The sequence below is a fragment of the Mirounga angustirostris genome, unplaced genomic scaffold, assembly GCF_029215605.1.
Source record: "Mirounga angustirostris isolate CCGP_5_RB_7025 unplaced genomic scaffold, mMirAng1.0.hap1 SCAF_14, whole genome shotgun sequence".
Taxonomy (NCBI): domain Eukaryota; kingdom Metazoa; phylum Chordata; class Mammalia; order Carnivora; family Phocidae; genus Mirounga; species Mirounga angustirostris.
In genome coordinates this window covers 22,522,585-22,666,763 of record NW_026991722.1, presented here as the reverse complement: position 1 = coordinate 22,666,763, position 144,179 = coordinate 22,522,585, and the positions used below count along the sequence as shown (strand labels likewise).

General features: G+C 38.8%; 1 pseudogene; it reads right to left on the bottom strand.

Moving 5' to 3' along the window:
* Nucleotides 1–43,718: 43,718 nt before the first annotated feature.
* On the bottom strand, nt 43,719–71,456 carry LOC123853235 (AP-3 complex subunit sigma-1-like; annotated as a pseudogene).
* Nucleotides 71,457–144,179: the final 72,723 nt, after the last annotated feature.

Sequence of the window (144,179 nt, the reverse complement as noted above, 5' to 3'; positions counted from 1 at the left end):
ATGTTCCACAAATAAGTGAAACCATATGATAATTGACTTTCTCTGCTTGACTTATTTCACTTAGCATAATCTCCAGTCCCATCCATGTTGATGTAAAAGTTGGGTATTCATCCTTTCTGATGGCTGAGTAATATTCCATTGTATATATGTATATCCATTCATCTGCTGAAGGGCATCTTGGCTCTTTCCACAGTTTGGCTATTGCAGACATTGCTGCTATGAACACTGGGGTGCATATGGCCCTTCTTTTCACTACATCTGTGTCTTTGGGGTAAATACTCAGGAGTGCAATTGCTGGGTCATAGGGTAGCTCTATTTTTAAATTTTTGAGGAACCTCCACACTGTTTTCCAAAGTGGCTGTACCAACTTGCATTCCCACCAACAGTGTAAGAGGTTCCCCTTTCTCTACAACCCCTCCAACATTTGTTGTTTCTTTCCCTGTCCATGAGTGTCTTGATTTTATTTCATTTTATTTATTTTTTATTTATTTTTTTATTTTTTAAAGATTTTATTTATTTATTTGACAGAGAGACACAGCGAGAGAGGGAACACCAGCAGGGGGAGTGGGAAAGGGAGAAGCAGGCTCCCCGCCGAGCAGGGAGCCGATGCAGGACTCGATCCCGGGACTCCAGGATCATGACCTGAGCCGAAGGCAGTCGCTTAACCAACTGAGCCACCCAGGCGCCCCGAGTGTCTTGATTTTAAATCAATGAAGATGATGCAGAGTTAAATGACTTGCCCAAGGTCAATGGTTTGCATTATGCAGGTTAGATTACGATGGGAAGACTGGTATTATGATGTTCATTCATCCAGCATTCATTCTAGTGTTCTACCTTCAAAATAAATCCTAGACCCAATCACTTCCCACTTCCTCCACCTCTACTGGCCTGTTCCAAGACCACCTTCTTTCCTGCATTTTGCCAAGTACCTTCTAGAAGTTCTCACTTTTTATATTTTTGTTTGTCCTCTGGTCTCTAATCTATATAGCATTTTCAGTGATCTCTTTAAACTGTTAGGTCATGCGTTTCTATGCTCAGAGTCTTCAATGGTTCTTCACCTGACCCAGAGCAAAAGCCAAAATCTATTACATGGTTTGTAATGCCTTACACAATCTGATCTACTCTCCTACCTTTCTCCTCCTGTTCAGTCCAGCACACTGACCTTCCTTCAATTCTTTGAAAGCACCAGAAATGCCCTCATCTTGGGGCCTTTGTAAAGCTTCCCATTTCCTTTACCTATGATGCTCTTTTTTTTTTTTTTTTTTTTTGACAGCCTCAAGTCTTGCTCTATAATTTCCTAAAGTTCTCAGATTTTCCCTCAGCACCCTTTACGAAATGGTATCCCCCTCATACTATTAGTGTTCATCTCCCTTGCCTGGAATCATTGTTATCCATGGCATTTATCCCCTCAGGACATAAGATGCATTTATTTTTTTCATTGCATGTCTCTTTACAAGAATGTAAGCTTCACAATGACTGTTTTTCCACCTCTGTGTCCCCAGTGCCTAGGAAAGTGTCCATTTTGTAATGGAAATTTTATAACCCATTATTTGAATACCCCCCATTTTCTTATATCTAATAGGAAATGTAACACCTCTGCCTTGTTTTCCTTAGGGTTCTGGGGGTGGGAGTCACATGAGATCCTAAAAGTGAAAATCCTGCATCAACTATCAAGTACAATAGACAAATGTGATATGTGTTACTACTACCTCTAGCCTATGGTCTAATGTGAGTCAATATTAGAACTTTGCCTTAAATTCAGGAGAGTTGGTGGCATTCCTCTGGACAGCTTTGGAATACACTTTATAGTATGAGCTAATTTAAAGTATTAGAATCTGTGGATTCGAAAATAAAAGCAATATAGTACAATAACTTCCTTGATATTTAAATTTGTTTCAGTATATTTTGACATTCAGTCTCTGCTTGAATGTTCCAAGTGGCAAGGAAAGTCATTCAGCTCTCCTGGAAGGCCGTCCCTTTTGGTGATGAATATTTTAGTTGCTAGAACATTCTTACCTGTGATAAGCTGATATCTGATTTCCTTTGACATCCATATAGTGGTTTCCCCCTCATCTCTGGAATCCATGTTGAAATCTTCTCTTCTGATTCTCCAAGTTTTCTCACTCAGCTGTCTGTCTTTCTTGGCTCAACTTTGCTTGGGACATACCCCTTCTCTCACCCAGGGCACTACAAATCTGGGGACTGTGGTTGTCTGAATACACCAAACCATTCTGACAAGAATGGCAATGATAATTTAAGCTACAGTTCAGAAAAAAAATATGTGCCACCTGCTTCCCATCAGGGTTCCCATTAGCTTGTCATTTTCTTGTGCTACATGACAGGGACATGCCAGCTATCAAACATTTCCTCCAGGTCCCCGTTTTGTCTCTCTTCAAGTGCTCCCCGTTGTAACCACTTATTTTCTTCAATCTGATGCTCTCCCAACTCTCCTCTCCTTATCTGCAGGAGGGGAAATTGTTGTTTACCTCCTGCCAAAGTGGCTGGATCCCCCATTGATTTTTCCTAACTCTGCCACACACTGGCTGTGTGACCTTGAACAAGTCATGTCTTCTTTCAGTAACTAGCTTTCTCTTAGCTTTTTATTTTTCCAGATCTGAAATGTTGAATTCAAAATTGAGTGAGTCCTTGTCTAAAAATTACAAATAAAAAAAAACCTTAAAGCTGGTTAAGAATTTGAGTAAATACTCATTGAGCACTCATCAAGGGCCATATATGATTCTAGATACTGGGATGGGTACAGAACAATCCTGGACCTGTTTTCAAACTGATTAATCTTTAGAGAGAAGAAGATAATATATGTATAAAACATGAAGCTCATTCATTTTGAAGTTACTCTTTGGATGGATTAAAGAAGGAAACATGATAGAAAACTGTTAGCTATATTGGAAATTTGAATTTTGTATTCATTCTTTATGGCTAGGCTGATGAAGCACACAGAATTTTGAATCAGATTCCCTGATTCTGAAACTTACTCCCATTTTCACTAGATAGGTGAAAAAAAGGATCTATTATTTAATCTCTCTACACCTCAATTTCTTTATTTGAAGATAGGTATAGGACTACTTTGTAGATTTGGTGTGAGGATAAATGAAGTAATGTGAGGAGGGCCAAGGAGCTTGGTATGTAATATGTGTTCATTAAACCGTTGTTCTCACTCCTCTTCATGTCCTTAATTCCTTTGTCTTACAGAGTCTGTGTTATATTTTCTTTGGCATTTGTTCCCCTTCTCTACTAGTGTTTTTGATGTTCTATACAATCTTTATTATCTCAATGCCTTGAACGTCTAAGACATTTTCATAATATGAAAAAGGTCAGTACTTGATTTGTGATTTTAGAGGACTTGTAAAGGTGATGGAGTTATGAGCTTGGGATGGAGGTGTAAATCTCTGCATATGATGGTAGGTTAAGATGGTTTAAATGGTATAAATAGAAAAAAATCACATGCCCATAAATCTTATAGCATTCCTTTTTTTGTTTGAATGTGTTTGTATTAAACAACAGTAGGAACTTGCTTTATCTCAGATTGAGAAATTGAGTTGCCTAAATAAAGTCAGGACTCTTTGGTGATGGGTCAAGGATTTTTCTCCTTTTATAACTGAAGAAATACTACCAGAGAACATAAGGGAAATATCTTAATGCTAGTTGCATGTCACTCTGGGCCCTGAGTATATTGCTTTCCCCAAAGAAAGGAAAAAGTAACCACAAAATTCGAATTTAGACACACATAATTTTTTTTTTTAAAGATTTTATCTATTCATTTGAGAGAGAGAGAGAATGAGGGAAAGAGAGCATGAGAAGGGGGAGGATCAGAGGGAGAAACAGACTCCCCGCTGAGCAGGGAGCCTGATGCGGGACTCAGTCCCGGGACTCCAGGATCATGACCTGAGCCGAAGGCAGTCACCCAACCAACAGAGCCACCCAGGCGCCCAACACATAATATTTTTCTGGTCAACTGTGTGTACACTAGAAATGAAATATTGTTTGTTTTTTTTGCCATTGATCTTTCGTGCTTGAATATATACTGATTTGACCCTCCTTACCACCTTTCTCTGTCTCAGAATGAGGCTAAAAAGTCAGATTGTTCAGTCAGTCTGTCTCCCTCTCTTACATATGCACAGTTGCATTAGGTGGGTTTATTGACAACAGTGCAAAAAACTCCATACAATAAGAACGCCACATTTCCACTCATGAGGATTCTGTCTGGGGGAACCCATCTCTTCCATGCACTCCCAAGCTAAAAATTATATTAGTACTGCAGGCAAGGTGTAGGTTTCAGCACCAAGGAGAGCTCCCACGGGGTGAGGTACAGTGAAACAAAGCATTATTCCTATCATGAGCAGTGTAAGTCCGTTCTATTAGAATGTGCTTCTTGGGTGGATGTATTCACTCTTTTATTCACCAAGTATTTCCCAGGTGCCCACTAACTGCCAGACATAATGCTAAACCCAATGGTCACAGTGGTGAACATGGCATGTATCATCTTGTCCTATGAAGCTCTAGACCTAAGGACTAGCACTTTGAAACTGGTCCATAATCTTTTAGGACCAGGTGTCAAACAGCCCCTTAAAAGTGGAGTTATTTCAGTAATTAACAGCTATTCATTTGAAGTCTTGCAGAAAGGATTTCTATATCTTTTGGCTACTTATCAATATAACCATTAAGTCTTTTATATGTTCAAACAGCTATGATGATGAATGTGAGGAAAAGTGACGTAGTAAAAACCCAGTCAGAGGCTACTGTACAGTGTCATTTCCACCATATTGTATTGATCCAAGAAGATCACAGTCCTGCTAGAGTCAAGAGTAGGGGTCAAAGACCTTATATATTTATATGTGATCTTGAATGGAAAGATCACATCATAGATGAGCATATAGCATGAGGTATATTGTGGCCATATTTTGAAAATATGCACTCTTCCAGTCCATTTTATCCTGGCAGGACCTAATATATTTCATTTTACATAAGATAATACTGAGGCTGAGCCTACTTAAATAGTTAACTTTCATATATGGAACTTGACAGGGAAGAAGAAGAAAAATCCTGTATCTAGGACAGATTTTCCCATGATTCACAGGGATTCTGTACTGTTTTTTTTTTAATGTTAATAATATTGGGACTCCAAAACTCATTAAATACTTGTTGAGTAAGAGAATGAGTAAATTATTGAATGAGTATGAATTGAGGTGCCTGGGTTGTCCCCAAGTATTGTAGAAATATTTAAAATATGGTTTTGATGTTTAATGACAATAGCTTTTAAATTCTATGGTTTGGTTTTTGTCCTGATAAATTCATATAAGAAGTAGAGTCAGGGCCAGTTGGGCACTAGAGCTGTATTATATCCGCTTAGGAAAGGCATTTTTGTGATCTGGTGGTTAAACTGTTGATGACTTTATTTTTTATCTTTTTTAAAGATTTTATTTATTTATTTGGCAGAGATAGCGAGAGCAGGAACACAAGCAGGGGGAGTGGGAGAGGGAGAAGCAGGCTTCCTGCTGAGCAGGGAGCCCAATGTGGGGCTTGATCCCAGGACCCTGGGACCATGACCTGAGCCGAAGGCAGTCGCTTAATGACTGAGCCACCCAGATATCCCTGTTGATGACTTTAAATGGGAAGTATGTATACCACAAAAATTGACAAATACTACAAATACAAGTGTATTTATTTTTGTTTTGTTTGGTACTAGTTTACCTGAATATTACTGGACCATAATGGGTAAGATTTTTTTGCCTCACTGGAATGACATGACTCCCACAACTTTATAGAAGTATAAATGATGAAGTATGAATACAAATGGAAAATTATTTCTGCATATATAGGAAAATTAGAAATGGGGCAGTCATAGATCGACTTTTAATGTTTGAAGACCTTGTTATATTCTTTGGATAAAGGATATGCTTACATTTGTATATATGTTACAGTTTTGGTTAAGTTAAAAAAATATACAATAAAGCAATAGTTATGCACTGAAAATTTTAGGAAGGATTGAAAATCCCTAGAGGGGAATAGAAGGATGTCAACTCAAGATGGTGTTGACATTTTGTAAAAGCATCTAGACACCTTGAAAGAAGATTAAGTGTCTCAATGTCCTATCTGGGTTAAATCAAATATACATTTCTCAAGCTTGGCATACAGTCAGCATTCTTGGGGGGCAGGCCAATGCCAGGTGAGCATGGGCAATATTTTGTTTAGGGTCTCAGGATACATTAAAATATCTTCTAGATACACAACTATGTAGTCTAAAAGGTCAAAGAATGCATCATTCATGAAATACCTATATTGTATTATTGAAACTGAACACATTGGTATATTTAAAGGGACAATGTATCCAAGTTTCAGTCTTCTTCTAAGTTGTCTTTCTGTTCTCAAGCAGATTATACATTCTTAAGAAATATATTTGAGTGTAAATGTTTGACATTTTAAAAATAATTAAAAAAATAAGTTGGGTGTTAGGCTGTTGAATAGACTGAATATCCAGAAGTTGTTAGGATGGAGCTCTACACCATTTTAACAAATATATTTAGATCTCTGTGAAGAGGAATTACTGATTTAGTCTACATTTAACATTTTTGCATATGAAATCTCAACAGCCTTGGTCTTGAATCTTAGAAATGAATGCATATATTTCTTAAGAATACACATTTTGAGGTACAAGATCGATAGTGCGCAGGATGTGGGTGGCAACTTTCTAGCCTAAATGGGACTGAACAAAATCTTGAAGTCATGATACTAGGGAAGGATCGGTCCACTCTTTCATAACTGTTACCTTGTGTACCCCACTAGAGTAGCTTCAACAGCTTGTTAACATCAGCAGTTAACATTTTGTCATTCTCTCCCCCTTCCCACATTTCCCTCTTCCTCACTCACCTACCTTTTATTCTTTCGCTGAACCATGTAAAAACATATTGCAGCTCTTACGACACTTTATCCCTAAATATACCTGATAAATGTCCTAAAATGTCCAAAAATAAACATTACCCTAAGTATATTACTATTATCACACCTTAAGAAAATTAACAATATCTCAACATCATCTAATATCCACTCTGTATTCCTACTTCCCCAGTTGTTCCACCTAAAGAATGCCTAATAGATTTTTTTTTTGAAACACAAAATCTGATCAGGGCTTACAGACCGTGTGCCCATGTAGAATATTATAGTTGAGAAAATAGGCCAAAAAAAAAAAAAATGGAAGTCACACAGTCAATCGTGTGTTGTGGCTTGCATTTAAATCCGGAGCTGACTGATGCCAAGGCCCTTGTTCACTTAATAGTGTTGTATAAGATTTCCAGTGATTACAAAAGAGAGTGGCTAATTATACCTGGAGGTCACATCTTAGTGGGTTATACTTTTAGGGAAGATTTGGGCAAGAGAATTAGGTGGCCACAATCTCCATTGCTTAAGATAATATAGGCTAGAGATTTAGTCCTGCAGAAGCAAGACAGGAAGAGGGTTAAAACAAAATTAAAGGGGCCCCTGGGTGGCTCAGTCGGTTAAGCATCTGCCTTCAGCTCGGGTCATGATCTCAGGGTCCTAAGATTGAGCCCCACATTGGGCTCCCTGCTCAGTGGGGAGCCTGCTTTTCCCTCTCCCTCTGCTTGCCACTCCCCCTGCTTGTGTGCTCTCTCTCTGTGTCAAATAAATAAAATCTTTAAAAAATTTTAAACACAAATGAGAATTCCCAGTTAGGTTATTTATTTATTTATTTATCCGAAGAAAATGCAAACATTTGCTTTTGGGTACTTTGGGACTTTTTCAGTTCTCTGCCCCAAAATGACTCCTTCTTGACCTTAAAAGGCCAATGTGTGTTAGTGCCATATAATTCTGGAGAAGGGGACTTCAGTATTTTTTTTTTTTTTTAAATTGGGAGACCCCTGTTTGTGTCTGACTCATCAGTGGCATCCCACTGGATAATTTGGGGCTTTCATTATTTTGTAGTAATAAATTTTTCTAATACCACAGGATCTTAATTGTTGGTCTACTCCATAATATGAGAGTTCTATGGAATGCTTTCTAAATTTTGAATACGTGATTTGTCTGAATCCTCCCATCTCTTTGGATGTTCTTGTTGTGCTTCTTTTTGTTTAAATGAGAGAGATGTGATCTTCTCAGTGATGTAAACGTAGTCCATCATTTGTGCTGAGGCAGTCCCTGGTTATACACCACAAGTCAGAGGAGCCCTGGGCTCTGACATCTGTCTTAGAAAGCAGCTTAAACTGCCCTTGTAAAGCCACGCTCCTATGTACAGCTTTTCAAAGCATGTAAGTTAATTTCTTCTGGAATTAAGCCTGCTACCAAGTCCCAAAGTCATGGCTAAATATTCCTCTTTTGGTGCTCAAAATCTCTCTACAAGGTAATCTTGATTCCTGAAACTGTCCATGGGAAATAATATTTTGTTATTTGTACTTAAAGGCTGTGAACTTACTAGGGCTACTTAAGGGAGATGCCTTCCTTAAAGGTATGTGATATTTAACACTCTGATTTTTAAGCTCTAGTGTCCTCCCTATGATTGTATGAAGATTCAGAAATCTCTTGGTCTGAAGAGATGTTTTTGGGAAAACAGGACTTGGGAATTTTCTCTGTGAATTGAGAACTTACTCTCTTTATCGTGAGGGTGATGGTGTGGTAGTTTGCTCTACTTCTGAATATTACAGACTCAAGTGAGAGAAATTTTTATTAGTAGTTCTCTTGCAAAAATAGTATTTCATTTAGACCTTCTTAAACCAATATATCAGCCTCTCAAGATAATACAGAAGTAAAATCATGCCATAATTACTAAATAATTGATATCTAAATTATCTTCATATATTAGAAACAAATATTAGTTGGTATAATAGAGCTCAGTGGTAGTTTTGACTTCTATAAGGTGATATATGTCCTACTATTTGGTAATCCCATTGGTCCATGTTAAAAAGAGCTGTCGGTATTCAGATAATTGCAGTGATGAAGGAATTAAATGGACCGGAAGCTGAGGAAGTGAGATGCTGGCAGCAGATGGTGTTGTCAAATAGAGGTATAATTGCACTTAAAAAAAAAAAATCCCTTCAAAATAGTTTCTCAAGCTTTAGGTAACTTAGATGACATTTAACAGGCTCTGGAAATCACTTAAATGGGTACAGAAATGAATTACAGAGGAAAATGTCACCATCTGAATTTGTCTTGAGTCTTATTGAGTGGAGACATCTGAGGCTCTTGTTAATACTTAGCAACTATTTACAACCCACAGAATGGAACGTGTCATTGTTGCATTGTTCAGCTTATTTTGTGGGGAAGGTCTTCTGTGGCAGTCTAGAGAATGTAATGGATTTAGTTCTCTAAAATATGAAGTCTGTGAGAAAAGAAAATATAAATTTATCTTCAAATATAGAAAAACTCACTGGAGCTTTTAGAGAAAAGTAATTAATGCAATTGAAAACTACAGGAAAAATAGCCCTTTTTTCACTTTATAGTTTGTCACTATTACTGAATATGGCACAGCAAGAATTAAATATAAATTGCTTTCATAGCATTTAGAAGCATTTCACGTATTGATGGGGAATCTAAGATTTTTTTGGGGGGGATATAGGATATATGAAAGACTAAGACACACCCTCATAAAAATTTAGAGCTAGGACAAAGGTACAATTACTGAGTTTAACTTGTGGTTTTATAGGTAAGGAAAGTGAAGCCCAAACAGGAATGAGCTAAAACTTTTATCTGGCCTGCAATTATTCAAAATCTAAAAGATTTCAGGGTGAAATATATCTATATAAACCAGTATAAGCCTAGAGAGCAGGAGGTGGTACCGAGGGCATGGGTTTGGGATAAAGTCCTGGCTCTGTTCTTTATTAACTTAAATGAAGATACTTGTCTGACTTTGGTACAGTTGTTACCAGCACCCAAGAGCTTCCTTGCAATGGTAGAATTATTAAATGCTGAACAGGGTATGGTTTTATCCCCAAGCACCTGGAACCATTTTCTTTTTTTTCTCTAAATGTGGCTTGCCATAGGTTCTATACAGCATTTTAACTTGCCATAATTTTTTTCAAACGTCACTGATCTCTTAGATCATAAGTAGCAAAGATTCTTTTTTTAGAGTCCGAACTAAAGCCGTTTCTCTGCTTTTAGGACAGTGGTTCCCAAACTGTGATCCCTGGACCAGCAGCATCAGTGTCACATGAAAACCAGTCAGAAATGCAAGTTATTAAGCCATGCTCCAGACCTACTGAATCAGAATTCTAGGGTAGGGAGCATCAAAAACGTTTAAACCAGAAGTCAGTTTAAACAAACTTTCCAGGTGATTCTGATATGGGCTAACATTTGAAAAATCACTTGTCTAGAGCACGCTGAAGTTGTCAGCTTTTTTATCATCTGAAAAATAGGCCAGAGAACATGTTCAGGTACGGTATTTTGGTACCATAAGCTGAAAAGGTATATTTAAATTTCAGAGGGTGCATAGGAGCTACCTGTCCTTCCTTCCAGAGTGTATCTCTTGACATTGGCCAGATCATTCCCCAAGAGACTGCTGGAATGTCAGGCTCTTGTATTTTCATGGGATCATCTCCTGCCTGTTGGCAGGTATGTATTGTATCAAGGCACTGAGGAGACTGTTAGTTCCAGTTTATTTAGCATTTCTTAGTATGAATTTGTCACCTTATTGGCCAACGATGATGTCCTTTGAAAATGGTAAGATGATCAAGACCCTACAAACTACACTGTAGACAGACCGCATAGAAGACCTAATCCTGCAAGATGGTGAAGGGTGGGATACCTTCTGTCTTTTCCATGGGAAATCACCCTTGATTACTTCTCAGGTCCAGTCACCTGTTACATTATGCAACCTGTCTTGCCTCTGGAAGGTAAATGATGGTACTTGCCCTTCGTCACAGAGAGATCTTAGTTTAGCATTTCTTCTGAAATAAGCCAACATTTTCTCAGCATCCTTGGCATGTAGGAAATTATAATTTCATGTAATTTTCAAGATCTTGATGGTCTTTAAGATAAAGTTTTTTTTTTTTTTATTTAAAGATTTTTATTTTAGAGAAAGTGTGAGTAAGGGGAGGGGCAGAGTGAGAGAGGGAGAGGGAGAATGTCAAGCATACTCCACAGCTAGTGTGGAGCCCAATGCAGGACTTGATTCCATGACCCCGAGATCATGACTTCAGCTGAAATGAAGAGTCAGATGCTCATCTGACTGAACCACCCAGGCACCCCATAAAGTGTTTTTCAATACATTGTTGGAAAAAACTCTCTTGTGGGTCCTTTTAGGGAACATAAGAGAAGGATGAATGGCTTACACAGGATAAAATCATTCCAACATACCTGTCTCTAAAATCTGCATTCTTTTTATATATTGTATATTAAGGAATTTATGGCATCTCAACTTCATTTACCTTAGGTCACTTTTGAATCTAGGTTTTGGTTAATCAACTGAGCAAATAATTAGAACTGCTCCCAGTTGTTTTTGCTAATACATTGAATTCAGCATCTGATAACTGCACCAATTTTGATGCATTCACCCCAATTTCAAATCACTTTCTATTCCTTTGTTTAGTATCCTCAGAACCCATTCTCATACATGTTCTCTAAGTTTTTAAATTATCAATATACTGCAAATTTCTTTCTGTGACTAAACCTTTTTCCTCCAGGGTCTGATTTTTGTCTTATACTCGTATCCTCCTAATTAAGGGCTTAGAGCTATTATGGGGCATTTGGGTAGAACATGGTGAAAATTGCATCTCTTTTGTAAGATAGATGCCACACCTGGATCATTATGGGGTCTTCAGGCAGGGAAGAAATCACTTAAATGGCAAGGGGGAAAAAGTCTCCTGCCAGGGGAGTCATGGTAGTTGTGGAATACTAGGGTTTTATGTGGGTCATCTACCTCCTCTCATATTCTCCCATTACAATTCCTAAGATTCCATTTTTTCCTATTAATATTTTAACTTCCCTAAAAAGACCTGACAAGATCATCTGGCACATTTCAGCAACCTACAGGATCAAACAGAGTTTGATTTTTCAACTCTTTTAACCCTGAGGCTGTAAGAAGTAAGAGATTGTTTTAGTCTGACCACAGAGAGTTCCTGATTTTTTTTTTTTATTGCCTGTTCCTTGAGCCAAGAACTTAGTATTTTGAGCTTGTCATGCTATTTCTTCAAGTTTCATGATACTGTTAGAAATATAGCCTCCAATTCTGTAGTGCTTGAATTTTTCAAGCTCTTAGTTAAAACAAAAAACAAAAACAACAACCAAAAAAACCCCCCAAAACAAAAAAAAAATATGGCTTCAAGCCTTGCCTTCAATGGGCATATCACTCCAAGTGACCATAGGAGATAATTTCTATTTTTATACTCCATGCCCTAGACTACCAAGCTTATGAATCATCATTTCCCTAAGGCCCTGTTTCCTATTTTCCCTTTTCCCAGAGACCTTACTGCTTGTATCAGTCAGATTCTTTTTTAAATGCAAGGACCATACATCAATATAAGCTAACTCAAGTCTGAAAAGAATTAACTAAAATATAGTGGGTGAGCCACAGAATCTCTAGAAGGTTCAGGGAACCAGGCTAAGCTGCCACAGTGAGGTATGATGTCACAGTTGTGTTACTGCTGTTGATATTCCACTTGGCCCACTGGCATAGACAGAGATGCTAGAGCCACTGTCACTGCAGTGTTGGGAGAGTGTTTCTTGCTGTCACCACACCCTTGCTGCTGTCACCCGTTTCCTATCGAAGTTTGACATGGGCATATATGATTTATAGAGCCCAGCTTACCTGCCTATGCTGTAACTGTGGGAGCAGACAAAATGAATATTTAGCATTTTCACATTACAGAGTGGGAAGTAGTCTCAGATTTGTTCAGAAATATAATGAGGTGATGCTTGATAAAGCATTTACACAGTGCCTGAACATAGAACAAACTCTTGAAAGTGTGAAATATATGATGATATGAGTGACAGTTGTTCTATGAAAATCAGGGAAGAGACAAGGATGCCAATTGTATGAAGGCTTTCAACATGGCTGCCTTGTATTCTGGGAGCGTAAGATTGTCACCTTTGGCCCTTGAAGGCCAAGTTTGCTGCATTTCTTGGCACAGTACTATTCATTCATTTAACAAATACATTTCTCCTTTAGACTATCATGAGGGGTTATGGGGGAAAGGCACAGGAGAATACTCACTACTTACCTTCAGACTGCCTATAATCTTAAAAGCAGACTTTTAACAACATTTATTAAGTATGGCTTATGTACTTTTGGGGAGTTACACACATTGACTTCTCTTAGTATCTCTAACTAGAGTGCTGTTAACTTTGTTTGATAGTCAGTATAGCCTCGGAGGGTTTAATTAACTTGTCCAAGGTCATGCAAGGAGGAGAGGGAAAAGTCCAGTTCATTCCAGGCCTGGGTCATGATCTGAGGAAGAGACCAATCTCAAGAGCAAGAAGGGCCAGGGCAGAGGAAATAACGAGGGATAAGAATTTGGCTTCCTATCAAAAGATTTCCGACTTTAGCGATGTTGCAGAACTTTCAAAGGCGATATTGGCAGAAAACTGAGTAGATATTTTTTTAAAAAATGCCAAGACTAGAAGGAGTCTATGCCAAGAACACTAGATGTCCCTTTACCACTGAATTTTTTATACGATGAAGAGAACCCTTATCATGGCTCAGGAATAAAGGCTAGGTAGGCAGTCTGGACATATCCTCTTGTTAAATGAGCTGGCTGCAGAATCCTGTCTTCACTAGCACATGGACCTTCCCAACACACAACAGGTCATGATAATTAACCATCCCCTTGATTATTTCTAGGTCTAATTTACCTAGTGGGTTGTTTGGGTGGTCTGGCTTATGTTGATTGCCTCAGGGCTCAAGGATTGAGCCTGTGTGTGACTGACAGCCTCGTGACCTTCTGGGATTTGACCTAAAAAAGCCAGAGACTGGTAGAGGGGCAGCCCCTCTCCGTAAAGAAACACAGGTGCTCTGGTGAGAGGTAAACAGTTGTACTAGATGGATTGGAGTGATTTGTGGGATCGGCATTATGGGGTGTTTATGATGATGGTGGTTCTGGTCACAGTTATGTTGGTGGTCATGAAAGGGGCAGGAGTGGCATCTGGAAAGTATGTGTGAGAGTTCTTACCCAGCAGAATAACTTTGCTCTTATAAAATCCCTAGAGAAAATTTACTTACTTAATGGCACCGGAGTAATTCAGCATTTACTAGGTAGAAAAATCCGGCTTAATCCCAGGACCCTGAGATCATGACCTGAGCCGAAGGCAGTTGCCTAACCGACTGAGTCACCCAGATGCTCCACAATTCAATTATTTTTAGTAAATATATTAAGTTGTGCTATTATCAGCACCACCCAATTTTAGAACATTTTGATCAACTCATGCACATCCCTTGTACCTGTTTATGGTTTACACTTCTCTCTCTGAGCCCCAGGCAACCATACTAATCTACTTTCTGTCTCTGTGGATTTGCTTTTCTGGACATTTCGTATAAATGAATTTATATAATATGTGGCCTTCTTTGATTCAGCATAATGTTCTCAAAGTCATCCATGTGGTAGCGTGTACCATGTCTGCTTCTCTTTATTGCTGAATCTATGTTGATTTTCAATATAGGTTCTATTGATATAACAGGGAAGTGAGAGGGAGGCAAGAAATGGTTTCAATCTCTCTAAATTTGTCATCTGATAAGCCTGATTCTACAGAGTTGCCCAAAGAGCAGCTTCCCACAGGGAATTCACCAAGATTAAGTCCTCTGGCCCTCTTCCCAGGCTGCAGGGAGGAAATGTTTACATCCTTATTTCTGATGATTATGCCACTAAATGGTTGGAAAATTGCCCAAGTAGGAGGCAACAACTCAGATTCCAGCAGGTTAATAACAGTCTTTAAGTATACATTAGTGAGGGGACAGTGAAGCACCGGCCACTGAACTTGGGGGTTTGGGGAAAGGCCTGAATCTTCATGAGGCGGCCAAGGAATGGGTTGTGGAAGTGGCACAGCTGGGTGTGACCGTGGCAGGGGGCAGGTGTGTTTTCCAGCTTTTCTGGTTGTGCGAACAAAGTAGTTAGTGGGTTCAGCACACAGGTTTGAAAGTCAGAATTGGGTTGACCATGTGACTTTGGGCAGATGGTGAAGCATCTTAGAGCCTTTGTTTGCTCATGTATAATGGGTCTGTAGTCCAGACCTCAGAGCCGTGCAAATCAAGACGATGCAGACAAAATGCTTAGTAGGATTCTAACACCCAGAAAATATTTAGCAGACGGTAGCTCTGAATTTTTAACTCCTTGGCACTAGAGAGTCAAATCTAATCCGGTGTTATGTTGGCTTCTTTTCTAAGGGTCTTTAAACTAAAATTATCTGAGATTAAGAAAATACTGCATTTCTAAATAGAAAATTCAAGGGATTAACAGAAACAGCTTTACCTTAGAATTAATGAACAAGTTTGCTTTCTTCCTTCCTTTCCTTGCCCTCACTCATCTTCCTTTTCTCGCCCTTCTTTCTCCATGTTATAACTTGAAATCCTATTATAAGTGCAATTCCAACAGCTACTATTTATGGAGTCCATTTTAAAGTGTTTTTTAGTAACTTTACCACATTTGTTCTCACAGCAGTTCTGGGGAAAGCTCTCATTATTATCCCCATTTTAGTGTTGGAGGTCATGTGATCTGCCCTAAGCCAGCCTTTTCATAAATGGTGATCCTGTTATTAGATATTGAGAATGAGATACTGTATTAGTTTTCTAGAGATACTGTAACAAATTACTATGAAGTAGGTGGCTTAAAACAACAGAGATTTATTCTTTCACGTTTCTTGGAGGCTAGAGTTGTGAAATCAGGGTGTTGGCAGGGATGATTCCTCCCTTCTGGAGGTTCTGAGGGAGAATCTGTTCCAGAGCTTTTCATAGTTGCTGGCAGTCCTTTGTGTTCCTTGGCTTGTGGCTGCATCCCTCTGGTCTCTGCCTCTGTCTTTACATGGTGTTTGTGTGTCTCTTCTGCGTTTCTGTGTCTGAATTGCCCACTCTTTTCTCTTGTAAAAACACCAGTCATTAGATTTAGGGTCCACCACGACCCAGCATTGGCCTCGTTTCAACTAATTAATTCTGCAAAGACTTTGTTTCAAATAAGGGCACATTTTGAGGTTCCAGGACATGATTGGGGGACATTAACCAATCTACAGATCTGGAAACACAATCCTAAGTGGAACATGAGACACAGGCATTTAAATAATTATTATTAATGCAGAGTTTAATCAGTATGTTAGTGAAAATGGCAAGGAAGGGGATTCTGGACAGGAGGCCACTGCCGGAGCAAGGGATTGCTGTGTCCTGAGCAAATTTTGTTGAGTAGTTACCTCCTTCCAGCCCAGCAAAGGGAACACCAGATGCATTTTGAGTAATGGAGGTCCTTACATATTTACCAAAGGAGTAGAAATAGTAGAGCCACTGAGCATTTCAGAAGTTGTCAGTGACTTGGCTTATAAACCAGTGACTTGGCTTATAAACCTTCTTTGATTTTGTTCATTTACTCATAAGCCAAGTGGAGTCCGGAAGAAAGATTAAGTGGGCTCAGCTGGTATACCCAAAGGAGAAGTGAGGGAGGAATGCATAAGTAAGGGTTGGAGAAGACAGATTGCCACGTGGAGATGCTGGGGTTTGTACTTGGCCTCCTTGGATGAGAACAAAATTTGTTTACAATTGAACTCGTAAAACAGAAAATGGTGGCATCTGTCTGATGGAGTGAGAGGCCCCAGTTAGAATCTTCTATAAACTACAACAAAATATCATTTAAAGCGTGTCTGAAACTAATAGGCCAAGAATAACTGTAGCATTTTACAGGGTTGTGTGGCAGTAAAAACTTAAAGAACGAAGAGGCTGAGTTCATGGATGTGGAAGTGGGGAGTCAGATTCCTACTCCATTTTTGGACCAGAAACTCCAGAAACGAGGTGGATACAGGCAGCTTTATGGAGGAATGTAGTGCCAGGCTAATACTTTAACCTGGAAGAAGAGCACAAAAGATCCAGTGGATCCAAGGAAGCTGAGAAAGCAGGGACTGTGTCTGCCACGGTCATTGCTGTGTCCCCAGTGCCAAGTAGTATCAGGACTTAGCAAATGCTTAGAGAAGTTTTTAAGCATAATAATTCAGAGGTTCCAGCACAGCCTGGAGGCAGGAAAGGGCAGAGTTGGTTAGTGGGCAGATGGGCCTCCACCATAGGTGGATTTAAAGATGCTGCTCCTCTGGACATAAATTCCCAATTAGCATGCTCAAATCTTTCTGGTGTGTTCTGAATGGGGGCTAGTCTGGATTCCATGGTCAAATTCTAAAATTGGCTCCATTTGACTTGTTCTTACCCTATACCCCTGTCTGTACTTGACACTCTCAGATATCAACTCTGCTCCTCTTTTTTCTATGACTGCATGTTACCTTTGGATTAGACTCATTGTACTATGTTCCAGCCATACATACCTAGAGTCTTGAACCCACTCACAGAGGGTACCACACCTAGGCAGTATCCTTACCTGGCTATCACTGAACTCAGGAGTGTGACTTAGGTAAGGATTGGAGAATAGTGGGAGCCTGTTCTTAAAAGAGAAGAGGAAGAGGAAGCTATTGAGTTTTGGAGAAATTTGAGCACAGTATTGATTAATGGGGGTTTCTGTTCACTAGCTCTTTTGTATTGGAATAATGAGAGATCAACAATCCCTAAAATGTAACCCTTGAAAGCACCATAGGACCTGAGTTTTATGAAAAATATGAGTGCTACATTGCAGTTCGTTCGTTCGTTCATTCATTCATTCATTCAATGATCTTTTCTCCAGTATCTACCACATGCAGTGTGCTAGGCTTCATGCAGGCAAATAGAGAGAAGATACAGAATTGCTACTCCATCTCCCCCACAGAACTTAATACATTGTGGGGGCTCATGAACTCTGTACACTTAAGCAAAATACAAGGCAAAAAACAAAACAAAACAAAACAAAACGACAGATCACTCCAAGTGGGGGATTCCAAAGCTGTGCTTGAATCCAGCTGCATTATGCCTTTTCTAGCCAGGTGACCTACAGGGTGGATGGGGCAGGGAAGCAGGTTCTACTGTCTAGAATTCTAGACCAAAGCCTGCCTTCTGCCTGCCCTGGCCGTGCAGCTGACAGTGGAATTGCCTGCCTGTACCTCCAGACAACTGCCCTTCAAACTTGCCCAGGTGAATGGCAGAATCATGCAGTTGGCTAGTCTATAATTAACCCTGCTGACAGCCCCCCAGGTCATCATCCTGGCAAGTGGCTTCAGCAGCAGCAGCTCAACAGGATGTCTCCCTGCTCCACTCCCTTTCAGCACGGGAGGTCCTATTTATAAGCCGATAAACCCCTGAAGGAGATTTCTTCCATCCTAAAGCGAGGAGGGATAAGGACCTTGTGCAGATTGTCAATCACTGAAACCACAAAACGAGAGGGGAAGAGAGTCGTTAACCTGCACGATTTGTCCCCTGGGGCCCAGCCAGGGTATTTTCTTCTGCACATTTGTCCGTTCTCTGCTTGCTGAGCCCGCAAGAGTTTAAACCCCAGAGCTCTTACTGTCTCCAACATTTCCTCCTGCCCGTTTACTTTGTCCTTTGGCTCTCTTGACATTTATTTTATTTCTGCAGTACGTGGTGAATATCTATTGGCTCAGCACTTAGGAAGGTGAACTAAGACACAGTGGTCTCAGATTGTTTACATTATTTAGCATGAAGCAGATACTTCTTTCTCTTTCCTTCTGGGTACTATTGGCAGATATTTGGAAGATCAGGAAAATTGCTGCCACTAATCTGCCTCCACCATCCAAACTCCTCCACTGACACAGAGATTTTTACTGCATTATTTGTATGCACCTTATCTTTAATAAACTGTAAATATGTAATAAAAACAGGCTTTGGAGTCAGGAATTCCATGTTAAGCTGTAGACTAGGTATATGTCAGCTGTGTGACCTTGACCTCTTTGATCCTCATTTCCCTTAACTATAAAATGATAGGGCTGTTTTGAGGATGAAGCTAAAATAGCACAATGCAGTGGCAAGATGGTGCTCAGGAGCTGCCAGTTCCCTGGTATTTCCTCTCTGTCCTTGAGAGAGGGATGACATTTCTTCCATTTTGTTTCCCTTCCTATGCCTTCATCTGAGCCTTACACATGAAAGGCGTAGAGTAAAAAGTCCCTGTTGATGAAAGCAAGTGAGTAAATTGAATGAGTGAATGGAAGTCTCTCTTTCAGAGGTAGGCCAAAAAGAGTATAGTCAGATTTGGGGGGATGGGTAGAAGGCAGAGCTAACGGAGGGCCTTTCACCGTGGAGTCTTGAAGGGCATGAGAGCGTGTAAGCTTGAAAGATAAGGGACCCAGGAGAAAGATGGAGATGTGGAATGGGGAGTTAGTGCAGCCCATCTGGCTAGAAGAGAATCATTTGTAGAGCCTTCTGGGACAAGATCTATTGAAGAGTGAAGTAGGCAGTTGGTGTGACCTTGGGCCCTTGTCTAGGGGTCCAGCTCTTTTTGGATACTCAGTAGATGCCTAGCCCTTTCTATGCTTGCTCACACCAATCCTTGTAGTCCAGTCAAAAGAGGCACCTGCCCAGAGCCCTGCACTTGAGAGCTCCACAACCAACCACAACATTTCTTTAAATTTAAAGCTACTTCATTACCTCTGTCATTCAAGATCCTGTATAACTTGTAATTGTAAATATCTGTTCTTTAAAGATCACTGGGGAAAAGTTTCTCCTCATTTTTGCACCATATCTTCAAAACCAAGTGACTACAAAGGAGTATTTGAAGGCTTATTGGTTGTGATGTGGTTGGTGGCCTAGATTCCGTTTTGGCACGCAGGAAGGATTTGAGCAATGGTGCTTAGGTAAGAGAAAAGACAAATTAATTTGTCAAGTCCTCCTTCTAAGACAGCACGAATGCAATAAATTCTTGCATAATGAACCACCATTTCCCAGGAGGGCCATGTATCCATTTCCTTCTCTTCATGTTCTAATCTGTAGATACAGAAGTACTCAAGGATTACACAATATCCTTTGCAGTTACATGAAAAAGGGACACTTCACGATATTGGACCATTTATATTTTAAAGTTATTTTAAAGTATACTTAGATATAATGTGCATGAAGAATAATACCAGTTCTTTACTCCATGGGCTTAGATATGGCTTTAAGTGAAGGTGAAAATCATGACAAGTCACAGTGAATTTTAAAAATATACTATTTTTGCCATGATTTTATCCCTGTGAACCATATAATATTTAAACATGGTAGGTGTAATTCAGCATTTCTGAGTCTATTGCTTTAAAATTGGCAATTCCGGTTACCAAGTACAAGAGCAGAGTTAGTACTTGTGTGACCCTGAGAGTAAATGCCTCCTTATATTTTTTTTACCCTAGTTGTTTTGCTTACCTCACCTTAGTCCTAGCCCTGCCTTAAAGGACTAGCTACTAAATAGTTCCTGTTCTGTGGGCCATACAATCCCATCACAACTATTCACCTCCGCCAGTGTAGCATGAAAGCACCCACAGACAATCTATAAATGGTTTTGGCTGTGTTCCAGTACAATTTTATTTACAGAAGCAGGCATCTGAATTGGCCCATGGGTCGTGGTCTTCACTTCTTGTTGATGTTACCCACTTCGAGTCACTGTGTTTGCTTCCTCAAATATTTTTCTGAAACCCAGATAGGTGGAGCTGTGATCATCTTTAATATTGGTCATTGCTGTGCCAGAGGAAAGGAAAGGGCTTTTTACTGGGCTTAGCAATTAAGTGCTCAGAGCTAGAAGGGGCACATTATTTCAGCTCACAATTTATTGGCTAGAATTAGTCCTAGGTCCCCATCCTACCACAGAGGCCATCAGGGTTCATAGTGGGTGTCATGAGAGTACAAAGGGGGAAGAGATAAAATCTAATTAGCGAGTTGAAGGATTCATACAAGTTACATTTGTTGGGGGCTTCCAAGCAAAGATGTATTTTATAAATCTACTTTGACTTTAATATAAACAATAGAATTTATTTGGTATATGTGTTTCAGTTAGAGTTAGTATGGTATATACACCATACTAGCTCTAATATGTATTATATATGTATGTATATACTCCCATGTTTTTATTTACAAATCGTGTCTATATCTTGTTTTTTTGTAGATGGCATATGGTTGGGTACTGCATTTTTATTCATTCTAAAAATCTGTCTTAGCTATGTTTCAACATTTAAACTTATTGACATGGGTGATAAATCATCTTGCTAGTTGTTTTCTCTTTGTTCAATCTGCCTTTTTGTTTCCTTTTTCTGTTTTTCTGCAGGCTTTTGGGTTACTTCTTAATTCTTTTATCTTCAATATTAGCCCATTTCTACCTGTTTGAAAAATTTTTTAGTGATTTCCCTGGGGTGAAGAGCATATGTATTTAATTAACAGCTATCTTCAAATATTATACCACTTTACATATAGTATAATAACTTTAAATTATTGTACTTATTGCCCAGTTTAATTTTTGCTGTTCCTGTCATACGTTTCATTTTTATATATTCTATGTACTCAAAGTTCATTGTGACTATTTTTTTTGCCATAGTTAATTATTTTTTACAGTGATTTAAAAATAAGAAAAATGAGTCTTTTCTATTTAATTGCTTTTGAAATACCTATAATTATTTTTTAATAGATTCCTGTTTCTGTAGTGTAGGTCTCCTGGTACTGAATGCCCTAAAATTTTGTTTGTCTAAAAAGAGTTCATTTGTTTTTGAAAGATAGTTTCCCTGAGTTTGAAATTGTTTCAGCACATGAAGAAATCACACTATTGTCTTATAGCTTACATAAATTTTGAAAAGAAGTCTGCTGTATTTCTTATTTTTCCTGCTTCAAACACTTCTGACTTCCTTAAAAAATTTATTTTTATTTTTGGTTTTTTAGTAGTTTGAATATGAAGCATTGTAAGTTTTTATTTTTGATCTTTATCTGGATTTTGGTTCTATGATTCTAAAAAATGTTTAGCTATGATTCCTTCAATTATTTTTTAAAATTTTCTTCCACCTTACTTGGAATTCCAATTACACATGCATCTGGTATTGCTCCTCAGTATGTAGATACCACATTCTGTTTTACTTCCACACTGTTTTTTTTTTCTTTGTCAGTTTGTAATATCTATTGATCTTTTTCAACTTCACTGATTCTTTTCTTGGCTGTTTTGAGTCCACCAATGACCTGTGGGAAGCATTCTTAATATTTGCTACCATGGCTTTTTATGCCTAGCATTTTTGTTTTACTCTTTATTATAGTTTATAATTTTCCATTTACTCATGTATGTTATTTACCTTTTCCACTAACATATTCATGATATTTAATTACATTAATAATTCTTTTTTAAAAAAATTTTCTCTAGACAATGGCCTGGCTGCACTTGGGTTTTATGTCTTTTTTTTTTTTTTTTTTTTTTTTGTAAATGCAAGATATTTTGTCTATAACAGCAGAGACTGGGGTAAGAATATGTATGCCTTCTGGGCACACCTCTTATTTTGCTAGGCTGCCATTGTGGGATGTTGACTAAATTTAGTTAGTAGGTGAGCAAGATTGGGATTTTCTTTTTGACATGCCCACTTTCGGTGCACCATTGACTTCAGATTTCTCAACGCTTTGTACTTGGGATAGAGTCTGGTTTGCTGGAGGCTTTTCCTCAATGTTCCTGATCCTCAAATTTAAGCCATCCCTGTACTTGCTCTATGCCTCTGATTTTCCTGTGGCAGTAGACATGACTTTGTACTTGCTAGCCTGGTGGTTAGGGCCAGGGATCTTCTTGGTTATCCAGGTCCAGCTTCAGCCACAGTCGTGTCTGTGTCTGGGTCTCAGGACAAGACCGTTTTCATGATCCTGTCTTTCCCCAAGAAGTAGGAGACCAGCAGTATGAACCCAGGATGGTTTATTACCTGTTTCCCACTCTTCTGTTCATTACTTACAGCTACATGGCTGCTTCAGTTGCCCTGTGGTGCCACAGTGTTCGATGCCCTTCCCCAAGCAGTTTAAAGTTTGTATTTCTAAGGGGGGGAAGTGCAAGCTGGGCTTTTCTGACTTTCTCATACCTGTACTTGTTCCCCTCCCTGAGGCTTGCACTGCTAAAATGTTCTCTGATTTCCTATCTTGTCTCCATTTTTTTATGTGCCCTCAGTAGAGGCCTGTGGAAAAAGCTTGTGAGTAACAACCCACTTTGCGTTTGTAGCTCCCCCAAACCAGGGTTTCTACACCCTCACGCTACACCATGTTCATGGAGCAGTTCACTAATAACATTAACCAAATTCTTTGATTCCGTTTGTGTGCTGGCCTCCTCGTCCTCTTAGGCTGTACCACAAATAAACTAGTGCCTGACTTTACTAACTGGTTGCCCTGCAACACAAGCCTCTGGGCTTAAGAAATCTATAATTTTATAGATTAAATGGCTTTTTATTATGGTGGGAATAATGTTCTTCCTGACTTTCTACATCCTAGTCATGAATCTGTTTTGGAATGACCTCTGTTCTCTGAGGATTGTGTTCTGCTTTATACACTTTGGAAAATGTTGATAGAGAATAAGATCATTTTCTATGGCTTTACTAGGCAATGTCTAGTTTATAGCAGGAAATTGAGTCATAATTATGCTGTGAACTTCTGTGAAATTACCTTGTCAAATTATTTCTAAACACATATGAATGCTCTTAGGTGGTTAAAACAAGAACCTTTTTCTTAGATGTTTGAAGACTTAGGTCATGATCCTGTCTGTGCCATTTTCTAGCTTAGTGATCTTTGAGCAAGTCACTGGACCTTTTTGGTACTCAGCTTCCTGTCTATAAAGTAAGGATGTTGAGCTAGTGATTTCTGTGGTCCACAATCTATTCTAAGATTACTGATGTTGTATTAATCTTTTATCCGCATAATTGCGGTGGTATTCTCATGTAACAAACCATTCAAGAAGAAGGTTATTATGTTCTTCAGTAATGAATTCTAAGTACAAGCAGAGTACTAAGTTGTAGAGTTTGAACTCATCCTTGAAAGAGTTCTGTGGTCAGACGAAAACAGGGAGCAGGTGGAATATTTTCAGCATATAGAGTTATAAAGTTGCATTGTCTCAGTCTCTTGCAGGAGGCCTAATTCAACCACTCTTAAATATGTTGGATATCACATGCCACTTAGTGTGTAATTCAGATTATTTTAATCATTTTGTGCATGTGTGTGTTGATGGGGGTGGTGGAGAGGGAGAGAGAGGGACAGAATCACAGGGCTATTAAAGAGTTGTGGATTTAGGTACATCTAAGCCTCTAAAGAGTTGGAATAAGATGCAAGATCTCTCAACTTTTAACATCAATGTCCTTTTACCAGGTCATGCTCCCTATATGAGAGTTGCCATACCTACACCTGAGTTGTTTTAAAGAATCTTAGCCCTCTGACCTCAATGGCTTTTTAAAGGTTAGAGTACATGTTCTCTAAAGCCATCTTTATTGTAGGCCGGAAATCTAGCACAAAAGCCAACTTCCTTGTTTGGGATCATATTTCACAGAATACAGACCTTAGAAATATAGTTCTCTCTTTTATCAAATAGCTGTGAATGAGATCATCTCACTAGCTACATAAAAATGAGTGTGAGTATGTGTAGGCAAGAACCTTGATGTTGATTCTGACATTTGTATCTCTCGATCTATCCAAATTCATCCATCCTTCAAGATAAAATTCAAAATTTATTACAATTAAGCTTTTTTGACCAACTTCAGTTCCATTTCTGAACTCCTATAGTGCCTGTATATTACTCAAGTGGTTTAATTTGATAAATTAGTATAAAGTGACTTAAGACATTTTTCATATTTCTACCTTTTACATCCATAGAAATGAATGTTAGGAACACAAGGAACACTCAATAAACACATTTTTAAAGCTCGCTTTTGTTGAGTTTTTTAAACATTCTTAATATTTCATTTTTATTTATTTACTTATTTATTTTTTTAAAGATTTTATTTATTTATTTGACAGAGACACAGTGAGAGAGGGAACACAAGCAGTGGGAATGAGAGAGGGAGAAGCAGGCTTCCTGCGGAGCATGGAGCCCGATGTGGGGCTCGATCCCAGGACCCTGGGATCATGACCCGAGCCGAAGGCAGACAATGACTGAGCCACCCAGGCGCCCCAATTATTTCATTTTTAAATATCTATTGACCAATGAGTATATTCTTAGCCTTTTTCTAGACATTAGGAAACTAAGTGAAATATGCAAATTCTACAGATACCAAATGAGCTGAAGACCTATAATAAACAAAAACATTCAAATGATATATTCTATAAAGAAAAATAGGGTGGGGGGTCTAGACAGTGACTGGAGAGGGCTGTGTCTTAGTTTATACAAAGAAGGCTTCTCTGAATAAGTGACATTTGAACAGGTAGCTGATGAAAATAAAGGAGCAAATCATGAAGATCTCTGAAAGATAGTTCCCATGGTAATATTGTACAATTGTGCATATAATACATGATAAAATATTGCATTATATTGAATTCATGAATATTAATAGGTTAGAAAAGGTTGAGGTTACTGTGCTATCTCTGTTTGCTCTTCATTAGGGATATGAGATAATTTGTGGTGAAGAAACCCGTTTTTCCTGGTTTCAGAAACCAGAGACAATAGACATGCAGAATTTGTTTCTTACTGATTTATTAATATAACTCCCAGTGAAGCAAGTCGTCTTTCAGAAGGATGGGGTTGAGAGGTAAAAAGATAGCTCCTGATACAGTGAATTCAAATGCAAAAATGTAGTAGAAAGAGAGAAAAGGGCACCGGCCCAGAGAGTGAATGAGGTGGGTAGTGTCATAGTGGAAAGTAAAGTAAGCAGACTCCCTTTAATGCCCCCAAACCAGATAACAGAAAGATTGAAACACAAGACAGAGCACTCAAAGGTGTGATAGCTAATTTACTGGGAGAACAAGGATTCAAAGTTGTGAGTGTTACAGGTTAAAGCAGCTGAAAAGAACTGATCAGTGGGATGGGGACAGTAAGATCAAAGGCAAAGCCAGAGCTCACTCTCCCTGGCCCACGGACTGTCAGTTGCTGTGCCAGTTCCCTGAATGAGGAGGGATTTTTGCCTAGTTTAATTACAGATACAGCAGTACAACCCCTTTTAGCAATGAATATTTTATGTTCATGTTGCCATTTCATTAAGGAAATAGTAGCTTAACAGTTAAGAGCACTGTCTCTGGAGTCACACTGCTTGGGTTAGAAGCCTGGCTTTGCTCCATCTAGTTGTATGACCTTGGCAAGTTACTTCATCTCTCTGTGCCTCAGTTTCCTCATCTGTAAAATAGGACAAGTGTGCTATTATGATCCTAGGATTATAATGCAATTTGATTAAAACAGCTAAAGCATGTAGATAATACTGACATTAAATAATCCCTTTTATGTTCCAATTTAGGAAGCTTAGCATCCTATTGGTTAGCATGATACCTGAGTATGTATGGACCTTGCTGTCTTTGTTCACGTACCTTGACTTCTAGGCTGAGAGTGACAGCTTGCTTAAATCCATCTGTATGTAATTACTGGCTACAATGGGACTGAGGTATAACTATTTCTTCTAATTTAAAGAGGGATGACTGCAATAACACAACTCTAATTTCACTGTTAATCACTAAAATATGTCAGCAGTCTCAGGCTATCTGAAACTTGGAATGATAAAACTTACTAAAAATAATAGCTTGATCAAGAGAGGTACTATGTCTATTTTGATTGCTCTTGTAGGTCAGCATCAGGTTCAGTGTAGAAGCTCAATAAAAATTTGTTGGAAGAATGAATACATGTGTATTTTCACCACTGTACCAAAACTTAGAAATTTGAGTCATCTTTTTTTTTTTTTTAAAGACTTTATTTATTTGACAGAGAGACACAGCGAGAGAGGGAACACAAGTAGGGGGAGTGGGAGGGGGAGAAGCAGGCTTCCCGCTGAGCAGGGAGACCAATGCGGGCCTCGATCCCAGAACCCTGGGATCATGACTTGAGCTGAAGGCAGACACTGAATGACTGAGCCACCCAGGCGCCCCTTCAGTCATCTTTAAGAGAAGCTACACGTGGCCCCGCTGATGTCAGAATGACCTTCAGATCCAGATTTCAAATCATGAGGCAGAGCCAGTCACATTTAGACCAATATAAGCTATAATACCTAAGTGTGATCACCTGGCTTTGATCATGAACCTTATTTGCCACACTTGGATTGTTTTAATTAAATGGACTTTTTCATAAAAGTAAATTGCCCCTCAGATACAAGAATTGGTCCATTGATGGGTTATTTAAATAAATGTGTTTTGGGCAGTGAAAGACTTCTTCTAAACTAGATCTCAGACAGCTGGAATTTAAACACTGGGAATGTAGGAATGAGGGTGCATACACCCCCAAAGAACAGCTTGAAAGGGTGAAGGTGAGAATACTCCTTTGGATGTATAATTTCAAGGATGTTTAAGAGGTCAGTTGTGTTATTGTTACACCTTACGTTGCATCTCTGAGAAGAATAAATCAAAAAGTGTGAGTTTAGAGTAAATGAGTGAATCAATACAAAGTTCAAACTCTGGGTCTTTTAAGAGAATATTTGTAAATATTGGTGAATTGAACTTTTTTTCCAGTGGATTCATTATCCATTTGGAATTATTTTTAAAATCCATCCTATACATTATGTGAGAAGAATTTTACTTCCAGTTTGGTTTCCTGTTTCATGATATAAATAATTTATGAATGAAGGTTTCTGTGTTCAGTCATATTGACCCTTGGCAGATTGGTGGTCTGACCTATTCTCAGAAATTAGATGATCAGTTCAGTTTGGTAGTTTCTGATGACCAGATTGATTAGACTGTAAAGGATCAGGCCAAATAAAAATTACCACTTGGCATCAACCAGTAAGACAATTTAAAAATGGAATTGACCTCAAAATGTTTAGTGTAGTGCCCAGAGTAGTGGTTCTCAAACTTTCAGTGCATCAAACTCACCTGGAGGGCTTGTTTGAAGCATATTGCTGGGCCCACCCTCAGAGCGTCTGACTCCCTAGGTCTGGGTAGGGCTGGAGAATTTGCGTTTCTACCAAGTTTCCAGATGCTGGTACTGGTTCAGAGATCACACTTAGCAACACTAAGAAGTAATGCATTATTGGGGTCATATCAAATGGTTCTGAGAGTCTATTTTATAGAATACAGGGGACTGAAGTAGCTAGACTTCATGGAGGAACTGTTTTTTTTTTTTTTTTAAGATGTTATTGTCAGAGTGAGAGAGCACAAGCAGGGGAAGAGGCAAGCAGAGAGAGAAGCAGGCTCCCCCTGCTGAGCAGGGAGCCCGATGCGGGGCTTGATCCCAGAACCCTGGGATCATGACCTGAGCCAAAGGCAGATGCTTTACCGACGGAGCCACCCAGGTGCCCCTTGGAGGAACTGATGTTAGGTTTCAGTACCATTCACCAGTAAGGCCAAATAAAACCAAGAATCGAGGAGACTCTGCCTGTGCATTTTCTGCTGCTTCACGTTTTTTTGTGAGGAATATTCAGAGAAATGAAGATTAAGATCCTAATTGCTGCCACAATTTCTGAGCAGATCAATGCCATACAAGATTTCTGTGTTACTAACTGGTGTTTGTTCCTGCTTGCAAAACTGAGTTTGTACAAATGGGCAGAGTCCAAAAGGACTAAAAGAAGTTAATCAGTTCGTTTGCCAAGGCCTTGTCCTCTGATCCTAGGACTAGGGAATAGGATAAACCCAGTGCATATACATCTGTACACATATGTAAAAGATTGTGGTTATGATTAATATAATTATCCATTTTCACATGATCATACCTTTAACTAAATTATTGGCTGCAAATGGAATACAGGTCAGGAATTTTATGATGGAAAGTGAGAGATAGGAAATGTTTATGCTGATGTCAATAGTTCTCTAGCCATGGCCCAGTGCCCCCACAAGCACCTGTGATATTTAAAAACAATACAGAGTCTAGGCTCTCCTCCCTAGAGTCTGATTCAGAGCATATGGAATGTGTCCTGGAAATTTGTATCTTCTTAACCAGTTCATCCTGTGATTTGGTTTCATAGCCATGTTTGGAAAATATTGGTCAAAATGTGTGCACACAATGTTATGCTATGCATTGAAAGGGTGGAAAAGACTTGTACACTAGTCTTTGTTGCCTAGCAGTCACAATGTGGTAAAAGGAACATGTGCCAGACATACAGATGGAATAGCAGCACTCTGAAACTATGCATTCTTGGGGCCATATTGGGTACTACGGGGGGTCTGTTGTGGGTGATGGGCCAGGAAGGTACAATATTTTAGAAGCAGATCCTTGAGTCCTGGGTGACTAAATCATTTCCTAGATGTCACAGTCAAAACACAGTTGATTGAGGATCTTTACCCTTTTCTGCAGCATAGCATAGTGGGAGAGTTACTAGGCTTAGAGCCTTTGGGATAGGAATTCTTTTACATTCAGAGTGCCTAGAAGAGTGTCTGACCCAGATGGGAGCTCAGTATAACTGTAAGCAGTAATGAACAAAAACAACCTAGTTAGTCATCAGGCATTGCCAAACGACCCAGAGGACGTCAGCTCACGTAAGTGCTTTGCACAGTTCGAATGCTTTATCAAAACATGGAAAGTATTGCCACTGATGTTATTTATATTAATTTGATTTTTAGCCAGTTAGTTCTCTGTGGCCACTACAAATGGCATACTCACTTGGCTTCATTGTGCTATAAACTGATATACATAGAACTTAATGCACTGTTATCAGTTTAATATAAAATTCTCTATCCTGGGTGACCAGGCAGTGAGTAGTTCCCCATGGAAAATAAAGTGAATCAGGTATCTCTTATCAGCACCTCAACTGCTACTGTGGATCCAGAGCCAGGAGATGAGAACACGTCATTGTGAAGCCACACTGTCCTTTCTGGTCACACCTCTATTGCCTCTACACCACCAGATATTTTAAATGGAGTTACAGCTGTAATCTGTGCCTTCATTCATGTAATCTGTGGCTCGGTGTTGGAGGCATACTCTGAAGTCTGTGGGTGGGAGGCACCCTGAGGGCACAGCACATCTATTACCCTGGAGAAGGTAGAACAGGGAAACAAATGATAATGGCAAAATGCTAATGCCTCAAATGAGCTGAAGATGATGATGTAGCACTTAGAGTTTTCCAGCTCTTCTTGTGATGAGGCAGGGCCTATCGTTAGTTTGATATATAAATGTGCTTTAGAGAAGTCTTGCAGGGATGTTTGTCTCTCAGTGATAAAGAGAATTCATTAGCATATGGAGCCTTCTCCAGTGACAATTACCTGAGGATGCATGTGGCCTGCCTTTGCACAGATATTGCAATGTAATTGTGCTTAGGGGGGCATTTTGACAAAGAAGGCAAACCCATTATTTTTATCCATGTACAAAGCAAATTAATTGAACAATTAGTAGTAATAGCTTGGATGTGCATAACAAGGCGTCTTGCATCCCAAAGTACTATACTGACAAAATATGAGCACTAAGGCTCCAGTAGTGAGAAATGGAGCAACCTCTTCACGATTTCCAAGCAGTAGAAAGAGAATGGCATAACCAGCTGAAAGGAAGAATTCATCAAGAAAGAACTGGAAGATACAGCAGATTCCATGTGTGGCCTTTGACTTACAAAGAGAGTAAACTCCACGTTCCTTTTGTTGATCACAGAAAGAGGTTGACATCACTAGATAGATTCAACAGGACTTTAAATATAGCAAAATAATAGAATTGAAGCAAATACTAGAACCAATTCTTGGGCCTATATATTTTAGAAAGGAATATTTATGGATTTGAGGGGCTTGATAGCAAGGTGAGGAAAGTGAGCATTGGGGAGAGGGTTTGCCGCCATTTTGATATTAAAGCCTCTCTCTTCTCGAAAGGATTCCTAATCAGACATTTTGATTGCGAGTCACCATATGATTGTCAGCAGTGCCATGCTGTGATTAGAATAGCTCTTCAGTCCCCATATTCTGTAGCATACCCTATGTCATGCCTACTTTCATCCTGCTGATAGCACATAAACATGGAACTGTTAACAAATGTAGTTAGCATACATCTCCATTCTGGACAGACACCCCTAAGTGCTAGTGTTCAAATACATAACTCATAGCATTCTAGACTTTTTAAGTTTTGAAGAGCTAATTTTCAAATGATTGCATAACATTGTAATATTTTACTGTGGATTGATTCATATGAAATACCTGAGTTTTATAAACAGTTGGCTATTTTTCCCTCCAAAAAAGGGGATAAGAAAATAAATATCAACATTAGCACCCTCTTCCTAGCACATAAATTCCTGTATACTTTTACACTAGCAGAGAATATGAGGGAAGCATAGCTAGACTTGTGAAGATCCTTATCTTAGCCTAAGACTCTCCAGTAAATACTGTTCTATGGAAGCCCCAGGAAATAATGACTATCTTCAACTTAAGGCATAAATTGTTTTTGTTTGCATTCTGTGACTTCCTTAATTGATCCAAATGTTACGTAAATCTGGTTGATGTAACATTTCCCAGACTATCCATTTGGCTTTTATTTGCCTATCCAAAATATAATTTTTCTCCCTGCCTTTAAAAAAATCATCTGCTCAATACATATCATCTTTTTCAGGTTTATTAAAATAACCTTTCCAAGATCCTGCTTCCACAATCTCATCTACCTATTATAAAACTCTCACGGTTTTCCAGCACTTACAAAATAGAGTCCAAATATGCCACTCTGGAGTCCAAAACCTGTACAGACTGGTGCCAATTCATCTTCCTAAAATTTTGTTACCAGTATTCCTCAGGACACACACTTTATCCTAATTACACTGCTTAATTACAATCCCCAGAAACCTCCATTTGCATTTTTGTCTCTCTATCTTTAGCTCAGATTGCTCCCCACCATTTAGAATATCTACCTCCTTCTAATCCAGTTATCTTAGATAAATCTCTTACAGCTTCTAAGATTCCACTTGACTACATACCCATTGCTCTGTGGGAGATGGAATTCACTTGTCTGAGCATAGCGTGAGCCTAAACAGGCAGAGAGCGAAAGGGTCAAAATAGTATGTGGTTTTTAGCATTCTCATGGTGCTTTAATGATAAAAATTGGAGTTCAGAACCCATCATAAATGAGGAACCCTAGGAAACTATTCATATTATTGGATACGTGTTTGGAATAGGGACAATCCAGAAATAGACTGACCTTAGAACATACAGATTAGCCTCAAATTAGCTCAATACCAGATCAGACTAAAATAATCAGTACTCCTCCTACTGTTAGAAGCTAGAGTGAGTCACTTATCTGGAGCCTCTATAAATGTTCGTAGATAAACAGCATTCAATTATTACTGGGCATAGCAAAAACAACTATAAGAGAAGACACAGACAATAGAAACAGACCTACAAGTGACCTAGCTATTAGAATTATCGGACATGGTCTTTATTTTTGTTTTAGTTTTGTATTGTTATGTTAATCACCATACATTACTTCATTAGTTTTTGATGTAGTGTTCCATGATTCATTGTTTGCATGTAACACCCAGTGCTCCATTCAGTACGTGCCCTCTTTAATACCCATCACCAGGCTAACCCATCCCCCCACCCCCCTCCCCTCTAGAACCCTCAGTTTGTTTTTCAGAGTCCATCGTCTCTCATGGTTCGTCTCCCCCTCCGATTTACCCCCCTTCATTCTTCCCCTCCTGCTATCTTCTTTTTTTTTTTTTTTAACATATGTTGTATTACTTGTTTCAGAGGTACAGATGTGTGATTCAACAGTCTTGCACAATTCACAGCGCTCACCATAGCACATACCCTCTCCAATGTCTATCACCCAACCACTCCATCCCTCCCACTCCCCCCCCGCACTCCAGCAACCTTCAGTTTGTTTCCTGAGATTAAGAATTCCTCATATCAGTGAGGTCATATGGTACATGTCATTCTCTGACTTATTTCGCTCAGCATAACACCCTCCAGTTCCATCCACATCATTGCAAATGGCAAGATCTCGTTCCTTTTGATGGCTGCATAACATTCCATCGTGTATATATACCACTTCTTTATCCATTCATCTGTTGATGGACATCTTGGCTCTTTCCATAGTTTGGCTATTGTGGACATTGCTGCTATAAACATCGGGGTGCACATACCCCTTCAGATCCCTACATTTGTATCTTTGGGGTAAATACCCAGTAGTGCAATTACTGGATCGTATGGTAGCTCTATTTTCACCTTTTTGAGGAACCTCCATACTGTTTTCCAGAGTGGCTGCACCAGCTTGCATTCCCACCAACAGTGTAGGAGGGTTCCCCTTTCTCCGCATCCCCACCAACATTTGTTGTTTCCTGACTTGTTCATTTTAGCCATTCTGACTGGTGTGAGGTGATATCTCATTAAGGTTTTGATTTGGATTTCCCTGTTGCCGCGTGACGTTGAGCACTTTTTCATGTGTCTGTTGGCCATTTGGATGTTGTCTTTGGAAAAATGTCTGTTCAGGTCTTCTGTCCATTTCTTGATTGGATCATTTGTACTTTGGGTGTTGAGTTTAAGAAGTTCTTTATAGATTTTGGATACTAGCCCTTTATCTGATATGTCATTTGCACATATCTTCTCCCATTCTGTCGGTTGTCTTTTGGTTTTGTTGACTGTTTCTTTTGCTGTGCAAAAGCTTTTTATCTTGATGAGGTCCCAATAGTTCATTTTTGCCCTTGCTTCCCTTGCCTTTGGCGATGTTTCTAGGAAGAAGTTGCTGCAGCTGAGGTGGAAGAGGTTGCTGCCTGTGTTCTCCTTTAGGATGTTGATGGACTCCTGTCTCACATTGAGGTCTTTCAACCATTTTGAGTCTATTTTTGAGTGTGGTGTAAGGAAATGGTCCAGTTTCATTCTTCTGCATGTGGCTGTCCAATTTTCCCAACACCATTTGTTGAAGAGACCGTCTTTTTTCCATTGGACATTCTTTCTTGCTTTGTCAAAAATTAGTTGACCATAGATTTGAGGGTCCATTTCTGGGCTCTCTATTCTGTTCCAATGACCTATGTGCCCGTATGATACTGTCTTGATGATGACAGCTTTGTAATAGAGCTGGAAGTCCAGAATTGTGATGCTGCCAGCTTTGCTTTTCTTTTTCAACATTCCTCTGGCTATGCGGGGTCTTTTCTGGTTCCATACAAATTTTAGAATTATTTGTTCCATTTCTTTGAAAAAGTGGATGGTATTTTGGTGGGGATTGCATTAAATGTGTAGACTGCTCTAGGTAGCATTGACATCTTCACAGTATTTGTTCTTCCAATCCATGAGCATGGAACGTTTTTCCATTTCTTTGTGTCTTCCTCAATTTCATGAGTATTTTATAGTTTTCTGAGTACAGATCCTTTGCCGCTTTGGTTAGATTTATTTCTAGGTATCTTACGGTTTTGGGTGCAACTGTAAATGGGATCGACTCCTTATTGTTGTTGGTATATAGGAATGCCACTGATTTCTGTGCATTGATTTTTATATCCTGCCACTTTACTGAATTTCTGTATGAGTTCTAGCAGTTTTGGGGTGGAGTCTTTTGGGTTTTCCACATAAAGTGTCATATCATCTGCAAAGAGTGGGAGTTTGACTTCTTTGCCAATTTGGATGCCTTTTATTTCTTTTTGTTGTCTGATTGCTGTGACTAGGACTTCTAATACTATGTTGAATAGCAGTGGTGATAGTGGTCATCCCTGCCGTGTTCCTGACCTTAGGGGGAAAGCTCTCAGTTTTTCCGCATTGAGAATGATATTCGCTGTGGGTTTTTCATAGATGGCTTTTATGATATTGAGGTATGTACCCTCTATGCCTATACTCTGAAGAGTTTTGATCAAGAAAGGATGCTGTACTTTGTCAAATGCTTTTACTGCATCTATTGAGAGGATCATATGATTCTTGTTCTTTCTTTTGTTAATGTATTGTATCACTTTGATTGATTTGTGGATGTTGAACCAACCCTGTAGCCCAGGGATAAATCCCACTTGGTCGTGGTGAATAATCCTTTTAATGTACTGTTGGATCCTATTGGCTAGTATTTTCGTGAGAATTTTTGCATCCATATTCATCAAGGATATTGGTCTGTAATTCTCCTTTTTGATGGGGTCTTTGTCTGGTTTGGGGATCAAGGTAATGGTGGCCTCATAAAACGAGTTTGGAAGTTTTCCTTCCATTTCTATTTTTTGGAACAGTTTCAGAAGAATAGGTATTAATTCTTCTTTAAATGTTTGATAGAATTCCCCTGGGAAGCCATCTGGCCCTGGGCTTTTGTTGGGAGCTTTTGGTGACTGCTTCAATTTCCTTAGTGGTTATAGGTCTGTTCAGGTTTTCTATTTCTTCCTGGTTCAGTTTTGGTAGTTGATACATCTCTAAGAATGCACCTATTTCTTCCAGGTTATCTAATTTGCTGGCATAGAGTTGCTCATAATATGTTCTTATAATTGTTTGTATTTCTTTTGTGTTGATTGTGATTCATGATTTTGTTGATTTGGTACTTTCTCTTTTCTTTTTGATAAGTCTGGCCAGGGGTTTATCAATCTTATTAATTCTTTCAAAGAACCAGCTCCTAGTTTTGTTGATCTGTTCTACTGTTTTGGTTTCTATTTCATTGATTTCTGCTCTGATCTTTATTATTTCTCTTCTCCTGCTGGGTTTAGGCTTTATTTGCTGTTCTTTCTCCAGCTCCTTTAGGTGTAGGGTTAGGTTGTGTACTTGAGACCTTTCTTGTTTCTTGAGAAAGGCTTGTATTGCTATATACTTTCCTCTTAGGACTGCCTTTTGCTGCATCCCAAAGATTTTGAACAGTTGTGTTTTCATTTTCATTTTTTTCCATTAATTTTTTTAATTCTTCTTTAATTTCCTGGTTGACCCATTCATTGTTTAGTAGGATGCTCTTCAGCCTCCATGTATTTGAGTTCTTTCCGACTTCCCTCTTGTGACTGAGTTCTAGTTTCAAAGCATTGTGGTCTGAAAATAGGCAAGGAATGATCCCAATCTTTTGGTACCGGTTGAGACCTGATTAGTGACCTAGGATGTGATCGATTCTGGAGAATGTTTCATGGGCACTAGAGAAGAATGTATATTCCATTGCTTTGGGATGGAATGTTCTGAATATGTCTGTGAAGTCCATTTGGTCCAGTGTGTCATTTAAAGTCTTTATTTTCTTGTTGATCTTTTGCTTAGATGATCTGTCCATTTCAGTGAGGGGGGTGTTAAAGTCCCCCACTATTATTGTATTGTTGTCGATGTGTTTCTTTGTTTTTGTTATTAATTGCCTTATATAAGTGGCTGCTCCCATGTTAGGGGCATAGATATTTACAATTGTTAGATCTTCTTGTTGGATAGACCCTTTAAGTAGGATATAGTGTCCTTCCTTATCTCTTATTACAGTCTTTGGTTTAAAATCTAATTTGTCTGATACAAGGATTGCCACCCCAGCTTTCTTTTGGTGTCCATTAGCATGGTAAATGGTTTTCCACCCCCTCACTTTCAATCTGGGGGTGTCTTTGGGTCTAAAATGAGTCTCTTGCAGACAGCATATCGATGGGTCTTGTTTTTTAATCCAATCTGATAGCCTGTGTCTTTTGATTGGGGCATTTAGCCCATTTACATTCAGGGTAACTATTGAAAGATAGGAATTTAGTGCCATTTAGTGCCTGTAAGGTGACTGTTACTGTATATTGTCTGTGTTCCTTTCTGGTCTATGTTGCTTTTAGGCTCTAGAGGACCCCTTAGAGGGGTTTGCTTAGAGGACCCCTTTCAGTATTTCTGTAGGGCTGGTTTCGTGTTTGCAAATTCCTTTAGTTTTTGTTTGTCCCAGAAGCTTTTTATCTCTCCTCTATTTTCAGTGACAGTCTAGCTGGATATAGTATTCTTGGCTGCATATTTTTCTCATTTAGTGCTCTGAATATATCATGCCAGTCCTTTCTGGCCTGCTGGGTCTCTGTGGATAGGTCTGTTGCCAAGCTAATGTTTCTACCATTGTAGGTTACATATCTCTTCTCCCGAGGTGCTTTCAGGATTTTCTCTTTGTTTCTGAGACTTGTAAGTTTTACTATTAGATGTCGGGGTGTTGACCTATTTTTATTGATTTTTGAGAGGGGTTCTCTATGCCTCCTGGATTTTGATGGCTGTTTCCTTCCCCAAATTAGGGAAGTTCTCTGCTATAATTTGCTCCAATATACCTTCTGCCCCTCTTTCTCTTTCTTCTTCTTCTGGGATCCCATTTATTCTAATGTTGTTTTGTCTTATGGTATCACTTATCTCTTGAATTCTGCCCTCGTGATCTCTTTTTCTCAGCTTCTTTATTTTCCATCATTTGGTCTTCTATATTATTGATTAGCTCTTCTGCCTCATTTATCCTAGCAGTTAATGCCCCCATTTTTGATTGCACCTCATTAATAGCCTTTTTGATTTCGACTTGGCTAGATTTTAGTTCTTTTATTTCTCCGGAAAGGGTTCTCTAATAACTTCCATGCTTTTTTCAAGCCCAGCTAGTATCTTTAAAATCATCATTCTGAACTCTAGGTCCGACATCGTACTTATGTCCATATTGAGTAGGTCCCTGGCAGTCGGTACTACCTCTTGTTCTTTTTGTTGAGGTGATTTTTTCCATCTTGTCATTTTGTCCAGAGGAGAACAGATGAATGAGAGAACAAAATGCTAACAGGGTAACAATGTCCCCAGAAAATATACTCTAAACAAATCAGAAAAGCCCTGAAACTGGGGGAAAAGAAAAGGGAAGAAAAAAGAAAAAGATAAAAACAAACAAAAACAGAACAAAACAAAACAAAACAGAATATGATCAAATATGATCAGGCTGGTGCATAGATCAGTGCCACACAGTAGGTTTTGGGTGTATTTTGGTCTGTTAGAAGAAAGTGCCTCCCAAAATTTTAAAGAAAGAAAAACTTATATATGTACAAAAATAAAGGTTGATATGATGAAGGGATGGAATATGACTGTAAAGATGAAAATTATAAAATGTTTTTTAAAAGGAATTGATAAGCTGTTTGAAAAAAGAAAGAGGATTTAAAAAAAAAAGAATGTGATCAGGCAGGAGACTAGAACAAAGCCATACACCAAAGATTTAGGGTATATTTTGATCTGTTAGAAGAAACTATCTGAAAATTTTTAAAGAGAGAACAACATATATATATGCCAAAAATAAGGGTAACTACTATGAAGGGATAGAATATGACTCTAAAAATGAAAAATAAAAATGTTTTTTAAAAAAGCGATTGATAAGATGTTGGTTGAAAAAGGGAAAAAATCAAAAAAATAAAAGACAGTTAAAAAAAAAAACTTTGAAAGACTAATGAATCATGGTAAAAAAGCCATGGATTCTATGTGCAGTATTCCCCTAGCTCTGGAGTTCTGCCGTCTCATTGATCCGTAAACTTGGTCTTGGCTGGCTGTTCTTGCCAATCTTCTGGGGGAGGGGCCTGTTGCCGTTGTTCCCAAATGTCTTTGCTGGAGGTGGTATTGCCCCGCTCTTGCCGGTCCGGGCTAAGTAATCTGCTCGGGTTTGCTCTCGGGAGCTTTTGTTCCCTTCAAGCTTTCCTTGGAGGCCGAGAATGAAAATGGCGGACTCCCAGTCTCCGCTCTGGAGTAGCTGAGAACTCAGGCCCCGCTTCTCAGTGAGCCCCCAGAGAAAAGCAGTCAGTCACTCACATCTCCCCGGTCTCCGGCCGCACTCCGTGCTCACCCAGCCTGTGACCGAGTGTTTCTATCTCTGGCGCCCGACCCCGGGTGGAGTCTCCAAACCCAGCAGATCCCCGCGGTGCACTCCTGTGCCACTCCTCCTGGGGGAGGAAGGGGAGTCTCCCTGGATCTGCTGCTTGTTGGGTCCCTGCTGGAGGAGCAGTGGGCCGACTGTGCCGGGGATCATGGTTTATGGCAACCCTGAACTGAGAGCCCACGCCTCGGCTCCGTCTCTGCAGCCAGCTTCCCCGCTCAGATACCTGGGAGCTCTGCTGCACTCAGGCACCCCCGTCTTTCTGTGATCCCTAGAGTCCTGAGACCACACTGTCCCACGAGGTTTCCACCCCCCGCTTAGCCACTGGGGCAGTGGAGCCGACTTCTAAAAGTTCCGATTTTGTGCTCCGTGGTTCTATCACTTGCCAGAAGCGGCCGAGGGAGGCCCCCTCCCCCGCCGTCTATCCTCCCGAATATCGCCTCGGATTTACTTCTCCGCACGTCCTACCTTCCAGAAAGTGGTCGCTTTTCTGTTCAGAGAGTTGTTACTATTCTTTTCTTCGATCTCCTGTTGAGTTCGTAGGTGTTCAGAATGGTTTGATCCCTATCCAGCTGAATTCCTGAGATGAAATGAAATCCAGGTCTCCTACTCCTCCGACATCTTACCCCTCTCAGACATAGTCTTTAAAGTAACTGTAAATAATTAAAATAGATGGAAATATCTTGATGTTACCCAGTTTAATTTATAAATAGAACTGAAATGCTAGGAGAGAATTAATAACTGACATTAAGATTCTAATAGATTGATTTAACAGCAGATTGAGCACAGTTAAGAGATTATTAAATAGTAAAAGAGGTCAGTAAAATGTCTGTAGAGGGAACAAAGGGATAGAAATTATAGACAAAAAGTAAGATGTAATGGCACAGTGACAATAAAATTAGATTCCCAAAAGTAAAGGAAAAAGATAATGGGAAAAACTAACATTTGAAGAAATACTATTTGAGAAATTCACAGTAAAGAAAAATAGCCACATATTCTAGCATTTCTGTGAACCCCAAGTAGAGTAAACAACCCCCCATAGACATATTATCTAATTGCTAATAATCAAAATGAAATATAAAATCTTAAAAACAGCCAGAGAAAAATGTTAATTTCAATAACAAAATTGACAGCTAAATTCTCAGTAGAAGGACTGAATAATTATACATTTAAAGTAATTTTTAAAGTGCTGAAGGAAAATGACCAAAAACATAGAATTCTATATCCACTTAAAATATCCTTTAAAAATAAAAGTATAATAAAGAGTTTCCCAGCTATGAAAAATGAAATTATGGCCATCAGACTCCTATCAAAAAAAACATAGTAAAAGTTCTTCAGTTCAAAAAGAAAATGATTCCATGTGGAAGGTTTGTAACATAATAGAGTGAAAAGCACTGGGTAAGGGTAATTATGTATGTAAAATTCTAATCTTCTAATTTTCTGGATTTTAGTGTAGAATTAAAATATAGGAAAACAAAAGCATAAGCCTGGAATGTGGTCAACGTAGTTAAAGGGTGTTAGCATCTTGGCTTCTTTGTTTAGTGGCAACTCTGACAGTGTGGCCTGGGTACCATTATTACAACTTCTTATTAGAAATTAGTAAAAGTTAGAATACTCCAGTAAGTTAAGGAGGTATGTTGTAGTCTTTAGTATAACCACTAAAAAAATGTTTAATAAGAAGATAGAAAGAAAATTATAATGGAAATACTTGTTAATGTAAAAGAAAAGAGGACCGATGAGTCAAATAAAAAAAAAATAGATATATAATAAATTTAATCCAAATATGCCAGTAATTTCATTAAATATATATAGATATTCCACGTAAGAGAAAAATATCAGGCTAGATTAAAAACAAAACAAAAACAAAAAACCTCTAAGGTGCTTAAAAGACAAACATTAAATAAAAAAGCCAATAAGTCAATAATAAGGATGAGATGTAATACAAGCTATGTTTGTATTAGTACAAAGTAAAAGTCAATTTTAATAATTTACTATTTCATAATAAAGTGCTTAATCCAACAGGAAAATATAATCCTAAATTTTTATGTACCTAATAACTCAAAATTATAAAGCCCAAACCAAAACCAACTGCTAAATGTGAAGGTATAAAAAAGACATTTTAAACCACAAGATTTTAGAACCTTTATCTCTTATAAATTCTTACTTTGGAGGGTAGTATGTCCTCAAACAAAATTAGAAAGTTATCCAAACCAGAATATGGCATGGGATTGGGGGGTGGGGGGAAGCATATAACGATGACAGTGGTGAGCAGACCTGGAGGTCAACCACCCAGATTGGAGAAGGACAGCAACGCTAGGAGAGACATCTCTAAGAGTGGCGACTGGTGGAATACCTTGATAGAATATCAGCCAGAGAACTAAAAACATTATTATACAAAAGACATTGGAAGAAGAAGATGATTTAAAAAAAGGAACTTGCAGTTACAAAAGGAAAACATCAAAAAAGAAAGGGAATATATTCATGATACCTTATTTGATTCTCAGTAAATAAAAATTAGTTATGATACTGAACATTTTATAGTGTTGACTGAAAATGGTCCATGAGGATGGAGAGCAAAAAGAGATATGTTGGTCCATGAGAAGGAAAAAACCTAAAGTATGCATAATGGTTGCATCTGGGCAGCAGGATTGGGGTAAGTGTGGGTTAATTCAAGGGACAGTTATTTTTCATTTTTTACTATGTTTAATTACTACTTTGAGATGAAAATTAATTTAAGTGGTAAGAGTTTCATGCTAATTAAGGGAAATCTTAGAAAAAGAAAATGATAAAATAAAAATGACCCTGTTTCTATCACCTAGACTGTTCGGTTTTGGTTGTATTCCCCCAAGTCATTTGTAAAACACACAACTACTTTTTAAACAAAATTGAAATTGTATTGCATTGAAACTTTAATGCCTAAAATTTTATTATAAACATTTCTGTTTTCTAGCTTATAAGTCAAACATACATTTTAATGTCTTCACAGTTTTCTAACATCTAACTGTTGAGATTTTATTTCACTGCTAACCAGTGGTTGAATATTTAAGCTGTTTTCAAATTCAGGAGTATTATAATGTTGCAATAAATATCCTTTTACATAAACATTATATATTCTTTTACATAATCAGAGGTTATATAAATAATGTAGCAATAATTGTCCTTTCCTCATAAAAATACTGATTATCTCCGTATGATAAATACTTAAAAATAGAGCTACTTACTCAAGTATATAAATCATTTTAAACTTCTTGATATCATTGCAAAATTGTTTTCTCCCAAGGTTGAATGAATAACGAAAGTCGTAGAGGCCAAGTTGAGAAATACAGAGAGTATTTGATACAAAGGAAGGGGCAGATCGGTGTGGGCTGGAGTGGGCAGGCAAGGCCCCATACATGAGTTTGGCCCTCACATCTTTTGGGAATGTACACTGTATCACTTAATAGTGATGCAAAATAGAATTAATAAATGAAGTCCATTTCTCTACAATTTCTGCTTTCTCATGAAGAATGCTTCCTTAGAACTGAAGCAGGTTAATTAAGATGCTAAGAAGCCTGGCACAATCTGTGCAGATCAACGTCACTCAGGATATCAGTGTAACAACATGGGTTTATTGCTGTTTGCAAAAGCTGTGTTTATGCCTGTTGGCATAGAGTCCAACAGGACTGAAGGGGAAAAAATAAGGTATTGGTTCAGTTTGTTGCTGCCTTATCACCTGGTGCAACCCAGAGGTTATAGGAGTATGATTATTAATACAGTTCTTCATTATCACTATCAGAGCTTTGGATTTTTAAAAATCTGTTAAACATAAATAGGATACACATTGGAAAATGTATAAGGGGTGGTTTCCAGACCAGCAGTCCATACACTAGTACCTCAGAATTACCAGAGGGAGCTTTCCATCAGTCCTGGAAAAAAATACACGTGTGTTTATGTGCACATGTGTTGACATCTTGGTAACTCTAAAGATATCTTGACATAGTAGAAATTTGCCTCTTTTTCAGTCCTAGAGAGAATGAATATTTTTATATATATTGTTTCTGAATATTTGTAATATTTTCTTTTTTAAAAAGATTGTATTTACTTGAGAGAGAGCATGTGAGCGTGGGCAGGGTGAGGGACAGAAGAAGCAGACTCCCTGCTGAGTGGGGAACCAAACTGGGGCTTGATCCCCTGACCCTGTGATCATGACTGAGCCAAAGGCAGATGCTTAACCCACTGAGCCACCCAGGCACCCCTGTTTCTGAATATTTTTATTTTTAGATTGCCTTTTATCATTTTTTAAAATCAGGATATCTTAAATTTTATTGGTCTTTAAGAGCTCTTAAAATATTAAGATTTGTCTTCCATTTCTTAGGAATTTGGAGATAGCGAAAATGAAATTATTCTGAGGATTCAGTTTAGGAATTAGCAAATAATAGAATGGAACAGATAGCTTTAAGAAAAAATGGCACCTGGCTGTGAACAGTTGAATTATTGAATTTACCATATCTAAAAAAAGATGGCACTTGTAAGATAACCTATGGAAGTGAATAAAAATGTGATTTCAAGTGTCAAATGTTAGGCAGACCAGTCAATGTTGTGGTCTTGAGAATGGACTTAGTCCTTTTAACATATTATCTTAGGTTGATGTTATCAAACATTCAAATCATGTTACTGTTTTCTATTTGATTTCGTTCTCCCTGAGAAACTCCTTCATTTGCTCCCTACATGCCTGTAGGGAGAACATGTAGTAGGCAGAGAACTTAATTGTTTGATGTCTCAGCAGTTTTGATTCTCATTACGAATTAATAAGCCAGCATCTTGGTTATACTTTGCATCCTGGGCAAGAATGTGTTGGGTGGCATTTAAAATTGATAGTTGCTTTTGCAGTTATTTCTTATTAATGAAAAAAAAAATGCCCTTCTGATTTTATACATCAGTCTTAGGAGCTTGGTAAATGAGTCCAGACCTGATATGGATTCACTCTGGTCACTTAAATCACTCTGAAAATGTGAAGGTCAGACTTAGGAGTCGAACATCACCACTTCGGGGTTCTTCTTGGGAGATAGCGCTCTGCAATTCCTTGTACTGAATGAGCCTTTTGGAGTATTAACGAAGATTCATCTTATTAATCCAGAAATCATTTTTGTAGTTTTTTATTTTGTTTAGTGTTTAAGGATACTCAAAGATGTCAAATTATAAACATATAATTGAATTCATATAATTCATAAATGAGTGATTATCTTGCATGTTTAACTTGGTATTCTGTGGGTGTTCCATAAATACTTGATAATGCCAAGACATTTATGGCCTCTGCATTTTTTAGTCTTTACAGTGAAACTGACCATCTCTAAGCAAGAAGGGAAATGGATATGTCAACTTGAGCCTGGAAGTTGGCCCCTGCTTCTTCATGTCTTTTGTCCATTTTCAGGATATTGTGATACTTAATTTCTATGAGTTTAGTTGCTCCAGTAGATTCGAGAGTACAAGACTTGGCATGATGTGTGCAGGAAGCTACAAACAGTTTGCTGGTGTTACAGGCTAAAGTATGAGGCCCTTAATGATGAGAGAAGAAGTCAGAGGGGTCAGAAGCACCAGAGGAGAGAGTCCTCATGAAATATGTTTAAGACACTCCAACTTTAGGGGTGCCTGGGTGGCTCAGTCAGTTAAGTGTCTGCCTTTAGCTCAGGTCATGATCTTGGGGTGCTGGGATCGAGTCCTCAGTCGGGCTCCCTGCTCAGCGGGAAGTCTGCTTCTCCTTCTCTCTCTGCTCCCCTCCCCCATGCTCGCTCGCTCTCTCTCTCAAATAAATAAAATTAAAAAAAAAAAGATTGTTCTCTACACAATTGGGTCAGAGGACTGACACAATGAGATGTGCATATTTCAGCTCAACAGCAGAACCAGAGGGAAGAGGACGGCCAGTCAGGAAGCAGGGGCTATATTTCTGACACTGAAAGATGAGGGTTGGCCCTAGGCCAGAGTGCAGAAGCAGGAAAGGCTTTGAAAAAAATATATATATTTGGAGTGGGGAACGAGTACAAATTATACCTTTTGAAATGTCACTTTGTTTATTTTTTAAGATTTATTTTAGAGGGCACAAGAGCAGGGGGAGGGGCAGAGGAAGAAAGAGAGGATCTCAAACAGACTCCTCGCAGATTGTGGAGACCCATGTGGGGCTGGATCTCAGGACCCTGAGATCATGACCTGAGCTGAAATCAAGAGTGGGGCCCTCAACTGACTGAGCCCTCCAGGTGCCCCTCACTTTGTTATTTTGAGGGTGTTATTTGAGTTGTTCCATAAGCCCAGATCAATAGGAGTCTAAGTGTATATCACAGCCTTTTTAACATCCTTTAAAATTTCTCACCAAACCCTCAGGTGTGATACCTGCTTTCAGAGTCGCTAGGAACATTATGGAGCAGCTAAGGTTGGTTTTCAGGCCCTTGGCCTCTCTTTGTCCTTTTCCCCCCTTTTCTTAATTATTACTTATGGGAGTAAGTTTGTTTTCCAGGTGAACTCTGACACATTTCTCATTACTTGTCTACATCTTTTGTTTTCTTTCAACACTGCTTCCTTAAGACCCCAAATTCCTAGTTCTCTCTTATTGCCAGATTCCTGATATTGGGAGGAAAAGCTCTGATAATACAGTCACATGCAAATTAATCCATATTTCAGTGATTGCCTATGGGATAAGATCCCAGGATAAGAACTCCAAAGGAGCTAACTCCTGATGGTGAAATTGCAGATTCTGGCAGTTGAGAAGATGGATTTGGGAATAGAGGGATATTCCCCTTAAACATCACCACATCAGTTGTCAAATATTGCCATTTCGTCATTCTCACCTCTCACAAAGGGGCTTTGGATCCAGGTTTTCCCACTCATTTTCTTTACACACTGGTGAAAACACAGAATATTTGAGTAACTGTTATGAGTCTTTTATTTAGTTCAAGTCCACTAGGGATGGAGTAAGAGTAACTGGCAGGTTCACAATTAATTGGATAGACAGAAAACTGGTTAATTCAGAATCCCAAGTGACTCTGTTGAGAAACAAGAGTTAAATTTTACAGCTAAGACAAAATCCAGCACTTACTGATTAAGGGTCTACTTCTGTTTTCTATATCCCCATTCATCTGCACGGTCCTTGCCTTCAGCCCCTAGGCTCCATTCTACCAGATTCCTTTGCCAATCTTGATTAAGTCAGAGTGATATCTGAAACGACCTCACCTAACTCTGAAATTAGTCTTATGCTCATAAGCTTGGCTTCCCTGCAGTGAGCAGCTGTCCGTCCATCTAGTCTTAGCCTGCTGTGTGAAACCGTGTGGGACAGTCTCTCTGACGGGTTTCATCTCTATTTCTGCTTCATAATTCAGTTCCCCTGCTGGATTTGGAGGCTTTCCTTGAACTCCAGCCCAACTGACTAGGATCTTGTCAACATGCCTAGCACTTGACATTCCCTGTAATTTGGCAGCTGGATACTGTTTTCCTGAGTTCCAGCCACTGAAAGGGGTCTTGTTTCAAATTAAATGGACCACCCAAACTCTGAGGCTTTCACCCACCTGACTTTGTGCATTGCCTTTGCCTGGTGACTCCTGGTGTCCAGCAGATGGGATCCTTATTAACATTAGGGATGCTTGGAACTCCCACCACCCTTTTGGAGTATGCTATCAATTACCTTCTATTCCTAGGGGGAAGGCCACTTTAAACCGAGCCAGTGCTCTTCCCTACCACTGGTTCTATTTCCAGCTCCTTGTCCCCACACCTACCCTACATATATCAAGGCTTAGCATGCCTTGCTACCCACAATATAATACTAATATGTTAAGAATCTTGTTTGTGTAAATTACTTTCATTGACACCAAATTTAACCTCAACGTGATTTAATGCTGAGTTTATATTATGTTCAGCAAAGCGTATAAACCTATAGAAATAAAGATTTGGGGGTTTATAGTTGAATGCAATGTATCTAGAAGGCAGCAGTTGACAAACCAATATTACACTGTATTTCTAAAGTTCATATTAGTAATGCAGCCAAGACTGATGAAGCTCTAAAAGACAAGCTGAAGGACAGAATACATAGCTGCTCTTGGTATGAGAGGAAGAATGCAGAAAAGGGATGCTCACTGTTTAGTTTTTCAAGTTTCTAAGGAGAAGTAAAATCTTGGACTTTTTTTTGTGGAGTCATTTATGTAGAAAACAATGGTACATAGAAACTTGCTGAGAAGAGTAGAGGGGGGAGAAAGAAAATAATTGGCTATCATTAAGCATATTGTTGATCAGAGAAAGCACTCCTTGAAGGTTTAATATAGAGCAGTCCATTAGAGTGGACTAAAGTTATAACACCTGCTCAAAGAATACTTAATCTCTCCTTAATTAGGTTTTGGCAGTACCTTAAGCTGAGTCAACAATAAACCAAAGAATATGCCAAGTTTATTTGCAAGTCATGTTCTTCCTATTTAGGTTTGTAATTATGTCTATACTACCTGAGAACTGGGCACCTTACCCTCTTGGGCAATGCCTTTCCTGGCTATGACCCTGCTGCCAAGAATGACCTAAATCTCAAAACAAGTGCCACAAATTTGAGAGGGATAAAATTAAGATGAAGGAATTAAGCTGTAAAATTTTTGACTTGCTGGTATCAAGTAGTAAATGGGACTTCTTTGGTAGTCAGTAGATGCTCTACTGACCCTATAAAATCACTTCATATAGTTGGTAGCTAATTCCTCCTGTTAAGATCTGCAGAGCTGAGAACTAGAACTCCAGTAAATGGAATCCCAGACAATTAGCTCTTGTTCTTCTGTATAACCCTGCAGTAAAGTGTGCTAGACCTGAGCACCGGCCACCACACTGGCATTCTACAGTTGAAAGTGTTGCACTAAGAGAAATAGGCAGTGAATGTTTACACATCAGTTGGATAATTTTTTTTTTTACAGAAAAACAATGATTTAATTTAAAAACTTTTTCATTGTACTGCAGAGTGTCCTGCCTTGTTATTGACATACAACAAGTAATTGTATATATGGTATAACTGACATACAGTGTTAGCTTCAGGTGTACAACATAGTGATTTCACATTTATATATGATGCAAAATGATCACCACAATGTCTGGTTATCACTAGTCATCATCCAAAGTTGATACAATATTCTTAACTACATTCCTCATGCTGTACATTGCATCTCCATGACTTATTTTGTAACTGGAGGTTTGTACTTCTTGATCCCTTGCACTCATTTTGCACTCCCCAACTCCCCTCTCTTCTGGCCACGATCAGGTCTATGTATTTATAAATCTGGGTTTTGCTTTGGTTTGTTTTATTTTTTAGATTCCACATACTTGTGAAATCATGTGGCATTTGTCTTTCTCTGACTTGATTCCACTTAGCATGATACCTTAAAGGTCTACCCACGGTGTCACAAATGGTAGGATTTCATTCTTTTTTATGGCTGAGTGGTATTCCACTGTGTATATATACATTACATTTTTATCCTTTCATCCAATAATGGACATTTGGGTTGTTTCCATATCTTGGCTATTGTAAATAAAGTAGCAGTTGAATGTGAGGGTGCATATATCTTTTTAAATTACTGTTTTCGTTTTTTTCAAATAGGTACCCAGTAGTGGAATTGCTGGATCCTCTGGTGTTTCTATTTATTTTTTGAGGAATCTCCATATTGTTTTCCATAGTGGCTGCATCCATTTACATTCCCACCAACAGCACACGAGTTTCCCTTTCCTCCACATCCTCACCAACATTTATTATTTTTGTTTTTTTAATAATCGCCATTCTGACAGGTGTAAGGTGATATCTTATTGTGGCTTGGATTTGTATTTCCCTGATGATTAGTGTAATGTTCAGCATTATTTCATGTGCCTTTTGGTTATCTGTATGTCATCTTTGGAAAAACAATGTCTATTCAGATCCATTTTTTAATCAGTTTTTTTTGTTTTGTTGGGTTATGTGAATTTTTAAATATATTTTGGATATTAATAGGTTTATGATTTACAGATACTGTCTCCCATCCAGGTGGTTGCCTTTTTTGTTGTTTTTGATGGTTTCCTTTGCTGTGGAGAAGTTTTTTTTAGCCTGATATAGTCCCACTTGTTTATTTTTGCTTGTTTTCCTTGCCTTTAGAGACAGATCCAAGAAAAACCACTAAGCTCAAAGAGCTTACAGCTTATGTTTTCTTCAAGGAGTTTAATGGTTTCAGGTCATACATTCAAGCCTTTAATCATGAGTTATAGGAATCCAGTCTCATTCTTTTACACATAGCAGTGCAATTTTCCTAACACCATTTATTGAAGAGACGTCCTCTCTCTCTTGTATATTCTTGGCTTCCTTGTCATAAATTAATTGACCATATATGCATGGGTCTATTGCTGGGCTCTCTATTCTGTTGCACGCATCTGTGTTCTGCTTTTGTGCCAATACCAGCTGTTTTGATTACTATAGCTTTGTAGTTTAGTTTGAAATCAGCACGATACCTCTTGCTCTGCTCTTATGATTGTTTTGGCTGTCCTGGGTATTTTGTGATTTTATACAAATTTTAGAATTATTTTTCTGAAAAATGCTACTGGAATTTTGATAGGGATTGCATTGGGTCTTTTGATTACTTTGAATAGTATAGATATTCCATGCTCATGGATTAAATAATATTGTTAAAGTATCTATTTGTAGCTTCAGTTTCTTTTATCAGTATCTTAAAGTTTTCAATGTACAGATCTTTCTTGGGTTAAATTTATTCCTAGGTATTTTATTCTTTTGATGCAATTGTAAATGGGATTGTTTTCTCTATTTCTCTTTCTGATAGTTTATTAGTATATGAAAATGCAACAGATTTTTATTATTATCATTATTATTAGGTAAGTTCCATGCCCAGTGTGGAACCCAATGTGGAGCTTGCACTTATGACCCTGAGAATAAGACTTGAGCTGAGATCAAGAGTCAGATGTTCAACTGACTGAGTCACCCAGGCGCCCTGTGTATTAATTTTTTAACAGTAATAAAATATACTTTCCTTTGTTGACTCAGAGGGTCATAAAAATTATTGCTAAAGTAGATACCAGGCAAACAAAAAGGTGCTTTAGAAGTCCAGTTACCTTGGAGTTTATTTAAACTAAGAGAAAAAGTCATAATGTTTTCATGCAATACATTCTTGGTTCTTTAAATAACAATTGTGACACACAGCAGAATTGTGGAATGCTGCACTTACGATCCATACAAAACACCAACATTTTGGATTATACATAATTTAGGGAAATATCTCAAACACTTTTGAAATACTGTAGTAGCCAAAGAGGCATGGCTTAGGTGGGCATAGGAATGCAGTTTAGAAAAGAAGTATCACACTGGAACTACTCAATTTCTTCAAAATCACTGAGCAAGAAAAGCAACATTGAACTTCTGTATTGATTTTACACAACGTCTGTGTAGTACCCTGACTTAAATCGAAGAGCAGAAGTTAAGACTCTCTGCCTCTATTTTTGGTAAACAACTACGTGGTAAACTTATATGACATTTCCCTTGGGATTTTACCTGGGAGTGGCCTTTTTAATTTTTTATTTAAAAGAGGGCAGCTTTGGCACTTTTAACCAACTGAGCCACCCAGGCGCCCGCTTTGGCACTTTTATACTGATGTCACCAATGTTAATATTTCTTGGGATCTCAGGAAGATTCATATTCTCTACAGGTGATAGAGCATGGGCTGGAGCTCCCTCTAAGCCAGCCTCGGATTTCTCCAGTTTATTTTGTGCATCAGTTTGTGTAACAATCGCATCCAAGTTGGTCTCCATCACCATTTCTGGAAGAGTATTGTGACCCTTGGGGTACCTGGGTGGCTCAGTTGGTTAAGCGTCAGACTCTTGGTTTCAGCTCCATCATGATCTCAGGGTCCTGGAATCGAGCCCCTTGTGGGGCTCTGTACTCAATGGGGAGTCTGCTGAGGATTCTCTCTCCCCCCCTGCCCCTCCCCCTGCTCACATTCTCTCTCTCAAATAAATCTTTAAAGAAAAAGAATATAGTGAACCTTGTCTACATGGAAAATTAAGTCCAGTTCAGAGACATATTCAAAACACTGGTCTAATGTTTCCACAAATACTTGAACTAGATCCAAAATGCCAAGTTCATTTTCTGAAGAATCCACACACAAGCCAAAATATAATGTATAATGTTTGTAAACCAGTTTGTTGTCAGATTGTCCAATTAACAATACTCCTTGTAGGAAATTACCAATGTTTTCATCCCTTAGATAGCAAATGGAACATCTCGCCGATGTTTTGTTGTTATATATCTTCCCAGTAGGGCTGGTCGAGCTTGCCGAGCCACAGCTTTCCGTGGTTGTTGAAGATGAGTATCGTCCTTATCCCGGATGAGCTAGGCTGACTGCTTGGGGGCCGGTGTGTGAGCCTTCCCTGGGGATCTTGCCAGCAATCCTTCCCCACCTGTAGTGTATTAATTTTGTATCCTACAACTTTACTGATTTCATTTATTAGTCCTAACAGTTTTTTTTTTTTTTTTTGGTGGAGTGTTTAGGGTTTTCTATGTATTCTGTCCTATCACCTACAAATAGCTAACAGTTTTACTTCTTCCTTTCCAATTTGTGTGCCTTCTATTTCTTGTCTAATTCCTATGGCTAGGATTTCCAATACTATGTTGAATTAAAAGGGTGAGAGTGGGCGTCCTTGTTTTTGTTCCCGATCTTAGAGGAAAGGCTTTCAGTTTTTTACCATTGAGGTTGATATTAGCTGTGGGTTTGTCACATATGGCCTTTGTTATGTTGTGGTACGTCTCCTCTAAGAGAGTTTCCATCATAAAAGGATGTTGAATTTTGTCATACCTTTTTTTTTTTTTGCATCTACTGAAATGGTGATGTGATTTTCATCTTTCATTTTGTTACTGTGGGTATCATGCTGCTTGATATACAGCTCTTGAACCATTCTTGCATCCCTGGAATGAATCCCCTTGATCATGATGCATGATCCTTGTAATATATTGCTGAAATTAGTTTGTTAATATTTTGTTGAGGATTTTTGCATCTGTGTTATTAGATACATCCTTGTCCAGTTTTGGTGTCAGGGTAATGCTTGCCTCATAAAATAAATTTAGAAGCCTTCCCTACTTTTCAATTTTTTGGAGAAGTTTGAGAAGGATAGGTTTTAAATCCTCTTTGAATGTTTGGTAGAATTCACCAGTGAAGCTGTCTGGTCCTAGACTTCTGTTTGGAGATTGTTGATTACTAATTCAATCTCCTTACTAATAATTGGTTTCTTCAGCTTTTCTATTTCTTTATGATTCAGTCTCGGAAGATTGTAAGTTTCTAGGAATTTATTCATTTCTTCTAAGTTGTCCAACTTGTTGGCATATCATTGTTCATAGTAGTCTCTTATTTTTTGGATTTCTGTCATAGTTGTGACTCCTCTTTCATTTTTTTCTTTTGAGACCTTTTTTCCTTTGGTGAGTCTAGCTAAAGGTTTGACAGTTTCGTTTGTTCATTCAAAGAACCAGCCTCTTAACTTCAATGATCTTTTCTGTTGTTTTTTTAGTCTCTATTTTCACTCTGATCTTTATTACTCTTTGGGCTTCATTCTTTTTTTTTATTTGTTTCTTTAAGGTGTTTCCTTATTGGTTTTCTGTCTGGACGATCTATCCATTGAATGCAAGTGGGGTGTTAAATTCCCCTGCTATTACTGTATTGCTGTCAGTTTCTCTCTTAGGTCTGTTAATATTTGTTTTATACGTTTTGGTGCTCCTATGTGGGAAGAGTGTATATTTGTAAACATTATAGCTTCTTGCTACATTGACCCTTTTATCATTATGTAGTGCCCCTCTTTGTCTTTTTTCTTTTTGAGTCTTTGTTTTAAAGTCTATATTGTCCAATATGTGTATAGCCACACTAGCTTTCTTTGTGTTTCCATTTTCAAGGAATATCTTTTTTCCATCCCTTTGTTTTTAGTCTGAATATGTCCTTCTAAATTAAGTCTCTTGTAGGTATTATATATATGTGTCTTTTTATCCATTCGGCCACTTTATTGTTTTGATTGGAGAATAAATCTATTTACATTTAAAGTAATTATTGACAGATATGTACTTATTCACATTTTGTTAATTGCTTTCTGGCTGTTTTTATACCTCCTCTGTTCCTTTCTTTTTCTTTCTCTCCTCCCTTGTAGTTTGATGACTTTTTTTAGTGTTATGTAACTTGATTCTTTTCTCATTTTCTCTTGTGTATTTAATTTTTTGCTTTGTGGTTACTGTGTGAAGTTCATATATTATCCTATGTATATTATAACCGTGTATTTTAAGTTGATAGAAATTTAAATTTGAACACATTCCAAAACTACACTTTTACTCTCTTCCCCCATGTTTTATGTTTTCAATGTCACATTTTACATCTTTTCATTTTATGTATCCCTTAACTAATTATTGTGGTTTTAGTTAATCTTAATAGTAGCTTTATAAATGACTAATCCACTGCCTTTACTATGTTTATCTTTTGCAATGTTTTACTTTTGTATGGTTTCTTGTTATTAATTAGTTCCATTTCTTTCCAGCTTAAAGAAGTCCCATAACATTTGTTGTAAAGCCAGTTTAGTAGTGATAAACTTTAGCTTTTGCTTATCTGGAAAACTCCATCTCTCCTTCAATTCTGAATGATAACCTTGCTAGGTAGAGTATTTTTGGTTGCAAGTTTTTTCCTTTCAGCACTTTGAATATGTCCTGCCACTCTCTTCTAGACTGCAAAGTTTCTGCTGAGTAATCTATTGATAGTCTTATGGGGTTTCCCTTGTATATAATAATTTCTTTTTCTCCTGCTTTTACAATTGTCTTTAACTTTGGACATTTTAATTATAATGTGTGTTGGTGTGGTTCTCTTTGGGTTCATCAATTTTGGAACTCTCTGGGCTTCCTGAATCTGGATATCTGTTTCCTTCCTAGGTTAGGGAAGTTTTCAGCCATTATTTCTTTAAACAAGTTTTCTGCTCCTTTCTTTTCTCCTTCTGGGATTTATAATGCAAATATTCTGCTTGATGTCCCGTAGATCCCTTAAGTTACCTTTGTTCTTAAAAAAATGGTTTTTCCTTTCTGCTGCTCTGTGTGAGTTCTCTTGCTTTGTCTTCCAACTCACTGATTTTTCTGCTTCATCCAGTCTTCTTTTGAACCCTTCTAGTGTATTTTCGGTTCAGTTATTGTATTCTTCAGTTCTGTGATGTCTCTTTAGTACTTTCTTGCATTTTCTCTCTTTGTTGAAGTTCTCAATGTGTTCTTTCTTCTCCCAAGATCAGTGAACATCTTTATGACCATTGCTTTGGAATTCTTTATCAGGCAAATTACTTATCTTTGTATCATTAAGGTCTGTCTGAGGTTTTGTTTTGTTCTTTCATTTGGAACATATTTCTCTCTTCTCATTTTACTTGACTCTCTTTTTGTTTCTGTGTATAAGGTGAGGCAGCTACCCCTGTGTGGAAGGAGTGGCCTCATGTGGATGATGAAGCTTCTCATTTACCCTGCTCTAGCTCTTGGTTGTCTCTCAAAACCTTCGTGATTGTCTAAACTTCTTGCTTTATTTTTGATATATCTTTATTGTTGAGGGTGTGCTGAGACCTATATGAAGTGATCATTCCAAGGGGAGGAATCTTAGCCTCGAGTTTCAGGCTGATTGGAAGCCAAACTCTCAAGCAGCAGCTTTTAAAGTATGCAAATAAATATACCATCCTATGGGGCCACAGTTGTAAACACTGCTGGCCTCTAGATCAGGATATCTGGAGATGTATCCTGGGCAACAGTTGTAAAAAAAAAAAAAAAAATTGGGGAAGTGTAGAAATAAGCATAGAAACTCCTTTCTGTGAAGTCTCATCTCTCATCAAATTGTAGCAAGGCCAAAAGGATATGCAAAGATTGTTTCTCCCTGATTATCTTCCCTGGGAGCACTTCCTTAGCTTCTAGATGTGTAGGAAACCTGAAGCCTGTCTCAGGCTGAAGTTCTAGGCTAAGTAAATAGGCCTTTTCATAGGAAGACTGGGGTTGTGTTTCAGTCTACTGTCTGTGTAGTGCCCTGGGTATGATGGCCTGCCAAGAACAGTCTTTCCCATTGTTACTTTCTGGTGCAGCTCAGGAATGCCCATCCGCTTGGCCACCAGAGCCAGACAATCAAGAATATCCCCTGTGTGAATTGTGCTTGCCTTTTGCAAGGTGGGGGTAGAAGGGCAAGGCTCACTCACTGGCTTCAGAAAGGAAGTGGGAAAATGTCTTGATGGTGTCCTTCTGTGAGCTTCAGGAATGCAGTGAAAGAGTACCTTACCTCTGTGCATGCACCAGCTTTAGGTTGGGGGTAGACAAATGCCATGATTGCTTCCACTCACCAGCCCTGGCCAGGGAGTAGGGGATGTTACGACTTCCCATATTTGTTGACTTTAGGGAGCAAGAGAATGCTGTGATGGTTCATACTTGCCTGCCCCAGCCAGGAAGCAGGAGAGTACTGGAACCATACATGTTCTCTGACTTCAGCAAGGCAGCAGGATAGTGGTGTGAATGCCTGCCCCATCCTGTTTTAGCAAGGTGGCAGGAAATGCCATGTCTAAGCTAGCTTACCTATGTTAGCAGCAAAATTGGCACCCACCAGTGCTTCCCTCTCTGGGGATAATTTCAACCATAACCCATTCTTCCAGTAGATGCTTCTAGATTAGCAAATGCATTTCTTTTACATACAGCCTAGGTGCTTTTCAAACTGCTGTTTTCCTCTGGGGTGATACTGTATGCAAGCCCTTCAGAAAGGGAATTTCAGTTTCCTTGAGCACTTTGGGACCTCTGGACATCAGCCCTGTTGGTTTTCTAAGCTAGGTGTTGTAGGGGCTCATCTTTGTCGTCCAGATCCCAGGGGTTGGGGTGCTTGATATGGGGTACAAACACCTTGCTCTTCCAGGAGAAATACCAGAGATTTCTCCCTATTGTGTGTTGCCCCACTGGGTTGGGACTTTTGGTGAGACCATCTCTGTCTCTCCTACTCGTCTCAATGTGGTCTTTTTGTTTTTTGTTGTGGAGAAGCAGTTGATGTAGTTTTCAGATCTTTTTCAAAGGAAAATGATCCATATGTAGCTATAGATTTGGTGTGTCTGTGGGAGGAGATAAGTTCAGGATACTCCTACGCTGCCATCTTCTGGATAGTATTTTGGTTATGGGGTGACAGCTGACTGATGTGGATGCTGGCATCAGCTCTCTGGTGGTGAGACATTTGACCCATCAGGCTGTTGTACAATATTAGGTTATCTTACTGCAGTATTTGTTCACATCTCTGCACAAGTCAGAGTCCTTATATGTTTATAAAACTTCTGAGACCTGAAGTATATAAAGGAAAAAGGAAAAAAAAATTGTGCAATAGAGGTCAAATAGACATATCAACGCCTTGGGAGAAAATATCTGGAGTCTTAATCCTAATGCCTAGGATTTAAAAGAGTAACTTGCTGAAAAGTATTCAATAAAGATAATGTCTATGCATATTTGGGTATTTTTTTTCTCTTTATGGCATGATACTTTGCCACTCATACTATTTAGTCTCTTTTCAAATGCTAGCCTATCAAGTAGGAGGAAAGTGAACTTCTCAACTGGGCAGGATCAAAAGTATAATGCCTTTCAAAATTTGCAGAATCTAAATAAGATGGTAGCAGTGAGTTGAGTAAAATACAGGTAATGTCGAGGGAAAGATCTCTTTAGAGAAAAATTTACACCTGGCTAAAATGAAAACTTTGGAGTTTCAGAAGGGAAAAAGAGAGTAGCTACAAAGAAAAAAATGTCAAACATCAGTGTTACTTCTCTTTTTAAATTTGTATACACTTATTTTTAAAATTGATTTTTTGTTACTGAGTTCTATGAATTTTGATAAATACAAAGGATTGTGTAAATGCCCCCAAATCAAATCCCCCAAAATTTTCTCCTTGCTTCCCTTTTGAAGTAGAACATTTCCCACAGTCTGACCCTTGGCACCTGCTGTTCTCTTCTCCACCTTTATCGATTATATGCTAATAGTATCGCGATCCAGAAAACAAACCGCTATTAACAACTAAAGTCTTAAAGAAAATACTTCAAAAATTGAATTTGACTTTAGGTAAATATTTTTGCAGAGATGTATTATAGAATGAGAAATTTAAAAAGCTTTCAAGCATAAGACACCTAAAATTCTAAGGTAGAAGTTGAATAAATGTGGATTTGTGGCAAAAAAGAGAAGTATTTCTATTAAAGCTTTTTCATGCCAACTTACAATGGAAAATTTCAGGCGTCAACTTAAAAATGGGAGTGGGTGCCTAGTAATTCAAAATTATTTTTGAGGAAATGTGAACAAAATGTTGAAGACCAGTCAAATAAAAGATTGGTCCTTCTTTGAAGAATTGCTTCCTCAATCTCCCCTCCAAACTAAGATCCTTCCGTTTTCCTTCCATACTACCCAGCATTTCTCCTCTTAAAAAGTTTAATCACTTGTAATTAGATATTCATTTAATAATTGATATGTCTTCCATGGATGTTCAGATATATTGCTTTGCCAATTCAATTTCTAGATTTAGGACCAAAACTGGGATCCTTGAGGACAAGGACCACATCTTTATATTCCCAAGGCCTGGTACTGTGCTTAACATATAATAATTTGCAAAAAGTGTTTCGTTAGATGATGAATAAAGTTGGGAGAGGAGGATGTTATGAATCCGTAAAGAGTCAAGGGAGAACCTTGTGGGCACCATGGTGGAGTTGGCTAACTGTCCACCAAAATTTCTTGCTCACCCTCTCATAACTTGGAGTTTTTGTGAGGAGGCAGGGACTCCTCTTGGGACTACATTTCCCAGACCATTGCTAAGGGGATGTGGACAGGAAGATGCCTATAATTTCTGGGCCTGCTTTAGTTTTGAATGAAGTCATCATGCCTTCTCTGTTCTCTTTCCCCTTCCACTGATGGGATGGAGTGGTCTCCCAGGCCCTGGGGGATGGCATATACATGAAATATAAACATTTGTAGCATTGAGCCTTTGAAAATTGGGGTTTGGAAAGTTGGTTAGAGTGCTAGCCTAAGCACAAAATCCCGGTGTTTTTCCTGCCTAAGGGAAGACCAGATCCATGTCTGTTTAGAAATAACAGGCATACACACCTGCCTCAACAACAATAAAGAAGGATTGGGATAGCCAAACCTCCATTGAATAAATGAATAAGATTTAGTGGCTTAGAAACTTAAACATTTCAACTAGGAGCTCTATCAAAAGAGTAGATTGAAATGACCAAAACAAAAAACATATGCAACAAAACAACTAGCCTAAACAGTAGGAATCCAAACTATGGTGTTCCTGAGGGAAAATAGTCAAAAGAAGAAGAAACATCAAAATAGCTTTTACATTTGTTAAAAAGAAGTAGGCAGTAATTGTCAGTGAGGACTTTGTGCCTCATAAGTAGGGAGCAAGGGGCAGACCAGACAGTATTGTTGAAAGTCTGAACATTTCTCCTGTGTTGATTAAATACTGTGAAGGTCATATTTCCACTGCTCAACACATGCTTCCAGGCTTTGGGGAGCATGTCTAAATGCAACTTTGAAAGTCCCCTTCCTTCCTTTTCTTCCTTCCTTCATTTAAAGTAGGAATTGAGTAAGGAAAAAAAAATTGCAGTTGGGCATTTAAAAGCTGAGAGCATCTTTCTGGCTCAGATGAATAATGGTCCATTCCATATACTTTGAAAAACTGAGCCAGGGGAATGAAAATGATTTCCACACTCTTCCATATTTCATCCAGTTGGTCAAGAAACAAATATTTACAATGGGCAAAGTGCTGTGGGGAATGACACAGTTTGTCCTTAGTAAGCTCATAATACATGTGTGTTGGGCAGGGGATACAGATAGAGGGGAAGACAAGCCTGAGCACAGAGAGTTAAGTGATGCAGCCATCTAGGACAGCTCTGTGACTTTATAGAAAAACTCAGTCTCAGGAGGATTGTTTTGTCTGAGAAAGAGGGTCAGGACTAACTGGCTTCAAGGCAACTTACAAATGCCCCTGGGAAGCTGACATCTTAGCCACCTGGGATTACAAAAGGCACTGAAATGGATTTTCCTGCAAAAGTATGGCTGATTGTGAGGGTATGAGCAATAGAAAGAGTTTCTGCAGTCTAAGTTTGCTAAGTATAGATGAAGCTGACAGCTTCAATTCATGCCCCTGGAAAACTTGAACTGAGGGTACTGAATGTCACTGCTGAGCTCTGGGAGATGGCTTAGCTGGTTTTCATGAACCATGTCCCTGTAAATATGTGAAGCACAACATTGGGTCAGGGTGACATGCTTCATTTGCCAGGTGCTGCTTTGTTCCTTGCTTTCCGATATTTGGAAACCTACAACATATTGTATCCTGTTTCCCCAAGAAAAAAAAAAAAACCACCATTGCATAGCTGGGTAAAGGACACATGTGAGGAGGAGGAATTTTTGACTTCAGCAGAAGGACCTGGTCAGGATAATTGTTGACTATTGTTAGGTGGAGGGGTCCACCAAAACCCAGATTTAGTCATCACATCTTCCCAATTTTCTCTATTTCTTTGCTTTTTTAAAAAAGGGTCTTCTTTTCAATTACCTAACCCATGTCATATGTAATCATCATGCCTGAAATTCAAGGTATGTTAATTAAATGCCTTGAGAGAGAAAAATTAGGTCCGTAGGGAACTCAGAGAAAAACTAATTCTGAATGAGAGTGATCAGCTGAGACTTTAAGGAAAAGATAGTAATTGATCTTGACTTTGAAAAATAGGAATTGAAAAAAAACTTCACTCTGTATAACACACATACAGAAACATGTACAAACCTTAAGTGTGCAGGTAGATGAGTTGTTTTGAAGTAGAAGTAAAACATTTTGAGAATCTTAAAGTCATCATGCGTCCTTCCAGTTACTGTCCCTCCTTCCTTCTTGAGAGTAACAATTATCCTGACATTTAACACCACAGACTAGTTTCATCCATACCTGAACTTTATATAAAAGTATAATTACACAGTATGTATTCTTCCATGTTGGGCTCTCTTGTTCTAACATTTTGTTTCTAAGTGTTGCGTATTGTAGCTTTTCATTAATTTTCATTGTTCTGTGGTATTCCATTTGATGTATTTACTGCACTTATGTACCTGAATGTTGATGTAAGCTTGTTTCCACTTGGATTTGGTTCTTACAAATAATGATGCTAAGAGTATTTCTTGTACATGCTTTTTGATGTGCAGATATACACATATTTCTTGAGTATGTATCTGAGAATGAAATGATTGGGTCATAGAGTATGCATATGATTAACTCCACTTGGTATGGTTATTGAATAGATTTAACAGCAACAAACTGTGGGGTAGAGAATTAGAGACAAAAAATTTCATGGTGAGGAGGCAGAGACATGAAACAGCCTGTCATTCTCTAGGACCAGGAGTGTGTTCGGGTGGCCAGAGTTTTGAGTGTATGAGGGCTACACTAATAGATAAGTCACACATAGGGAGAAGAATATGGAAAGCTTGAATAGCTTTCTTGGAAATTGGAACTTTATTGTAAGTAATGGGAAGTCCTCAAAGAAGCTGAGGTAGGAGAGTGACAAGATAATTCTCTGCTTTAGGAGGAGTCAGTATGGACTGGCTCAGGGTAAGATGGAAGATGAGATTCTGACTTAGGGTATTGAGGATGGAAATCAGGAGCTATCTAGGAGATAGAATAGCTGAAGTTCCTATGAGTAAGTGCTGCCTCTTTTGCAACTCAGGGCCCTTTTTCTGACTTCTGGAACTCTGAAATTGCTGGGGTTTTTGTTGTTGTTTTGTTTTTGTTTTTATTTCGTTATACCTTTCCCTTTTTAACAACTATTGCTATGTACTTCTGTTAGCATTCCTTAATTTATTTACTCTTAGGAAGATTTTTATTCTAATAATATGAGCTGCTGTGGTTTTAAGTAGGGATGAGTTGCGAGTAAAAGATAGCTGAGGATGGATAATTTTATATCTGTAAGGAATGTTAGGTATAAGCAGGGGGTAACCAGGAGCCTTTGAGCTTAAATAGTACTCTGTAAGAAAAGCTGTCAAAAGATGCTGAAAGACTTTATGATTTCTAGTCCACACACCCAAATATTGGGAAAAGCCCTGTCAATATGTGGTACTCTGTTTATAATTTTAATAGGAAAGGCTTCACAGTCTAAGAATAATTTGTATGAAACCATATTAACCACTGATCACCAGAAGACCAATTTAATCTGATTGTTTTATGATGGTATTAGCACACTGTTAAGGGGACCAGATGGGTCAACAAAGAAGTACATAATTATGTGGCAAAGAATGAATTCTGTCAATCAGTTTTTTCTAGCAGCACAACAAAATACATTAACACCACTCCCCCTCCCCCCCCCCCGCCCCGTGTCAAAGGCTTGACATTACCCCTGTTTTTCAACACAAATCTGCCATCATTTAATAGCTTTGGGGTTTGGGCTCAATTAGTTTCAATCTTTGTGGTATGAGCCTGAAACCTAGGCAGAGGCAATCACAATAAATATTTGGTAGACTCCAGAAGAATAATTGTATTCCCTAGCTACAAGCAATTAAGCACTAGATGTATTCCTTGTAAACCTTTGTAAATGCAATGAAAAACATGTTTTAAAAGACAAATAATTAAATGGCTTCTTTCTTTTCTTGGCATTTAGGGAAAAGAAAATTAAAGCTTGTTGTTTTACCTAGGAGGAAAAGATATTTTCTGCTGTAAAAATTATGATGGTTTGTATATAACCTGCTGATAATCTTTCAGAAATCAAGAGAATAGGATAGATGCCAGAAAAAAGATGGGCAATGGTCCCAAATTTCAAGAGGATAAAAAGAATGGCTTTCACAAACTGCTGGGGAGAAGCTTAATTTCAGTTCCTTCCTATCTTCTAGAATGCAGTATTAATGTTAGATTTGGAAATACTGTCTGATCCTCTCCCAACACAATAACCTGTTCTGCAACATCCAAAAATATACCCATTATTTATATAGAGAGGAAATGACAACAGAATTGAAAGTTGTGTGGTGTTTAGGGACTTGTAAAATGGGAAGGCTTGGACATATACCTAATGAAAGACATTTTGTCAGACTTGCTTGAATTTTTATATATGAGTTTAAAGTAGGAAAGGGAGTGGACATTTGAAGAATCCCTTTAATATTATTTTCATCTTTACAACAGTTCTATGAAATAGATACTTAGAGCATAAAATTAAAAAAAGAGGCTTCAAGATATCATTTAATTCCTCCAAGATCATTTAAATAGTAAATGGTGAAAAATAGATCCGTTTGATTTTTTTTTTTCCCTCTCTGATATCTCTGTATTGATATTATTCCCCCTGCACTGGACTCAGCCCTGTGCCTAATGCAACCACTATCCAATTATGACATGTGTCTTCTGCATGAATAACTCCTGTGATGGGTAGCTCCTTACCTATGATTTTACAGCTTTTTCTTTGCATTGGTTTTTCTTTAAACTATCTGATTACTTTTCCTAATCTCCTTTTGGTTGCCCTTTATCTTCAACCTATTTCACAGATGTGTTCCTTCCTTAGTACACCTTCTTTCAATCAACATATACTCCCTGGATTACTGTGATACATACATGGCTTCATCTAACACCTGTATACCAATGATTCCTGCATTTAAATCTGGGACCTGGATGGCTCTTCTGAGGTTAGTGTATCATGATATAGAATTATGTGGGCATGATATTGGATCCTGAAAGTCAACTTGATCATTTGGCTAACAACCTTCCTACAATTTCCCCAACTCTTAAGTCTGTTACACTTTCTGTAATTCCACTCTGATCTCTTTCTACCTATATGCTCAAGTCAGAAACACAGTGGTTATTTGTCACTTCCATCTGCCTTTCCTCCCCACATCTACTTGATCATTAATCCCTGTTGTTTTTTTTTTTTTTTTTAAAGATTTTTGTCAGAGAGAGAGCACAAGAGGGGGGGACCGGCAGGCAGAGGGAGAAGCAGGCTCCCCACTGAGCAGGGAGCCCGATGGCGGGACTCGATCCCAGGACCCCAGGATCATGACTTGAGCCAAAGGCAGACGCCTAACCAACTGAGCCACCCAGGCATCCCGATTCCTGTTTATTTTTACTGAAATGTTCACATCTTTTCCCTTCTTGCCACTTCAGCTGCCCCCAATTCAAACCAATTCACTGCCAAAATTACTGCTCAGCCTCAGGAATTTTCTTTAGAATGGTTTATGTAAAACATGTACTTTACTATGTCCCTTTCCTTTCTAAACATTTTCCACATTTCTGTCTTCAGAATAAAATGTCTTAGCATGGGATAAAAGAAGATTCTTCTAATTGAGCCACTTCCTTTTCCTATTTTCTTTACTAGTCACTGGGCATAGGTATTGAAGATAATGTCCTAATAGCTGAGTATTGGATGTTCCTCAAAATGAAAGCATATATGAATTCTTTGGAAAACTTAAAAAAAAAAAAAAAAAGGTCTCTGGGTCTCATCCTAGACTGGCAGAATTAAAGCACCTTGTCTTTGAGTCTGTATTTTAACAAGTATCCCAGGTGATTCTGGTACAAGTTTGTACTTGGGAACCACAGTTGCAATAGATAAGAGGGAAATGATCTTTTAATGACCTCACAGTGTGTTAGGGGTGTTAACACCAGCATACTTGTAACAACTAGGACATAAAATGAGGCAGATATTAAGAGAATGAGAATATAAAGAGTACATTAGAATTTTGCTGTTGGAAATCAAAGGCATTTGGAGAGTACTAGAAGCCGTTTTTTTGTTTGTTTGTTTTTTTTGTCAAGGAAGACTTTGTGAAAATTAGGTCTTGGTTCAGTTTCTTCGAGCTACATTCTCTGCTCTGATTTGAGTCAGGACAATGTGTATTCCCGAGATTTGTTCTTTTAACATTAGGAATTCTGCAATACAGTTGCAGAATTGTATTCAGCTCTTCAAGGGAAAAGCATACTCAAGCGTTCAAAAATAATTTCTTAGCAGAGAAGTGAGAGCCGATGGCCATAAGGTCAGCATACAGGAGGAGATTGTGGTGACAGACATACAGGATGTGTCTCTTTCCTGGGCTGCTGGCTCTCAGAGATGGCATGAGAGTAAGTAAGCCCCCAAATCTATCAATTCTCTTATAGGCATCCACACACTAGGCTGTTCAGAACTCTATGTCCTCAGTAAAAAATGCTTGTATTCCCCACGCACTTCCTTGTATCTTGCCTATCATTCAAGCTGTACCTGAAAACGCCAGTCTATTCTAGCTCATACTAATCCTTATTAGGATCTGAATGAACAACCATTGCCATTCATAGTCATCGTCGTCATCCCCTTTTCCTCTTAACATTCACGAAGCTTAGGTTGCAACAAGCATTGGGTTAAACATTTACATAAAATGTCTAATTGTCATGATAATCCTCTACACTCAGTATTTTTATCTTCATTTTACAGTTGAAGGCTTAGAGAAATATTATCAATTGTCCAGTCACAGAGCCAGTAAGTGGCAGAGTAGGGGTTGGAACCCATGTCTCAATGATCCCAAGTCCAGGACAGCTTCTTCATAATCATTTCATGTGTGTTGTTTTGTTCTTCCTCCTCCAGGTCATTGTAGACTCCCCAGAGGACATCCTTGAACAGGAATCCATGTGGTGATAACTATTCTTTTGCAGATTCATTCTTAATATTCCTCTTCTTACCTCTGTGTCCCTGGAGGCTGGTTTCTGTGAACTTGCATCATCCAGAACTCCCTTGACCTCTGCCTTCCTGCTGATTGGGCTTAGCCAGTAGGAGTCAGGAGAATGGAGGTAGGAGACTGGGAGGAGAGGTAGGCCAGGTTATTTCTTCCATCAAAGGGAAAAAGTTCTGCAAGAGTCTGAGTAGACAGATATATATTTTAACCTCCTCTTATTCATTCCAGAGCCAACATCACCACGTTCCTTAGTCTACATCCTTAATATAGTTAAAATCCACCTCCTCCTCTCTCTGATGCTACTGATTCTGTTTAGACTCTCATTGTCTATCATTTGGACAATTAAATTGCAACAGCTTCTTAACTGGTTTCTTCAGTTCTGGTCTTGCACATCAACACTGCTGCCAGATTGAGCTTTCTTTTTAATTTAAAAAGTAAGTAGATGCTTGTTGGGAAAATTCAAATAATATATTTATAAAGTTAAAAGTCCCCCCTCATCACCCCAAAATCATTCCATGGTGGTAACTACTGAGGCTGTTTTGAACATGTTCCTTTTTTCTATGCATATAAACCACATACAAACACCTATAGGTTTGTTTATAACATTGGTATATTGTACATGTGGTTTAGCAATTTAAAATTCCATACGCAAGATTTAGCTTTTAAAAACTAAAATCGGGTGCCTGGGTGGCTCAGTTGGTTAAGCGACTGCCTTCGGCTCAGGTCATGATCCTGGAGTCCCTGGATTGAGTCCCGCATCAGGCTCCCTGCTCGGCTCGGAGTCTGCTTCTCCCTCTGACCCTCCCCCCTCTCATGTGCTCTCTCTCTCTCTCAAATAAATAAATAAAATCTTAAAAAAAAAAAAACTAAAATCAACAATATTAATTCATCATATTATCTCCTCTACCCCTTAAAACTCTTCAGTGGGTTTCTTATTTTTAAGATGAAGTCCAGTTGCTTTCATATGACAGCTGATGAATCCTTGTCAGAGTCTCCACTTTCATCTCTTCCCCTGTTCTCCTCTTCACCCTGTGGCCCACCCACATTGAAGTGCTAACTGCTCCCTAAAATGCCTAAGTGCTTGATGCCCTCATTTCCTTTCTGTGTACTTCTCCATTTACACAGATTTTTGAATGTATCTTCCCTTGCCTAGTAGATTTTAAGCCCGTCAAGAAAAGAGCATGGAAACCAGTTAACAGTTCCTGGCTTTTGAAACCTCTAGAAAGTATAGAGACTATAACAGTTTAATTTTTATTGCCATCATCCATTTCCTTGATTTCTCTGTTTTGAGTCATAAACTAGTTAGTGGAAGTAAGGTAAACTGTATTTGGAAAGGTGTGTCTCTGAATGTCATGCCCCACTCCCTAAATGTTTCCACTGCTGTAAATTTGTTTAAAAATATCTGATCGCGGGGGCGCCTGGGTGGCTCAGTTGGTTAAGCGACTGCCTTTGGCTCAGGTCATGATCCTGGAGTCCCTGGATCGAGTCCTGCATCGGGCTCCCTGCTCGGCAGGGAGTCTGCTTCTCCCTCTGACCCTCCCGACCCTCCCCCCTCTCATGCTCTCTCTCTCTCAGTCTCTCTCAAATAAATAAATAAAATCTTTAAAAAAAACAACAAAAAAATCTGATCACAGAAGTCTTAGTAATTTTCTATAACCTAGATGCCAGAAAATTAATAAAACTAATTAGTTTTTAATTAATAAAACATTAATTATCCCTTAAAATTCTGATATAAATTTTTTATGCTTAGAAATTTTTATGCTTAGAAATTTTGATCTCTCTTGTGTCTTAAATGTATACAATAGAAAACAATAAGATAGGTAAATACAAATTAAAACCATTGGTATTTATACATGTCATAAATACTATAAACTCAGATGGCAAAAAGAGTGGACACACACAGACTCTTCCTCTTAAAATAGTCTTGAGTATACATTTCTGCCTTTTAAAAAATAACATAAAGACATGAACAGATATTTCTCCAAAGAAGACATACAAATGGCTAACAGATACATGAAAAGATGCCCAACATCACTTGTTGTCAGGGAAATACAAAGCCAACCCACAATGAGATACCACTTCATACTGGTCAGAATGGCTAAAATTAACAAGACAGGAAATAAGAGGTGTTGGATAGAATGCGGAGGAAGGGGAACCCTGCTACATTGTTGGTGGGAATGCAAACTGGTGCAGCCACTCTGGAAAACAGTATGGAAGATCTTCAAAAAGTTAAAAATAGAGCTACCCTACAACCCAGCAATTGCACTACTGGGTATTGACCCCAGAGATACAAATGTAGTGATCTGAAGGGGCAGATAAACAACCAAGTGTTTATAGCAGCAATGTCCACAATAGCCAAACTATGGAAAGAGCCCAGATGTCCATCGACAGATGAATCAATAAAGAAGATGTGGTGTATGTGTGTGTATGTGTGTGTGTATACACACACACAATAGAATATTACTCAGCTATCAAAAAGATGTGAATGGAACTGGAGGGTATTCTAAGTGAAATAAGTCAGAGAAAGACAAATACCATATGATTTCACTCCTATGTGGAATTTAAGAAACAAAACAGATGAATATATAGGAAGAGAAGGAAAAATAAAAACAGAGGAGGCAAACCAAAAGAGACTTTTAACTATAGGAAACAATCTGAGGGTTGCTGGAGGGGAGGTAGGTAGAGGAATGGAGTAAGTGGGTAATGGGCATTAAGGAGGGTGCCTGATGTAATGAGCACTGGGTATTATATAAGACTGATCAATCACTAACTTCTATCCCTGAAACTGATAATACACTATATGTTAACTAAATTGAATTTATTTATTTTAAGGAGATATTTATCTATTTGAGAGAGCGAGAATGCATGAGCAGGGGTAGGGGCAGATGGAGAGAAGAAGGGAGTGAGAGAAGCAGGCTCTGGCTGAGCACGGAGCCTGATGTGGGGCTTGATCCCAGGACCCTGAGATCAAAATCAAGAGTTGGACGCTTAACTGACTGAGCCACCCAGGTACCTCTATATTGAATTTAAATAAAAAATTAAAAACAATAAAAAGCATAGGGATACCTGGGTAGCTAATATAGTAAGTCTAAATCTCCTTATTTTGGAAGTGATAAGATGGCTGGAAGACCAGTTTGGTGAAACTATCACTCATACTTTACTAATTGTGGGAGTACTATGGGGTGCTATGAAGAGGGATTAAGTTATTTTTATAAATTTTACCTTATAAGGGAATATGTCTGATTTGGTTCAGAGAGTACATAATATGAACATGATTAATAGTTGAACACAGTCTGGTAGTAGTTCCTATTGATACTTATAGTTGAGTTCTTTAAATGAAAACTGACCAAAGGATATTTGTAGAAAAACTCACTTTCTAGGAATTTCTGGTTGAGAATAGGGGCAGTATAAATGTAACCTCCAAATACTTAACATTAGAAAGAATTTAGAGTGTTTACAGTCTACTTTCTAGAATGTTTTATGGTAATAGCACTTCAGAAGCCATTGTAATCAGTAAAATTTCCTTAGTGAGATGCACTTATTAGATCTTGGGTATCCTCAGGATGTGTGTCTCCTTGTTGGCAGAAGAGGAATTGACGAGACCACTGCTGTTGCACTGTCCAGTCCTGAGAGTATTGGAGACATTCCCTGTGGTTCACAATGCCGATCAAATTGGCAGTGAAAATAGCCCTGAAGAATTAGCTTGTGAGCTGTGGTCGAAAACTAATAGATCTGTCTACTCAGACTCTTGCAGAACTTTTTCCCTTTGATTTCATACAGTTTCAAGTCCTTATGTGCTAAGGGATATAGGGATAATAAAATGAATAAATGATATTGGCCAGATAGCAGTTAATCTTGAGGGGTGAGTGGACTCTCACCTTACAGAGAAAGGTGTAGGGGAAGGTTTCTAGACAGCAAAGCAGCATGACTGAAGTTAGAGTGTGACATTACTCTGACTTACAATTACATGGTATGATCACCACCCTTACCTGGGAAGAACAAGGAAGATGGAGACAAAGTCGAGGAGACTTGGATGCTTGCCCTATTGTGCCATTAACTAACTATGTAATTCCTGTTCCCCAGGCCTTATATGGATGAACTGTTTGCATGTGTATGCATATGCATGTGTACATGTATTGGGGTTTGGAATTAAGGAGTTCAGCCATTTCATCTCTAAGGTTTCTTCTAGCTGTCACTTCTAGGAGCAATAGTACATGAACTAAGATCTGTTCAGGATCTCATAGAATTGATGGTGACCATGATAATGGTTCATGTAATAGTTAATGGTTAACAATTCTGCCTGGAGAGTGGAGTCATCCCAGTGGTCTGTGGGCAGCAGTGACTAGATGGCCATCACACCTCTGATTTCAAAAATACTCAGTGTTTTCTGCTCAACAGGGCTAGTAAATGTATGTTTGGTTAGTTTTGGCATCCATGCATGGTTGCTTCCCCCCAGGAGGCCATATGAATTTCTCTTTGTGATATGACTTTGTATGGACTCTGAATTTAGGGAGGATAAGGTGGAGAAAGGGAAATCTGCAAGTTCTGGATTATTTTCTCCTGGGCCTAGGCTTGATTTCTTTGTATATTATCAACACAGAACATCTTCAGCCAAAAGATGCTAAGTCAAGGTAAAGGAGCCTCTGGAGTAGTGCACTCTTATTTTATCCATGACTTGTCCTGCTCTAAATTTTTATCAATGTCTTATAAATTTATGTAGAAGATATGCTTATTATACTTCAAATAAAAAATGAGGATCACCAACATTATATATTCACTTACTCCTACATGTTTACTCCACATCACTCAGACCACTTGCTATTAACTGGCCATGCAACAGTTTTCAGCCAATGGACTGTGAACAATATGTTTATGAGGTGGTGTGAGACTCTCTAGTTCTCTTGTATACTACCACAGTGATTGTGGAGGCCTGAGATTTTACATGGTCTAGGTTGGATCCCTGAATGACTGTGCAGAGTAGAGCTCCTTGCTAGCCATGTTGGATAAATGTGAGCAAGATATAGACATTATTGTATTAAGTCACTGAGATTTTAGGGTTGTGTGGTTTCTGTAGGCTAGACTGTCCTAACACACATAAATTAAATAGTTAATATTGCAGATGATCCCTAAAGCTCAAAACACATGTGAAATTGGGTATGCAGACCAAAGTTACTCAGAATGAGTAAGGGATGGCTTGATAGTAGCTCATATAAAAGGTTATGGGAGGGGGGATGATTAAAGAAGATAAATTAAAACATACCTGTGGTCTTCAAATATTTGAGAAGTCATCATAGAGGGATCAGCTTGTTCTGGGTTACTGTAGAGGGCAGAAACAGGGCCAATTTGAAAAAAATTAAAAGAGGTACATGGACTCACTATTACAAACTATTTTATCAGTTTGAGCTCTTCATAAGTGGATAAAGATAACCTTTAAAATTGCAAGCTTACGAATAGCTGAAGTAGTCATGCTGAGGCCAGAAGCCCAAGAATCAGAAATTCTCTATGATGAATTTCTTCACCACATAAAATTTTGGTCCGTAAAATCCTCCCAGGGTTAAGATTCTATTATCGTTTTACATCAGTAATGATCAGAATATCAGTACATGTGTTTTGGGATAGGATATGTTTTATTATTTACCCAGAAAGGGCCTTGACTTGTAATAACTTCTCTATAATTTTGTGCATCTCTTTGTGATGAGGGTATGGATGCTTCCAGCTGCCATAAAACAAAATTGTATCAGTGATGATTTGGCTAGACTAAGTTGGATAAGATCAGGAAATTAGAGCAGGGGTTCCCAAGCTTGGTCCAAAGATAGTGTTGGCTGATGAATAAACATCTGAGTATTTTAATAAAAATACTGATTCATAGGTCTTGCCCCTTGAAAATTTAATTTCTAGGTTGGGTGTGGTGGTTCAGGAATATGTATTTAAGTTCTCCTGGTTATTCTGATGGGCAGTATGATTGGGACTGGTGTTCTATAGAACTTACTTCCTTCTCTGCTTTTGTGGGTGTTTTATTCTTTTAGGGTTATTTTATTCATTTCGTAGAAAAGATTTCTTTTGAAATCCCCTGGCCTATCTAAACTGAACAGAGGGAAAGGGGATTTCTCCATACAGTAGTCCATGTGCATATGAAGAGAAACATAAACTAACTGGAGCTATGAGCAATGGTGGCAGAAGCAGCCACATCAGCTCCAGAATTTGGGTTGAAAAGGGAGTCACAAAGGTTCTGATTCTCAGAACCTGTCTCTATCGTGCCCATCAGACTCCTCATCTTGTCACCATTTCCTTAGTGTGTTGGGACAAGCACAGGAACTCCTTTAGTTGGCAACCAGAGGGATTGGAAGCTGTGTAGTCGAGCATCTTTTTCCAGCAAAAATTTGGGGGAATCAATTGAAAGTGACCAGTCAGGCAATCGAGCCTAGGTTGCATTTCGGTGGTATCAGTCAGAGATCTCCGTTGTCTCTTAATCTTGCGGCTCTTGTGGCATCTGGCTGTAACTGAGTTCAGAGCTGTCTGAGGCAGCATAGCAGAGGATGAGCTGCTGAGGGAGGGCCTGGCAAGATTCCCTCTCAGGAGAGAGGATAATCAGACCCTAGGTCTGTGCAGGGAGCCCTTAGCAGAGTGAATACTGATGCTTAATTGAGACCCCTTCTCAAGCTTCCTCTTCATCCTGCCCTCTCTGCAAAAATTGGCTGCATCCACTAGGTACACGAAGTCTTTCCATGACTGTCTTTTCCCCGGATGGTAATTATTTTTTAACCGGTTGAGATAACTACATAGTCATTTGTGTCTGGGGCTAAGTGTCCTGGCCTATTTTCAGTACACCTCTCTCTCTTCCTATAATTGTCACAGACTTAAATGAGGCTTGAAACACTCAACTTCCTGACCTCTCTAAGACTTTGATGTTGGTTGCCTGATAAGACAGTTTGCACTCCCTAAGAATGAAAAGTAAATTTCTGGTGACTGCTACCTGCCCCCGAATATTTTCTGTAAGCTCTAACACTGCTATTACATTTGCTTCAGCTAATACTCTGTCCTTTGGATCCTTGTGGTAGCCCATCATCCGTTCCAAAGTTTTAGTTAACTGATCTGTTTGGGAGGGTGAATCAAAGCCTCAGGTAAATTTAAAAATTTAGAATTTTTATTTTATTTATTAGAGCGCGCGCGAGAGAGCACAGGCAGGGGCAGTGGAGAGGGAAACAAGCCATAAGTGATTCCTAATGATAGAGAACAAACAGGGTTGATAGAGGGAGGTGGGTGGGGGATGGGCTAGCTGGGTGATCAGTATTAAAGAGGGCACTTTTTGTGATGAGCCCTGGGTGTTGTGTGTAAGTGATCACCGAATTCTACTTCAGAAACCAATATTACACTGTATATTAACTAACAAAATTCAAACAAAAACAAAAGAATAACTTCTATATTCAGATAAATGAAGTATTACTATAATAAGTAACATCTCTTCCCAGCTACAGTGCATGCCATATGTTGAGGGTGGATACATAGAAAGTAAATTAAGGTCTTGACTTTTGAGGAGATTGTAAAATATAGTAAAGCCTTGATTAACCATACTCTAGCTTCTAAAAATCGTAATTAATTATTTTTTCTTTTATTGCCTTTCTCGGGAAGGAGACATGTCCCGTGGAAACAAATTGGTATCATAAATTTATTTTTTAAAAGGAAAGAGGAAAAGCAGTAGTACCTCTTGATTTCTTGAGATTTGTCCTGGACTCACCTTTCAGTCTGTCCAGTGTGAGGCAACGATACTTGATACTCAAATGATTAATTTAAGGATCTCTGGCTTCCCAGATGACCAAGAAAGGGTTCCATTCCCTTCACTAACCTGTCCATTCAAATAGAAAGACTTAATCATTACCTAAAAGATTTTCAGGGTCGAGTGTTCAGCTTCTTAACTCTGAGCTGAAAATTCAGGTTATCAGAAACTCTCCTTCCTAAAAACCAACATAGGCCCCCAATTCTCTAAGTGTTTTGGCCCAGTGCTATTTGTTGCCATTAGAGATGGAAGATGCATGGATAATAGCTAGCTATATGCTGGCAGTGCCCCAGCTTTTCTGGAGCCGGGGAGGTTATAGAGGGGAATTACGCAGTGTGCAGGTTAGGGCATGGTAAAACTTTGAATGGAGGGAAGACAAAGGACTTCCTTGGGTAATATAAGTTTTCATGTTTGCAAATGGGAAAAATCCTATTTCAACATTTGTCCTCTGTACCAAAAGAAATATTTTAACCTGGGAAGAGGAAACTGAAGTAGTAACTTGTGTAGTCCTTTTGTGCCCTGAGCAAGATGGACATTTTCCTCACTCTGGACCAATGTCGAATACATCCAAAACTGCTCTCAGCTTCTGCAAATCTTATTCTTCCTTCAGGGTCCCAAGCTGAAGTTCTGAGTTCCACCTGTCCTCAGCCTTCCTAGCCCATACACAAAGCAATATTACCACTGTCCTCATCATCTTTTATTCACAATTGGAGCATTGGCTGTGGCTTTTCTTTCTCACGACTGCTTTAAAAATGGCATAGAGCCTCCTCTCTCTAAGATGGTTTAAATGGGACTCTACCCAGAAGCAGCTGACACTGAACACTTCCTCAAGCCTCCTCTGGCCTAATGAGCCCTCGATTATTGTTTGGCATTATTAAATGTCAACAATAGGATGACTCCCCTCTGGGAACTCAAATGAGAATGGCAAGAAATATAAGATTAGAATTGAGGAAGCACATAAAACAGCTTTTATTCATTGGCAAAGGGGAGAAAAACTACTAAACATCATCCCTATGTTCCTCTTCATCATCTGTTGTTGACTTCTCCTTTTTCCGCCTTGAGGGCTGCAGTTCTGTCTTTGTACAATGGAGCACATTAATGCAACACATTTTATTTCAACAACGATATTAATAATGGAGTTAGAAAACACTTATTTGCCAGTCGTTTAAAAGGAAATTAAGCTGCATGGTTTCCTGCCCACGCTCCTCTATAACAACTTTCTCTGACTCTGAGGCTGGAGCTGGTGAATCTACCCCTCTGGAGATTTATCTGAGGGAGGTGGCTTGCATTTGTTGAGTCCTTCCTGTGGGCCAGGCCTAGAGGTGAGTGCTGACATTTCTCATCTCACTTGGTTCTCACAATCACCAGTGAAGTATTACCACATTTCATAGATGAGAGGTTGGACTGACCGGGAACAAAGTAACTTACCCAAGGTCATAGGGCTAATAGCAAGGGGGTTGGAGCTGGAATTCAAGCCCAGGGCAAGCTGGGCTTCAGAGCCTCCTGTTTTGCACAGACAGTGGAATGTGATGGGGGAGAGGGCAATAAAGCCAAAGGGTAGGGAGGGCAGGGATGGCTCTCTGTGTCTTTGCACTGTTTTGGGATTCCTCACCCTGCTGTCAGAGGACTGAGGGGCACAGGATATTTTCATAAGGGTTCAGAGACCATCCAGGTTAATGGCTCTTCTGTCTACATGGAAATCTGAGATTTGAGAGAAGGATCAGTACTGCCTCAGATTTCCAGAGACCTGACCTGCCCCACCCAAGTTATTTCCAACCTGAGCTTTATAGTATTCAGATATCCCCTGTGTATGGAACCTGCTCCTGCAAGGTCATTCCTTTGATGTTCCCTTCAGACATGGTCTCTCTAGGAGATGCTTCAGTTTTTATCCCCTTTATTACCTTGTAAAAGAAGCACAAGACTTTGGGATTCATACAGAGCTGTATTCAGATAGCCACTTACTAGCTGTAGTCTTGGAAGTTATTTACTCTTTGGGGTTCTCCGTAGCAAAATAGGGTAATTTAGTAATACCTTTCATACTGGCTGGTTGAGAGGACTGTGTACCTAAAACTCGCACCCAGCTAACAATAGGAAGTGCTCATTCTCTTCCCCATTCTGTAGGATAGTGGTCTCCAATCATCCAAAGAACATGGCAAGGTGACATTAGAGCTTCTTTCAATCTTTATTCTTAAATAATTTATATTTTGTGTATGTTTATAAGGTACAAAATATGATGGAGTTGTAATGCATATAACTTATAAATATATATCTATATCTTATAAATATATATCAATCAAAAAAATTTGACCTATCTTCAGTGAGATTTGTTCTTAAGTATGATTGACATATTCATATTAAGGCATTAATTAACAACAATTTATTATTGATCACCAGTCTATGTTTGCATTTTTTAATTTCATTTTTAAGATGTTTATTTTTTAAGCTTTTTATTTCAATTCTAGTATAGTTATTAACATAGTGTTATATTAGTTTCAGGTGTACAATATAGTGATTCAACAATTCTGTACATTACTTAGTGCTCATCATGACAGGTGTATGCTTTAATCCCTGTCACCTAGCTCACCCATCCCCCTATCCACCTTCCCTTGATAACCATCTGTTTGTTCTATATAGTCAAGAGTCTGATTCTTGGTTTGTCCCTTTTTTTCCTTCTCTCCTTTGTTTTGTTTAAGTTCCACATATGAGTGAAATCATAGATTTGTCTTTTTCTGACTGACTTATTTCACCTAGCATTATACTCTCTAACTCCATCCATGTTGATGCAGATGGCAAAATTTCATTCTTTTTCTAAGGCTGAGTACTATTGCATTGTGTATATATATATATATACCACATCCTCTTTATTCATCTATTGATGGACACTTGGGCTGCTTCCTTAATTTGGCTATAGTAAATAACGCTACAATAAACACAGGGGTGCATATACCTTTTGAATTAGTGTTTTTGTATTTTTTGGGTAGATACCCAGTAGTGTGATTACTGGATCACAGGGTAGTTCTATTTTTAACTTTATCAAAGTTAAAATCGTTGCTGCACCAGTTTGCATTCCCACCAACAGTACACAGGAGTACCTTTCTCTCCACATCCTTGCCAACACTTGTTTCTTGTGTTCTTGATTTTATGTTTGCATTTTAAATGAAATAATTAAACTATTTCAATGTCTCATAATAAAAAAATGAATCTCTAAGCATTGAAGAGAAATGAACAGTCTTGACTGCTTAGGTAGGATATGCTTTCACTTCCTTTATTTCAGTTGTCAGCTGACTATGGCCCACAAAGCCTAAAATACATACCATGTTATTTAGAGAAGCTGAGGGGTTTCATATATATATATATATATATATATATATATATATACACATATATATGTACACAAACACACAAATATATATACACACACACCCCTAAAGATGAATTGAATCCTACATCTAGTAATTTTAAAGTCTGTGTTCATTCTGCTAAACTGCACAGCAATTTTCTGTAGTATTTACAGTGGCATGTTATAGATAGAGCAAGTACAAACATTAGGATTAGGAGGATGATCACTAATGGTTTGGTGGAGTCAGCATTCTGAAAGAGAGTCAGACAGTATTTTACTACTGGTATGTGTACTATTATACCATGGCAGATACTGCTAACTGGTTAAAGGACTATTTTTTGCTGAGCCAGAATGCAGCCACAGGATCCTTTTGAGCAGAACTTTCCAGGCATAATATGTGAAACATAATTGGCATTTCTGACCAAGATGAGTAGAGGGAGGTACAAGTATCTGAGTCCAGTAGAAGACTTTGAGATAGAGATGTAGGGAATTATAAGAACATGAGAGAAAATGTGAATTTTGGTTTATTTATTTACTTTTTTTAGCAAGAATCTCATTCAAGAGGAACATATTCAAGAGATCCTCTTTTGGCTGGCATATAGCTGGCAGCTATAGGGGATCTAGGAGAGCAGAAAACAGCCTAGTAGAGTAGTTAGGATCATGGGCTCCAGAGTCAGAAGGTCTAGGTCCAGATTCCAGCTCTGCTCCTTCATTGTGTGTGATCTTGGGCAAGTTTTATGTCTTGCTTCTTGGTTTGCTAATCTAGTAAAATGAGAAAATAAAGAAAGCTACTATATGAGGCAATCATGGAAATCAACTGACTTGATTTACATAAAGCATGTAGGGCACTGCCCAATGTAAGATAACTGGTAGTGTAAAGGTTATAATACCAATGGCATGGCCCTTAATGTGCTTGACATATAGTTGTGAACTCAAGACAAACAGAAATTAAAAAAATGAAGATTGTATGGTGTAAACCATGTTCCAGGGTCTTACTTTTTGGTATCATGTGCTTCTCAGCATTGTTTCATCCATCTCTAAAAGTCAAAGATAAATGAAAATACTCACCATTTTCTGCATTTATGCATGATGATGTTCCATCCTGGTGGATTTTATCCATCACCTTGTGGATTTGTCAGTAGCTCTCAAGACAGTGCAATCCTATGGTAGATCTTGGTGTGACCTATCATTTGCCCTGTTTTGTTCTGTTTTTTGGGTTTTTTTTTGTTCCTTTCCTTTCCTCTGTAGACAAATAGACATTCTTGCCATTGTGGCAATTTGGAAAATGATTCATGTCACTCTAGTATTTTTCAGTAATGTTGATTTACCAGTACATTTAATCAGGTAGAGTTAAGGTCTCATTATGCTATAAAGCGTCCGTAGTAAGGAGTTGCCTTTAAATATTGGAAATAATTCATTCCAAGTTATGGGAAGCATTTGTGTTCTAATACTCAACTACAATGCCCCAGGGATATCTGGGCAGTTACGAATGAGCTAAACTACCTTTATAGCAATTCTCTAGAGAAATGAACTTCCATGAGGGGCACCTGGGTGGCTCAGTCGTTAAGCGTCTGCCTTCGGCTCAGGTTATGATCCCAGGGTCCTGGGATCGAGCCCAGCATCGGGCTTCCTGCTCAGCGGGGAGCCTGCTTCTCCCTCTCCTGCTCCCCCTGCTTGTGTTCCCTCTCTTGCTGTCTCTCTGTCAAATAAATAAATAAAATCTTAAAAAAAAAAACCCAAACTGCTATGATCTATGACTTTGAACATCCCTTATAATATATACGTATGCCCTTATAATCTGTAGTTTAAATAATGTAGAAATATTTTCTAAAGTAAGGTCACAGGAAAAAAATACCAAATAGGATGTCATCAGACCACACAGGATGGTATCACTCCTCAGATACCCCCTAACCAAAATTCTACAAGCATTGGAATATATACCTTTTGAAAAGAGAGGTGCCTGGGTGGCTCAGTCATTAAGCGTCTGCCTTTGGCTTGGGTCATGATCCCTGGGTCCTGGGATCGAGCCCCGCATCAGGCTCCCTGCTCATCGGGAGGCCTGCTTCTCCCTCTCCCACTCCCCCTGCTTGTGTTCCTGGCTCCCTGCTATCTCTCTGTCAAGTAAAAAAAAAAAAAAAAAAAAAAACTTAAGAACTAAATGGTGATTATAACAGCCATAAAGGAGTTTTCTTCTGTTGTGGATTATTATTTCAAATTAGCCATGTTTTCATGAGCCAGGTTCTTTTCCCTCAATTACTGGTAGATGTAGAGATGGCATCATTCCTGATATGCTGAAGCATCACTCTGACAGCCAATACTGGTCTTTGGGCATGGCAAATTAAATTATCCCCAGCAAGTATTTACTTCCTTCACTCAACCTGTGTGGGAAGTCTGTACTTACCCCACTGATGTGGGGTTTGACCACAGGCAACAGTGACGGTTTTGAGCCAAAGCTTTAAGAATCTTCACATGTTTCTGCTCAACTTTCTGGGGGCTTTTGACTTCCTCCATGAGAGCGATATTCCTCAGGTTGCTGCCACTTCTCCAGCCCCGGCCTAAGAATGAGACCAGCAGACCAAACCTAAAAAGAAACAGAGCCATGGTGGCCAACCTGTAGACTTGTTAGTATGAAAATAAATGCTTATTGTTTTAAGACACTGAGTTTTGGGTTTGTTAGGCAGCATTATTGTGGCAATAGGTGATTTATATAGGTCTTGGCCTTAAAATTTCTTGGTAAGGGGATTTTCTCAAAAGGATTCGTTGTCTGATCTTCATATCTTAGTAGGAGACTGGGCTATAAAAGGCATGGGGAGAAGCTGGGTAGGGCATCTTACCTGGCATCCTACTACTTTTGATCAAATCTCCCATTGCCTAATTCATTCTCAGATCAAGTTATGATTTAGTTGTGACTGAGTGCTGCTACTAAATTAGAACTTCGGACACCAAAAAATTGCCCACATTTTTAAGCTTGCTGTGTCTTTTGGACACATATTTTAGATGGCCTAGTTGGCCCATTTATTGATAAGACAGAGTGATGTAGTAAAAAGTACATAGGAATAAGAAAAATTGGGGTTCAGTTCCCTAATAAGCGTCACTGCCTTTGTGTAACAGCAAGATACTTATCTCACTGAGGTTTAGTTTCCTCATATATAAGGTATCAATAACACTTCTCTGTGTGTTTTAAAGAAGCATGTAATTAGGAAAATGTTTAGTATAATTCCTCATATACTTTTTAATGATTACTCACCATTATTAGGCACCAGAGGCTTGTGCACGTATTTTCTCTTGTCATTTTTATTAAAAAATGAGACCTACTACCATCCCCATTATATGGAGGAGAAAACTGAGATAATGGAGTTTATATAACTTAAATAAAGTTAATATAATGAAGGAATGGCGGGGCAGAATTTTAACCCAGGTTAGAATAGAGGAAGTTTGTAGGAGAAAGAGAGCATCACTTATATCTTAAGAACAAACTAGATAAGTTAAAAAAAAAAATAACTTAAAACATGTGAAATACAAATCAACTAAATTTTAGAAAGGAATAGGCTCTTTCTAGGAAAGAAGAGTCTCATGGCTCTTGTCATCCTTAGAGACAGGACGGAAAGAATTAAACCCCCTATAATGTGGCTAAGGAGAAATCAACCTGATTTCTGACTATCTTTTAATGCTTAAATGTGGACAGGCACAATAAGTGGAAATCCCAAGGATCCATGGTTGTAAAGCAAATACGCATAAATTCTTTGCATATTTCCCATGGTGCCTTAAGTGAATGCACAGGGATAGAATACCAAAAGTTAGGAGCAGAGAAGAGGACATCCCTGAAGGGAAGAAGAGGCAGAGCTGAGAGAGGACATCCCTGAGGCAAAATGCTTCTTCACTGAATGCAGGTCAGCAGTTAGCCAAAACAGGGCAGAAGAACTGAGCAAGATCCCCATCTCCATTCAGAGGAGCATGGGGTTTTAATGACCAAAAGAAAGTGCCACCCCCAAAGGGTGAGAACAAGGCAGGAGAGCTAGGAGAGATCTCAACTCCTTCCCCAAGAGGCAGGAGACCTTACCAAAGAAATGGTAATCACCTAATTAGGACGGTGATAAGGCAGAGAAGTATGAGAGAGAATCCTCTGAGATATACTGGGTCTTCACTAAAAGTTTGGGGATGGGGCAGCAAGGTAGAGAGATTTTCTGAAGCATAGAAAACCAGGTGCAGGGGTGGAAGGTGAGACTCCTCAGTGACCCCAAAAAGGTGATTATTGAGCTGTATATCTGAGGGTTCAGACCTACTGCTGCTGTAGCTCAGAAGGCTGGTGACTGTAAAACATGGAACAATCTCTGGAGTCTTGGAGGTGTTCAGATCCTAACCTCTACTAAAGGAAAGTTGTGCTACCACCATAAAAAGATTTGAAGACAGTGGAAGACAATCTTTCTAAAACTACAACAGAGCCCAAACCCAGCCCAATAATAGATTTTAGAGTCCACTTCACTAAAATGATGATGTGAGAAAGGAAGTTGTGTGACCTTATAAAGGGGATAAACATTATTTATTCAGTCTCCGCTACTGTTTGCTTGTTTGTTTGTTTTTTAAATAACGAATGTTTGGTTTACAAAAAAAACAAACAAACAGGAAACATGCAGGAAAATATGACCTATAATCCAGAAGCAGAACCACAGAAGTATAAATTATTTACTATCTGAATAAAAAAAATGCAAATTAGTTACTATCTGGTGATTTTCAGTAAAAGTTTGCTAACTCCTAATCTAGGAAAGAAGAAATGCTTATTTAGGGGTGCAATAGTAAGAATGTCAGCAGACTTGGAAAAAAAATAATGGAGGATAGACGTCAACAGAGCAACATCTTTAAAATGTTGAAAAAAGAAAACTGTCATCCCAGCTCTGAGACTTTTAAAACCTGCTTTGCATTCACTGCCATTTATCGGATTTTTGTTGGAGCACGTAGAAGCCAATTTCTCAGATCCTGATAATTGTCCTAAAAAGGTGAAGTTGAACAGTGTGATGCATGGGATGTATGGTTGAATTTTAAAAACAGTTGCTCACAAAGAAGTTACAATAATATATGTGAAAAGGAGGCCAGGCTTGACAGGGTGTAGGATACTCAGTTTTGGTTCTCGGTGTTGTGTGGCTAATAGAACATGAGTTGGAGTCAGGAGAATCAAGTCACACTTCTACCTCTACAGTGTTTTTATGACAGTTTCTCTCAGCTGTGGTTCTCTTCTCTATAAAAGAGTTGATAACTGTCCTCACCTGCCTTACATGGTTGATTTGCAAATCAAGGGAATGGGAGTGAATGTTGTGAGCTTTTGAAAGGCACTTTGAATATTCCCAAAATATAGGTTGAAATAATACTGGTAAAATAACAAGGCAACCCAAACTCCTACCATCAGTAAAAATCCGTAAGTGCCGTTGATGTTTCATGGATACAATTGTGGAAAGGGAGAAGTGATTTTGTTCTACTCTGTCCTGATAAGACCACTCCAGGAATTCTGAAGGTCACACATTGAGAGAGAAATAGACCCCAAATTCTAAAAATCTTAGGTGCAGAATGTTTGAAAGAAGGGGGGATTAGTAGCCTTTGAAGTAAAGAGATTTGGAGGTCTCAAGAAACAAAATGGAAAAGCAAGAACTTTTGGGTAAACCCCATCTTTGGAATCTTGGCTCGGTCACTCTCTGGGCAGCTTGGGCCTGGAAAAATTAAGCTGCTTGAGTCTCACTTTCAACTGCTATTAAATGGAGATATTATACTTTTGTGGGGATTCAGTGAGATAATATTAAGTATGATAAAATAATATATAAGCTGCTTTTATATATTTAAGATGAGTGATCTAGAATAATTCTAAAGTACTTTAAGTCAGTGGGAGCTATATAGAAATGGAATTGACTATTTCTCTTTGAAGAATTGGATTATAAGTTTGGTGGAAGGTACTCAAATGTCATCAGTGTATGGTTGGACTATATGATGTTTTAGATCCTTTCCAACCTTCAGGTCATATCTGGACAGTATTAGTAAATAGCACAATGTGTCAATTTGCCAGCTTTTTTCTCATCACATGGAATTTGTATGTGTCTATACATGAGATATAGGTACATTTTAAGGAGTCAAGATAGATTTATGTACCAGCCTGGTCAGAAGAGCAGAGCAAACTGAGAATAAGAGAGACCCAAATAGTCTCTCTTATTGGACACCAATCTAAGTTTATGGTCCTTTGTCTCTAAATTTTATAGGTTTTCCCAGTAAGAACACAAGAGTTTTTATTATAAAAGCAGAGAAACTCCATAGATCTCTATGGAAAGTGTTTAAAATTTTACTGAATATCAGATGAACTTTTGGAGGTGTCTAGAAAATGCTAGGAGTTTTATATTCTTCAAGCTAGGAGACAGGAAACATTATGCTTTGTCATAACTCCACAGACATTTTATTTGTGAAAGAAACAAAACTAACAATGGCAGACATGTCTGGAAGAAATAACTAGACATTGTCAGACTTGTGGACATGTTGTTCTTTGTCTCACGCTTTCATAATAAGTGGAAGTCTGACTTGAAGAAAAGGTCTGTTAGTATTGTATCAGCAACAATGACTGAACTACAAGGGAATGCATAAAGGGAAATGCTGTTTTAATGGAATATTTGAGGGCTATTTGAGAGATTTACCTGGAGAAGGAAAATACATTCTGGCAAAAGAGATGTTGTGATTTCCATGGACCAGCCAGGAGATGCTTCTTTCCTGAGAAGTTAATTTTTCTGACTTACAGGTCCTGGTTTTGCATGATTAAATTAGAATCTGTACTAAAGGGTTTATCATAACTTATTTTTACATGTCCTGATTTATTCATATTTTCTTTGTCCATTTACAGTTGCATATATACAGGAAAAATAAATCCCCAAATTTTAGGAGGAATTAGTCTTACCCTAGAGTCAAGGATTAATTTGAGGCCCTTTGTAGGCAAAATAGCTAATTACATACATGAAGTTTTATCATTGATTTTTTTTTTTTTTTTACTACCCTCTATTACTATTGCCATTCTCGGAAGTGCCTATTCTCTCATCTCAATCATCACACTTTTAATTTATTTTGAAGAGCTTTATTGAGATATAATTCACAAACCATGAAACTGACTCATTTAAAGTGTACAATTCAGTGACTTTTACTATATTCATAGAATTGTTCATTTGTCACCATAGTTTAGAACATTGCTGTTACCCCCCAAATAAGCCCATATCCCGTAGCTGTTATTCACTTGCGCTTGACTCCCAGCACTAGGAAACCACTGATCTTCTTTCTTTTATAAAGAAAAGAATGGAATCCTACATAGGTGGTCCTATTGTAGGAATCCTACAATAGGTGGTCCTTTGGGTCTGTCTGCTTTCGTTTAGCTCGTGTTCTCAGGGTTCATCCATATTATGGTGTGAAACAGTGCTTCATTTTAAAAATTGCCAAATATATTTCACTACATGGATATACCACATTTTATTCATTCATTAGTTGACATTTGGAGTTTTTCGTACTTTTTGGCTGTTATAAATCTGCTATGAACATTTCTGTTCAAGTTTTTGTGAGGACATATGTTTTCATTTCTCTTGGGCATATATGTAGGAGTAGAATTACTAGGCCATATGGTATGTTTCTTTAACTTTTTAATGAAATGCCAGACTGTTTTCCAAAACAGCTACATCATTTTACTTCCTCCCAGAAACGTATGAGGGTTTCAATTTCTTCACATTGTCACCAACACTTGTTATTATCTGTCTCTTGGATTATAGCCTTCCTAGTGAGTGTAAAGTTGGTATCTCATTGTAGTTTTGATTTGCATTTCTCTGATGGCTGATGATGGTGAGTGTCTTTTCACCACACATTAGCCATTTGTGTTATCTTTTTTGGAGAAATGTTCAAATCTGTTCATTTAAAAATTAGATTATTTGTCTTTTTATAAATGAGTTGTAATCATTCTTTAGATTTTCTAGATACAAATCCCCTATCAGATACATGATTTGCAATTTTTCCCCCATTCTGTGGATTGTTTTAAATCATCACATTTTATTGGGCTTCCCCCCCCTTTACTTACTGATATTTGCCTCTATGATTGGCCTAATAAGTTGTCATCATGATAGTTTTAACCAAAAAATGTCCTCCTTTCCGTCAGCTATCATATTCACTCATTTGAACACCTACTAGGTACTGGGCTTAATCACCAGGGAGGCAATGATCAGTATGGAGTCTTGTTCCTGCACTGATGGCACTTACAATGTATGGTGGGAGAAAGACCTTAATCAACCATTAAAATATTATGTTACTGCTAAAAATTACCACCTAAATCATTTACTTTTGCATCCAGTTAGCTCATTTTCTAATCCATTCCAAGTGCCTCTTGCTGTTTATAGCTTTGATCTAACACATTTTCCCTTCTTTTAAAGGACTTGGGTTTTGGTCTGTAGATTGAACTATTTTAAGAAGAGTTACATGGACCATGAAAGTAGGGGTACAAGGTAAATACTGCACAAAGGATAAGAGGTTTTTTCAAAATTGGCTTGAACACCAGGAGTTATCCAAATAGCCTCCATATTGTAAACCAGAGAGGGAGACTGGAGAGGATATGGCAAAAACATACTTTCTAGCACAAGTGACAATAATAAGCCACATGTGTAGAGTAGAGAAGGACTATATTTCTTATCCAGTGAGCCCTTGTCTAATCACTTGTGCTTAGTAATTCTGATGGTTATTTATTTATTTTTTTTACATTGGCTTTAGGTTACCCTTCAGTTCCATAAAATGTTGCAGTAAAAAGTGAAAATTCAGGAGTCTGAATACTGAGACAGTTCAAATTGATATCATATTTCTCATTTCTTCTAAGATAAATAGGCTAGAATCATCTCTGATTTAGAAAGGTGGCAACTACTCGGGGTTATACTGCATAAATAGTATGTAAAATAGATGAGGATGATAATTTATTACATCATTATTGCATTGGGATTTTTCAAAGCATTTTCACGTACATTGCTCTAGAATCTAACATGAACCAAACAAGATTGCTGTACTCCATTATCCATGTTTCTATAAACTTTGCAGTGAAGTATAATGTATATGGAAGAAATGCACAGGATCATAAGTCTATAGCTCCTTGGATCTTCATGTACTGAACACTCCATGTAAACAGCTCAAGGAACAGGTCATTGCCAGTATCATGTTCTCCCTTGTGCTCATTTAATCACTAATACCCTCAACATAACAGGTAATCACAGTCCTGATCTCTAATACTAAAGCTTACTTTTGCTCGCTCTTAAACTACAACTAAGTGAAATTATATAGTATGTACTTTGTTTGGCTTCTTTCATTCAGTGTTGTATTTGTGAGATTTTCCTTAATTCTTATCACTGTATAGTATTCCGATATATACTCTACAATTCATTTATCCATTCTAATGACATTTGAGTTGTTTCTAGTTCATACCTAATATAAACGGTGTTATTGGGAACATATTTTACTTTTTTATTTTTCTGGTTATATACCTATGAGTAAAATCACTGGGTTGTAATAGGGCCTATGCATGTTTTCAGATTTAGAATAAGCTACCAAACAGTTTACAGAAGTGGCAAACCCTATTTAACCTCCCACTAGCAGTATATGATGAAACTTTTGACTCACCCATGTCCTGGCCAAGCTTGATATTTTCTGTATTATAAAGCCATTTTTCTGGGTGATGATTCACATTTTTTTTTTAAAGATTTTATTTATTTATTTGACAGAGAGAGACATAGTGAGAGAGGGAACACAAGCAGGGGGAGTGGGAGAGGGAGAAGCAGGCTTCCCGCCGAGCAGGGAGCCCGATGCGGGGCTCGATCCCAGGACCCTGGGATCATGACCTGAGCCGAAGGCAGACGCTTAACGACTGAGCCACCCAGGCGCCCCAATGATTCACATTTTGAAAATGGAGATGTAGGGACACCCGAGTGGCTCAGTCAGTTAAGTGTCTGCCTTCGGCTCAGGTCATGATCCCAGGGTCCTGGGATAGAGTTCTGCATCAGGCTTCCTGCTCAGCGGGGAGCCTGCTTCTCCCTCTGCCTGCTGCTCCCCCTGCTTGTGCTCTCTCCCCCTCTCTCTCTGACAAATAAATAAAATCTTAAAAAAAAAAAAAAGAAAGAAAATGGAGACCTGGCAGCACTGGCATAGGAAAGGTCTAGAGTGTAAGTCTACTGGCACAGTGTTCTTTACATTAAGCCAAATAGCATGACATTTGTTTCACTTGGCAAATAAGGCTAAGATATTAACATAGAAGATGACAAAAATATCAAAATGTATATAAATACTTCTGTTTTCAGCAGTGACATATAAGAGCTTGGAAGTTGTCATTTCCATCCTTACAACAAGAAAAAAACAAAAACAAAAACGGGTCAATCTGAAAATTCAGTGACTTTTCTTGAACTCACTGGAGAGCTGAGATCTCAGGACACACTGTTACCCTGAAATCTAGTGAACAGGTGAATCTAAAGAATCAGATTTGAGATCCAGTTACCTGGAGCCAAAGCCCCTAGGCACACTTAAATAGCAGTTTTGATGACTAGCTGGAGGCTGAGCATGGAGTAGTAGCATGAGTGAGAAACTCCTGCCTCCCACCCTCCCTGCCGACCTGCCCCAACACACACTTTCATCATGCTATCCAGGGGAAAGGATTTTGAGTCAGATGCATCCTTTCTTATGAGATAGGACCAAATTCTTTCTCTACATTCAACCCTGGATCCTAGGAAGGGAAGTTGGAGCATCCTGGTATAGTTAGCTCCTCTCAGTTTTCCACTACTCTGCACCTAGTTGCTCAGAACTGTGATGACAAGCCATTAGCTAGAGAGAATTTAACTTAAGACTCAGGATCCATTAACCCCTGAGAAGCCAGAGGGGAGGCTGTCCAAAGGACAAGGTTGCTGTACTAGAAGTGCATCACAGCATCTCCTCACTCAGAGCACCTTTCTAAAACAGGTCTCTAATAAGCCTAACCATGGAAAAAGGCAATTACTGGCATTGTTCCTACAACTTATAATGCAAATTGGATTGAACACAATAGATTAATTAGAGAACATGGTTTGAATTTACATTATGCAGACAGCAATCGATTATAATGTGATCGAGTTCAGGAGCTAGCACCTTGGGAGCAGGGAAAAAAAGCCATTGGCAAGATGCAGAAACACACACCTTTCCAGTGTCTGAGTGGCTGGCAGCTCAGTTGGCCTCCAGTTCTCTCTCCTGCGGCATAGATCCTGAGGGGCTGGAGGTATGCCAAGATAATAGAGAAGAGAGTTGGTGAGTAGGGCTCTATATTTATAGATTACAGAACAGAACTAAGTTGTGAGCTCAATTAAGCTCTCCTAGTCACTTAAAATTCTAGGTGTTCAGACACTTGGACTTAAGATCTATTATGTTGTATAGAATTTACAGGGATTCCAGTGTCCCAGTGTCCAGGGGCTTTGCAAATAAATGAAGAACCAAAAGCTACACCTGCCCAGTGACTCAGGGAGGCAGCAGGGCTTAGAAGTGGCCGGGGCCAAGAGGTACAGTAGCACAAATTTCAACACATGCTCTGTCCCTCCACCAAGCTTCCAGCTGCCCTCATCAAGGAAATATGCACAACACTGAGAATGATTAAAGAAAGTTTTGCCTTAGGGAGCGTGGGTGGCTAGGTCGGTTAAGCATCTGACTCTAGGTTTCGGCTCAGGTCATGATCTCATGGGTCCTGAGATCCCTGCATCTGGCTCTGCACTCAGTGGGGAGTCTACCTGGGGATTCTCTCCCTCTACCCCTCCTGCCTCTCTCTTAAATAAATAAGTCTTAAAAAAAAAGTTTTGGGGCACTTGGGTGGCTCAGTCGGTTAAGTGTTGGCCTTCAGCTCAGGGCATGATCCCAGAGTCTTGGGATCGAGCTCCACATTGGGCTCCCTGCTCAGTGGGGAGTCTGCTTCTCCCTTTGCCCCTCACCCTGCTCGTGTGCTCTCTCTCACTCTATCAAATAAATAAGTAAAATCTTTGGGGAAAAAAAAAGTTTTGCTGAGTGCCTGGGTGGCTCAGTCAGTAAAGCATCTGCCTTCAGCTCAGGTCATGATCTCAGGGTCCTGAGATTAAGCCCTGTGTCAGGTTCCCTGTTGAGTGGGGAGTTGTCTTCTCCCTTTCCCTCTGTCTTTCTTCCCACCTATGCTCTCTTTCTCTCTCTCTCTCAAATAAAGTCTTAAAAAAAAAGTTTTGCCTTTTTACATTTCCTAAAGGGCAGGATAAAATTTAATTAACAACTTTCTAAAAATCTCTTAAAATTGTGTTCATAGAAGAGAGGAGAATGGACTCTAACATCTCTTGGGAAATGTGTGCAATTATGAACTACAAAGTCCCATCAAGCAAACAAAGAGTGAAAGGCACTCATCTAATTGGATATCATGTTGCTGTTACTAGCTCAGTGCTAGGCATCAAATTAGTCCAAAAATCAAAACAAACCATAAACAGGGCATTGTCTGATCTTTTTCCTCTGAGAATTTGGTTATCATGTAGTCTGTGTTTGAAGTGCAAGAGTGGTTGTAAGTAGTTTGTGAAACTATTGGTGTGGAAGAGCTCTGGAATACAGGACAGGAGATGATGGGGTGCAGCATCCTGGGCAACACTGGCATTTAAGGGGCAAATGGAGGAAGAGAAGCCCACAAAGAACATGTTAAAGGAGGGGTTGGAAGAAAAAAAGCAAAACTAAAAAAAAAAAAAAAATTACAGCATCTCAGAAGTTAAGGGAGGCAAGAGTTCCAAGAAAGGAATGATGGGGTCTATTAAATGCCACCAAGTTGCTATCACTATAACAGCTTTTAAAAGGGGGTCCTGAACCCTGAGCTTGCCACTCAGGTACCTTGGGAAGGAATGCCAAGGAAGGAGGGAAGCCAGTATCAGATGAGCTGTCTAGCTCACCCTCACTGGACAAATGAGGCTGGACCTTGAATTGACTGCCTGAGGATGGAAAGGGGGAGTGGTAACCTACTAGCTCCAGCCCTCCACTACTCAGGGTTTCCTGCCAAAGGATGGGAAGACCCTTGTATTTTCAAGTTTGCACATAGTGGTTCCCCGAACCTTCCTCTCAGAGATGAGAGATTCATAGTGTAGGGGAAGCAATGCTTTCCAGATACTTTGAGTTTTTACCTGCATGGAACTGCAGGCTGGCCTGAAGCAACATGAAGGGCTTAGCATGGATAATGTGAGACGGCACAAGAGGTGTCCAATGCAGAGGTGAAGCAAAAATCACAACTTGGCAGAAAATGGCAAATTAGCTTGAGTAATACAGGAACATTTTTATCTTTGACAATCCAACAGTTTAGGACTTCACTTAACTTCAGGTATAGATGGATCCAGAGGTTCTTTTGATCCTGTTCTCTTCTTGATACTTTTGTTCTGCTTCTCTTTGTATTGGCTTCATTCTCGGCAAGATCTCTCCAGAGTAGAAAAATGGCATCTGGAAGTTTCAGGTGATTAGGAATTTACAGGTCCTACTTTCATGAGAAAAGATACCTTTCTCTCTGCCTTCTTTAATACCAGTCACTTAAAAAGAACTGATTGGTGTCATAGAGTCATATGCCCATTTGAGGTCCAGTTTCTGTGTCCAAGGTAGTAAGGTGTGCCATGTGCCTCAGCTGAGACCTTTCAAACAAAACTACTTAATTGATAGACCCAACAGTAGGCACCACGAAGGGGTAGCTGCAAAAAAAGTTGGGGAGACTACAAATGGAGCAGCAGAAAAGTATAACACATGCCCTGTATATGTAGTATGGGGAGGAAAGGGTTCAGGGAATTGTTAATTTTAAGTCACTGAGAGACCTGAGAGTCCTGGCTCTGTTACCAACCAGTTGTTGGACGTTTGAACAAATTACCTAATCTCTCTGAATCTCAGCTTCTAATCTAAAATGAAAGTGAGACTAGTTGGTTTCCTTCTTTAAAAAATGTTTTTATTTTGGAATTTTTAACATTAACAACCATATAAAAAGCATCTAATTCCAGAACTCAGAACTACCACAAACAGCATTCTTGTGGGTGTTAGACTCATTAGAACTCCTTCTTCCTTTGATGACACATGCTAAGCTCACTGGTGAACTCTGCATCAAAGCCAGGATTCACTCAGCCAGTATTCTCAATCATAATCCTCCATTAGCACCGATTCACAGATGCCATTTATGTATCAAAACCAAGACAATAATCTAGGCAACATTGACAGCATTGACAAGAGGGTAACATAAGCATCATTTCATTTGACACATTGAATTGATTTAGTTACCCAGAAATAAAACTGTCTTCACAAATGGGGATGTGCCCCTCAAGTGCAAGGAACATCCATACATGACTTGGCATTGCTGCTCTTTACAAACTCTCTCACCAAAGCTGTGGGTTTGAGAGAGAGCAATCTGGACAAGCTAAAAAAAAAAATGTCTTCTGTGCCCCCCAAGTCTCTGCATGTGCTCTCTGTTTTGTTTTGCTTGTTCAGCCTTTTATGCCAGCACTACTATTAGTCCTACCAAAGGTTTCAGGAGTGCAAACACCTTCCGGTTCCATATCAGACTTGCATTCAGGATTGATAGGACTCCATGAAGTATAGGGTGGTGGATAAAAATGGGACACCTGCTGTTAAAAACACAACAAGTGCAGTTTGATATCACATTCTTAGTTGAGAAGGTATGTAGACAGAAGGAATTCTATGGCAGAATATTTATACCACCGTGAAGTACTTCTTCCACAGAATTTGAAATAAGACTAACTTCAGAGATTTCATGGAGGCTTTATATTGTATTTTGTGACATGAAGACAGAAAATGTTAAAGTACTATATGTGCTATCATTTCCAAAGAAGAGATTTGCTAAAGAAAAAATGTATCTAGTTTAGATTAAAATAAGAGTATAATTTTAACCAATAAGTTCTGTGAAAATTAAAATAATTTACTTGAATGTCATAAACTATACCAGCAGAAATCTTTTGATGTCAAATCATACTGCATTTGTTTGCCTATCTACAAACATTTGACTCTTAATCACTGAGTATTTGAAACCCTTTTTATAATAAAGCTTCAACATTTTTTTTAAAGATTTTGTTTATTTTAGAGATGGAGAGTGTGAGTGGGGGGAGGAGCAGAGGGAGAGGGAAAGAGAATCTCAGGCAGACTCCCTGTTGAGCGCAGAGTCCAGTCCCATAACCCTGAGATCATGACCTGAGCTTAAATCAAGAGTCGGACGCTTAAACAACTGAGCCACCCAAGTGCCCCATAAACTTCATAATTTCTTTACATCTCTTTATCTAAAGAGTAATGTCCAAAATACTAACAAAAATACTCAACATTGAGCACAGTAATTCTGAAAATGTTAGCACAGAAGCATTCTTATAATATACTTGCTATTAGTTTGGAAAACTTCAAATTTTCACCAGTCTGTTCTAACTAGAACCCTGGTCCACATTCTCCAGCCAGAAGCATTGGAAAACCAGTGTTGTGGCCAACACCTGCTTCAAACCCCTGCCCGATTTTGCTGTCCTGCTATCTTAGCAGACTCAGAAATGGGTAGTAGTCAAGGGAAGGACCCACATAAAAGATAAAGCTAGAAAACACTGATAAGAGACAACAGAGTGGGGAGTGGGGCAGCCACATGGTTCCCCCTCATTATACAGTAACCCCCTGGGCTGCTTTTCCCTGATTAAAGAAAAGCTCTTTCTGCTACCTTGCTGTGGTAAGGAGTACAATTTCATCAAAACAGGCAACTTGTGTTCATTTTTCCTGTAGGCACATCAGAGCTTAAGTCATTAACATTTCAAAGTTTCCTGTTTTACACAGAGCAGCACTGAGCTATTTCTTTTCTTTTTTTTTTTTTAAGATTTTATTTATTTATTTGAGACAGAGAGAATGAGAGACAGAGAGCATGAGAGGGAGGAGGGTCAGAGGGAGAAGCAGACTCCCTGCCGAGCAGGGAGCCCGATGCGGGACTCGATCCCGGGACTCCAGGATCATGACCTGAGCCGAAGGCAGTCGCTTAACCAACTGAGCCACCCAGGCGCCCCAGCACTGAGCTATTTTCAATCCATAAGCAGCCCAGGGCAAAGCTTGATTCATGAGAATTCATTCATTCAGTTTTTGTTGAGTGCTGATTTGTGAAAGGCACAGGCAAGGATCCTTCAGGGATACAAAGATGAACAAGACATTATTCCTACCTTCAAGGAGTTTAGCATCTAGCTCAAGAGATGAAATATGTACCAGATGTGTAAATGTTGAATAAATGTTGAATAGTGTGGATTGAAAAAGGTAAAAAAAAACAAAAAACAAAAAAACAACACAAAAATTCCATAAAAGAGACATAAAAAGAAATGCTACTTAAGGTCATAAAAGGCAAAACTTAATTCTAGCTGTCAGGGAGAATGGTACAGACTGGGAAGGGCTCCTTTGTATAGCTGGCATTCTATACATTTGATTTCTTGAAAAGATACTGGGTGGGTGACAACCATATGCAGGCTCTGTGCTTGGCATTTAGGCTGGATCTTGAGAGAAGCTGAGTTTGGACATAAAGCAAATAGGATCTGGGGTTTTAGGGTATAGTAGTTCATGGTGTGTTAGAGCTAGCTCTTACTGGCTCATGAGAGCCAATTGTTAAATGTTCAGGAATTTTGCAAGTGGGCTGAGCAATGCTTGGTTGAAATCCTTATTGTGGGAGTTTGCCAAGGAAATCAGCAAACACTGCAATTCAGGATTTTTGCCCTCCATCCCACCCAGAGCTACTTGTTAAACATTTGCAGGCATGGAACATAAACAATAATCCACTAATTAGTTATGTGATTTCTTGCAATTGCCTTGCTGGTCTTCGTTTTTTCATATCTGTAGGAAGTTTGATACTTAAGGTGTTTTTCTTACTCTAAGTACTATGATTTTTGGGGAAAGTGGAATGAAACCCAGTGGAAAGAGTTAATAAGAAACAGGGAATTTCTCCAGCCTGCCTGCATCATATTGGGCAGGTGCTTGAGGAGAAGTGCTAATAAGTATTGATCTCTAGGCTGTTCTGAGGGGCTGCCAGAGTCTAGCTTCTCCATAGGAGTGCTGTTGTCCCATATGAGATTTCCGAAGTGGCAGGATAGAGCCCTGAGCTGGAGAAATTGGGAGCCTTCCCTTTACCTCTCCTCCTTGCTTTGGCTCTGTGGGATCCCTGGGCAAGTTATTTAACCTCTCAGTGCTTGGTGGTCTTCCTGCAAATTAGGCTCACTCTCTCTTCCTTCTGCCCTGTGTGGATGATATTTGGAGGAACTACACACCAAGCTCAGGTTGTCTATAAGTGTTAGCAAGCAAAGTATTGTGAGAATATGAAATGTTGTTGTTATTTGCCCAGGAGAGGAAGAAGGCCTTGGAGATTTAGCCAACCTATAACAGCATCAAGTAGCCTAGTCTTAATGGTATCTGGATGTAGAGATGATGGATGCTACATTCTTTCCACTGACATTTCCTACTGACTCCTGTCAGGGGCCTTGACTACCTCTTTTTTGAACCTTTTAACCTAGATTCCCCGTTTTCTTGTCAGTGAGTAAAAGCAGATCAGTATATGGAAAGATGTAGAGAGCAAAGGAGAGGAATGAAGTTTCTTTTCCTCTTCCCTCACATGTACTAGTAGATTTCAAGGCTAATTATTTTCTTTTCCTTCAAGTCATAGCTTCCATTCCTCCATGAAGCTTCCAAGAAATACAAGTGAATTCTGATTCCTTGGAATGGGCTCTGATTCCTTCACCAAAGCAACTCTGTCTGCCACAGATGAATACTCTGGGCATTCATGAAATTGGCAACTGTGACATTCAGAAAAGATTAGACCTGGAGTCAGCGCCAGGTCCACATATCAGCTCTGCCATATACTGAATGACATGGGTCAGGTCACCTCCATCTATCTGCACTTGTATTTCTCATCAGCAGAATGAGTTTTTGTCAGCCCTGGCCTGTGTCCTTTTGTCCACAGACATATTTCTGACCTTCCCCTGCTCTGCTGTATATTGGGAGGGTTAACCCCATAGGTGGCAGGTTCCCAAGAGGTCTGCTTAGCTGGCTTCTGGTTGAGTTTGGCTACAGGAGGCACTGGCTGGAGATAGAGTGGGTGTAGAGGAGAGCAGCAGGGAGGCTACTTTGCCTATCCCCCAAGTACTGTTTCTAGAGTAACTGATCTCTTTGTGATTCTGAGTGCCCCAAGCTCCTACCATCTCCCCTTTTCCCCTTTGTCCCTCTTGTACTCCTGCATTAGCCAGTATTTGTGCTGCCTCAGTTTCCTACTTTACATGGCCTTAGTTATAAATATTGGAAACAATTTGTTTTCCGGGCTACATCCTGATTGGTGTAGAGTTGATATATTTGTTTTACAAGGATCTTGTAAGATTTAAAGAAAATCCTGTACAGTTTGTTATTAAAGTGCTCAATAAATGTCCTACCTACTATCAACCCTTCTTTTGCTTCTCAACATCACTATTTTTTTTGCCCCTTGAAATTCTAAATATTCTTCAAAACTCAGTGCAGACGCTACTTCATGAATTTTTGCTCATCCCTTATCAGAAAGGATTTTTCTCTCATAGCACTTTATGTGGGTGTCTCTAACAGAATTTAGCATATTTTGCCAAGTAGTTAATTATTTGTGAGTTTGCTTTCTCCTACTAATCTGTAAATTTCTTGCGGTCTCTTTCATCTTTGAATCGCTCCAAACCCCTAAAACAGAAAAGGTGTTTAAAAATATTTGCTGGACTGAATTGAATAGGAGTACCTTTCATGTTACTTTTCTCTGCAGCTTGATTCTTATAGTGTGAGGAGGCTGTGGCAGACGGATACTTGGACTGACTCTGTAAGTTGGATGAATTCTTGATCAAGTTCATAATAATAAAAACTTTTTGATAAGTACAAGTGTCCCATACTTTCTTGTCCCATACTTTATATCAGAAACCCATCAGATATTACATTTATCCTAAATTCAGTAGGTGTTGCATACGAAGGACATTCATATCAAAGTGCATGAAATGTAAGAAAATGTTTTTGTAAGTGAATAACACAAAATCAGATGTTTGTGTTATGTGGGATCTATGAACATATGTATGAAACCATGTATTAATGTCTAGAATTGTGCCCATCACATTATAGGTGCTCAATAAATATATCTTGAATCTTGAATATGTACATGTTTGGGTAAGATTTCAGAGAAAATTACGTTTTTAGGTACCCTCCAGAAACCATTCTCTTGTATGAATTTCAAATTGATTTCTCTTCCTTTTTTTAAGGTCTTGTTTATCATTTTGTTTTTACTTTTAAAGGAAATCCACCCTCAGGCTATCTCTTTCATTTTCCTCTCCACCCCCAAATATGTTATCCATTGTTTGGCCTCTGAAAAGCATCTTCAAAACATGACATAGTTCGGATTATCTCAGATGTTAGAAGTAGAAAGGAAGGTAACAGTAGATACCAGTGTCCTGGAATGAAGACTGTTTCTTTTCTTTTTCTTCATGCTTCCCACCCAGCTTTCCTTCCTACCCCTCCTGTGGCTTACCACCTCCATCCATCTCCCCATCACTCTTCGCAGATCCCCCCCCCCCCCCCCCCCCCCCGCCTCCGGAAACTACCCTGCTGTTGTGGTCTAGGTGGTGGGAGCCGAGGGTGATTAAGGAGCATTACAAATGAAAGGAATCCTGCAGTTTCATGTAGTAAGAATCTCTTGATTTACAGATTACCAAACCGGGGCCAAGGGTGAAGTGAACCTCTGAGGCTCACAAAAGAAGTTAGCAGAGGAGCCAGAATTTGGGTTCCTTGATTCCCAGTGGAATAGCAAGCATAGACGGCAATTCAATATTGCCCCCGGAAGGGTGTGACCTGCAGGAATTGCCTGTCCAGTGCTCTCTTGCCCTGCCCCAGCTCCTAGAATACAAAAAATCTCTGTGCTAGTCTGAATATACAGTGGCCACTCTAGTTTTTCTTACTCTGACCCTTCCAGCTTTAAAAATTTTTCTTATCCTCATAGAGAAGATTCTCCCTATGAATTAAGGGTTCTGTTAGCTCAGGCAGTATTTTTCTTAGCCTCCCTAAGCCTTGGAGGGTTAAGTTAAATTTCCCTGGAGACACGGGCCAGGCTAACTGTCAGCTTGTTTCACCTTCCCTAGGGTCTCTGAGCCAGGGTTCCCTCCACAGACCGTTCCTTTTCATTGAGTGTCCTTGCCAAGATTTATGATACAGTAAAGAGAAAAAGAGCCACGTTGACTATCCTGTGAAAGAAAATGAGATTCTGCAAAATTTAAGGACACTTTTTGTGAATAAAAAGATCAGCAGGTTAAATACTATGGAGTAGGATAATAGATTAATTTTAGAAAATACAGAAGTCATCTTAATTACAGGTACAACAGAGTAGAAGGCTGGATAAATCCCACGTAGTTCTTTTATAAGTCATGACATAATTAAATGACTGTTCATTTTATAGATAGGAATATGTCTCTGACATAGACACTGTGTACTGGGAAATCATCCATTCTTATCCTGACACAGACTCATTCTTACCTAAAAAGAGCCAAGAATATTCACGCCGGCCCTAACTCTGAGAAAAAACATGGGCTTTGGAAAGGAAAGAGATTTTTTCCATTTAAAAACAAAAGCTCCTGGATGCTGGAGTGTATCAGGCTGTACAAAGTAGCCCACCCTCAAGTACGTTGGTGGAGTCAAACAACAAATTGGGAAGGTTCAGCCCACCCTTATAATATCCGTCTCTTCCACGGTGCCCCATTCTGTGATAGGGCTGATTGATGACATTTTCTCAATTTTGTGAAGCACAGCCTCAGGACTGTTTCCCTACTTCTCCCCTTGATTCCATATTGCCAAGACCCTGAGGGAATTCTGGTATCATTACAAAAGGTCTTTATACAATTCTGTGCACATGAAATAAAGCACTGTTCTTTGGGCATTTTAATACTTCCAGCTGGCTATCTTCTATCTGGACACCACCTCCTAGATGTCTCATAGACCTCTCTTAGCAGCTGCTCTCCTCCTAGTTCACTCTTCCTAGTTGCCCAGCACCTAACATTGGTATTATCATTGATTCCTCTCCTTGATTTTCATATCCAATTTGTCACCAAGTCCTGTGGGTTCTTCCTTGGTACTGTTTTTCATGTCTCTTTCCTCTCCATTTCCATTATCACTGCTTGGTATTTATCCCATTTCTTGGCACCACTGATTTTTAAAGTATGTTTTCCTCTCCTCTAGCATTTCCCTTCCATTCCATCCTACACATTTCTTAACTATTAGGCTTTCTGATTCATTCAGCCCATGTTTGTTAAATCTGTATTATGTATCAGATGAACAAAGTGAACAAAGATGAAAAAATAATGGATCTTCACCTCATGGGACTCAGGCTTGAGTGAGATAGAGACACAGGGATGAGGTGGGTAATGGTAAAGAGTATAGTCAGAGGGACTGGATTCTAATCCTGGCTCTGACCCTTTCAAGCCAAATGACTGGTAATCTGAGTGTTCCATGCCTGCAAAAAATGGATAATAAGAGTCCCTACTTCATACATTTGCAGTGATGGTGGAATGAGATAATCCATGTAAGCACGGACAGTGATTCTTGACATATAAGAAACGACCAATAATAACAGCCATTATTATAAAGCAATGACCCTCAAACTTTCTGTGGTAATAGACCAGTTTGTTGTTGTTGTTCATTTAATTTCAGATACATCATGAGTCTATATGTGGCCCTACTGAGCATGGCTTATATGAAGCTTGTGCAACATGCAACTCAACACTTGAGTTCGGGAGTATGCAAACTGGTCTGTAACCTGGTCAATGAGATGAATCCATTGCTTGGGTATTTGGTTGTCAGGTAGTGTCACATTGTGGTCCCGTCGCATAGTTCATGGCCAGAGCCAGTCCCTGGACCCCAGGGACTGAGTAGCACTATAATAAAGTACAGCTTTATCTTCATCCTCTTTCTCGTAAGTGAGTCTTCATGAGCCAAGCAAAATCCTTAATGTGGCATTGAGGAACTTCAGGGGGATGTTCAGGATACATCCCTTCAGACCTTATGTCTCAAGATTCCTTTTTCCGAACTTGAGACTCACGTCCAGGAGTTTTCCCATGGCTTCAGGGGCAAGGTACAGGTATGGAAGTAGAGGATGATTCACCCTATTTCATCTTCTTTAAAGAGTTCTGACTATTTGAAATTGTATTCTGTATGATCTGTCTTTCCTCAGGAGCCTAGTCTGGTCTCACTGGTTGCTACATACCTGATTCCTGCAGTAGTACCTGGCATATAATAAGTGTTAAATAAATACACATTGGAAGAAGTGAATGATAAGATCCTGCTGCTAAACACACTTAAAATTCAGCCTCGTAGACCTATTACTCAATGCTTTAAAATTTGGAATTTCTCACTTTTAGTGAGAAGCAGCTCTTCTCTTTTCACCTAGAATGACATTTCTTCCCATCTGTCTTCATTGAAACTTTGGTTACCATTAATCTGCTAAAATTCAACCAAATGGCTTCCTCCAACACAACCTTTAGGAAGCTGCTTTCCAACATCCCATTACACTGTATGTTATCTGTATCACAGCACCCTCTCACATGTTTTATTATTTATGTCGTTTGCCCTTTACTAAATTATAAGGTCACAGGGCATAGGAGCCTGGGATAAATCATATTTTCATTTTCAGAAGTGTTTAACACAGCTTATCTAATAGGTAGTGGAAACATAATTCTGAATTATGTGAATTAGAGCTGAATTCCTCAAGTCTATTTATGCCTCAAGAACCAATTCAAGTTTTGCCTCCTTCATAGAGCTTTCATGAATATTGCCACCTGCAGCAGTGTATCTGTTTTGTAAATCCTTATAGGTTTTTTAATGTTTATCCTTTAGTTAGCATTTTAAAATTTCATTCATGATTTTATTTCCTTAACAAATGTTTAGTTTGCTATTGTGTTTAGGGAATTGCTATAGATATCAGGGCAGATAATGAAGAACAAGCAAACCTCTGCCTTCAATAACTATGCAGTAGAATTTTCTTATGCAGTTTCTGGTAGTGCGTGCATGTGATGTTGTGATCTGTCTCAACATGAACACACACATACACACGTGTCCTGCGATCTTGAGGGCAGGGAACATCATGGCCTTTCTACACAACATAGCTTAGCCTGCAGGGCCTTGGAAATACTCAATGCAAATGGAATTAGTTGGTGTTCCAGACACATATGGTGGTCTATTCACATGGCACAAGCTTATTGTATCTTAGTAGAATGCACTTATCTGTCTTTTGTAGTGAAATGCGATAACCATGTGACACTAATCCTATGGACCACGAACGTGGGTGAGGTCTGACAATGTTGATATCTTCACCTGTAGAGAAAGTATGTAATAACCCATGCTCCATAGACCACTTAAATCTGGTGCCTTGAGAAATAATTAGATGCAAATAGAATGTGATAGGAAACATTTACCAGTCAGGTAGAGTAAAAACTTTGTTAATTTGAAATGCAAGGGACCAGAAAAATGAGCTCTGAATTAATTGGGTTTGGATTATCTGATATTTATATTAAGGACATTTAGTCATTTAGGCAATAACAGCTGCTGTTTGAATTTTTCAGTGTTGGTCCTTTGAGGTTTCACTGTCAAGGCATGATTTCTTGTGATAATATAACAAATGTGTTTGACTATTAACCTTTGCAGCTGGACATACATATCTAGCAATTTGACTGGATTTTCACCAGCCCACCCAAGTTTCCATCTATCAGGTTCTGTTTGATTTAATTCCTGTTTTTACTCACTGCCACTATGCATGACTCTCTCCAGCTTAATTCTTCTCTGAGAGCAGAGAGAATTGATGGGTGCCTTCCAAGCAACCAGAAGAAAAGACCATCTGATTGTCTACTGCTATACCTTAAGTCGGCTGAGTGTTTAATTGCATGGCTGATCCCTCTCTTTATTTGCATGATAAATACTGTAGAAATCTATCTATTAGAAAGCCTGAAGGAATAATAAGTCCCTGACTAAGGTGGGAAGTTCTTTGGGACTATTCTAAATCATTTTGAAAGGTGATATTCATAATACACAAGTCAAGGTTACTTGTGATGTTCTCTAAGTAGACAAAACAAAAAACCCATTAGGATATATTCATGAGTCATTCTGAATTTGAAAACTTTGCTTTGATGATTTTGCTAGGCAAGGAGAAGTGACAGCTCATTGGCAGAATTTAAGGTTTGCTTACTCAGCTAAATCTATCAACAGCCTGTAGTTTAATAAGATAGACAAGACAACTTCACGTAAAAGGTAACAACACATAAATCAATCTAGAGCAATATACCATAAGTATGAAGTTATGATAGAGATAATGCTTGTCAGTATTTAGGGAAGGGATCCTGAGTACATGTGAGGACCCTACCTTACATGATAGAACCAAAGTTCAGATGTTGAAAGTGCTTCACATATAATGGGTCCACATACATGCTTCCTGCATAATGATAAGCGCTCATAATATGGCAAGGCTGATTTAACTGTTGGCAACTTTCCATTTTACTTAGTGATAGGCATCTACTTGTAATACTGGCAACATCTCTTCCATTTTTCATTTAGGTTACTGCAGAGCCTCATAGTTTTTCAAAACTGGGAGGGATTCTTTGGCATAGTCCCATTTTGTACCCATGTGGAGATGAGTGCCTTGGCCTCTGTCCCAGAGCCAAGGGTGTGGTGTACCAGATCAGGTCCCTTGGCTTCCCTGAGTCCTAACTCCTGGGGTCTCCTTCGTCTTTCTGCATCACCATTGTGCCATTCAGCTTCATAGAGGAGAGGCATCTGTTCATGTTGTGGGTGGAGCAGAATGTAAACAAAGTGTACTCCCTTCCCTTTTGGGACAATGCCTTTTATTTTTTTTTCCCTTTATACATTTATTATTTTGTAAATAGACTTTATTTTTTAAAGCAGTTTTAGGTTTTCAGCAAAATCGAGGGGAAGGTGTGCAGAAATTTCCCATATGTTCCCTATCCCCACACATGCACAGTCTTCCCCATTATCAACCTCCCTCACCAGAGTGGTACATTTGTTATAATGGATGAACTTATGTTAACATGTCATTGTCACCCAAAGTTCATAGTTTCCGTTAGAGTTTGCCTTTGGTGCTGTGCATTCTCTGTTTGGACAAATGTATAATGACAAGTATCTACCTTCATGATATCATACAAAGTATTTTTACTGTCCTAAAATTCCTCTGTGCTCTGGCTATTCATCCCTCACTCCCAACCTCTGGTCTTTTTTATTGTTTCTAGTTTTGCCTTCTCTTTTGTTTTGCTGTCTTTATTCCTTCCTTCTCACAGAAGCTCTATTTGTGGCATAGATGAACATGGACACTCAGGGTAATTTGTATTAGCTTTGTGTTCAGTGAGTAAATGAACAGATATATTTTCATTATCCTTTAGACTCACATAAATACTAATTGCCAAAAATACATTTTTGGCTCACAAGGAGGCCTAGATTTACAGGCTTCCCCTTAGAGTGGGCTGACTTCACACTAATGACCTTGAGATGAAGGTCTCTGTAATTCAAACCTACTGAGCCATCCAATGCCTGGTTCTTTTTACTAGGTACAAATTATATTATTTTGGGGATATGGAAGGGTCATTCAACTGACCTGGCTCCATCCCCTGAATGAGTTAGAGTTTGCTGCTGCTTTGAGAATTTCTAATCAGGTCAAGCTTCTTTTAAAATGTTAGATGGCACTGGTTGAAAAAAAAAAAAGTCTTGGAGCCTGCAGTTTTAGGGTTGGAAGTGACTTTAGCTACCGGAGGACAAATGCAGTCTTCTGGTACACTCAGTGGCTGACTTGAATGGCCTGTCTCTGGTTCTTGTTTCTGAACAACTTTCCCAGAGAATTATATTGAAGAGCTTTGTGCATTATGCTTAGAGTGCTAGGAAAAAATGTTCTCTTAACAAGGTCTTAGAATTCCGGGGGAAAAGTGCTTGACTAAGTATATTGAAGAATTCCCTGAAATGAAAACTTCAGAAAAAGGGCTTGAGTTGTATTTCCATGTACAGTAGAAGGTTGTAAAAGGAGAAGAAAAAATGAGAACAGAAGTCAAGGATAAGAGAAAGGCTGGTGTCTTAGTTTGTTCGGTCTGCTACAACAAAAATACTGTAGGCTGGATGGCTTATAACGAACAGAAATCTATTTCTCATCCTCCTGGAAACTGAAAAGTTTCAGATCAAGGTGCCAGTAGATTTGGTGGCTGGTTGGGGCCGGCTTCCTGGTTCTTAGCCATCTTCACTCTCTGTCCCCACATGGCAGAAGGGGCCAGGGAGATCTATTAGGTCTCATTTATAAAGGCACTAATCCCATTCCTTAGGGCTCTACCCTCAAGACTTAATTACCTACCAAAGGCCCTAACCTCCAGATACCATCACAATGGGGAATAGGTTTAAACATATGAATTGGGTGAGGAGGGACACAAATATTCGGACTCTAGCAGTAGGGTTGGAGATCAACATCAAAAAGGGCTATCATGGACTTATCATTTATATCCTGATTGCTGTGTGTGGTCATTGTAAATCCTTTACAGACGTTATCTTACCTTGATCAGAACACTGTGCTAAGTTATTAGCCCCATTTTACAGATGAAGAAATTGAGACAGAGAGGTTAGCCAACAGGGAAGTGGCAGAGCTGGGTTTTTAAGCCAGGCCAGTAGGCTGCAGAGTCCAGGCAATATTCAGTGCTCTTCCCCTGCTCTCAGGGAATCACATATAAAGCCAGGAATCAGGTTGGAAGAAAGATGATTTGGTGACAGTACTAGCCAATCAGTTGGGGAGGCATGGGGGACAGACAGGGAGGGAGCTATAACTTCAGGAGACAGGGAGGCAGTGAGCTGAGCAACTTGCAGGCATCTCAGAAGCACAAACACAGGCGCTGAAGCCAGACAGCATCCATTTGAACAGTCTTCGGTTTGCTGGGAGTCTGGAAGGCAGGCTCGAGCACCCTACCGCAGGGATATTTTTATTCTAAGAACAAATATCCTCATTGCCCAGAAAGCTGCTTGCTATGTCTTGCAGATGTAGAATCAAAGCACAGGATGGACCATCTCAGATCCCAGAGGAGCCAATTGGGTCCTTGATGGGAAGAAGGAAGAGATTGCAAGGTCTTGACAATTAATTTAGAACCCCGGGATAATGACATAATTGTTCCTTCGCCATCGGTTTCCCAATGGGTATTTCAAATCTACTTTTCTCTCATGTGTGTGCTTGCTCACACACACAGTTTAGGAAAAGTCTCCATAGAAAATGGATTTCTAGAGGCCTTTTTCCAGGACACAAGGCCTCTGAAGGTACAATGCTCTGATTCTCAGGATTGCCTCTCATCTTCCAGAGCAGATTCTGTTCCACACATCCAGGGTTTCTATCGTCTAGTGTTCCGAAGAAGCATGCCAGTGTGGCAGACTGTCCCTTGGGGTTCTCGCCCCACCCGGATTCCTATGCCCTACCCAGGCTTCGCGTACTCTCAGACTCTGGTTCTGCCGAGCCTGTAAGCTGCCGGCAGTTTTCGTGTGTCTGACCAAGCATAGTTTTACTTCCCTCCTGACTTCCCAGCTCCTCACCTGCTTTGCCTGGAGCAGTGACGTGTAGAGATGGCTGCAAAGAGAGCCTGTTCTTCCCTGACGCTAGCAGCATGTCTCACTCATGGCCTTGTCAGCTCACAGCAGCTGCTGTTACCAGGCAAGCATTTCTTTCCTCTGGATTCCTTTGGTCATGCTACATGGCACTTAGACACACCCCAGGACTCATGGGCAGAGCCACCAGTATGGATTCCGGTGTATGAGCGACAGCTGCCAATGGTCAGCTCTCCAGCCGTCAGTCAAGAAGAACTCTTCCCTGGCCCGATTACTCTCATTTTGCTGGGTTGTATCTTATTGCTGTGTAGTAAATGTAGTCGAGCTGATTTCATTTCCAAACATACTCACCTGGTAAGCAAAATTTCCGAGTTATCATGTTACATGTATGTGTGGAATACAGTATTAAATCTTTGCAATGACTTAGTTGGTTTTTTATGTGTAAAATTGGATTTGTTCCTGGTAAACAAGAATCCTTTATACATTAGATTGTCCTTAAACCGTGCTACATTTCTTTGAAACTCTGCTGAAAATGAGAGAACATTTATTTCCCAGAAATTCATGTTACTTTAAATTTGGGAGTCGAGATCCAAAGAAATATTCTCAAGACTTGTCATAGGCTAAGTTTGGCAGAATTAAAACATAAGTATGCTTGAAAAATCATTTATTTAGTTGATGCAAAAATGCAGCCTGAGATCCAGCACATTGTTCAGGCAATTTGCTGCAAGTCCTTTGAACTGTGCAACTGAGCATTTCAGCCACTTTTGCCTCCTTCAGAGTTCTACCCTGTATACAGCGCAAAGAAGTAGCTCTGCATTCAGAAATGTGCCAACCGCATAAAAATATAGGGGACTTTTCTTAAGTTGGACAAAGTTTAACTTTTCAGAAATTTGTGATAACAATTAAGCTTCAAAAGAGAAAGAAAATGTTAGGAGTGCCAGCTCAGAAAATGAGACTGATTAGATGGTGGTTATTTCACGCACTCAGAAATTTCAATGTGTTTATGTTAGCACGTATCTTTCCTTCTTTTTCTCTCCCACTGCATATTTTTAAAAACAAAACCCCAAAACTATCTAAAATGTGTCTGCCTGGAGTGGATCCTAGTTTCAAAAGCAAGCAACAGCTGAAGCTGTCTGAAGTTAACCCCACCAAATCAGTCACTGGTGTTAATCCAGATTTATCAGATTAAAGTGAATTCTTGCCCTCCCGACAAGTAGTTCTCAAAGGGAGTTCTCAGGATCAACAGCAGGAGCATCAGTTGGGCTCCAAGCTGGACCAGACTCAGCAACTCTGAGGGTGGGGCTTAGCAATCTGTATTTAGCTCAAGTCCTCCAGGTGATTTCTGATGCACTTCAACTTTGAGAAATGAACTTCAGCTGCACATTGAAATCACCTGGTGAGGTTTCTTTTTTTTTTTTAAAGTATGCAGAATTTCCACTCCCCAGAAAATTTCAAGTAATTGGTCTGGTACCAAGCCTCTAAGGATTTTAAGAGCTCTCGAAGGGACTCTTAACGTGCAGCACGGTTGAGGCCCGTGGAAAGTCATACTGGTGAAAGTTTGAGAAGTTTCTCAGACTGTAATATGCCTGAAACTTACCTGAGGATTCAGCTAAAATGCAGATAGTATTTGGTAGGGCTGTGATCGGGCCCCAGATTCTCCATTTCTAAGGGGCTCTCTAGTGATGCCATTCTGTTGGTGAGGGAACCATAGTCTGTCTCAATCTCAGGCCCAAAGGCATATTGCCCACTGGCTGCTCTGCCATGGATGCTTGAAGCTAGTACAGGGCCACTCCTTGCGGCTTTTGCCAGTTGAGAGTCAGCTGTGTTAGTTTTCAAACAGGTCAACCTGTTTACAACAGGTGGAACTTACTGTAATCTCATTAAATATTTTGAAAACCAATAAAATATCACTATAAAAAGAAAGGTGTTTTATTTTCCCCTTATGTGACTCTGAAAAATAACTTGAACTTTTTGAAAATCCCAAAGGCCAATTATTCTAGGGGAGAAAATGGTCCGATTAATTGTGGGTAAGTCACTTGGCGTCCTTAAAATCTAGATTCTGCACTCAGAATACTTTGTGAGTGAATTTAAAGCTCTTAAGTAATCTCTGCATCCAAAGCTGGATTGGAACTCACAACCCTGAGAGTAGGGACTGAGTGGCTGACTGAGCCAGCCAGGTGTCCCTTGTCAGTGATCTTAAATTCTTGCTCACTTTAAAGAAACTGAACTGGAAATAATGAGGGTATGGCTTATGCAAGACAGGTGATATAAACTTCTAATCAGAGGACTAACAAAATATTTTCATATCAAAAGTTTTTCAGATAAATCAACATTTACCTGTTTCAGTTAAGATATTAGATGCCTGCATGTATCATTTTAGCGTTTTTCTGCTTTAATGGACTTTGACTACCAGTTTTGGTTGTGACAGGTGAAGAGACTACACTGTAATTTTGTTTTATAAGAGCCTTACTAATAACTAGCTTGTAGGGCACGTTAGCTGCATACCAGGCACTAGGAAAGGTAGTTAGCATGTGTTGTAGCAAATCCTCACTAGAGTTCCAGGACATCGCACCAGTATTCTCATTTTAGAGCTGAGGAATGCACTTTGGTTTTTTTCTGTTCTCAAGTTTTGCTGGCATTCTAACATCCAGCACAGGCTAACAAGTAGGAGATGCCTTACAGTCTAGTAAATGTGTTTAATACAAAAGTTAGAAACACTGAAATTATATTCAGTAACAAGTGCATAATTATTACTTGATAGGGAAGTGAATCTACTTATAGGTAATACATAGTTAAGAACACAAGAAATGAAGTGACCACAAGAGGTGAGAGGCAAAGGTCACAACTCCTCCTAAGGTGGCCCTAACCGAGTTTCCTCATGACCTCCAACCCCAGTGTGCTTGCACACGCGCGCCCTGATGCAGTCCCATGCGCAGTGGGCTTCTTGATCTTCCTTATGTACTTTCTCATCATCCTGACTTTGCTCTTGCCATTCCCTTTGCCTTTCCTCACTTAGCAAACTTCGGTTTATCTTTAAGATTAAGTAGTGCCTCCTGTAGGAACACAACCAAATGAATCACTTTGGTGACTGTATGTAGACAACTAGTTAATAGAAGCTCTAGGTGAGGAGGATGAATTTGGCAGGATGAGTTTGTTCATGTTCTGGCGTGCCTGTGGTGGGCCAACCTTGACAATGGATGACATGGCCTTGCCTTTATGGGACTTAATGCTTTTGTTCCCATGTTCCACTTCCCCACTGCCTTGCGTGCACTGAGTTTTTCACACTTAGCTCAGGGCTTCTGTCTTTCTGTACGTTCAGGTTCTCTGTTTAACTTCCCAAGATCAGCCTTGGACACACGTAAACCAGTGTGCCAATTAGGAAATGATTGCACCCGACATCTATAGAGCGAGGTAGATATAGATACGTGTATTTAATTGAACTGGCTTGTCTCGATTTATCTGTGGTTTTTATTTCACATAGTATATATATTCATATTCTGTTAACTGTGATATTCTAACCTAAACTCTTCTGGAGCTATTGTATAATATGTGGTATTAGTTGTCTCAGATCTGAAACATTTTTTAATTGAGGTTAATTGACAAACATTATTTTCAGGTGAACAACATAATGATTCAATATTTGTGTATGTTGTGAAGTGATTATGGTAACTCCAGTTAACATCCGTCACCGTACAGAGCTATATGTTTGTTTCTAGTGATAAGGATTTCTAGATCTTTTAGCAATTTCAAATATACTATATACTATTAACTATAATCACCATACTATAGATTACATCCCTGTGACTTATTTTATAACTCTAAGTTTATACTTTTTGACTCTTTTTACTCATTCCTCTCACCCCTTGCCCCCTCAGTCTAGCAACCACCAATATCTCTGAGCTTGGTTTCCGTTGCTGTTTTTTTTTTTTTTTTTTCAGATATATTTATTTTAGAGAGAGCAAGTGCAAGTGGGAGGGGTAGAGAGAGAGGAAGAGAGAATCTCAAGCAGACTGCACACTGAGCATGGAGCCCATTGTGGGGCTCAGTCTCATGACCCAAGGTCATGACCTGAGCTGAAACCAAGAGTTGGACACTTAACCAACAGTGCCACCCAGGTGCCTCCCCCTTTGTTGCTAGTTTTGAATTCCACATTTGGTGAGATCATATGGCATTTGTCCTCTCTCTCTGACTTATTTCACTTTACATAATGGACTCAGGGTCCATCCATGTTCTCTTTCTCATCCCTTTTTATGGCTGAATATTCCATTGTGTATATACATACTGCATCTTCTTTATCCATTCATCCATAAATTTAGGTTATTTCCATATCTTGGCTGTTGTAAATAATGCCACAATGAATGCAGGGGTGCATATATTCTTTCAAATTAGTGTTGTTATTTTCTTCAGATCTGTACCCAGAAGTGGAATTGCTGGATCATACGGTAGTTCTATTTTTAATTTTTGAGGAAACTATATATTGTTTCCCATAGTGGCTGCACCAGTTTATGTTCCCACCAACAGTGCAGAAGGATTGCCTTTCCTCCACATCCCCACCAATACTTGTTATTTCTTGTCTTTTTTGATAATATCCATTCTAACAGGTGTGAGATGATGTCTCTTTGTTGTTTTGATGTGCAGTTCCTTATGAGTGATGTTGACCATCTCTTCATGTGCCTGTTGGCCATCTGGATGTCTTCTCTGGAAAAATTATCTCTCCCCATTTTTTTGCTATTGAGTTGTATGAGTTCTTCATATATTTTGGATACTAACCCCTTGTCAGATATATGATTTGCACATGTTTTCTTCCATTTAGTAGGTTGCCTTTGTTTATGGTTTCCTTTGCTGTGAAGCTTTTTAATCTTCTGATTTTTATCTCTTCTCAGCCCTAAATTATTATGAAAAAGATTCTCTCTCTCCTTTGCTGTCCCCAAAACAGTTTATCATGCATCTTCCAGACTTTTATAGTTGTATATGTGACAGTCTCTATGCACACTTTCAGGGAAAAAACTGTCTTATGTATCTTTGTTTTCAAATTTTTTTTTATTGTAAAATATGCATGACACAAAATTTATCATTTTAACCATTTTTTTAAGTGGAAAATTCTGTGGCATTAAGTACATTCACAGTATTATGCGACCATCACCACCATGCATCTCCAGAACTTTATTGTCCCAAACTGAAATTCTGTACCCATCGGGAAATGATTCCTTATTCTTTCCTTCCCCCATCTCCTGAGACTTCTGTTCTACTTCTGTCTTTATGAATTCGCCTATTTTAGGTATCTCATATGGAATCATATAGTATTTGTTTCTTTGTGTCTGGCTTATTTCACTTAGCATAATGTCCTTAAGTTTCATCCAAGTTGTAGCATACATTAGCATTTGATTATTTTTTTAAGGCTGAATTATGTTTCATTGTATGGATATATGACATTTTGTTCATTGATTCTTTGGCCCATGGACATTTGGGTGGTTTCCACCTTTTGGCTATTGTGAATAATGCTGCTATAAACATTGATGTACAAATATTTTTTGAGTCCCTGATTTTAATTCCTTTGGTAGCATTTTGTTATTAAACTAGTGCCTAGCACAGTGCTTAGTTAAGAAATTACTAAATAAAGGAATGATTTACTGAATAAGTGATAATACCTTTTAGAGTCCTATATTCCTATTTTTTCCAAATTCCCAATTGCTCCCCACATTTCCTCTTTCCCTTAAGGAAACCACCAATGAGAAGGACATAAAACTTTGAAAACTTCCTTTTATTTTTAATATAAATGTTATATTTTTCCAATCTAAAATTTTCCAGAAGTTTTAAATTTCTGTTGGAATGAGACAGAAGATTCCTTGGACCAAAAGCTCTCTGGAAGATAGCTGCCCAGAGGGACCCAGAATGAGGAGTCAGAGAATGATTGGAAGCTGCATCCCAACCAGAGGTCCAAACATCTGGAAGCCAAGTCAGTTGTTGAATTGCATCAGGCCACACCAAAAAAGCCAAGAACAGAGAGAGCCAGACTTTTGTAACAAGAGCAAGAGGATCTAAATCACCTGCAGCGAAAGGTGCCATGTAGCTCTGTGTTGGCTCTGGCCAAGCACAGCCTTGTGGTGTTCTAGTGAATTCTGTTGAAGGTCATATGCTTGGTCCTAGGATCACATCCTCCCATTGTGTAATCAGACCATCTGAGAGAAAAGATAAGATGGTAGAACAGGTGGGAATTTGAGGTCCTTTAAAGAAGTGGTTCTTTACCAGGGCCATTGCTTACCCTCCTGCCCCCAGGGGACATTTGGCAATGTCTGGAAACCTGGAGATAGTTTTGGTTGTTATAACTGGTTGCAGGTTTGCTAATAACATCTAGTCGATGGAAGCCAGGGATGCTAACTGAATATCTTCTAATGCACAGGGCAGCGCCCCAACAACAAAGAATTACCCAGCTCAAAATATGAATGACAAGGCTGAGAAACTCCTTCCAGAACAGTCATCTCCTTGTACAGAAAGATAAAGTGACTTAATGCATGGAACCATTGCTAGTCAGGACTCAGCTGGAATATCTTGACCCTTAGTTTGATGCTTATATTCCTAGTGTGGGTTTTGTAGCTTACTGATTGTTTCCAAAGTGCTTGAATGAACTTGAATAAAATGTGGTATTTTTTTAAAAAGGAACTCTGCATATAGCATTTCCTGTTGAATTTATAAACTATACAACCCAATAATTGCTTTCTCCTCTACTTCCTCTGTAAGTATTCTTAGAAATAATATGTTGATTTTGCTTAAGTGCTTTGAGCTCCTTTTGAAAGAAGTGCTTAAAACTTCTCTAAATTATTTTTATCACCTATATAAAATTTTAAAGCAAAATATTCCTTGTCAAAAGTAGGCCTTACCTTGATTTTCTTAAATTTAACCTCTGATTAGCTATTGAAACTCCCTGATTACAGACTGACATTGTGTTATCCTGGGAATCATACCAGTTAAATCTGTGAACTAATTGATTGTAGCCTGACAAGACTGTGAACTATTGTAGTTTGGAAGAGAGCTTCAGAATACCATAAAAGATTTGCTGCTTAAGCTCTCCTTGTTTCAAATATGAGGTCAATGCTATGGCTTTGTATATTGATTAATACTCAATTTGATTTATTAACTTACTAATTACTAAGAGGGCTTTCTAAGGATTTATCACCCTTCATGAAAAACCATCATACGGGAAGGAACCTTCAGGAGTCTTCATAGTTTCTTTGCTTGCCTTCAGAGAGGACTACAACCTGATGAATTCCCTCTACCACCACCTTCACTCGCCCATGAAAATTCTCCCACCTTCCAATTCAAGCCATTTTTTAAGTGACGTCCATCACAAGAGCTCATTATTCTCTCCAAATAAAGTAAGTAAGGAGCAAACAGAAGAACTGACTCAATCTTAGAATTTAGTAAGAATGGACCACAAGTGACCTGTTTCCTAAACCCTGGTCTAAGAGAGACTATATAACTAATAGGGGTTAAATTGAAAGATGTGTACATACTCAGGCAAGTTGATCCTAGGAGTCTCTGAGGGAAAATGGTCAATAAGGCCATCTTCTGTCAGCTGTAAAATGCACAGATCATTACTAGAGAGGGATTGTTCGTTCTTCATATAGCCCCTTGGGCCTGCTTAGATCAGGCTGCACCTCATTGTGCTCCAGCAACAGCTGCATATTTTTCATTTAGTAGACCAGGAGCCACAATTGGGTGGGAAGGTTGGCACCCAGGGGATTTTTTTTTTTTTTTTTGGAAGTTGTATTTGCAAACAAGCATGAGGTACTATTTAGATTGTATGCTTGTCAGGGAATGGCTTGGGAAGGCCAATGATGATTATAGAGGGGCTAAGGACCATGAACTGCCTTTTGGTTCAGCTACTTTGGTACACATGTTTGAACTTGCAATTGCAAACAGCTAAAATGTGAGTGGGAGCAAGAGCAGGCAACAGGCCACAGGGGTGTGGGATATTAGAAGCTATTCTCATTACAGGTTGTTGTAAATTGTAGATGATTTGATCCAGGGCCTTATGTATTATAATTGATTGAGCATTAGATCTCTATCTCTTTTGTTGGCCTTTTTTTTTTTTCTTTCTCCAAATTCCTTAACTTGGCTGTTCCTCATGATTCTGGCTGTCTGTTGTCCTCTGTTCCATTTTCTTTACATTTACGTTTGGAGATGTCATTAATTAAGCTACAAAATCTCCTCTCTGTCAGGTGACTGCAAATCTATATCCTAAGTCTTGCCCATTTACACAACCCCAGCCTGGAATATCCAGCTGCTTACTGAGCACATCCACTTGTCTATTCTCTTAACATCTTAAACTCAAGGTGTTTTGAGTCACACTCACTGGGTTACCTTCCACATCAATCCCCTTTCTGACTTTTCTCATTTTCCCCCAGCGAGGAAAGCTGAAGCTTGAGACATCTTATATTCTCTCATTTTCTTGGCTGCCTAAATCTAGTTTTATTGACCCTTTCCTTCCCAAATCTATCAGTCTGATTCTTTCCCACTTCCATTTCCTGATTATGGCTCTCATCACTTGATACTATGTAGGACCACAGCTTATATGCTTGCCTGCGCTTAGGCTCTTTGGTCTCATCCAGTCTATCTGATGGCCATAAAGAGGTTCCTAAAATGCCACTTTGGAGGAATTTTTTTTTTTAACTGAAGTAGAGTTGACATTCAATGTTGTATTAATTTCAGGTATATAACATAGTGATTCGACAATTCTATATATTATGCAGTGCTCACAATGGTAAGTGTAGTAACCATCTGTCACCATACAAAGTTATTACAGTGGACTGCATTTTCCCTGCTGTCCCTTATGTCTCCGTGACTTATTTTATAACTGTAAATAACTCTTACTTCCCTTAACCTATTTCACCCATCTCCCAACCCAGCTCCCCTCTGGCAACACTAGTTCTCTGTATTTATGAGTCTTTTTCTGTTTTGTTTGTTTGTTCATTTGTTTTTTAGATTCCACATATAAGTGATATCATATAGTATTTGTCTTTCTCTATCCAACTTATTTCACTTAGCGTAATACTCTCTAGGTCCATTCATGTTATTGAAAATAGCAAGATTTCACTCAGGGATTTTTTTGTTCTTCAGTAAATATTCATGGAATATTTATTAAGTGTCTCCTACATGCTTCCAGATACTGTGGTATGTGCTTGTTATGATAAATAAAAAGGCAATATCTCTATTTTCATAATTTTAGTGTAAGGAAGAGGCAGGCAATGAAAAGTAAAAAAAAAAAAGTTACTAATTTTATCTTAGAAGGGTCTGTGAAATACAAAACAGAAGAGAATAATAGAGAATAAATGGGACCAAAGGTGGTGACATCTGAGGAAAGACCTAAGAGTTGAGAAGTACCCAGCTGTGATCTGGGGCTCCATTTCTTTCTATTAAATTGAGTGAAAATTTCTTATCTAAAATAAAGTCATTATTTTTCAGAGTTTTTCATTGCTCTCTTTATAAACCCCATATACCAATCCAAATAGCCCATATGCTATTACTGAATTCTGTTACATGCATTCCCATCTAAATCATTGACAAACATTTCTTTTTGTAATCCATGAGCCCATGATCATGTCTGGACTACTATTAAATAATAAATATTGCTATTTATTATTCATCTGCCACTTAGTGTTTACCTTCTACTCTAGTATACAGTAATTATTTGAGTGCATGCTTTGTATTCAAATAAGTTCATATTTCTGAAATTGTCCGACATAGCCCCTTGCTCTGTAAAAGCACCCAGTGATCATTTGTTGGATTAATACACATGCCATCTTTAGAAGGGATTCCACACAGAATCACATACAGTGACTGGCACAGAAAAGGAATGTGTTTTATTGTTCTTTAGATTCTTAGAACTTTGCATATTGTCTAGCACGTAAGAGAAGTTCAATAAATATTTGTTGAACTAAAAGTGCAAGAATATCCAGGAAGTCAGCAGCAAGGAAGAGACTGGAACTTAGGTCTGCTAATGCTTGAGTTTCCTCAAGCCCTGGGCAAAGTGTTTTCCAACCACCAAACACCTTGATTCTAATCATCCCATTTCTTTTTGGTCTAGTTGTTTCCATAATGTCAGTGTCAACTCTGTCATTGCAAGGAAATAAATGAATGCCAAAAGTTTGTATTAACTTCCTTTTCATGTTGGTAATCCTTTGTCTCCTGAATATTACAAAATATTTCAGAGAGCTTTTCTTCACCCTTTTCTGATAATCATTATCATTTTTAGTCCTTCAAAGTACTGGCTCTTCGAAGGGCACGGCTAGTCCTTCTGGCCCTATACCACTGTGTTCTTTCCTTTCTTCAAAGCCAAGCTAAATAAAAATACACTCCACAGATGCTGTTCTGAATGTGTGTTCCTCAGCATAGATAGTATATGGAAGCAAGATCAGAAAAGAGGTAGCATCACATCAGCCTTTTGGAGTACGAGTAATTAGTGGAGGTGTCTCCACTGCATGAGACCTTAAGACATGGGAAAGTTTAGTATAAAGTTATTTCAGCAAGTAGAGAGTTTCAGGAGGCGAAAATACCCTTTCCCCATGGAGGAAATACCTAACAACAAAAGCAGCAGCAACCGTGGAAGGAAGGAAGGAAAGAGGGAGGGGAAAAAGGAAGGAAGGAGGGAAGCCTTTTATTTGATTCTCATATATAGTAATTCAAGCATGAAAGACACTCCTCAGTTAAATTAGCCAAGATTGTAGTCCTCATTATTATGAGAGAAAATTGAGCCATTAAAATAATTATTCTAAAATGCATATGTTGATGATAATAAGATATGTTTTATTGCTTCTCTTTCAGGTTATTGAAATCCCTTAAGAACCATTATCTTATTAAGTCTTATTATATGGTTATAAGGTTGGGGTTGAGAAAATTATTCTTTTGCAGTCTAGGAGATAAGGATAGAGAATTGTGAATTTCAGGCCACCCTGCAACAGATATTAACAACAGATTATGGTGGATTTCAGAGCTGTCCTTCTTGAACTCATAAATTTCCCCTTTGTAGTCCATCTTGACTCATGCATAAGCTATTGGCTGACATGGTTGAATCTAAAATGCCTCATTTGGAGTTTTTACATGTGTTTATTTCTTTGTTTCTCAGCATTAATAAACAACAACAACAACAGCAACAGCTTAAATATTTTGCCTCAAATAAGCCAGAATCTGGCACAGAAGAGTACTGCTTGGTGGATTATTTCCCTTGAAAATCTATAGTTCATATTAAGGGGAACAATTCTCTTCCCCCAAGGAGAATGTCTCCTTTAAATCTCAAAAGACAGAATATTCTGACTTGTAAGCATTTCTCCTTTCTGTTTACCATGATTCTTTATTTTTCCCCTTTGAGAGGAAAAAAGCTGGCAGAATTTGGTGGTTTGGACTGTTAGTATGTTTTGTGCCTTAATTTTCATTTCTCTTTTTTATATTCTTATAAAAATATACCATTATGTTTTCCCCATTATGTTGGCTCCCTTTTCCCTTTGCCTAGTAGAAAAGCTCTTCTAGGGGTGTCTGCCCCCTTGAAGTGGTTGAATTAATCCATACACTCTGGTTTTACCTTTTCAGGGTTAAAGAGATGTTGATTTGACATCTAAAACTCTGTAAAGCCTTTGAGATCAGACAAGAATCTTTCCCATATCAAGTGAATTTTTTTTTTTGCCCATGGGCTCCCTTCCTTTTCTCTCTTGAGGCTATTAACATGGAGATAGTATCTTTCATAGATAAAATCTCCCCTAGCTATCACTGCCTCTTTCCTACCTGAAATCCTCATCTTTCATTTTTGATATCACAATCATTTTCAAAGTAACAACCTGACACATTGTAACTACTTGACATGCTTGAAAAAGATGGAATATATTTTTAGCTGTCTAATTTCATACAGCATTTGGAGAAATAGGCTTGCTATATAGACAGTTTATTTCTACTCGCAATCGACTGTAGAAGAGTAAGGAAAAGAAACTTTTTTACAAGTTTGTTCTTAATCACTATACAATTTTAAAACTTAACATTACAACATATTTATGAAAATTCACAATAGAACATACCCTCCAGTGTTCTTTGGAAATATAAGAAGGGATGCCAAAGACCTATCAATGGGAGAGAAAATGAAAGATGAAGGATTTAAGGTTGTTGGATGAAAAAGGTAACAGTGCTCTTAGAGAATCATGGCTCTTTCAAGCCTTCTTGTCCTTTTCACAATTCAGCTCCATCTGCTTGTTGTCCTAGACATGCAGATATCATTTCCTCTGGGCAGGCCTCTGACTTCCACATCCATGTTTCTAACCAAACTACTTTTAAAAAAATTAATTTTAATTCAATTTAGGTAACATATACTGTATCATTATTTGCGGGGTAGAATTTAGCGATTCATCAGTTGCATGTAACACCCAGTGCTCGTTACATCACATGTCCTTAATGCCCCTCACCCAGATACCCTATCCCCCGACCTCCCCTTCAGCAAGCCTGTTTGTTTCCTAGAGTTGAGTCTGTTATGGTTTGCCTCCCTCTCTGTTTTCATCTTATTTTATTTTTCCTTCCCTTCCCCTATGTTCATCTGTTTTGTTTCTTAAAGTCCACATATGAGTAAAATCATATGGTATTTGTCTTTCTCTGACTGACAAACTGCTTTTGGGCTTCACCATGTCCTCCTGTGTTGATATTCTTTATAAAGTTTTGCTCAAAGGCAGTGTCATTGCCAATGACACATTTGAAGATATCTCCCCCAGTTCTCTGATGAACGTCATTGGTAATACAAATACAATTGCTTCTTCTATTTCCCAGTGTGGAAGAAGAGCAGATACCCAGATAATTATTCTATTTTCTCAATCTCTGAATTACAGAATAAGGACCATGGGTCCCTAGATGAACCATATTCCTAAAAAATATACCTGAATATGTGATTGACTTTTCTGGTGGTCTTTGGATATTTTTGGTTACAAATAATTATTCTCTCCTGAAGTGCAATATAGACCAGGCAGTGTATTCCTGTGAAGGAATAAGATCATGCCCTTTCAGTTTACAGAGCCTCGTGGCACCCATCTTTGAGAAGCTTTCCAGTACAGAAGAGTCACCTACACAATGTGGCTAGACTGCCCTGTGTGTTTCAGTCTCTTGTCCTGGCTCTGGCTTCTCCCTGGTTATCAGTACATCCCTTATCCAAAATGTTAGAAACAAGAACACCATGAGTCCCAAGCTTATATCCATTTCAGAGTTTTTCTTTATTCTTAAAATATGTTTCAACAATGGGATTCTCTCTTTTCTTCTCATATTTTCACTGGTGGTTATTTAAAGGAGCAAACTGAGACATCATGGCTTTACTTCACACATGACCATATACATGGAGTCCTACAGAGTCACTTTGAGAATTGGGGCCTCTGGATCAATAGTAGGCTACAGTCATAGGCTACAAATATGCCTTCAGTGAATACTGAAAATATTACTCTCCTGAGGTCAGATTATAAAAGCGAAGATGAGAGGCCCAAAGTGGAGCCAAGGTAATATATCTGAAGTCCAAGTAGTCCATGGGAGTGGCTTGAGAACATACAAGATAGAGCAGGAAAAACAAACTATATAAAATAGAATATGGGCTATCAAGAGAAACCTGCAAACTCTCACTTCATGACTTACTAACTGTGCAAGTAACTTAGTCTCTGAATCCTTTCCATCTTAATTTTCTGGAAAACAATTTTTTTTAAAGTAGTAGATTTTTGAACCAAAGTTGATAATCTCTAATATATAGAATCTGTGTAGAGCCAAGAGTCTTTAGTTTATTCAACTCCTTGGGTAATTCTAAGAGCCAGCCTTGCCTTTGAGAAACGTACTTGGGATGTCCCCATATATGCCTTTGAGAATCACTAACTTTACCTCTATAAGCCTCATCTATAAAATGAACATAACAATAATCATTATACTATGGGAATATAAATATTAATGTAATATGAAGTGCTTTGCTCAATGTCTGCCATATGGAAGATGTGTAGTGGTGGTTGGATTATAAAGGAACTGAGGCAAAAGGGTCTTATGTAGAGGCTGATAGAATTGTTAGTCTGGAGCCTGAAACAATTCTGAGCTAGCAACTGATGACTGTTTCTTGGTTTCTGCTCTGTTTTACTCAGAGAATTTAGGCAAATCATCATGATTTAGGATCATAAAGTCAAGTTGTCTACTGCTTAAATAAAAAGTGTGTTTTCTGGATAACTGTTGCCTTTATTTCCTTCAGATGCCTACTGCTATTTTTTTTTTAATTTCATATATGAGAAATACAAATAACATCATTCATAGTCATGACACCCAAGTGGCCTTTAGGTCTCAGTATCCTGTGTCCAAAGAAACTGATGTTTACTACTGCATTCTGCTTTGACCTTCACTTTGTGGTACTCCTAGTTATTCCACTTTCTTCTCAGACTCAGATCCACATACTTGAGAAGATTTTCAAAACCTGGAAGCAGACCATATCACCAAAAAATGACATGTTGTTGACCAAATTGTTACAAAAGTGCTCTGGCTATTTCTACTCCCTTTTCCTGTGCATGTGTCTTTGTAGGCTAATTCCAATTTCCTTTACTTCTGGCCATTTCTTAGCTTTTCATGAATGAGATGATTATCCCAACCCATCCTAGGTTCTCCCGTTGGAACCATTTGGCTATTTGAGGCTGAATTTTGTGCTCAGGGTGGCATCAGTAATCTTTGCTATGTGCTAGGAATTTGCTCTATATTTTCTGTGCATCATTTGTTAGTCGTTTATTACTCGATCTCCCCATTCCCTTAGATCCAATTTTAACATGAATCTGCTGTAGAAGAAATTCAGTATCCATGGATCCTCAGCCAGGATAGGGGGATGGCTGGAATTAGTTCTTGAAGTTGTTTTGAGTTACTTGGCCTATATAGTTTTCTAAAATTCATAACAGCACAGCAATTTTTCAAAGGATTGATATCATTTTTAATTTTTTAAAAAAATATTTATTTTAATGAGAGAGAGAAAGTGAGGGAAGGGGCAGAGGAAGAGAATCTTCAAGCAGACTCCCCACTGAGTCCGGAACCTAATGTGGGGCTCTATCTCACGACCCTGAGCTGAAACCAAGAGTCGGACCCTTAACCGACTGCACCACCCAGGTGCCCTGGATTGATATCATTTTTAATGTAAGACCAGTGGATGGACCAGTTTGATTATACATAAATGAATTTGGTATAAAATTAGAATTGAATATGGAGGTTGAGAATTCCATAATGTGGTAAAGATGGCTAACTTAGTAAATATATCATTTTTGGATCTTGAAGAGTCACTGAGGAAATGGAAGGATCTTATTATACAGAAAATGACAATAGATCATTTCTTTGGTACATAGATTGAAATTATATTATTTTTCTAGATGGGAGGGGGAGAGGAAAGAAAATACTAGAAGGACCAAATCATTTTGAATATTTTACCAAAAACACTTCCTAAAAATGTTTTATTATGTCATATCTCTGCATAAATTTCTTCAGTGGATTGAGTTCAAACTCTAAAGCTAGGACCAGTTTTCTGTTCAAGTATCAAGTTCTGTTGATATGCAGTGTGAATCCTCCCTTTGAGCTAGACTTGGCCACTCACCATGCGCTGAACCCACTATACACCTTCTCTACTCTGGTGTTTGTTTCTTCCCAGTCTGTGGGACTTCTCCCCAAACTATCCCCTACCCATAGTGATTTCTTTCGTTTATGGGAGTTTGGGGAGGGTAATTACCATGTGTTTTACTCTTCTCTTACATGTGAGTTTGTTACCTAGGACTGCCAGTTACTTGTGGTAAGCTCTTTGAGGACAAAGGCTATTTCATCTTTCTATCCACCCATGGTACCTCATACATAATAATTCTCAACAAATACTTGTTTGATTACTCAAGCCCTCTATTGTAATAAAAGAGAAGACCTCCTGTGCTTATGTGTATTAACCTCAGGTCACATTATTGTGGACCAAATTTCCTACTATTAGACATTATAGCATGGTTTTCAAGAGCATTTCTCTGTATTCCTGCTGTTATTTTGCAAAGCTATATTATCTCAACGAGTTGATCCAGGGATTCAGGCTATTATTTAAACAGTCATTAATTGAACAGTGAAGTGTTCTGCTCACCTGATTGTATAGGGAACTATAAATATATGTGTAGTTCTGTAAATATCTCCACCAACTCTACCTTTCAAAATGGCTAATTATCACAAACATATGAAATGCAAATGCTGTATCTAGATGCTGTTCAAAAGGACTCATGCAGATACTATAATTCTATTAGAAATGTCAACTATGATTTCATTTGCTCAAAATTACAGTGCCTGACCTGTTACTTTCCAGTTACTTCCCCTTGTGATTCTAGCTTGCCCTCTGAGAGCCCAAGGATTGGACCTAGATGTTGATAACTAATCTCTACTTTGAACACTAGCTTCCCATGACTGAGTTCCCATACCTATTATATTCGGTGCTTCCGAGTATTGGAGCCAACCACTAGCTGTGTGACCTAGGAAAAATTTACCTTCTGTTTTCTTTTCTGTAAAATAGAGTTAATAGCAAATTCACATGGTTGTTGTGAGAATTAAATAATGTAACATGTACAGTGCATGTTATATACATTCCATATATGTTCTCTTCCTGTTTTCTATTCCCATCCTGCCTATCTTTTAACCATTTGGTCTTGATATGCTAGACTCCAACTTTATTCTCCCTTGCTGTCATTTTGCTCCTGATCCTAGACCAAACAGCAAGGACCGATGAGGCCATTGACCAAACCTACCTGAAATGTGGCAAATCATGTCAAATAGTGATTAAAAAAAAAAAAATTCCTGTTATGCCACAGGTCAGCAAGGTCATTTTGGAAAAGAAAGGGTACTTATTGTGACTAGAGCATAAGAATTAAGAGGGAGGGAAGATAAAAGGTGAGGCTGGAAAGTTAAACAACAGTGAGATCATTTGGAGCTTGGGGTATAGGGGAGCAGTGTAAGAAATTGTACTCCTCAAGACTGTGTCATTGATTTCTCTGTTGCCTTCCTCCTTTGGAGAGTTTATCCTCTCCTGATATGTCACATTTATTTCTGTGATATACCAGTTGACTCAGACTTACTACAGGATTCCAGAAATGCATTTCTAACCTGCTTTATGTATATTCCAAGAATTAGACTCCTCACCATAATGTCCTTCCCATCTTCCCAGCCACTGAGTCCCTGCCCTGAATCTTTCTATAGTTCAACATCTATTTATCCAAAAACTATTTATTTTTGAGTTTCTATAGACATTGTGTTGGAAATTCACAAAGAGAAAGATAACAGTTGTTGCCATTATATAGCTTACACTTTATCTGGAAAATAATTATAGAAAATTTATACTTTTTGTTTTTCCCCACAGAATTTTTTTTAACCATTCATTCTCACCTTCTTTGCTGCTTCTGCCTCATCTCCCCAGCCTTTAAGTTTTGGAGTGTCTAAGACTTGGTATATGGATCTCTTCATTGGCTCTTAAATTTATATTCCCAGCTTGGATCTCTGCTCTCAAATCCAGGTTGGTAAATATGAGCTCTAATGAACATGTTGCTTATCATGCTTGTGGGGGCTTGAAAAAGATGTCCACAAATGCTTTGACAATTCCTTCCCCTAAGGGGAAATCTAAATCCCCTTTTCTTGAAAGTGAACTGACCTTAGTGACTTAACTTCTAATGAATATAGTGATGTGTGTATGACTTCTGAGACTTGTTTAGAAAAACTAAAAATGTTACTAAGCTTCTGCCTGACTGTCTTCTTAAAAGCCATATCTTGGCAGTCCTGAGTTGACATGTAAGATATCTGGCTACTCTGAAGCCACCATATTATAGAGACTATGTGATGAGATCACACAAAAAGAGAGATGCCTGAGGATCCCCAGTTCTTCTAGGCCTCAGCTCTTTGAGTCTTCCCAGCATCAATTGCCAGACACATGACAGAGCAAGCCTTCAGATGATTCCAGCTTACTGCCTTCAAGCCTTTCTAGTTGTTGCCAAATGGGTCAGAGATGAGTTATTGCTCTTGAGCCCTGCCCAAACCACAGATTTGTGAGCAATATCAATGTGGTTGCTGTTAATAAGCCACTCAATTTTGATGTGCTGTGTTTTGCAGTTACTTTAACTGGGACAGTATCCAAAATGAAGGTCCTGATAGCCTCCTTCACACCTGTTTATTGTTCAGTCTTTCTACCTCAATTAATACCAAGTCTATTGTCCCACATACTCAGGACAAACTTTAGTCAACATCAGTTTTTCTCTTTCTTGCATGTCCATGTGGTCGGTCAGACTACTCTATCTCAACCGCCATAAAGAACCAGATTTTTTTTTTTTTACCATTCCCACTGCCACCAAGACATAATTTCTTATATGAATTATGGCAATAGTCTCTTGGTATATTTACTGTGTTAATATCCCCAATTATTTATCTCCCCCCCGCCCCCATATCCGTGCCCCTCACATGTGACTTTATGGCTGTTCTCATCTATCACCTAGATGTGGAGAAGAGTTCCCTTCTCTTTGATTGTGAGTTCAGCCACGTGATTTGCTTTGATGAATATGAGGCAAGCAGAGAAGTCTTGCTCATTTCTACTTGCTCTGTTGCTTCTCTTTGATTGCCTCAAGTGCAAACCTGGGTTGTGTCGCTAAAGAACAAAAGATGGGTGGTAGAGTGTCAGGTCACTCCAGTGACCTAAACTGAGTCCATTGTAGATCAGCCAAGCTGTATAGCCAACCTGCAGCTGACCAGAGACACAAATGAGCTTAGTTATGACCGGCATACCTGTCCAGGTTCCTGAGCATTCACTTACTGTTTTAAGCAACTATGCTCTGCAGTTGATTGTTATATGACTTTTTGGTGACAAAAGAGAAATTCTACAGGAATTGATGCCAAGAGTGAGGTGTTAAAACCTATACTACATCATTGGCCTCATCTCTGAAAATGACCCGAGGCTGGAAAAAATGTCAAAGAAATTGCTATAGGAAACTGGAAAAATTGGAGCCATTGGATATAATTGTGATATACTTGGGAAAACAGTCCCCTGTGGTAACTGGAAGATGGAACATGTAACTAATGATGTTTTGGATTTGCACAAAGATATCTCCAGGCAAAATTGAGAGTGTCAGCTGGCTTTTACTAGCTGTATAAGATTTATTACTTTAAGGAAGAGATGAACACTACAAAGAACTGGCTAGAAAATAGAATTTAAAGGGATTATATATACTAACTGCCTAGAATAGTGCTTGGCACTCAGTAGGTACTCAAATATTTGTAGGAAGAATTATTTATTTACAATTTCAGTAAGTATTATGAATAAGAAGTATAGAGCTCCGTGGCAGTCTATAACACAAAGGCAGTTATCTCCTTAACTCACTCCCAGAGGTATTTGAATGAGAATGGAGGCTTAATTCATCACCATTAAAGCCTAGTGGTGCCCTGACATGAACCTTCCTTGTAGACTTTTCAGCTACTGTGAGGTTAAGGCACCCTTCCTGAAGCCACTCACATAATGCTTCTTAGAAATCTATGTACATATTTGCTGCTCCTATAGTTCCATTTAGGTCCTATTTCTCAGCCATATCACCATGTCTGATTTATTTAATATCCTTCCAGGCAGACATTAGAACCCAAAAATAAAAAGAGAGCTCAAAATGTTGCCTGACTAGCTCTTGATATAAAAGAATGATGTTCTTCCTTTGTCTGTGACTCACAGCATGGGTTTTCTGGCAAAACCCTGACCAAGGGCTTGTTTCCTACTCTGACCCTCAGGTTTAATTGTGAGCAGTTCTTCACCTGGATTTCAACTATTTCCTTTTCCACACTTTTTTTTTTTTTTTTAAGATTTATTATTTTAGAGGTGGGTGGGGGTGGGCAGAGGGAGAGGGAGAGAAAAACTCAAGCAGACTCTGCCCTGAGTGCAGAGCCCTAGGCAGGGCTCAATCTCAGGACCCTGAGATCATGACCTGAGCAGAAACGAAGAGTCGATGCTTAACTGACTGAGCCACCCAAGTGCCCCTCCTTTTCCCATCTTAAGTACTTCTTTTTCTCCCCCTCCTTCTGTTTGTTTTTCTTCTTCGCCTTTTCAATTTACTAACATAATTTGAATTCTGTTCTTGTGTCCAAAATGCTGCTTCCTTCCTGACTGCTTGGTGCCATTTGTACCCCATGAGCCTGTCCTTTAGCAGAGGACAAGACATCATTAAGCAGCACAGGGCCCAGGACTGACCCCCTGCCAGCGTCAGCTAATATGTGCCTCAGGTTGGTCCTTATTTAACAGGAGACTCTCTGAGTTGTCCCCAGGGCCACAAAAAAGATAACTGAAATAAGTATTTTCCCATTTTTCAAATACATATTTGTTTAGGGAAGAAAAATTTTAACAAGCTTGGTCTCTAGGGATGTAGTTTGAAAACTGCGTATTGTGTGGATTTTGCATTTGGTGGAAAGCTTTTGCAAGTGAGCCTAAAGCTGGTGGAGTCCCACCTGCTAAGCAAGCTTCCCAGTCTGCAAAAGAAGCCCCGAGCTCCCCAGCATTTCTTCAGTTTATCAGCAGTACTCTCACAACTCTAATCGCCCCCGTCAGTTCTGAAGCTGGTCTCACAGCACCCGATTTCTCTATCAAATAAAACCAAACATACACGATGCTTCTCACCCTCTCAACCAATTCCTACTTCTGGTGGGAACTGTTCCTAGAGTCAGAGGGCAGTAGAGAGTCCCTGGATTTCAGGTGCTGAGGGTATATCCTCTAACTTTAACACCTAGAACTTCAACATTGCAAACAGCACGGCTCTCCCTTCAACACAGCCACATTGGGCTAGATGCTTGTCCCAGAAGCTGGTTTTGCTTTAAATCCTACCACTTTCCTCTCTCTGTTTCTAATATTTTCTTTTAAAATCTCAAAAGCATATGGCAAAAAAAAAAAAAAAAAAAATCACTGCATGATGAAAAGTAAATGTGTCTCTTACCTCAGACCTTCAGTGCCTTCTTCAGAGACAAAATTCTGTTCTGCTTTCCAGAAACTTCACATGCGTATGCAAGCACGTTGTCTTATTTTAACAGGATAAAAGAGAGAAGACTATTCCCACAATTCTTCACCTTTATCCCTTTAAAGTCTTAACAATCTTTCCATAATCAGTACATTGGGATTGACTTCATATTCAATAATGGCTATCAAGTATCTCGTTGTCTGCATGTAACCTACTTCATTTAACCGTGGACAGTTATATTGTTCTAGTCCTTTGCACCTAGAAAATACAATGATAAAAATACTTTCATATTTGTATACATGTGATACTATATGAAAAATCCTATCAGAAATTCCCAGTTTGTAAGTCATATATGCATTTAACAGAAGGTTACGACAGTTAATACTCTCTTCCCCCAAAATACGTGAGACTACCAGGGTTCTTATAGGTTCGGCAATACTGTATATTATTAGACTTTTTATATTTGTCAATATGATTGATGAAAATGGTATTTTGGCTTCAAAATGAATTGTCAGTTTGCATATCTATCCTTATTCATAATATTATTTAATCTATAATTATTAGTTTTCTTATTGATAAAATCTGGGTGATATCACAAAGCCCGAAGTATTTTTGTGAGGTTTAAACAAAGTAATACAGGTAAAGCACTTAGGACACTGCTTGGCACAATGTAAGCATCTGAAAATTTACTGCTTATTATTATCATTGTTATTTATTATATACATGATATTTGCTGTGTGTCTTCAAATACATATAAAAGTAGACTTGGACACTTAGTTCTTGTTCTTGAATAGGATTTAAGATCATAAAAATATAAATTTACCTTAAGGTAATATGTAAATTTAGCATGAATTCAGTAAAACACTACTTTTTTTTTTTCTTTCCAGACAAGTTAAAGTTCATGTGGAAAAATAAACATGCCCAAATAGCTAGGAATAAAACCCTGGGGGGAAAAATGAGTTCCAGTAGATGTTAGAAATACAGTAAGTTACATAGGGTGTCAGAGTGGATAAAAAAAAAAAATCCATTTATATGTTGCCTACAAGAGACTGAGACGTAAAGACACATGTGGATGGAAAGTGACGGGGTGGAGAGACATCATGCAAATGGTTGTCAAAAGAAAGTCTGAGTAACAATACTTATATCCGACAAACTAGACTGTTTTGTTCTCGTATTGTTTTTATCCTGGGTATTAGGGTAGTACAGGCCTTGTGGAATGATTTTGAATGTGTTCCCTCTATTTTCATTATTTGTAAGATTTTTATCAAAAAAAGATTGTCGTCTTTTTAAAATTTTATTTTATTATGTTAGTCACCATACATTACATCATTAGTTTTTGATGTAGTGTTCCATGATTCATTGTTTGCATAAAACACCCAGTGCTCCATTTACCCATCACCGGGCTAACCCATCCTCCCACCCCTCTCCCCTCTAGAACCCTCAGTTTGTTTCTCAGTAGTCCATAGTCTCTCAAGGTTCGTTTCCCCCTCCGATTTCCTCCCCCTTCATTTTTCCTTTCCTGCTATCTTCTTCTTTTTTTTTTTCTTTTTAACATATAATGTATTATTTGTTTCAGGAGTACAGGTCTGTGATTCAACAGTCTTACACAATTCACAGCGCTCACCATAGCACATACCCTCCCCAGTCTATCACCCAGCCACCCCACCCTCCCACCCCCCACCACTCCAGCATTAATGTTTGCAACCATGAAACCAATGGTCTTGGGCTTTTCTGTGCTGGGAGGTTTGATTCCAAATTCAACTTCCATTGTTGTTACTGGTCTAAGAAGATTTCCTACTTTCTTGGATTCAAGATTCATTATTCAAACTTGGCAACTTGTGCATTTTTAGGAGTTATCTATTTCTTTTTTCTCCCAAGTTATCTGATTTGTTAGTATACAATTATTTATAGTAATCTGTTATCACACTCTGCATTTCTGTGGTTTCTGTTGTATTGTTTTCTCTTCCATTTCTCATTTTGGTTTTTGAGCCTTCTTTTTTTTCTTAGTTAATGTAGTTAAAGCATAGCCAGTTTAATTTTTTAACATAGAAAATAATGACAATTTTTTTATGTTGTTTAGTCTTGATTTCTGAATTTTCTTTATTTCCTTCCTCTACTAAATTTCAGCTAAGTTTCTTCTTTTTCTAGTTCCTTGTTGTGTAATGTTGTTTATTTGAACTTTTTTTCTTAATACAAGAATTTGTAGCATAAATTTCACTCTAATGCCTACTTTTGGTGCATCCCATAGGTTTTGGAATATTGTGGGTATTTTTTTTCTTTTGTTTTGAGACATATTTTGATTTGCTGTTTGATTCCTTATTTGGCCCTTTGCTTGTACAGTAGTGTATTGTTTAGTATTTACATACTAAATATTTAATATTTACAATGTAGATCTTCCAGGTTCGTTTTACTGTTGATCTTTAGTTTTGTTCCATCATGGTTGGAAAATACACTTCCAATGATTTTAGTCTTCTTAAATTTTTAATATTTGTTACTCTTTTAATATGATTTAACCAGGGGATTCTTCTGTGTGTACTTGAAGGAAATGTGTTTTCTGTTTTTCTTGGATCGAATGTTTTATATATATCTTTTAGAGCCATGTATTCTGAAGTACGCTTCAAGTAAAAAATGTTCTTGTTGGAAAAAAAATAACTGAGTGTACTCATTTAAATCCTATCAGAAGGGAGGTGGGTGGGGGGTTGGGTGAAATAGGTGAAGGGGATTAAAAGTACACTTATGATGAGCACTGAGTAATGATGTATAGACCTTGTTGATTCATTATATTGTACACCTGAAACTAATATAACACCATGTTAACTCTACTGAAATTAAAATTAAAAACTTATTAAAAATTACAATAAACTATAGTAAAGTAGTGAATTTACCCATGATAAGAAAAATTAATCAATTGACTAGAGTACAGGGTCCAGAAGGAGAAATCTGTGCATATGGAAATTTGACATACGATAAATATAGCGTTAGATGTAATTGGAGAAAATATTGGCCATTGCATAAATGATGCCAGGACAACTAGGTAGCCATTTAGGAAAAAAAACATAAAGCTGGATCTGTCCATGATATGTCAAATTTCAAATAGATCAGAGATCACAACATAAAAAAAAATGAAACCTAAAACTACTAGCAGAAAACTGTCGACCTCTGAGAGTCGGGGACCTGGGGTGGTGAAGGAACTGAGAAAAAGAGACGACAGTATAGCGAGGCACAGGGGACCCCAAGCAAACAGCCCGAGGTGCCAAGGTTTATTTTCCATACTTATATACCTTCTACAGCAGGGGTGTAGTAAGGCACATTCCTCCATGTACCCAGGATTAGTCAAGCATGTAAGAATCAATGTACAGAAATCTGTTGTGTTTCAATATACCAAAAATGAAGCAGCAGAAAGAGAAATCAAGGAATCAATCCCATTTACAATTGCACCAAAACCTGTAAGATACCAAGGAATAAACCTGACCAAAGAGGTAAAAGATCTGCATGCTGAAAACTACAAAACAATGATGAAAGAAATTGAAGATGACACAAAGAAATGGAAAAACATTCCATGCCCATGGATTGGAAGAACAAATATTGTTAAAATATCTATACTACCCAAACAATCTACACATTTAATGCAATCCCTATCAAGGAGGGAGAAGGGAGGAGGAGGGAGTAAGGGAAGAGGAGGAAAGAGGAAGGATTTTGTATCCAGACTTCACTGAATTCGTGTATCACTTCCAGAAATTTTTTGGTAGGTTATTTTGAGTTTTCTATATATAGTATTCCTTGCCAATTTGGATACCTTTTCTTTTTGTTGTCTGATTGCTGATAGTAGGACTTCTAGTACTGTTACATAACAATGGTGACAGTGGGCATCCTTGTCTTGCTCCTGACCATAGAGGAAAAGCTCTCTGTTTTTCCCCATTGAGGGTGATACTAGCTGTGTGTCTTTCCTATATGGCCTTTATGATGATGAGTTATGTTCCCTCTCACCCTACTCTGTTGAGGTTTTTTATCATGAATGGATGTTGTACTTTGTCAAATGCTTTGTCTGCATCTATTAAAAGGATCATATGGTTTTTATCCTTTCTTTTATTGTGGTATATCATGATGATTGATTTGTGAATATTGAACCACCTTTGAATCTCAGGAATAAATCCCACTTCATCGTGGTGAATGATTCTTTTAATGTATTGTTAGATTTGATTTGCTAGTAATTTATTGAGAATTTTTGCATCCATGTCCATCAGGGATATTGGTCTATAGTTCTCTTTTTTTAGTGGAGTCTTTGTCTGGTTTTGGTATCAGGGTAATGCTGGCCTTATAGAATGAATTGGGAAGTTTTCCTTCTATTTCTATTTTTTTGGAATAGTTGAGAAGAATACATATTAACTCTTCTCTAAATGTTTAGTAGAATTCCCCTGTGAAGGCTTCTGATCCTGGACTTCTGTTTGTTGGGATATTTTTGATTACTGATTCAGTTTCTTTGCTGGTTATCAGTCTGTTCAAGTTTTCTATTTAATCCTGTTTCAGTTTTGGTAGTTTCTATGTTTCTAGGAATATCTGTTTCTTGAGATTGTCCAATTTGTTGGCATTTAATTTTTCATAATATTGTCTTATAACTTTGTATTTTGTGGTGTTGGTTGTTATTTCTCCTCATTTGTGATTTTATTTATTTGGGTCATTTCTCTTTTCTTTTTGATAAGTCTGGCTAGAGGGTTATCAATTTTATTAATTCTTTCAAAGAACCAGCTTCTGGTTTCATTGATCTGTTCTATTGTTTTCCTAGTTTCTATATCATTTATTTCTGCTCTAATCTTTATTATTTCCCTTCTTCTGCTAGCTTTAGGCTTTATTCTTTTTTTTTTTTTTTTTTTTTAGCTCCTTTAGGTATAAGGTTAGGTTGTTTATTTGAGAGTTTTTCTTCTTGAGGTAGGCCTGTAGTACTATATACTTCCCTCTTATGATTGCCTTTGCTACATCCTAAAGGTTTTGGACCATTGTGTTTTCATTTTTATTTGTTTCCATGTATTTTTTTATTTCTTCTTTGATTTCGTGATTGACCCATTCATTCTTTAGTAGCATGTGGTTTAACCTCCAAGTATTTGTGGTCTTTCCAAATTTTTTTATGTGGTTGACTTCAAGTTTCATAGTGTTGTGGTCAGAAAATAAGCATGGTATGATCTTAATCTTTTTGTACTTGTTGAGGCCTGTTTTGTGCACTGCTATGTGATCTATTCTGGAGAACGTCCCATGTGTACTTGAAAAGAATGTGTGTTCTGTTGTTTTAGGATAAAATATTCTGAATATATCTATTAAGTCCATCTGGTCCAGTATGTCATTCAAAGCCATTGTTTCCTTGATTTTCTGCTTAGATGATCTGTCCATTGTCCTAAGTGGGGTATTAAAGTCACCCAGTATTATTGTGTTATTACCAGTTTCTTTATGTTTGTTATTAGTTGTTTTATATTTGGGTGCTCACTCCCATGTTGGTATAAATATTTACAGTGGTTAGTTCTTCTTGTTGGAAAGTCCCCTTTATCATGATATGATGCCCTTCTTCATGTCTTGTTACAGTCTGCGGCTTAAAATCTAGTTTGTCTGATAGAAGTATTGCTACTATAGCTTTCTTTTGATATCCATTTGCATGATAAATGTTTCTCCATTCCCTCATTTTCAATATGCAGGTGTCTTTAGGGCTAAAATGAGTCTCTTGTAGGCAGCATATATAGATGGGTCTTGTTTTTTGTTTTTGTTTTTTATCCATTTTGACACCTTATGTCTTTTGATTGGAGTTTTTAGTCCATTTATATTCAGAGTGATTATTGATAGATATGTATGTATTGACATTTTATTACTTGTTTTGTTTCTGGAGATTGTCTTTGTCACTTTTGGTCTTTCCATTCAAAGAGTCCCTTTTAAAATTTCTTGCAGGGCTGTTTTACTGGTCACAAATTCCTTTACTTTGTTTGTCTGGGAAACTCTATTTCTCATATTCTGAACGATAGCCTTGCTGGATAGAGGATTCTTGGCTGCAGATTCAGCATGTTGTATATATCATGACACTCTCTTCTGGCTTGTCAAGTTTCTGTTGAGAGATCTGCGGCTAGCCTTATGGGTCTTCTCTTGTAAGTTAGGGACTTCTTTTGTCTTGCTGCTTTTAGGATTTTTTTTTTAATCACTGTATTTTTCAGATTTAATTATAATATGTCTTGGTGTTGGCCTGCTTTTGTCAATTTTGATGGGAGTTCTCTGTGCCTGCTGGATTTGGATACCTGTTTCCTTCACCAGATTAGGGAAGTTTTCAGCTATTATTTCCTGAAAAAAAATTTCCTGACCCTTTTCTCTCTCTCTTCTGGGACTCCTATGATATGATTATTATTACATTTGAAGGAGTCACTGAGTTCCCTAAGTCTATTCTTCTGTAATTCTGTAATTCTTCTTTCTCTCTTTTGTTCAGCTTCATCATTTTCCATTATTTTATCTTCTGTATCACTTATTCATTCCTCTGCTGCTTCCATCCTGGTGGTCATTGCCTCCAGTCTGTTTCAAATCTCAGTTATTGCATTTTTCATTTTTCACTTTTTATAACTCTTTTATCTCTGGTAAGGGCCACTCTGAAGTCTTCTGTTCTTTTCTGAAGCCCAGTGAGTATCCTTTTGATTGTTGCTTTAAATTCTCTATCAGGCATATTACTTATCTCTGTTTAGATCTCTGTGACTTTTCTTGCTTCATTGGGGATAAATTCCTCTATGTTGGCATTTTGTCTAAGTCTCTGTCATCTTCTGTGTATTAGAAGAGCCTACTATGTTTCCTGCTCCTGAGAGTAATGGCTTTATGAAAGAGGTCATATAGTGTCCAGGGCCTGGTGCTTCAGGGAATGTTGTCTGGTGTGAGCTCCTGCACTCTGCTGCTGTGTTTGGTATGGCTGCTCTATCCGTCAGCTCAGTCCTGTGCAGAGTTTCTCCTTGCCTGCAGTGGGCAGTGTTTGGACCTTGGCCTGAATGTGGCTAGTTTTAACTAGGTGTGCTATAGTCTGCTTGTTAAATGAGACCTGATGATTCTTCCATTAGAACTGAAGCCTTATAGAACACTCTGGTCAGGAAACGTGATGTGTGCACGAGCTTCTGCTGGTCTTGAGAGGAAGGGCCTTCTGCCCTGGGTCTGAAGCATACCTGCCAGAGAAGGACAGTACTGGCAGAGCGCAGGGGGTCAGAACTCGGTGGAAGCAGGTCTGGAAGCCAATACTGCTATGCTGGTTACTGAAGCAGGTTTATCCTGAGGGGTCGGGGAGGGAAATGGCACCAGCCAGTTCCCTTGTCCCTGGAGAGGGGTCTCATGCTGTGCTTGCTGCTCTCAGGGATGCACTCCCTTTGTGCATCCCAGGTGTTTTTCAGATTGCTGTTTTCATGCTGTCTCTGTCTAGGTTGCTTGCCTGCCTGGAGCAGTGTAGTAGTGCCCTTTGGGCTCTAGCCCAGCCAAGTCTGCTGTCTTTTAAAACCACAAACTTTAGGGACCTGGGATGGGCAGGGGCTTGCTGGTCCTCTGGGGGAGGGTCTCACCATGCTGGGACTGAGATAGGTTTGACTGAGAAGGACAGTCACACCAGAGTGCAGAGGAGCAGGACTTGGACCAGGCAGGGGAGGCAGCCAGCGTCAGGGCAAACTTCCCTTTGCAGGCGGGTCTGTGTCTCTGCTGAGGGGCAGGGGAGGGAAATGGTGTCCACCAGGTCCTTTGTCCCAGGAGAGGCATCTCTGCCAATACCACCTCTCACAGATGCACCCCAAGAAGAGCACACCTTCTCTCCCCTGTGGCCCTTAGGTGTTCCTCAGATTGTGCCGCCTCCCCCCCTCACCGCCCCCCACCCCAGGTTGCTTGCCTGCCTTCTCTTCCGGAGTAGGGCAGCACTCTCAGGGCTGTATCCCAGCCAAGCCCTCCGACCTTAAAACTCTCCAGCCTTCAAGCTCCACTGATTGCAAAAACTCACGAAAATCAGCCTCTCTCATTTTCCCAGCCAATGGCTTTAGGGAAGTGTTCTCCTTGTGCAATCTCTTGTGCATTCCTCTCTCTCCCCCCTTTCTCTACAACCATGGCTCCCTCCCCTCTGCAGCACCTACAATCCGTTTCTTCCTGAACCACATCTCCACACTTCCTACCTTCCTTGAGGCGGCCTCTTCTCTCCTTCTAGTTGTGCAGTTTGTTCTGTCAGTCCTCAGGTCGATTTCTTCAGTATTCAGAATGATAGTTATCTAGTTCTGTTCCAGGGATGAGATGGTCCTAGGGTCCTCCTGTTATGCTGCCATCTTAGCTCCCTCCTCTGCTGGGAGGTTTTTTATTATTGATTCAATCTCATTACTAATAATTCGTATGTTTAGGATTTTTATTTCTTCAAGATAGAACTTGGTAGGTTATGTTTCTGGGAATTCATTTCTTCTAGGATTTCAAATTTGTTGGTATATGATTGTTCATAATAGTCTGTTATGACCCTTTGTATTTGTGTGGTATCAGTTGTAATGTCCCTCTTTCATTTCTGATTTTGAGTCTTCTTTTTTGGGGGGAGGGTGGGTCTAGCTAAAAGTTTGTCAATTTTCAAAAATCCATCTCTTAGTTTTTCTAACCTGTTGTTTTTTAATCTCTATTTCATTTATCTTTGCTCTGATCTTCTTTCTTCTACTAACTTTGGACTTTGTTTATTCTTCTATTTCTAGTTCCTTGAGGTATAAAGTTAGGTTGTTTATTTGAGATTTTCTGTTTCCTGATGTGGTTGGGCATTTATTGCTATGAACATCCCTCTTAGAATTGCTTTTGCTGTATCTTATGTTTCAGTACATTGTATTTTCATTTGCATTTGTCTCATGGTATTTTTTATTTTAATTTTTCTTTGACCCATTGGTTGGTCAGTAGGTTGTTTTTAATCTCTACATATTTCTGAATTTTCCAGTTCTCTTCTTGTAATTGATTTCTAGCTTCATACCAGTGTGGTCAGAAAAGATGCTTGCTATGATTTCAGTCTTCTTATATTTATTAAGATTTATTTCATGGCCTAACATATGATTTACCCTGGAAAATGTTCCACATGCACTTCAGAAGAATGCATGTTCTGTTGCTTTTGGATGCAATGTTCTGTTTATGTCTGTTAAGCCCATCTGGTCTAACTTGTCATTTAAGGCCACTATTTCCTTTATTATTTCCTGTCTGGATAGTCTATCCATTGGTGAAAGTGGGGGTATTAAAATCCCATACTGTTACTGTATTGCTATTTCTCTGTTGAGGTCTATTCGTATTTGCTTTATGTATTTAGCTGATCCCTAGATTCCAGTTCTTGAAATTGAGACTGTAGATACATCTCTACAAAAACAGGACAACAACAACAATTACAGCCACCACAAAAACATGCACAGAGTTAATTGTGAAGTTTTTGTAATAGCATGGGATTGGTAACTTAAATGCCCATCAAAAGGACTGGTTGATTAAATGACTGTAGATAAATATAATTGAATACCATACAGCCTTAAAAGAATGGTAAAGAGCTCCAGGAGCTGATTTAAAATTAATTCTAAGTTATTTTGCTAAGTGAAAAAGGCAAGATTATCATTATTTCTATAGTAAAGAAAAAAATAAGAGGGCATATTTATAGGAAAGATAGATGAGAAACAAAGGAGCATGTTTACCTTCAAGGAATATGGAAAATAGAGTAGAAGAGCTGGTGATGACTTTACCATTTTATGTAGTTTTGGCTTTTAAACCATGCAAAGTTTATATATTTAAAAATAAAGTTAAACAAGAAGGAAAGCAAACCCTAAAATTGAACCAAAGTGTAACTAATGAACCTAAAGTTGTATCAAATTGATAACATAGCCACTCAGAGAAAAGAATGAGTTAAAATGATTTTTGAACCTCGTACCATGATTGTACATTGTTCATAGGGAATGTGCTAAAAACAAGCAAAAAGAATTGCATAGAAATCTTAAATTCACTCAGTAGGTTTTTATTAGTAGTAGTAATGTGAATAGTAATATTTTATTAATGTTAATAGCACTTTTAGTAGTAGGCTATATTACTGTAGGATGAAGCAAATAAATAAATATACTAGTGTTATTATGAACCAAGATTTTTAGGGCAAAAGATGTGATAATGAAATAAAAGTAGTTAAAACTCCTTTTAGTGGTAAATTTAATTAGAAATATAAAATACAAACTCATAATTTTCAAATATATTTTCCTTTACTCTGTCCACTGAAAAAAGCTTAAAAGCAAAAACCATCCAGTAGCAATGAGAGAACCAGCATGGAAATCTTACTTCTAAAACCAGTTCCCACTTAAAAGAAAAACAGAGCTCTTTGAAAATTTGACTGATTTCAGGGTGTTCTAGTTATCTACTTCTGTGCAATAAACCACCCCAAAACTTAGTGGCTTGCAAAACAACAGCATCAATATTGCTCATGAATCTAAAATTTAGGCAGAACTCAGCAGGGGCAGTTTATCTCTGAGTCACTCTGTTGGCTCGGGAAGCTTGTAGCCTGGATGCTATTATCACTTGAAGGCTCACTCACATGTCTGGCAAGTGATGCTAGGAAGACCCAAATAACTGGGGGATAGAATAGCTGAGGATCCTTGTACATCTCTTGATCTCCATGTCATCTCTGCACCTTGGAGGCTTCAGGATAACTAGAATTCTTACGTGTTAGCTCAAGGCTCCCAAGGAATAGGTCTCAAAAGAGAGAAAGCCAAGAAATTAACTGTGTATTTTCTTTTATGACCAAGTCTTGGGAGCATGATTTCTGTTTCATTCTGTCTATTAGAAGTGAGTCATTAAGGCCAGCTCATATTCAAGGGGAAGGGAGCTCAAATTTATCTTTTGATGGGAAGACATCGAAGAATTTGTGCTATGTTATAAAACCACCACACATATCTCCAGGGAAATACAGTGTGAGTTGGGACCTCTGCATATGCCAAAAATTAAGAAAGAACTTAAAGACGAATATAAATCTGTCAGCAGAGCACAAGAGCTTGCTTAAGCGTGTACTTACCAAATTTGGGGCAATTTAAGCATGAGTGTAATTAATTATCATTTGAGTAAAAACCTCTGAGTCTATAGTGATACTCAAAAGATGGAGGAACAAAAGCTACCTTCTTTTAGATAAATGCTAGCCAGTATACATAAAAATTATAAACTTTGACTATTTAGGAAACTCCAGTTTAATAACTGGTTCAGGCAGGTGATAAACATGTTTGTTGAAACCATTAGGTGAAATCAGTTGGGAAACAGTATTTACACGTAGCACCAAAGAATGAATGAATGAATGACTATTTGCAGAGGGAGGAAATTTTTCTTGGCGTAGGGAGATCTGGTCACTGTTATTTTAACCAAGGGATCCAAGTTGGCATTAGTAATGGTAAGCTATGCTGATCTTCTAAGATCTTTTAAGACATGCTGCTATCCCGTGTAAGGTAGCAAACATCTGCTCTGACATATTCTTCCAATGATTAACCCAAATTCAGTCAGGCCTCTAGTTCTAATGTAGGGTTTATAGAAAAGAAAGGCAGTAGAGAAACAAATTAAGAGAAATCAGAACCAAAAATACAAATCCAGAATGTGAGATACCTTTTTAAAAAAACCCCAAAACTGGTCTGGATTCTTCATAAATCTGAGCGTTAGAAAAAAAAAAGTGGGGGTTTTTATTTAATCTATTAAAAGTGATTAAAGGGGGGCGCCTGGGTGGCTCAGTCGTTAAGCGTCTGCCTTCGCCTCAGGTCATGATCCCAGCATCCTGGGATCGAGCCCCACATCGGACTCCCTGCCCAGCAGGAAGCCTGCTTCTCCCTCTCCCACTCCCCCTACTTGTGTTCCCTCTCTCGCTGTGTCTCTCTCTGTCAAATAAATAAATAAAATCTTTAAAAAAAAAAAAAGTGATTAAAGGGCCACAAAAAGCAAGTGGAATGTATTAACCTTGATAGGATCTTGATTTAGTAACATAGATAGCATGAAAGGCAGGAAGAAAGGGAAAAAAATAGCCATAATAGACACTTTGGAAACAGCTGGGGACATTTGCATATGGACTAAATATTATATATGCCCAAAATCATGTTTGAAAAGCAATATATTGGACTGGACTAGGTTTATATGGGCTAATTGTGTGATTTTCAAGTAGATGCTTAAGTCTGTCCTCAAGAATAACAAAAATTTTTGAGCAATACTTATTATTGAAGTTAGTGTGATAGCCACCAATGGGACGATGTTGGATATAACTATATATGACTATTTAACTAAAACTATACACATACATATGTACGTAAAATAGAGAAATTTTTTAAAAATGCCATTAAATTCATTCTATCTACTCATAGAGATTAATAAAAAAGGGGTAAAAATTGATTACTGGAAGGATGAAGGAACGTTATAGGGCTCTGGCAATCTGAGATTATCTGCCCTTCCATTTGCCACACTTATTCCTTTAGAGAAACCCTATCTCTGAGTTTCTTTATCCCAAGTAATAAAGAAAAATTCCAAAAGGCACAATAGTTGAAATCCAACCCAGGTGTCCATGTCTAAATATGAGTTCAAACACAAAGAATGAAATCCAAATGACTCTTTCTTAACCTACTCAGATTTCAGAAACTGGATCTCCTTGAGAGGAAGTCCAGTTTTGTCCTTGGAAGTAATCTTTATTTTAATATACTTATATCAATAGTTGCCTCCATGACTGGCTTGCTATGTTTTAAATTGCCATATTTTATTGAAATTTTAAATTAAATATGCAGGATTCATGTCTGAATTCAATACTAGCATTACAGAAAAAGATAACAATATCCAATATCATAAAAAAAGTTAAAATTGTGTTTTTAGTGTGGAGGAAGAAAGGCATGTTTTCCAGAAAGGGAAAGAATAAAAAACTTCATTTGGCCAAGATTTATGAGTAGAATTCTCATCCTGGATGATAAAGTATTCGTTCAAGAATTTCTGACAATGGACATGAAGAACACATTTGAAAACTGATTCAATAATCGTTTTACTGTCTGCTCTTATCTAACTGTATTTTGAAGAAAAATAAGATATGGTTTGGCATAGAGAAGTTTTGATCTTGTCTGATATGATCCATTTCCTTCCAGGACTACATCATCCCTGTAGGCCTCCTACATGGCTCCAGGGGACTTCTGAGATTCTGAGAATTACTGTAATCCTAGACCTTTTGGCAGTCTGGCCAAAATTTAATCATAATTTCTGTCTATTCTGTTGTCCTGAGAGATGTCCTGATGGAGGTTCACATTAGCTAATCTGACAGCTATCAACTATCATGTATATAATGTCAGTTTATAAAGTATTTTCATATATATCATCATATCTAATCCTTACATTAGCTCATGAGTTTCTTTCCTACTTTACAGATAAAAGACACATCTGAAACAATATTGTCTGCTTTTCTACTTCACCAACTGTAAAACTTCTTATTAGCTAAAGGAATTTCGTTTTGCAAAGTACCTGGAGTAGTCCCTGGCACATGTGCACTCCATAAATTATTGTTGATAAAGCCATGCTTCTCAAATTAGAGGATACAGGGAGGGTGCCCAGGGCACCAAACTTAATGCATATGTTTGGAGCATTAATTTTACTTGTTAAATAATTTCAAGTATTTTTATTACAAAAAATATGGATTAAAATGTTAAACTTATATATATTTAAAGATAAAATACGAGACATGAAAAAGACTCTCAGCCTTGCAGCATGCTGATTTAATTTACATCCCAGGCCTTCTGAACTACAAAATATATTGGAATTACTTCAGCAGGAATATTAGAAAAACCCTGTGGTTGTGTTCTTTCTGCTTGACCCTGGCTCTGGGGGACCCTGTTTAGGTGATGACAGGGACGATTTGACTCAGCCAGCCTTACAAGACACCTTCCTTTCCAGCATAAATTCAAGATTTGTGCATTGATCCAGTTCTTGAGAGCTGCTGATGAGATGATGAAGGCATTTGAGGAAGTTCTATCCCAGAATACCTATCAAGCCTTAAATTTTCACCAGAATTATAAATTTTCAAAGCAAATTTCCAGAAAGAAATTATTTCAATTCACAAAGTGGAGTGATTTGCTTAGGGTCACATGGCAATATAAAAATAGAACTGAAATGCATTTTGGTTTCTTAGCCCCCCAGGTCAGTGCTATATCCTCTTTCTTTATTTGAAAACCTATCTCGAGTAAGCAATCATACTACCTAGGAGGGAGAGATCAAATGCACACACTAATAGCCAAAGCACAGGGGAGCCAGGGGCCAAGGCCAGAGGCATTCACGAGTGGGCATATTATATAAGGTCAGTTTATGGGAATAGGACATGAAACATGGGGAGATGTCCCCAAAGGCAGACCCTGCCCTAGCCTCGCCAACCTCCCTCAGCAGCCTGAAGGTCTGGGATGGCCAGGAGGCAGCACTCCAAGGGGCTCTCAGTGTCAGTAACTGATGATAATGGAGAGTAATGCTCAGAGGGAGAGGGCCATCCAGAAAGGTTCAGGGAGAAAAAGTAAATGCTCTACCACTTTAATATGGAGTGGCAACACCCCACCCCTGCCTCTGTGAAGTGCCCCATGGCCTCAAACCCAATTCCTCCCTGGCTTCTTTGCAGACCTAAAGCAAGCACACTGAGCACTGTTTGCCACAAGCAGCCAGTGATGCCCCAAGGAGCAGTATCCCTGTACTTGTAATGCTGTCAGCAGAGAAAATGCTGATGCGATATTTGAAACCCTGAGTTCAGGGGAGAAAGCAACTGGGCCAGAAAAAGAATGACTAGGCATAGCAATGTTTCAGTGTGGGTCCCTTTAAATGTCCCCCAGCAAGGGCAGTATGTCCTGGCATCACCCTGAGATCAGTGATTAGAACTGACATCTGAGAACCACAATCTCCAAATTTCCTTAAAGTGATAAAATAGCCCAAGGTGATTCTGATCTTGGTTTACAACTATATGGATTGAGTTGATAGGCTTTCATGGAAAACCTGCTATTAATAATAACAGACAAGCAGTTTACTAGGTGCCGGGCACTGTTCTTAAGTATTTACTTTCATTAACTGATTTGATCCTCACCACCAGCTTAGGAGAGAAGTACTGTTACCATTTTCATTATACAAATAAAAAGGTGAGACTCAGAGAATATAGATAACTTGCCCAAAGTTCTGTGGCTAGTCGGTGGTGGGACTGAGATTCCAGCTCTGAAGTGTGTGCTCTTTTTTTTTTTTTTTTAAAGATTTTATTTATTTATTTGAGACAGAATGAGAGAGAGCACATGAGAGGGGGGAGGGTCAGAGGGATAAGCAAGCTCCTTGCTGAGCAGGGAGCCCGATGCGGGACTCGATCCAGGGACTCCAGGATCATGACCTGAGCCGAAGGCAGTCGCTTAACCAACTGAGCCACCCAGGCGCCCTGAAGTGTGTGCTCTTAACTGGTACCCTCCAGGCAGGAGACCAGGCAGCAGGGAATCAGTGGAAACCACATGGAGTGTAATGGGAACCAGAGGCAAAGCCCCAAACCTGGGCAGGGGAGTCAGTAAAGAGCTTCTGTACAGAGATGTTCAAGTAGTCCTGTGATTAAAGAGCAAAACTTAGGCTGACAATGAGGTATTCCTGCAGAGAGAGGGCAGACACCCTGACCTGCAGAGAGAGGAAAGAGATTGGAGCATTTTCAAGTGATTGTGTCCATTTGAATAGGATGAGTGTAGAATTTAAAAGGGAAAATGTGAGGCTGAAGAAGGATGCAGGAGCAAATTCCCAAGGGGCCTTAAGTTGTCTTAACAAGTGGAGTGCAGGTGGGAGTCTGGATAGGGCATTCTCTTCTCAGTCCTCTTTTTAGGATACATGGGCAGTGTTAGATGACTTTGCCGTCTTTCCTAACTGAGGTGTGGAGATGGAATTGTTGACAAATGTGCTCGACATTGGTAAGCAATTCATCAGCATATTGGCATTCTAGACTTGTGTTCTCATCCCAGTGTAGCCTTTAAGAAAAACATAGAGGGGAAAAATGTTTTCTCTGGCCACCCTCTGTTTTTCTTAATGGCTGTTTCTTCCTTGTCAGAATCACCTTCTTTTCCAGATTCTGCCTCAGCCATAAGAACGCATAAAATAATAGTTGCAGTGGATTGATTCTCAAATATGTAGCCCAAGGAAGGAACATAGCTTGATGTGGCTAAGACAGTAGACTACAGAAACAGACTAGCTCTGTGTTCAGACCTGGCTGTAGGACTTCCCAGATGGAGAACTCTAGACAAAAATGCCTTCACTTCTCCACACCTTAGTTATAAAGCAATCATATGCACCTACCTCTTAGGTATAGAGATGATTCAGTGGCTAATTGTATGTCAACACTTTGAACAGTGCCTGGCACAGAACGAGTACGTAATAAACACTAGCTGTCAGTGGTATTTGTCACAGAGATAGTGGCATGAACAAAGCACTATGGGAACATAGAGAAAGGAGCAATTTATTGGGGTGGAGAAGTGTTCAGGAAATATATCACAGAAGGTTTAATATTTTTCTAAGTCTTTTTTGGAGAAAAAACAGCTAACTGACGAATTATTGAACTCTACAGCTGAAACTAATGATGTAATATATGTTGGCTAATTGAATTTAAATTAAAAAATAAAAATAAAAAAAAATCCAAGAGTCCAACCCAAACAAAACAGAGTTAATGCCATCCTTCCCTCCCTGTGCCCTGCACCCCACCACTGCTCCAGCATTAAAACAAGTAATTCTTAGCTCTGGAGGAGCCATGTATTGAAAACTTTTTGAAAGGTGGTCCTATCCGGTTGAGCACCAGGTCAAGTTGTCTCTTGTGCAGAAAGACTCAGGACATCGATTATTTGAATCATGGTGTGTGTACCTATTTTAAGAAAATCTCACTTATAAAAATCTACCCTTGAACAATAAGCCACAGGCCACATTTTAGCAGAATTATTTACTTTATAAAATGATTTGTAGCAAGGTTATTTTTTTTTAAATAAGAGCCTCTCCTTGAATATTAATTTAAAAAATCTTGATTTGTACTTTCCATTGAACTACAAAGACATTGGCTATGGAAGTTGAATTGCTCAGCTGTGTGGCTCTGGGCAACTGACTCACATTATTTCTAATTCTTAAAACCGTAGGATATGTGATGTAGCTGTTACTATCCATGTTTTACAGTTTAAGAGAAGTTTAGTTGTCTTAGTGTACAAAACTAGAACATGAAAATGCCTGGATTAAAGACTAGTTCCCAAGGCTCATGGTCTCTATGATATAACTTCTCCAATAGGAATTGTGGTTTATGTGTTATTATAATCTCTCCACTAAGGAAGCTGCCTGTCTTTAAATCAGAAGAGGTTTTCAGGTTCTGATTTGTTTTTGCCAGAACTGCCTTGCCACTTTTGGTCATGTCTTTAGCTTCCCATTCCTGCCTAATTCAGCTTTCCAGCTCATTTAACACAATGCCAGCTCGATGATGGAATTCTCAGCTTTCCAAAAGATAAGATAGTGAGTGGAAATTTTACTCAATAACCCAATCCTTTTAACTCTAATTAAGCCTCTTTCAAGGCTCTGTCTAAATTTGGAATTGACAACTTAATTGTCCACATAAAGGAGAGACTATGCTCTCCCTGACTAGGTTAGGACTAGGACTCTAATCCTTTTTACATTGGCAGGAAAGAAAAAGCTCCTAAGTATAAACTGCCTGATAGAGTAAGAGTTTCCCAGGATGCGCTTAGTTTTTCAGGATCACTTCTGGAGATCATATTTTCATTATTCAGTGCTTAAGTCCTTTTTTTTTTTTTTTTTTGGTTGATGTACTTGACCCTTTGCCCTGAAAACCTTGAAGAAAGCATAACTTTCAGTGCTGCCCCACAAGAAATAAATTCCCAACATTTTGTCCACCTGCATCTCTTCTTCCAGAAAACACTGTTCTTCATCTGTCCAGCTAAGAGGGAGCTATTTCCATACTGCCTAACAGATTACCTAGATTAGAGTTGGATCCTGTCTGGCAAAATTTAGCCCTCAGATTCCATGTTTCCTTAAGGCTGCAACCTACTGAAATGCGGTGTGGGTATGTGTTTGCCTGTGTCCGCATCTGTTACTGATTTGACTACAGCACAGTGGGTCAAGGGGTCTACTTGGACCTTAGCAACACAAAGAGTCCAGGAAGGGATGAGGCTTCAGAACCAGTACAAAACTCCCGATCTCCAAACTAGTCTTTTTAATGATAAAGCTCATGTGGTAGAAAACAGATAAACAAAAATGTCAAAACTGAAAGGGGCCTCAGAGGTTACTTACTTTATCTACCTCCCTTTACTGATGATTTTACGGAGGTTCAGATAGATGAATTGCCCCAGGTCACAGAGGTAGTGAGAAAACCAGATTTATGATATTAGCCTGTTGCTCTGTGCACCAGAAGCTGGGGTACTTGCTAATTTTACGTGGCTTATATATGCCACCATTTAGTATGGTGTTCTTACCAACACAGAAGCTGGAAACTACACTCAAGCATAGAACCAGTGAGAGGCATGAATTTATCAACACAGTTAAAAGAGAGAGAGAGGAAGAAAGAGATTGATTGTACAGAGTGAGATGATATTCTGGAGATAGAATGCTTCCTTTAAAACTTCTAATATGCATAGATAGGTTGTTTAGGGGGTTTAATATGTAATTTCATGAGTAGATTTTTGTTGAAAAGGATAACATGGTACCTAGAAATAAGAAAACTGGTAGATGGAGCAGAGTTCTGCTCCAAACATCTGGGGACCTGCAGGATTCCCAAGTTCACTGGTAGCACCAGGCTTTTTCCCTTTCATTTTCTGCATGAGGCTGCCTGGTCATCCATTTATCATATCCCACACATAAAAAATCTACAGATTTTAAGTCACCTCTAATTTCTTGTGATCCCCCCAAGCCACCCCCAATTCAGATTCATGTTTCTTGCAGGGAAGGGATAACAGTATCCTACATATTGGACATGCTAGCCATAAGACTGAGGTCCCTCAGCAGGTTGCTCTGTGTGCTGAGTGCCTTGCTTCTGTCCAGGGCTGAGATCTTTATATTTGTTTTGTGCTGCCCTGGTCAATGAAAAAATTGATCCAGTATCCCAATTCTCTTTGGCTTTGCTTCATCTTGTTAGAGCTTTTAACATTTGCCTTTTCCTAATTGCTGCAGGCAGGGTAGGTTTTAATAAAATTGGAAGGTTGGAAAAGTTTACCTTTAACTCTATCTCCCCTTCTGGGTTGTCTCTTCATTCCTGCCTTTCTCCATTACATCTCTTCAGGAACAATAACTCTAATGAGGTATGACTTCATATTAGTTGATAAAGCATCAGTCATTCCTTCCATTCATCCAATAATTTTTTTAAAGATTTTATTTATTAGAGAGAGAGAGAAAGAGAGAATGTGTGCATGAGCAGTGGGGGACGGACCCAGGGAGAGGGAGAAGCAGACTCCCCCCTGAGCAGGGAGCCCCACACAGGGCTAGATCCCAGGACACTGAGATCATGACCTGAGCCAAAGGCAGACGTTTAGTGGACTGAGCCACCCAGGCGCCCCCACCCAATAATTTCTTATTGAGTACCTGCTGTGTTCAGGATTGGTTATTTGCTTAACATATTTATAATTTGTCATTGGCTCATAACCTTTATACTACCTCTGCAATTTTTGCCATACCACCTCAAAAATAACAGTATTTTTCATTGAAATCAATTCATTGTCTACTTAAATTTATATCAAAAATAGATTTTGGAGTTTTTTGTTTAAGCACTAGCTTCTAACTTTGTCTTTCACATCAAACCTAGTGGATGCTAGAGAGGATATAGCTCACATGAGCAAATGTGGACCTTCTAATAAAAAGTGGTACAAAACTGGAAATATCTCAGGCGGCTTTTAAAGTCTGTGTTTCTTTTTAAGTGAAAGCAATGGCAACACGGAGCCCAGGAGATGGGTTGGGTGGAGCATCCCAGGCACCATGACGCCTCTCTCTCAGGTTGCCTTGGGAAGCCCAGGCTGGAAGTCATGACCTGGCAGGGCACTACCTTGGCTATAGTGAATCTAACTCCAGTATGGGAGTACA